The sequence below is a fragment of the Leucopleurus acutus genome, assembly GCF_964270905.1.
Source record: "Leucopleurus acutus genome assembly, chromosome: 16".
Lineage (NCBI taxonomy): Eukaryota > Metazoa > Chordata > Mammalia > Artiodactyla > Delphinidae > Leucopleurus > Leucopleurus acutus.
In genome coordinates, this window is record NC_139158.1 from 61,334,985 (window position 1) to 61,457,673 (window position 122,689).

The following is a 122,689-nucleotide window of genomic DNA, read 5'->3' on the forward strand; positions in this document are numbered from 1 at the left end:
CTTTGTACCTTTGAATTTTGAATACTGTGAATGTATTAACTATTCAATAAATAAACACAATGACGTTTGTTTAAAGGACTTTCAGATTCCATGGAGGAGAAAGTGACGTTGGAATAGAGAAGACATCCCAGGATTGTTGAATTGAAGGTGTCTCTGTGATTCCCTTGTTTTACAAATGAGGAAACTGAGGACCAGAGAGGCGACGTGACTTGCTTAAGGTCACCTAAGCAGGTAATGGCAGAATGAAGACTGGCTGTCACCTGAATTGTAGACTGTGCCCTTTCACGTCACAGCTGGTTCAGGATCACTAAGCATCTATGTGCCAAAATCTGCTAAGTGCTGAGGACACAGTGGTGAACAATGTAGGCAAGACTGCTGCCTCCACAGATCTTGTACTCTAGACGAGAAACAAAAACATACGTATTATAACATCATGTAGTGATAAATGCTGTGGATGAAAAATAAGGCAGGTGAGGCGACAGAGCATAGGGGAGAAATGATGAGGAAAACCCCTCTGAAGAGGCAACATTTTAGAGAAGAGAGAGACGGAGCCTTGTGAACAGCTGGGGGAGCAGAAGGAACAAAAGCTGGGTGAGAGGGAGAAGGCTGGCATGTTAAAGGAACAGCAAAGAGCGTGGCTGGAACAGAATGTGCGAGGGCAAGACCGAAGGATGAGAGGTTGGAGAGGAGAGCAGGAGAGAGACTGTAGGCAGGGCTGAGGAGTCAGGCTCAAAGTGAGTAGGAAGTAATCAGAAGATTCTGAGCAGAATGGGATCTGATCAGATATCTCTTTTTTTTTTTTTTGCGATACGCGGGTCTTTCACTGTTGTGGCCTCTTCCTCTTGTGGAGCACAGGCTCCGGATGCGCAGGCTCAGTGGCCATGGCTCACAGGCCAAGCCGCTCCGCGGCATGTGGGATCTTCCCGGACCGGGGCACGAACCCCTGTCCCCTGCATCGGCAGGCGGACTCTCAACCACTGTGCTCTCAACCACTGCGCCACCAGGGAAGCCCCAGATTTCTCTTTTAAAAAAGCCCCTCTGGCTAATGGTGGAGACTGAACAATAGGAGGGGAAGAAATGCTGCAGGGCACCCAGTGAAGAGGCTGGTGCAGTCCAGTTGTCCAGGAGAGTAGCGACAAAGCTATGGTCTGGGGCGGGGTGCTGGGGAGCAGAGGTCAGTCTTCCCAGCTGCACACGAGGGGTTTGATGAGATGGTCCCTTAGGGCCTTTCCAGCTCTGGCGTTTTGTAATTTGCTTGAATGACCTCAGCCCACACCAGCTAGGTGCAGCCAAGCCCCTGTTCTTCTTTCCTCACAATCTCTTGGAGGCTGAGTCTGGACACAGCCCAGTGATCTGAAGCTCAGAGTGGAGACTCCTGCCCACCCCCACTTCTGTCCCCACTTCCCAGGGACAGATGGGTGGGCAGCAGGAGACAGCTGTGCCTTGACGCCTGCAGGGCCCCGGGGGAAGGATTTATCTGAGCGTTCATAACCTCTCTCTGCCTTGCAGGTCTTGAGTTAAAAGCCCCAAATACCACAGCCCCAAGGGGCAAGGGTTGGAGGGTGCCAGGAAAGGGGCAAGACAAGACACTTTTCTGCTTCTGTCTCCAGCTGCCCACAGTGGGGCAGAGACCTGGGCTGCTGAGAACTCCAGCCTGGAAGCGGAAGGCCGTTAGAGCCGAGGCTGAAACCTGGTGGCCCTCAGGCCACATCTGACCCACTGACCTATTTACTTGGCCTGAAAAGTATTTGAGAGAAAATGGAGCCAAGGTTTAAAAATCAAGAGATTTTACAATAAAATCTGGATTTCTGGCTTCTCTTGAGTAATTGGAAAATCTGACCATACTGACTGCCTATTCCCATACGACAACACTCAGCAGTGGCTGAGTAGCAGCTGTCCCCATTATTATTTCAATTTATTAATAGGTAAATACATTCACATGATTCAAAAAATTATAAATAGGCATATTATAAAGTCTCCCTCCCAACCTGTTTCCCTTCTGCCCAGTGCTCCCCAGTAATCTCATTTCCTTATGTAGACTTCCAAAGTTTCTTTATGCATATGCAAACAAATACAAATATAGATTATTAGTCCCACTTTTCACCTGTTCTGTCCCTTGCTTTTCCATACGGCTGCCTCTCTGTATTAGGAGACAGAGTGCTTCGTCACCTCCTTTACTGCCACATGCCATTCCGTTGTCAGGAAGTCCATGATTTATTTAGGCAGTCCCCTACTGATGGGCATGTGGGTCGTTCCCAATTTTTCTTGTTATAAACAATGCAGTGTCAATTATCTTGTGCACAGTTTGCACAGGACTAAAGGAATTAGTCCTGTGTATTAGAAACTGGTCCAAGCAGAGGGAAACTGGTCCTGTGTATTAGAAACTGGTCCAAGCAGAAGGTGTGGTAGGCATGAATTAAGCTCTTAGCTAATTGAGGAAATGTGATGAAGGCTGTTCCCAAGAGTGATTCCCAACAAAGCCCAGAGGCCATGTCCTTGGGCACTAAGGAAAAGCTTCCAGATTTGCTCCTGCCACTTGCTAGGTATACTTCTCTCTGGACCTCAGTGTCCCTGTTTGTAAAATGAAAGAAGAGCTCAGGGAACTAGATGAGATCTCAAAGGACCTACCCACTTCTGACCAGCTGTGGTTCATCTTCTGCCTCCACATCAGCCAGACCCAGCCTCATCTTAGCCCTTGAATGAGCCTGGCTCAGTCCCACTGCAGAGCCTTTGCCCGAGTTATTCTGCCCCCGGCTCCAGTGGAACACCACCCCTGTACTTCCTCTTCGGTCTTAGTCTGAATCCCTGATCTCTGATCTCAGAACACACTGGTCCAAACTTGCTCAGGGCAGAGTCCCCTCTACAGCACCAGTGACAAGTGGGTCCCTCCCCCCTGACCCACTCAGGCACCCCATCAGTTCCTTCCTCAGTGTCACTCCTCCAGTTGCCTGAACTAGAGTTCTCAAATGCCAACTCTGCTACTTCCTAACTAATGGTCTCGGGTAAATGACAGCACCTCCCTGAGTCCCAGTTTCCTCACCCCCCCAAAAAAAGGCTAGTTTGAGGATAACATGTGGTAATATCAGTAAATTTCTTAGCACAGCTCCTGACACACAGAAGGGCTTCATAGTTACACAAGTCGCTGCCCTTTCCCGAATAAGTTACTTTGTTTATAAAATGAGGAGAATAGCAGAACCTATTTCATAGGGCTGATCACTTGTTCATTCATTCATTCATTCAGTGATTTTTATAGAGTATCTATTGAGTGCCAGGCACAGCACTGGGCACTCGGCGATTTGTCAGTGAAGAAAAATGGATGAATTGTCCCGACTCTCATGGAGCTCCCAGACAATTCCAAACAGGCAAACGTAAAAGATAAATTGCCAGTGTATTAATGTTAAGAAGGAAAAGACTAAAGTGTCATGGAAGCTCATAATAGGGGAGGGTCAGGGAGATTTCTCTGAGGGATAGGGAGCAGGGCACAGCTGGGTAGGAGATCCAAGAGGGCTTCCTGAGGGAGGCATCACCCCAGCTAATGATTAGCATTAATTTTCACCACAGCCCTAGGAGGAAGGCACTGGTTATCCCCCAAGCCCACCATTTTACTTTCTTTTCTGAAGCTAAGAGAAATTGAGTGACTTGCCTAAGGTCATAGAGCCAGGAAGGAGTGAGTAGGTTTTGAACCCAGGTTTCCTGGCTCTAGAGTCTCGTACATAAAAGTGTGGCTTCTACTGCCTGTTTGAACAGGCTGATCCTGGGATGTGGAGAGGCATGGGAGGTAGAGGGGCTGCCTCCATTGGGTGGGGCCCGGGAGGTGAGAACCTAACTCTGTCAGGCCCTATCTATACACATGCAGAACTGGCCCAGGGCCATAAGGGGATCTGAGGTCAGATCTTCCCTCTGCTCAGGGCTCCATGCACTACATGAGTCTCCCTGCCTAGGGTTGTAGAGGAGAAAGAAAGGAAGAGACACTTCTCCTGCTTAATCACATTGGGATTCGGACTCCCCTCCTGCCCAACCCACAAAAACTCCCACCAGTCTACACATGCCTGCGGATAAAGACTGTCAGCTTTGTATCCAGCTTGGAAAACTCCCTTAATCCCTAACTCTTCATCCTCCATTTTCAGCCTTGGACAACAACTGGCACTCCAACTCCTGAGCATTGCTGAGACCAAAACAGTCCCTGGACATGAAAGGGATGTTGGGCTGAAGGACTGCAAATGGCTGCTCCTTCCTGATCCAGGGCAGCTGTCTCCCTTCATCTTCCCTTCCTTGCCACTCTGAAGCAAGGTGGTCCTCAAACCTCCCTTCCTCCCCTCTTCTCTCCTCCCTTTCTCACCTAATTCCCATCCTCCCTTTGGAAGGTAGAAAAGCTTATTCTGGAACCAGGTGATGGGTTTGAATTTGACTCTAGCACTTACTGTGTGATTCCAAACAAATAAATAAACTTCTCTGAGACTCAGTTTCTTCATCTGTAAAATGGGAGGGAAACATAAACTACCTCACAAATTGTAAGGATAAAGAGTTAGTAAATGTACAGTGCTTAGAATGATTCTGAGCAAAGAGAAACTGCTACATGAGTGCTTGTATCATAAATGCCCTGGTACATCCAATCTGAGCAAAGCAGGGTGAAGTGGGTGGTGAACTAGGGATATCCAGGACATATGAGGGACCCTACCCCTCTCATGGATTACTGTTAGCACTCTCTCTCTCTCTCTCTCTCTGGTCTCTCCAGCCCCACACTGCTTCCCTGTAAGCACTTCTCTCCTCTGGCTGCAGGGTCTCTTTTCCAAATCCTGATTTGATCACATTACTTCCCTGATCGAATTCTGTTTCCCCATTGCTTCGGGCTCTTTAGGATCGCATCCCTTGGAACTCTCCAGCCCCAACTTTCCTAGCTTTCCACCTCCTTGGATCTGTGATCCAGACTTCCTTGAAAACATGCCCTCTAGTCTCAGGCCTCCAGGCCTTTACACTTGCTCTTTCCTCCACTTGGTGTTTCCTCTCATCCCTTTCCCTCTGACGTTGCCCCCTTCCCAGCCTCTGTTCGACTAGGGCTGTGGCCAGATGAAGGCCCCTCCCTGAGGGAGGGGAAGGGGAGAGTGGGAAGAGACAGCAACTCTCAGAGCTGCAGTTTACTCAGCCTAAATAAGAAAAAGACAATAAGAAAAGAGACCTCCCAAGATGAAAGAAAGGGATGGAACAATATGTGAACACTCTGGAAAGTAGGAAGTGGGGTGTTAGCATGGAGTGATGGTCTACTGGGGTGTTTGCCTAAGAAGCCCCTTACTTTCAAGTCCCTGGTCCCCTACTCTCCTCAGACCCAGACCACTGAAGGTAAACAGAGGAGATAAATGGAAGAGGAGAGGATGGAGACAGGGATGGTGAAGAAAAGAGGAAAGAAGGAAGTGGAGTGAGGTGGGGGTCTTGCAGGCAGAAAGCGAGTGGCTGGAGCCCCACGCCTCTGAGGAAGGAAGAGGAGGGTGACCTGGGATGCTCTCCCCTCCCCTCCCCCTCTCCATTCCCTGGAGGGCTGCCCGCATCCGGTCACAGCCCAGGCGGGGTGGGGGAAGGGCGGGGGCGGGGGCGGCGCCGAGGGGAATGAATAATTGAAGTATAGGGGAGGAGAAAGAAGAAGAGGAGGAAGAGGAGGAGGCGGGAGCCGCCCGCACAGGGTCCTTCCCACTCCGCACCCCACCCCCCTCCGCCGCCCGGAAGTCGCTCCCCGCCTCCTGCTCCGCCAACATGGCCGCGAAGTCGGATGGAGCGGTGGCCGCGGCCGGCCCGGGGCCGGAGGGGGCGGCCGGAGGAGCTCGGGGCGGTGCGGGTGGGCGCGGGGAGGCGGCGGCGGCAGCCGGGGACCCCGGGGTAACCGGGGCGGGAGGCCCGGGGCCGCGCTACGAGCTGCGGGACTGCTGCTGGGTGCTGTGCGCGCTGCTCGTGTTCTTCTCCGACGGCGCCACGGACCTGTGGCTGGCGGCCTCCTACTACCTGCAGGGTCACCGCACCTACTTCGGCCTCACGTTGCTGTTTGTGATCCTGCCCTCGCTTGTCGTACAACTGCTCAGCTTCCGCTGGTTCGTCTACGACTACACGGAGACCGCTGGGGCCCCGGGACCCGCAATCAGCACCAAGGACAGCGGCACCGGCGGACCGGTCATCAGCACCAAGGACAGCGCCGTCACCTTCCGTACCAAAGAAGGCAGCCCCGATCTGGGCCCCCGACCTGAGCCCTCCTCGGCCAGCGCCTACCGCCGCCGCTGCCGCCGCCTCTGCGTCTGGCTACTGCAGACCCTCGTCCACCTCCTGCAGCTCGGCCAGGTCTGGAGGTAGGAGAAGCTCAGGTGGAGAGAACTGAGTTGGAGGAGTGGGAGGTGGTAAGGGGCTGCCTGCCGCCCCAGCCTTTCTCTGATCCTCCACGCCCGCTCCTGTCCTGACCCCCGCCCCGCCCCACCCTATTGCAGCTCTGATTCCTCCTCTGCCAGCTCCTCCCTGACCTCTGCCCTCTAACTCTGATCAACCTCTGTACCATCCTCTATGACCTGGCTATTGAGGGAAGAGGGAATGGGGCAAGAAGAAAGAGAAAGATCCTCAGGGGTGTGTGAATGAGGAGGGCCCAGGGCCGATGGAGAAGAATGTGAAGGTTGGAACAGGGCCCCAGGGCTCCATCCAGCCCTGTCCCACTCCTCTCTGCCCGAGTGCTGAGCCTGAGCCTGGGCTTAGGAAAGATCTCAGAAGTCCCTCTCTGCTCTCAAAGATTCTCAGTTCGGAATTGCAGTCCATTCCCAACCTCCCAGGAGAAACAGAATTCGAGGCAGCTACATGAATATCCCGCCAAACTTTTTGGACTTTTAGGAAAGGTTGTGGTGGACCTAGCTGAGAAGGTGTCTAGCTCCTCTGCCTCCTAGGACTTCCCCAGTGTCTCTGCAGCGCCCCACCCCCCACCCCCGAAACAGAGCCATGGGGATATAGGATCTTGAATCTGAGATTAGATAGCCACTATCTGTCCTTTCATCTCAGGACAGTAAGACAAAACTGAAGCTTTGTACAAGCCGCCCAGTTCTAGGCTTCTTCCTCTGCCAGGACTGAGGGTGGCTGCTGAGCTGAGTTAACTGGAGACGGGGAATTCTGAACCTAGGGTTCCCCTTGAGTCTGTATTGCTCTAGTAGCTTAGGCTCTACTGTGCACGGACAGAATGAACTTGTCTGCTATTTGATCTTACACAAACCCCTCCTCCCTCCAAGCCTCAGTTTCCTCACCTGTGAAGAGAGGGTGAGTCCCTACTCTTCTCATCTCATTGATCTACATTACATTTTCTTACCTCTTGGGATGGTCAGGTGAGAGAAGGTCTTTGTAAAGGCCCTGCAGACTGTAACGTATTTTAGGAATGCAATAGATTATCATGATTATCACACCTGTGGGGAAAACATGGAAAAAGTCAAAGTCACTGTGGAGTAAAGGGTGATTATTGCTGTTGTTATATTTATTCTGCTACTTGTTAACACATTCTGCTTAACTCAGAAGATGCAGTTCTGAGCTGAGGGTTGGAAAGAGGACTCCCAGGGTTTGTCCCAGCTGCTCATTTGCTGTGTCACCCTTGTTGTGTTGCCAAATCTCTCTCTGACTTGCTTTCCCCATATGTGCCTTGCCTAGATGATGTATATATTCCATTTAGCTTACCCTGGGGGAAAAGGTGGGAGGAGCTCTATCCACACAAGGTGGTGTTATTATTATTAGCTTGACACAAAAAATATTCATGTCTACATCCAGGAACTAATCTGCATTTATCATTCTGTGCCCGAGTGGACAGATGGTGAAAGATATTTTTAGATTCTGAAATGGTAACTTCCTATTCTTGGTAACCAAATCTTCATCCCCCTTTCCCTTCAGCCTAAAATGGGCCAGCTGCCCCTTGACTCACTGGCTACCTCAAAACCCCCTTCTCCCATTTTCAGAATCTACTTACAAGAAATGCATACTTCTTTCTTGAACATAAACTGAATTTCCCTCAAACAGAGCAAAAAATGACCATGGGGTGGAGGTGGGGGTCTCAGGGGAGTGGCTGCAGATGGCTGAGGGTCCGTTGAACTCCATGGTTTCTTAGATAAAAGGGCTAGCGATTTCTACTCTACCCTATTCGTAAAATGAGGGGCTTGGGATGAGATGATTTTGCAGGGATGACAAATTAATGGCTCTTAGGTTGAACTTGGCCTACAGAAGTGTTTTGTCTGGCTTGCATAGTATTTCAAAAATCCAAAATCCTAGCTCCTCTTGAAAAAAAAAATGCATCTAGCAATATCAGGCCTGGAACAATTTAGACAGGGTATATGTGCTTCAGTTTGTCCGGTTCCATTCTCTTGGATCACATCTGGACTCTCACTTAGGCCTTAGGGGCATGAGAGCCCTAATTTACAGTTCTGTAACAATTGTTTCATTAAGCCTTCACTTTGTGCCAGACTACTGATTGCCTTTTTACCTGCTTCATCTCCTGTATCCCTCCTAATAATCCTGCAATGTGGTTGTATTATCATTCCTGCTTAACAGATGAGGGAATGGAGGCTCAGAAAAGGGACATCCTTGCCCAAGGTCACATGGCTAGGGAGTAAAAGCACTGGGACTCAAGACTCTCTGCCTTCAAAGCCCAAGTTCAATTTATCTCCCCTGCAATTCTGCCACTAAAGTGTCCTCCACGCTCAAAGAATTATGAGTCTGAGATACCAAGATTCCAGGATGATAGAAAGTCAGGGCTTCTGCTGGACTGAGATAAGAATGGGAAAGGAGGGGGAGGGAGTTGAACTATGTGGATAAGGATGGGGAGACTGTGTATATTGTCAGGAAAGTGCTGGATTGGGGGTAGGGCGGGATCAGGAGACTTCATCCAGGTTTGTAACTAGCTGGCTAGGTGACTTTGGGCAAGGCTCTTCCCACCTCTGGGCCTCAGTTTCCCTGTATGTAAAATGAGAATAATAGATTTGATGGCCTTAAGAGCCTTCCCCTTTCTGGAAGTCTGACTCTGGGTCTATATCAGAGCTAAACCTCTGGGCCCCTGTCCCAAAAGCTTTGGATTCAAAAATGGCTGAGAGTCTGGCTAAATGGAGAGAGATCCGGACAAGAAGCCACCAGAGTTGGTATTCCTAGAAACTAAGCAATGTGGTAAGCAAACATGAGGTTCCCACAAAGAACAGGTTCACTGTCCAGCGGGACTTGGTGCAGGTGTTCTGAGGGCTGGACCCCAGGGTAATGAGGAAGGAGATGTGTGTGTGAGACCTGCATGATCAAAGCTGAGGGACTGGCCATTCACTCACATGCTGATCCCACGCCCCCAAATCTAAATAAATTAATTTGAATCATAAAGATATCTTTCAACTCCTTATGCTTGCACAATGTTGAATCAAAACCTTGACTACTTTGAGGAGCTAGTAACACAGACTGTGTCAGTACGTGGGTGTCAGACAAGGGGACAGTATGGGGCAAGCAGTGTCCTAGAGAAGCTGAAGCTATCACCCGGCTCCAGCTGATGGTGCCGCAAGAAATCATGGACCAGGTGTTGACAAGTCTTGATTTCTCAAGAGAAATGGGAAATTGGGATTTTCTTTTTTTTTTTGGTGAATTCTGCCAGTATTCAACTACTAATTAAGGTTTTTAAAAATAGTGTCAACCACAGGAAACATATGGGGGCCCATCCTCTTTGTAACCTCTGGCCAGCTCCTTACAATTGATTCAGGTCCTTTCTTCTTCTGTTCCCAAACAAGCCTGCAAGATGCATGTTATTATTTTAATCACAAAATGGGGCTCTGAGGAGGGAGAGCAAGGGAAGGAATTCACAGACACTATGCACCCTCCATGTCCCAGCAGGCCCCATGTGAGGTGCTCTAGGCATGTGATCTTGTTTTGCCCCAAAACCTTCCCTCTGGTGACAGTTGATATACCCATTTATCAGACAAGAAAGTGAGGCTTGGAAAAGTCAAGTAACTTGCTGAAGGTCACCCACTGAGCAAGTGGGGGAGAGGTGAGGTGTCAACCCACCTTTGCCTAATTCCCAAGCCCGGGCTCTATCCCTGATACCACCATACTGGCTGCATTAGAGGATCCCAGAGCGATGGCCCGGTACAGAGACAGATTGATCCCTGAGAGAACACACAGATCCTCTGGTCAGACATGAAGCTGGCTGGGGGCTGGACACCAACCTGTGTTTTCATGCCTTCTGCCCAGCTCCCACCCCCATCCCTCTGAGCTGTTAAGCCACTCAGCGCTGTTAAGCCAATTAAAGTCCTAACCCTGTCCACTCCGACCCTGTGGGCAGGAGAGCAGTAAGCCATGAATCCTGCTTTCCCTAATCTTAAACTCACTGGGCCCCAGCTTTGCCCAGATAAGCGTGGTTTGTTAAGCCAATTAGTGGAATTAATCTGCCGTGGGATTCCTCCCAGGCTGTCAGGATCTGGGGACCCCAAAATGGGAGGGAGGGGAAGGAAAGAGGCAAACTGGACTTTGAAGGCCCTCCCTCTACCACACTCTCTATGTCTAGGCCCCAGCACTGCTCCCTCTGCCTCCTCACAAGCCCTGCACTCCAGAGAAGTTCAGAAATGAATTAGTGACCTACCTGGTATGAAAGTCAGTCTCTGGGGCTCCTCTCTGGGAAGCTCTGTTCTTTGCGTGATGGTTAAGAACATGAACTCTGGATTCAAATGTCCTCAGTTCAAATCCTGACCATACCACTTTATATGTGTGATCCTGACAGGTCACATAATCTCTCTGTGCCTGAGTCTCATCCTTTATAAACTAGAGACCATACGGTATCACCTCTTGGTTTGTTTCAAGGTTTCAAGAGATAATATACCAAGGTTTTAGCAAAGGGCTGGCCATCATTAAGTACTCAGAACCCCCGGCAATGGTTAGGACCATCAGCCTGGGCTTTGTTCCCTGTAGAAAGAGGTTTGTTCACTGAGCGGGTGGCCTGTGAGTGGGCAGGAGGGCAAGAGGGACTTGAAGGACCCTGAAGCCATAGGGACACGGCAGCTGTGCATTTAATCTGTAGTCATTCATTCCACAAATATATGGAGCACCTGCTGTGTACCAGGCACTGCGCTAAGTGCTGGAAATACAGTGGTGAACAAGGCAGAGTCCCGGCCCTCTTGGAGCTCAAGAGTCTAGTGGGGGGCTTCCCTGGTGGCGCAGTGGTTGAGAGTCTGCCTGCCGATGCAGGGGACACGGGTTCGTGCCCCGGTCCAGGAAGATCCCACATGCCGCGGAGCGGCTGGGCCCGTGAGCCATGGCTGCTGAGCCTGTGCATCCGGAGCCTGTGCTCCGCCACGGGAGAGGCCATAACAGTGAGATGCCCGCGTACCGCAAATAAAAAAAAAAAAAAGTCTAGTGGGGGAAACCAATAAACAAACAAATTAAAATATATATTACCTAATCTAAAATATAAATATAATATAAATATAATACATAATATAAAATATAATGGGTTAGATAGTGGTAAGAACTATGGAAAAAGTGAAAAGGAGGAGGGTGTGGCCCTTCAAGATAAGGTGGTCAGGGCAGCCTCTGTGAGGGGTGGGCACGTGGGCAGAGGGCTGAACAGGGTGCGGACAAGCTGTGTGGATGTCTTGGGAAGGGCGTTCCAGGCACAGGGAAGGAGCAGAGCAGGGAGAAGGCCCTGTGGCAAAGCAGAGAGCTGGGGGGAGATTGTAGGAGACGATGGTGGACAGGGTGGGTGGGGGTGGATGACGCAGGGCCCCAAAGGCCGGGGGGGAGGATTGGGGCTTTCACTCTGCATGAAGTGGGGAGCCCAAGAAGATTTGAGCAGAGTAGGAACAGGGTCTAGACTTATGCTTTACAATGCGCACCCTGGCTGCTGGATGAAAAATGGACTGGAGGGAAGCCAGGGTAAGCCTGGAGACCCACGAAGAGATCCACCCTCGATGATCCAGGTGAGAGAAGATGGAGGCTGGACCAGGGCAGTAGCAGAGGGGGCGGGGGTCTGTTTTAGGCATAGCAGGCAGGATATCTTTCCTTCTTTGGTCAATTTCCCCATCGGGGCCAGACAGTTAATGGTTAAGAACTCATACTCTGGAATCAGCCTTATCCTGTGTCTGCCACTTTCTGTGATTTGGGGCAAATGGCATAACGTGTCTGTGCCTTAATTTTCTCATCTGCAAATTGGACATTCTTACTGATAGTATGGATCACACGTGGCTTGGAGGAGTAGTAAATTAAAGAATGTATGTGTAGTGTTTAGCACGGTGCCTGGAACACAGGAAGTGCTCAATTCTCAGTAGCCATTACTAGTTGTACAGTAATAACACAAGTATATAAGTAGTACATAAAACAGGTCAGGAGTTGGATTCCGTAGTGGTTTTCAAACTGTTTCACCTCTTACCATCATTTCAACCTGAGTATCTCAAAGTTTCTCTTTCTTGATATGATGGTCACGTGCCTAAGATGTTGTTTTGACAGTCCTACAGCTGAAACATGTTTACAACCCCCTGAACTCGGCGACTATCCACAAGGTCCCTCCCTGCTCTGACCTTGCAGGCTTGTTCCAGTCTAGCCTCACCACCCACCTCCTGGGAGACCCCTCTCTAGGACGCTCTCCACCCGGCCGCCCTCCTCTCCCTGCCCAGCTGGCAGCAACAGGCCATTAGAGCAGCTCCTAACAGACACAGCGGCGGCAGTTGGGCCCAGCGTCCCCTGTTTGATCTATAAAGACCACACAGGAGAAACCCTGGGGGAGGAGGGAGGGCTGCCAGGAAATGGCTTTGAACCCCTGGCAGCTGGGGCGAAGGTCCCCAGGGAGAGGAAGGAAGATGGGTTGGGATCTTCTCTGGCCTCTCCATTCACCACTCTGCCTTTGTTAGGGCCTCGGAATTCCTCCTCTGGGAAATCCTATCAGCCTCCGGTCTCCCCCCAGCCCACTCCTCCCCATATCCTGTCTCCACCTGCGGCCAGAATGGTAGTTCTAAAGCTCAGAGCTGACCCTGCCACTCTGTAGCCAGAGGGCCAGCCCTGGCTCCCCTCTGCCCCTTGAGCGAGTCTTAATGCTATAGCCTGGTGTCAAGCCCCAACCTCCCACCCTTTCATCTCCTCACTGCTCTACGCTTCCCCCCAAATAAGTCACATGCTCCTTTTCTTCATGCCTCTAAGCAGCTGCCTGCAGTCCTTCCTTCAGCAACACCCCACCCCATCCTCCTCCCAGTGAAACTCTGTACATCCCTCAAGACCAAGCTCAAATGCCACCCCTTCTGAGACGCTTGCCCTGAACAAACTCAACATGTACCACCCTCTGCCCCTCAGACCCCACCTCCCATTTCCTCAGCCAGGCTAGTTGTTGGCATTTTCATCTAAAATGAAAACTGCTTGGTTGTTTTGTCTGTTTAAAAAGGAGCTGTATGCTCTTGTTGAAATCTCAGGCAGCGCAGGAAAGGTGCAAAGGAGACTCCTCTCCACTTACTATCTCTGGGGGTGCAGAAGTGGTGTTAGGGGAGATTTTCCCTTACTAATTAGATATTTCTTGTATCACTTGATGATTTTACTCTGATTTTTAATTAACCAAGAAATACATTTTACCTGCATACATTTTAAAAACATGTATACCTGCTTTCAAAGAGTCAGATACTACTAAAAATTATAGTCACCATTTATAGAGACATAGATTAGGTCATTCCTCTTCAATCCTGTCAGGTAGGGAGTGTAATAATGAATAATAATAAGGACTGTGGAGCCCAAACTCTGACTCTGCCACTTAGGAGCTATGTGACTTTGGGCAAGTCACTTAACCTCTCTGGGCCTCAGTTTCCTCATCTGTGAAATGGGATAACACCCCTATACAAATGGCCATTATGAAGGCTTATTGAATTAATATATGGAACATGCTTTGCACAGTATTCAACACATCATAAGTCCTCAAGTAGTGTTAGCTAGCATTATTGGCCCGTGTTTCAGATGTGGAAATTGACACACAGAGAGGTAACAGCCTCCTAATACATAAGTAGCAAAGCCAGTGTTTGAAGCCATGCAGTCAGGCTCCCAAGCCCACATGTGTAACTACCAAGAGATACTACCTTTTGCTAGTTAAGTGTATTCTTACAAAACAAACAATCATGTATTGCTTTGGGAAGAGGGAAGAAGTCAGAAAAGTATTTTTTAAATTTTATTTTAATATAAAGTACCCACTGTTGACATTCTGGGTTCTTCCTCTCCGACTTTCCCCCCATGCACAATTACTCATTCCTCCTCAGCCCCACAGTCCTGATCAGATTCTGTTGTGATCCTTGCCCACCTGGCTGGTTTTCCTACCAGATTAAAAGCGCCTGGGGAGTTGAGGCCTTGTTCGTCCTTCTTTCTGTCCCCCACCATGACTGGCTCCGAGCTGACACTCTGTTGCTATTGGTGGCCTTGTACCCAGCGAGCTTTGGTGAGGTCCATAGTAGGGTCTTAGAACACAAATTCTGTTGAAGCAGGGTTTGCATCTGTGGCTGATGTGGGGGGCGCTAAGGCAGTGTGGGAGCCCCTTGCTGTGTGGACACAGCACTGAGGTCTGCTTAGGCCTTCATCCGCAGCCTTCCAAACTGTCAATGAACAAATGCAGGCTAAGGGCAATACATATGTATTTGTACAAGATGTAGTAGAAGCAACCCCGGGGCTGAGTTCCCAGGAGGATGCACGTGTGTCTGACAGGAGATGAAGTTCCTCGTATGCAGTAAGTGCTCAATAAACGTTCACGTGAACTGAATAGAATCTTTAAAATCAGAACCTTTTTTCCTCCACTGTTAGTAACGTAACTTTATTTAAATTTTTTATTTTATATTGGAGTATAGTTGATCAACAACGTTGTGTTAGTTTCAGGTGTACAGCAAAGTGATTCAGTTATACATATACATGTATCTATTCTTTTTCAAATTATTTTCCCATTTAGGTTATTACACAATATTGAGCAGAGTTCCCGGTGCTATACAGTAGGTCCTTGTTGGTTATCTATTTTAAATATAGCAGTGTGTACCTGTCAAACCCCAACTCCCAATCTATCCCTGCTCCCACCCTTGCCCCCTGGTAACCATAAGTCTGTTCTCTAAGTCTGTGAGTCTGTTTCTGAAATCAGAATCTTGAGAAAGACATTTCTCTGCCTGGGATTCGGTTATCCCATCTGTAAAGTCCAGTTGGGGGCTTGGGAATCCTGGATGAGTTTTCCCAGGACTTGGACAAGACAGCAGAGTAGCTGAGAGCTTGGGGCACTGGTACAGCCCATGGCGCCATGGCTTCCTCACTGTGTGACCTTGGGCAAGTTGCTCCACCAGCTGGAGCTCTAGTCGCATTGTGAAATGGGGTGATAGTATTCACCCCTTAAGTTTCTTGTAAAGATGTCTTGAGATAATGTAAATGAATAGGGTCTTCACATATTATATGCTCAGAAAATATTTACTACCAATTATTATTGGCCCAAGTAGTAGCCCATCCTACTTGCTTCATAATAAGGTAGGGGGTGGGAGAAGGGCATCAAGGGTCCTAACGCTCACTACCCCTCACCCACAGATCCCCCCTTCAAGGAAGGAGACTTATTCTGTGACTCCAGAGACAGTGTGAGGATAGGTGACAACCCAAAGTTAAAGGGAGGCGGAAGCTGTGTGATAAGAAGAAAGATCTCCCTGGGTTGCCCCGAGGGTGTGAACTCCACATCACCAGACACGCATGCAGACAAAAGTGACTGGCTTTGGCAGGGAAGCAGTAGCAGAGCCTCCTGCCTTCAGTTTGGAGGATAAACCAGTCATCTCTAAAGCCCCTCACAGTTTTAAGAGTCTGTGGATCTAACTTGGGTGCTGTGTGATGCTTATCTGCTGGACCACAGGTTGCAAATCAGTGGCCCAAGGGCAAATCCAGCCTGAGGATGTGTTCGTTTGTCCCATACGGTATTTTTTCCCCTACTATTTAATGAAACTTTTTATTATGGAAAGATTTTAAATATATAAAAGCAGAGGGAACAGGATAATGATTGCTCTGTGTACCACCATCCTGCTCCAGGAATGATCATCTCCTGGCCAGCCTTGTTTTACTTAGGCCAGCACCATCCGAAAGAACTTTCTGCAGTGATGGAAAAATATATGTATATAGGAAACGCACTGTCCTATACAGTAGCTACTAGCCACACATGACTATTGAGCATTGGAAATGTATAATTGAGCAACTGAATTTTAAATTTCATTTAATTTTAACTAATTTAAATTTAAAGAACCATATGTGGCTAGTGTAGGACACGTAGGTGTTGGAGAGTATGGGTCTGGACCCCACCCCATTTCTTGCCCTTCCATGTTATTTTGAAGCAAGTCTCAGATGTCATATCATTGCACCCATAACTATTTCAGTACATCTCTAAAAAGATAGACTTTTTAAAAATATAACTGAAGTATGTAATACTGTTATCAAACCTAAAAAAGGAATAATAATTTCTTTTAAATTCATATGGTATTTTTAAAATTAGTTGCCAACATTTCCAAATTGAAGTTTTTGGGTTTTATTGTTTTGTTTTGTTTTTTGCATAAATATCCTAATTTCCAGCTCTTCTTCCTTTTTTTTTTTTTTTTTTTTTTTTGCGGTACGCGGGCTTCTCACTGTTGTGGCCTCTCCCGCTGCGGAGCACAGGCTCCGGACGTGCAGGCTCAGCGGCCATGGCTCACGGGCCCAGCCGTTCCGCAGCATGTGGAACGTGTCCCGGACCGGGGCACGAACCGTGTCCCCTGCATCGGCAGGCGGACTCTCAACCACTGCGCCACCAGGGAAGCCCTCCAGCTCTTCTTGAAAAATTGAAATTCCAGCCATACTGGGCTCACATTCTCCCATGGCAGCAATCAGCTGGAGCTGAGGGACAGCTACCTTTCTAGACACCCTTCTTTCATTCCCCAGAGTCCCTCATAATATCAGCTTGGCTCCTCTACCATCTAGGATCTCATAGATCAGAGACAAAGAGAAGTGGTGCTTTCTCCCTGCCTCGATCTTCAAGTACCTTCAGATACCACCAGGAGACCAGGATCTAACTCCTTCTCCCTCACAGGCTCATGCCATCCCAATGTCACACAGGGATATCAGGAAAAGAGGAAAGGGGGGATCAAAGAGGCTTGGGCTAGAGTATGGAGTCCTGGCTTTGAGTCTCTGCTCTGCACCCATTTCACAGATGCGGCAAGTGAAGCCCAGAGAGGGAAGGAGATCTGGCTGCACTCATACAGTGAAGAACATAAGAGGCAGGAACCTGGTCCCAAATGCTTTGCTGGAGAGGAGCTGCCTGCTTCCCTGCTGGGCAAAGAGAGGCACACTGTCTGGGAGCTGACTGCAGTGGGCGGGTTGGGAGAGGGTCTCAGCTTTACAGCCAGAGCCTAAAATTAGTGGCAGGGAGATGTTTGGCCTTAGCCCAGCAAAAAAAAAGTGCTGTGACTCTGGAGGGGGCTGCTGAGGAGGAAGGAGACAGCCCAGCTCCCAGCACCATATGAAATGGGAGCCAAACGTGTAAAATCGCATCCTTTACTGACATTTATGACTCATTAGGCTGCCAATTCCAGGAAGGTCCCACTTTGCATCCTTGCAGGAGTGCTCAGCATTGAGGAGTGGATAGATGGGGAGGGGGCCTCAAGGCCGTTCCCCCCAGGAGCTTCCTTGGCCACAGTTCAGGTGAGGATTCTATATAATTGGAGGCCCAATGTTTTGCAGGGAACTCACAGACTGCATCTAGGTCCTCAGCTTGATCCATGCCTGTGGTGAAATGAAGGAGTCCACCATTCCTAAGCTGAGATGCAATTCCAATGCTTCTGGCTACTGATCTTGGGCAAGTCACTTCTCCAAATGCCTGCTAAATGTCTCTGGGGTCCATCCCTTCTGTCTGGGCCCTCCTCACCTCTCACCTCTCACGTGGTCTCCCAACCTCCACCCTTGCCTCCGTCCAATCTGTTCCTTACAGCCAGGGTACTCCCTCTAAAATGCAGAAGTGCTATCCAACACAATCTTCACTCTTCAGATAAAGACCAAATGCTTCACCATGGTCCCCCTCATCCCTTGCTTTCTCACCTCCTTTTCTGGAGCTATAGCCATTTGACCACTTACTGTTCCCGCCTAACTCAGGACCTGTGCCCATGTTGTTCCTCTACCGGAAACTCCCTTCCCTCCCTTCACCTGGTTAACTCCTGTGCCTGCTTCAGATCATGCCTCAGTAGCCACCTCCTTCAGACAGCCTTCCCTGACTGCCACGCCCTTCCCAAGCTGGGAGCTTCTCCCATAGAATTGCCTTCCTCAGCACTGAAGCACAGAAGCCTGTTGGAACATGTCTGCAGCCCACAGAATATCTGTCGTTTCAAGTCTACAGGACGATTTCATTAATGTCCAGGTTCCCCGCTAGACAGTGCCAGATGGACTGGGTCTGTCTTGCTCACCATCGTGTCCACCAGCATTTTAGCACAGTTCCTGGCACACAGTAGGTACTCAAAAATGCTGGGTGGGGCTTCCCTGGTGGCGCAGTGGTTGAAAGTCCGCCTGCCCATGCGGGGGACGCGGGTTCGTGCCCCGGTCCGGGAAGATCCCACATGCCGCGGAGTGGCTGGGCCCGTGAGCCATGGCCGCTGAGCCTGCGCGTCCAGAGCCTGTGCTCCGCAACGGGAGAGGCCACAGCAGTGAGAGGCCCGCGTACAGCAAAAAAAAAAAAAACTGCTGGGTGAATAAACGTCAAGTGAACCTCCTCTTTTCTGAGACTCAGTTTCCTCATCTGGAAAGTGGGGGTCATGCCCACGAAACCTCACAGGGCTGCAGTGAGGATTTTGGCAAAGTGCCCACAGAAGGCCTTTGATGAGTGGCAGTTATTTTCTGGAGGAGGGCGAAGACCCCAAATAAGGCCCTGCCCTGTGAACTTGTCCTGAAGGGACTTCTCTGACCCTCTGTCTCCTGAGGATGGATTCAGTGAGCACCAGGGAAAGTCAGGCGAGGAGTAGGTCTCAGCCCCGCTAGAAACTAAACTGGAAACTACAAGACCTCCTCTCCCTGCTGGAGCCTCTGAGTCTGTCAGCTTCTTAAAACCTCGTATTGGTTGAATACCCTGCACTGGGCTGGGCATTTTATACAAATCACCACTTTCTGATTTTATAGCTATCCCATAAGGTGGGCATTGAGCTGAAGGGTTCAGAGAAGGAAGCAACTTGCCTAAAACTATACAGACAGTAAATGATGGCGTCAGGATCTGAACCCGGGTCTCCCTGCCTCTCAAGGGTGATTCTTTCCCTCTGTACTTGACAGCCTTCACTTGGGGGCTTATAAAATACATTCACACTCCATTCATTCACTCATTCAAGAAACAAATATATATTGAACATTAACTATGTGCCAGGCACTAGGGGCATAGCAGAGAAGAGGACAAACATGGTCCCCACACTCGTGGATGGAGAGACAGACAAGAAATATGTAAGCAAGTAAGTTAGATCATCTCTGGTTGTGATATGTGTTATTCAGAAAATAGGGTAACTTGACAGAAAGTGGCAAGAGAGGTGGGTAGAATTGCTTTGGAAGGCAGGGGGCAGATCTGGGAAGGCCTCTCTGAGGAGGTGACACTGAGCTGAGATGGAAAGAATAAGAATTTGCCACGTGTTGGTAAAGCCCTTTCCAGGCAGAGGCCCTGAGGCTGGAAAGAGCTTGGGGTGTCCAGGAAGAAGCAAGACCAGTGTAGCTGGAGATGTGGGAGAGGGGGACGGCGGAGGGAAATGAAGCCCTAGAGGTAGACAGAGGCTGGATCGCACTGGGCCCCACAGGTCATGGTGAGGATTTTATTCTAAGGACAGTAGAGAGTGACATGACCTGACCTAGGATTTTACAGGACCCCTCAGGCTGCTGTGTGAAGAATACGGTCTATGAGGGCAAGGATGGAGGGAAGGAGATCAAGGTAGATGGAGGCCGCCCTGCTTCAGGTTGGGTGGCTTGGACCAGAGTGATGACACCAGGGTGGGGAGAAGTACTTGGGTTTAGGAGACAGCTGTCGGGCCTTGATGTTATCAGGATGGGATGTGTGGGGACTTGCGCCTGATGAAAACTCCTTGGGGTAGGCAAGCATCAAGTTCCTTGGACCTATTGTGTAGGAGAACTAAAGCCCACAGAGGAATTGGACTTTCCCAGAAAGTCCAGTGGAGGCCTTGAGCCTGGGTTTCCTGACACTCCAACTACTATTGTCACCCCTTCCCCAGTTTTCTCTAAACCCACGTAATTCCAAGCAAAGCTTATAGGTCCAGCCCTGTCCGACACGGGTCCTCCCGGGCAGCCCTCTGAATACCTTCCAGGCAACTGAAGCACCTTCTCTGATGCCGGGGCCCATGAAGAGCCAAGTCTGAGTCCTAGGTCTGGCAGTAACTTGCTGTGTGACTTTATACAAGTCCCAGTCCCTTTCTGGGTCTCAGTTTCTTCATCTGTAAAGTAAGGATAATAATAGTACCCACCTCAAAGATTTGCTGTGACGAATGCACAGTAGTATGTATAGAAAGGCTTAGCACGGCCTATCATACAGTTGGTGCTCAGTAAGCGTGAGCTATTCTCATTATTTTTGCCTGCACACTATCCCCCTACAGACTTACGGAGCAGTTGTGGGCCCAGTTGGTACAGTGTTCCTGCTGCTTTCCATCAGCCCAGCCTGGTCACCCTCCAGAGCCTGCAAGCCTGGCCCACAATGGAGACAAGATAGCTGGCCGTGGTGCCGTTTCTGGATGGGGTGGGAGTGGGGGAGCCGCTGGAAGCTGCTGTGTTTTTGGCCCAGAGCTGTGAGGGGGAGTGGAGAGGGACGAGAACACACACTCGGAAACGCTGAGATCGACAGATGGAAGAGCCGAGGATGTGAGAGACGCAGACAGACAGAGAGAGCCCCAGAGTCGGGAGACGGGGAGCAGGCAGGGGAGGGCGGCCGGAAAACTGGCAGAGTCACGCGAGCCACGAGCTGAGCAACAGACCAGCAGATGGACCAAGCCGCCAAGGGACTGAAAGACGGACAGACCAACAGGCAGTATCCAGGAGACAGCCAGAAAGACAGACAGAAAAGCAGACCTGGTATCCGAGGGGACAGACAGGCTATCCTGACATCCAAGGGACAGACAGACTGACGTTCCTGGCCTCTAAGAGCAGACAGACAGGCTGACGTGGGACCCCAGGGTCAAGCTGACTAACAGATGGACATAGTATCTGAGAGACGATGTGACCTATAGTCCAAGGACAGACAGGAGGACTGACCCAGCGTCCCACGGTGACCCTGACTGACAAATAGATTGACTGACTGACAGTAACGGAGGAACAGATAAATAAATAGGCTAACCCTGCATTCAAGGGACAGACACAACAACAAGCTGACCTGAGCCAGAGACAGAGACAGACAATGACCGAGGATCTGAGGACACACAAAAGACGGGTCCAGGATGACCTTCTGCATGGGGACTGAGGCCAAGGCCAGCAACCCTGACTGGTACCGGAGACTCAGGGCAACCCAGGAACAGAGAACAGGAGAGAGACAGGGTGACCCAGAAACTTTCTGGCTTCTTAGGGATGTGGGATCCCCTCATCCTTCTCTCTTCTGCCTGTTAGAAAGGAGCCCTCAACGCTGGGAAGCCCCTGGGCCTGGGGAGAAGGGGATGAGCTCCGTTCATCTCCTGCCCAGCTGCCTGCTCGCAGGGCCGGGGGATCCAGAGGAGACAGCCTTTCGGATCCTTGAGTGGAGGGATTTCACACGCTCACTGCTGGCTTCTCTCTTCTCTAGGTTTCGTCATTTTGCTCCCCACCCCATCCTCAACGATACACACTTACCACTTCAATTTCCAATTTCCTCCCAGACAGGCTTCTTCTCCGAGCCAAAGATTGGGAGTCAGCAAGTTAGATCCAAAACAGACTTCTGAGCACCTCTGTTTCCTCACCGGTAAAATGGGGGCGGTAGAGCTGTCTGTTAGGTTCTGGCTCACGCTGGCCTCGGGCAGTTTAAGGCTGGGGGTGTCAGAGCTGGGGAGGCCCAACCAGGCTGTGGAGCGTCAGGGAAGGCTTCCTGGAGGAGGAAGGACAGATGTTCTGGCTCTATGCAAACTCAGGCAGAGAAGCCCCAGGGCCTCCGTGGTCAGGAGGGAGACACCTGCAAACACTCATGCACAAATATTCAACAAATATTTATCAAGTGCCTACTACACGTACTGATGCTGGGGACACAGTGGTGACCAAGACAGATGAGGTCCCGACCCTCAGCAAAGCACAGTGGTAAAACAGAAAATAGATGCGTAAATTAATAAATAAGATTGTTTCATAGTGTATGTTAAGAACAAAATAAGACAGAGTGATATGAGAGATGAGAGTGATTTAGTGAGAGTGGAGGGGCTGACATAGGATGAGCGGCCTGGGGGGCCTCTCTGAGAAAGTGACGTGGGAGCCGAGGAATCAGCCACCGGAGGATCTGGGGAAGGGGGTGTTTCAGGCAGAGTAAGTAGCAAGTGCAAAGGTCCAGAGTCAGGACCAAGTCGGGCTGGCTTCCAGGAACCTCAAGGGCACGAATGAAGCAGGGTTTGAGACGAGCTGAAAGAAGCAGAAAGGGCCAGATGGTTTAGGGCCTGCAAGCCAGGGGGAAATGCTTGGATTTTATTCCAACTGGGGTGGGAGGCCCTTGGAAGATTTTGAGACAGGGAATAACGTGATCTGACACGATTCGTTTTTAAAATATCCCACTGGTTGCCATGTGGAGAATGGACTATGGTGGTGGGGCACAGGAGTGGATGCAGGACTGAGAAAGCAGAAGATGATGATGGCCTGGACCAGGGTGGTGTCAGTGAATGGACAGACTGGGGTTGTGTTTTGGAGGAGAGTAGAGGCACTGCCCCTGAAGTTGGATTCCTTTCCCTGAGATGAGGTGTTCTCTGTAGGTGGCATCAGTCCCATTTGTGGTGAAAATCAACTTCTTCCAACTTCCTTTCAAGTAGAGTGGAATCAGGTGGGCTTCCTGGAGGAGGTTTTAAGGGCACCTGCTAGTACGTCAACTTTCAATTAAAAGAGAGAGGCTGGATGATCAGAAGGAGCCAGAGGCCTCCACCTAGCATATGCTTACCCTCACTATGTGCACATCCCTCTACAGTTTATAAATGCCCACAACAAGGGGGGAAATGAGGCTCAGAGAGGCAGAGAGATTACCCAAGGCCACACAGCATCCAGGGCACGGGCAAACCCACAAGCCCAGCATATTGCCGTCTTGTCTCCTGATTCTCGCCCCAGTGGCTGTGATGTAGGCAGGAGGGCAAGTGCTGTGCTCCTTTCTAGAGAAGGTAAAACTGAGGCCCAGGGAAATTAGGTTGTATGTCCTGGGCAGAGCTGTTTTAAGACTTTTGTGGGCCCCACATCTATCAAGTATATTAAAATGCAGCCATATCAAACATTGAATGTAAATTATATATACCCAGATACAAGCCAAATTGCAGTCGACTGGCTGATATGCTCTGTTTTGCAGACATTTAATTAAACATTTATTAATTTTGATTCTGCAGTTTTTCCCTGTGTTTTAGAGCCAATTTTTTTTCCAGGCTTCAAACATTTTGCTAGGCCCATGAAAACCTCACAGGCCCTTGGCAACGAGCATGTACCACCGGCTGGAAAGGACAGCCACGATTTTTGGACCTGTTGTCAAAAGGGTCAAGGGGCAAAACGAGGCTGAACCGAGGCCCTTTCACCCTCAGACTGCAGCCTGGTCTCTCCACGCTCCCTGCTGACCCCATGTTCTTGGGTCTCAGAAGCCTTCTTTCTTCCCCTCCCCCTTCCTTGCTCTGGCCCAACAGTGCCCTCGGCTGGGTAAGCCCTTTGTCTGCTGTTAGCTGGGGTGTGGGGTGTGGGGTGCTGGGAGCTGGCACAGGAGGGGACAGGAGTGGGTGGGGAGTTGGGCAAGCAGCCTGTCAGGCGGTGATGGATGCTGGCCGGGCTGGGGCCTTTCTCATGCTGACCCAGGCCGGGAAACAGATGGTCTTCCAGCCTGAGGGAAACTTCCAGGGTGTTGCCCTCCCCCAGCTCCCCAGGCCCCTTCACACTGGACCAGCTGGTCTCTCCTTCCTGTTCAAAGCCGGAGCCGCAGGACTGGGAAAGGGAACGGGAAGGGGGAGATGGAGGCTGGGACAGGTGGTCTGCGTTTTGGGCCCTGAGAAGCTCTGGGGGCCAGCCTGGTCTCTCCCCGAGTCGCCCCCACTTCTGGCATTCCCAGCTCTGCGCTCGACTCCTCCTCTGTGCCCTGCCTTAACTCAGCCCTGTCATTTCAGGCCTGAACTAAACTGGGGACTCACCTGGCCTTCCTCCAAGGCAGCCAGCAGAGTGAGCTTTCTAAGCTACCGAGCTGATCACATCACCCCCGATTCTGGGATAGAATTCAGATTTAGAATAAAATAGGAACTGTTCAGTCCAAAATTTGATGCCCTTCACAATTCTAGTCTTCTAATGCTCCTCCCCAGGACAACCCTCCCCGCCAGGCCTGGCAAAACCCTGGCCATTCCCCTGAAAAGCCATGTTCTCTCTCTCACGCCTCTACACCTTTGCCTTAGTTGGGCTTCCACCTAAAATGCCTTTCTGCTTCCCGTGTGCCTTCAAATGCCTACCCATGCTTTAAAACGGAGATCAAGTGTTTCTTCCTCCAGGAAGTCTTCCCCAGCTAAAGTTACTGATCCTTCTCTGGGTTTCACAGCATCTTAGAGCATCTATTTCAGCTCTTAGCTTGTCTGTTCTCCTGTGGGACTGTGAGGTACTTAAGGTCACAGGGCCTGGAACATAGCAAGTGGTCAAGATATGCTTGCTATGTGAATGAATGATTCTAGCTGCAGACATCCTTATTTGGGGGGTAGGCAGGGGCCTAGAGAATAGAAGTCACAGGGAGACAAATCTCTGCTCATCAGGAGAAACACAGTTCGGCCCTGGAGCTGCTCGGAAGCCAAAGGCTCTGCCTCAAGAGGTAGCGTCTCCCTGTTCTGAGAAGTGTGTGAGCAGAGGGGTAAATGCACGGGGCTGGGAACTGCTGAAGGGATTCCAGCGCTGGACAGGAGAGTTAGACTGAAGGGCCTTTGCATCTTGAGTCAGCTTCTGAGGGAACAGCCCTCCTCCCCGTCCTGGGGGCCAATCCCGTACTGTTTCACACTGAGGGTGTGTCTACACCACCGATTGGTCCTCAGAAGACCCAGAGATGGGAAGGAGAGGCCTAAATGGTATGTTTCTGGCCATGTTTTGGGGGGAAAGTTTGGGTCCCAGAACATTAGCTCTGAAAGGATCTCCAAAGTCTCCAAGCCCATCCCTCTTGTTGGCAGATAGAGAAGCTGAGGCCCAGAGAGGGCCACACCATTGCTAAGACCAGGATACTCATTTGGGAAAACTCTGGGAATTAGCTGAGCACAAATTCCAGGGAGCACTGTGGTTCCTCCCTTGGGCTGGTCACACACAGCTGAATACAGAACATCCTGGAAATGCCAGCACTTCACATCAGGGAATAGACCCCCAGATCCCTGGTTCCCTGATTGTGGATTCAGGCAATAGGGTCATTGAATCTAGTGGGATTTTCTCCCCCAGTTTGGGGGGATATGACTCCTAGAGGAGCCTTCTCTGGTTTCATGAAAAGGGCTTGCCTGTCCTGTGTATCAGGGGCCTAGAGAATAGAAGTCACAGGGAGACTGTGGGGGTTGGGGCTGTTGTACCTGCAACAGCCAGGAGTGGAGCTGCTGGGCAAGGAACCAGGGCAGAGATCTGTGTGGACAGGTCCTTTGTCACCCTAATGGGCACTGCACTTTATAGCTGCAAAGGGCCTCATCCATTTAATCCTCACAACCACTTTAGGGGGGATCAACTAGGGCTCAGAGAAGGTCTTGTTCAAAATCACACAGCAAATTAGAAGCAAAGTCAGGAATTGACCTCAGGACTTCCAGATCCCTTCCATACCTCCTATGGGGCTACCAGAGTTCCATTCAGTTAAACAGACTTGGAATCATGCACTCAGTCATGCAGCCAATAGGATTGGCACCTACCGTGTGCTAAGAACCGAGGGTATAGCAGTCAGTTATGACCTAGTCATACTCATGGAGTTCACAGCCTGGGGGCGATGGATGCATAACCAGACAGTTACAACCCACTGTGACGAGTGCTGGGCTGGAGGGAAGCCGGGGAGAGGCCCCTACCTCAGGTGGAGGGTGACCAGTAGAGGCTACCCTGAAGAAGTCATATCTAAAAGCTGAGCCTTGGATGAAAAGCAAGAGTTATCCAGGTTTGGGGCTGGGGTGGGGTTCGCGGACAGGGCAAGATGTTCTAGGCAGAGGGAACAGAAAGTGCAAAAGCTTAGCAGCGAGGGCGAGCAAATCTGTGACGTGTACAAAGCGGCTGGAGCTGTGAAGTTTGTTGGGAGAAGTGGCACCAGAGGAAGCAGCTAAGTCGCAAATGCCAGGGGATCTCTGAGCAGCTTCCCTAAGGGGAGAACTGGGCACTCAGACGTGGGGTTGGGGAAAAGGCCAGGAAGCTGGCAACAGAACTGAGGGCTGGCACCAGGACCGTCCCTGAAGGAACCTGTGTATGGGCAAGTCTTTATGGCTTACAGTGAGAGGCAGTGTCGCCTATTGGTTAGAGTGTGGGTCTGAGACCAGCCCATCTGGGTTTGAATCCTGGTTCCACTGCTTCCTAGCTGTGTGACCTTGGACAAATGACATACCTCTCTGAGCCTCAGTTTTCTCATCTATAAAATGGGGATAATAATAGGGTTATTGCAAGCTCCAGGTAAGGCGTCCAGAATCCTGCAAAGAAAGCAGGCCCTAACTTGCCATAGCAATAATGATCCTTATAATGCTGTATTAAAGGCTTAATTTGTACCAGTGCTTTAAGCTAGTGAGCCCAGTGGGAGCAGCCCAACAACAGCCCCGTGAGGCGATCCTTTCAATGAGGCCGTTTCACAGCTGCGGAAACAAGCGCAGTAAGTGACTTGCCCAGGGCAACACCGCGCCCCGGCCCTCTGCACTTGCTGGGTGGCGAGGGTCTGGTTGGGAGGGGGCGAGGGGGATGAGCGCGCGCAACAGCCTGAGCACCACGTCCTCCCGCAGGTACCTGCGCGCCATGTACCTAGGGCTGCAGAGCCGCTGGCGCGGGGAGCGGCTGCGGCGCCACTTCTACTGGAGGATGCTGTTCGAGAGCGCCGACGTGAGCATGCTGCGCCTGCTGGAGACCTTCCTGCGCAGCGCGCCGCAGCTTGTGCTGCAGCTCAGCCTCCTGGTGCACCGCGGCGGCGCGCCCGACCTGCTGCCCGGTGAGCCCCACCCCTCCGCCTGCCCGCCCCGGGCGCCCCCGACCCCAGGGCTCACTCGTCTGCAGTATTCTGACGGCCCCACCTGTCCCCCACCCCCACCCCCACCAGCCCCATGCTTAAGGCCCCCTGGGGAGGCCCTGTCCACTCCCCCCACCTTGGTGCACTCACTGTCGGGGTTTGGGAAGCCCCGCCCCTTCTACTCTCTGCATTCTCCAGGCCTCTGGAGAACCCCAGGTCCCCTCCAATGGCCCCCTTACCCTCAGTGTTAGGAGACACCCCACCGCCTTGCTCTTCTCAGGCTCCCTGCGCACTACCCCCTCCCGCCCTCCTCCCTTCCCCATTGCCAGGGCAGACCAGACCTCACTTCTGCCAAGTCCAAAGAGGCCCTTGACTCCATCACCACACCTCAGACCCTCAGGGAAGTCCCCTGCCCCTGCTTTCCCCAGACTGACCCAATCCCAGCCTGCATCTCCTGGGGACCCCTGTGCCTCACAGACTCTCTGAGCCACCACCAGTTTCCAGAGAGCCCTTCCATCCACCCCTCACTGCTCTTCAGCCCCTTGTGGACTCCTCCCAGGCTTCGTCCTGGTCCCCATGAGCTCACCCTGCCCACCCACCTTGCCGCTTCTCGAACCCTAACAGACCAGGCCAACCCCTTCAGTGTCAGAGAAAAGCCACATTCCCAGTCTCCCTGGGGCTCCCGGTGCCCCTCCCGCCCGACACTGCCCGACACACCCTCAGTGTTTCAGAAGACTCTATCACCATCTCTCAGGTTCCCTGGGCATCCCTCGCCCAGGGTCCCGGGCCCCAGTTGAAACTTCCCACCGGGATTTTCCTCCCATGCCCTCGGCTGTGCTCAGCTTGGATATTCCTTTCCATGCCCCAGCCTCATCCTGGTGGCCTGTAGCTTCTAACAGTCCCTTCTGGCTCCTCCATTCCCTAATCATGACCCCCCTCTTCACCTCCTTTTTCACTCCCAGAGTCCTGGACCCTATTTTCCCAGCCTCCCACCAAGACCCCTGAACCCTAACAGCCCCATACTAGAGACCCCAACCTGACCCTTATGGAGACCAAAATCACCCACTTCCCCTCTCCCTTTATGCTCCCACCCCTGTAGAAGTACCCAACCCTGTCCACTCTCACCCCTGCCTCAGTGTTCTTGAAGACCACCCACCCAGACCCTCTCCACACCCCTCTTGATTTGTAGACCCTTCCCTCACACCTCCTCAGAACCCAGCTCCTGACCCAGACCCCTCCCCCTTTCCTCAGACCCCAACCCAGACCCATCCCTAACCCAGCCCACCCTGCCCCCACCCTGTCTCCGCAGCCCTGTCCACCTCCGCCTCACTCGTGTCCCTGGCCTGGACCCTGGCCTCCTACCAGAAGGTGCTGCGGGACTCACGGGACGACAAGCGGCCACTGTCCTACAAGGGCGCCGTGGCGCAGGTGCTGTGGCACCTGTTTGCCATCGCGGCGCGCAGCCTGGCCTTCGCGCTCTTCGCCAGCGTTTACAAGCTCTACTTTGGCATTTTCATTGTGGCGCACTGGTGCGTCATGACCTTCTGGGTCATCCAGGGCGAGACGGACTTCTGCATGTCCAAGTGGGAAGAGATCATCTACAACATGGTGGTGGGCATCATCTACATCTTCTGCTGGTTCAACGTCAAGGAGGGCCGCAGCCGCCGCCGCATGACCCTCTACTACTGCATCGTCCTGCTCGAGAACGCCGTGCTCACCGGCTTCTGGTACTCCAGCCGCAACTTCTCCACTGACTTCCACTCACTTATTCTGGTCTGCGTCGTGGCCTCCAGCTTCGCCCTGGGCATATTCTTCATGTGTGTCTACTACTGCCTCCTGCACCCTAACGGGCCCCTGCTGGGTCCCCAGATGCCTGGCTGCATCTGCCCTGAGGCCCCAGGGCCCTGTGGCCCACCAGCCGATGCTGTCACAAGTCCCCCGAGGTCCCTGCCCAGGACTACAGGCGCTGAGCGGGATGGGGCCTCCGTGGGAGGCGAGCGTGCGGGGACCCCCACACCACCTGTCTTCCAGGTGCGACCTGGCTTGCCTCCCACGCCTGTGCCCCGCACCTTGCGGACAGAGGGGCCTGTCATTCGGATTGACCTGCCTCGTAAGAAGTACCCTGCCTGGGACGCTCATTTTATCGACCGCCGGCTCCGGAAGACCATTCTGGCGCTGGAATACTCCTCGCCTACGACACCCCGCTTGCAGTACCGGAGCATCGGGATCCCCCAGGAGCTGCTGGAGTATGAGACCTCGGTGTAGGTCACAGTCTCCCTGCAAAAAGGGATGAACTCTGGCTGATCCCACATCGAGCACAGTGTTGAGCCCAAAATTTCAGGGCCACCAGGCTGAGGGGGAGTGGATCTGTTGGTCCAAGGGTAGAGTGGCGCCCACCATGGGGTTATTTCATGGGAGGCGACAGCCTTGTGGAGGCCCCAGGCCTTGGCCCTGTTTTCAGCCCTGTGGCCCATTTCCTAAACTCCCCTGAACCGGGGCCCAGGGAACCAACTGGTGCTACGCTCCTCGGGAGCGGCCCCACTTTCATGGAGGCCTCCGTGTCACAGCTGGTGCTGAGGACCCCACACCCTCTCCCCTGCCTGGAGACGCCCACCTGTCAACTCTGGTGGGCCCGCCAGAGAAGGGGGTCCATGACCTAGGCCCTGTGCTCCTCAGGGGGCGTGGGGGTGGGCTGCCTCTGGGAAGGATGGAGGAGGCCACGGAAGATGTGGGGTGAGGCGGGAGCATCTGGTGAGCGAGGTTGGTACAGCTCCCGTGGGTCGAGGTCTGGAGCCTGGGCAAGAGGGGAGTTAAAGGAGGGAGTTGGGGTGGGGTGGGAAGTTGGGGTGGGGGGCTGACAGTGCTGGAGGTGGACAGGAGGGAGGACCCTGAGACATTGGAGAGGTACAGGCTGGCAGAAGCATGAAGGGGTGGCAGATTTGGGGGAGGGCAACCTCGATCTGGAGCATAGAGAATGTTCCTCAGGAGACAGCCTTTGTTGTGGGCTCTTTTATGGAGGAGGCTCCAGACACCTCAGGGGAAGTGTTTCACGGAGCCATTCTTTGTTCTAGGTGAGCATCTAGAACATTTCTTCTAGATGCAGGTCTTGACCGCAATAGATGAACTGCCTAGGAAGATGCTCTGTCTGGGTTTGATTGTGGATGAGGTTCTGGCACGTTTAGCAGGGAGACTGTTCTAGAGAGACATTCTTTGTTCTGGATTGAGCTCCAGGACACACAGCTGATAAAACATTCTCGGGAGTCACTCTGACCTGGATTCTGTTATAACGAGGTGCAGACGCTGGCACCCTGCTGCTCTGCTGCGGGGAATTCTAGCTCCTGCCGTGGTGGTGGGGAAGAGGGCATCAGAACCCTGTGTGCGTGGAGTATTCTAGGAAAGGGTACTCCACTTCTAGACTTCTAGGGTTTATAAGAGTTCTGTGCCCCTGTCCACTTCAGTCCACAGCCACCTTCCCGAGGAGAAACTGTCCTCAGAACTCCCGAGACATTTCAACTGCCAACTGGTTTCCAGCTGGAGAAAATTAGCTCTGGGGACATGACATGAATCTTGGCTCTTAGCCACCTTGCAGATGCAGCTCCCTGGGGCTGCAGCTGTAAAACGGACTTGTTTTGCCTCAGATCTGACAACCCTCTGGGACCCATGGTTCATTCTCATGGTCCAAACATCCCAGGGCATCCTTGGGACCACTCACCCAGTGCCCTTTCTCTCCACCTGGGACAACAAGTCCTGGATAGCATGGGGGGTATGGGAGCTGAGAAGTAGGCAGTTCTGTGGGGTGAGGGGACAGAGCGAAGCTTGGAACCCCTCCCCACAAATTCCTCCCTCCCGCATGCCTAGTAAGGTTCGTTCACTGCAAGGGCTCAGCAGGCGATATTAAGGACAGATGCAGACCTGGGCTGGGGTGAAGGGGACATGAGAATTAGAGGGGCAAACTATGCAAATTAGAGGGGCACTTAGCCCTTTCTGGTTCAGCCTCCCTTGGGTTACAGATAGGAACTGAGGCCCAGAGTGGCAGCGAGTCTCACAAGGTCCTAGATTCCTGGCTTTTCCATCAGAATGTGAAAGGTGATAGTGGCTTTGCTAAGGATGCTGGGAGAGGGCCACACTCAGGGTGCAGGGTGGCTCCAAAGGCAGAGATGGCAGGACTGCACATACACACACACAAAAGCACACATCACCCCCGTGACACAAGTCACCTCACCCCCCCAGCACCACAGGTGACTGCACAGATACCCACCCAGGCCGAAATGGTGTGTGCATCCCTCCTGTCAACTCACAGAGAGTGTTTTTCCTTCTTTCTTTCTTCTACTTCCCTGATCCCTAAGATGCCTCAGGAACCAGGCCTCAAGGTGGTGGGGGTAGGAGCAGCCCAAGGCTGACCCAGATTCCCTCTGGTGCGTTCCCCCATCCTCTTTATCCTCTGTCCTTCTGTTTTCAGAGACCAAATTCCATGGCCCTTTGTGAGATGGGAGCATTGAGGATGTGGACCCAGATCCAACCGATCGTTTCTCCTGGCTTGACTGCCAGCAGTTTTCACTCTGGACTGTTTCACTTAAACTCTCCCCTGCCTACAACAGAGGTGTTATCAATCCGTCTTACAGAGGAGGAAACAGGCTCAGAGAGGGGACATGAGGGTCAGCCGTGGCGAGTTATTTTACTCCCAGTGCCCCAGAATGGCTGCTCCATTCCCCAGCATCCTTGAAAGAAAAGTTAAAAATCTCCTCCCTGGGAGCTGGGAGTCCTGACGGCTCCAGGAGCTGCCCAGAGAACCAGAGAGTAGGGACGAGCAGGCAGTGCTGAGGCGTGGCTTGAGGCTCATTTTTGGACTTTACTCCACCTCCACCCCACATCTTCTCAATCCCACAAAACCTTCCCTAAAGGCCTCTGCCTGCAAGGACACCTGAACACCAGAAACGGTCATAGTCAAAGGGCCCGAGGAGAGGGCTACAGGTACCTTCTGCGTCTCACCCTCTGGAAAGAGCTCAGCCCCTTAAGGACTGCCCCCTCCCTCCACACCTAGGAGCTCAGGACCCCATCCCTCCCAGGCCTGAGGTCCCTCTCTCTGCTGGCCTGTCCCTTACTTCATCTTGTCCCTGCTGGTCCCCTTGTTTCACTGGGATGGAGGCGTCAGAGTAGGGAAGGGGCACCATCTCATTCAAGCGGTTTTGTTTTCCTTTCTGTGACACAATCTACCTCAGCCAGTCTCTCTTCCCTGCCAGAACTGGACACCCTGGGTCCCTGCCTCCTACTGCCCATTCCCTGTCTTCCCCCCTAGCCTGGCTGCTCAGCCCTTCCCAGAATCCCTACAGCGTCCTTGCAGTGAGAGAAGGTTCACAGCCCAGAGGGGCCCTTAGTGTCTCTTAAGCCACCTACCCTCCACATCCACTATAAAGAAGAAATGGAGGCACAGAGAGGGCCAGGGACTTGCCCAAGATCACACAGGAAGTCGTGGCAGAGTTAGGCTTTTCCTGGGGATGAGAGGTAGTTGGGTCCATCTTAATTTTGCCAGGGAGAGAAGAGAACAGGATGCTCTAGGTACCAAATATGTCAGGCCCTGCCATGCTGTCAGTATCTCAACTCCTAGGAGACCATGCCCCCATTCCCAGGGCAGACTTCTGTCTCCCAGTTTTTTGGAGCTGATGCCCCAGGCTGCTGACTGCGCTCCCCAAACCTCTCCAGGCAGCACACCCCTCATCATACCCCCATGCACTGATGTTCCACGTGCCTTGTAACTATCACCTGGTTGGACAGCACAGACCTCTACCCCTCCCCAGCAGGGGGCTCCCCAACAAGGAAGCCTTTCTTGGTCCTCTCCTTTCATCTGCCTTATCCTCGTATCTCCCCCAAATCTGCCTTACCCCAAGCCAGTTCCCTACTACACCTGTGTCCTGCAGAGGTGTGTCACCCATGAGAGTTGAAGAAAGCAGAGGGCAGGGAGGGCAAGGCCTGGTCCAGGTCTCAGGGTCAGGGCCAACAGGGCTAGGAGTATCCAGGGAGGGAAGGTCTTGCCTGGCAGCCCCAGTGCCCTCCTAAGGGCTAAAGTCCCACAGGTCCCTTGGAGATCACCTGGGCTGGGAATTCACTAAAACCTCAGGCAGTGGGGAGAAGGTATCTGAGTGCATGGGTTGCAAATTCAAATGCCTCCAGTTAATGAAAATAAGAGTGGTAGAGGTGCTAGAAAATAAAGTGGTGGGGACTCTGACAAACTGGAGAGTACGTGCCCTGCCTAGAGCCACTAAAGTTCAAATTTTTGAAAAATCCAGTGCGGGCCAAACTAAACACTCATATTTGACCGTGGGCCACCAGTTTGAAACCTCTGGATCAAAATGTTAATAAGGTTCTGGAGAGTCTTGAAGAGTCTGGAAACTCCTTTGAGACTTTTCTAGTCCTAACCCTAAACCCCCATGGCCTGGCCACCGGAGAACTGCCCCACGCCCTCTCGACTGAAAAGGCCAGGGAGGTCTGGGCATCCAGGAGGTCCCTGGCTTGGGAACCATCATCCGATAAGGGCTGCAGGCCCCTCCAGTGACTGACAGGGTCAGCGTAAGGACCGGGGTCTTCTCCAGTTTGGGGGCCCCCAGGTAGGAGGAACCTGCACTGGGTGGGGGGAGAGTTCAGGCACAGGCAGAGGACTGAAAGCCAGGACCCAACTGCCCCATCCTGTGCTGGGCCATGCCACCCTTTGGCACCCTGAGGATGGTTCCCTTCCAGTTATGGCCCACAGGGGGAGAAGCTATCAATTTCTGTACTTCCGTTCTTTGTAATGTCTCAGTGAAAGAGATGGAGTGAGTGCCAAGCCACGTGGGCGGCAGTGGGGATGGGGTCTGCGGTCCCCCTTCCCAACCAGAGGGTCTTCTGAGACCCTGGGGCTGGGGGTAAAGACTCTCAAGTGCCCTTCTGGTTGGGGAGGGGCTCGGACATTTCCGGGTTCTTGGTTGCTGCAGGTAGAGGCGAGGGGAGGAACAGCAGGAAATTGTGGAAGTGGGAGAGGAAGGCCTGATCTAGGGATGGCCTGGTTCCTGGAAGCAGAAAACTCCCCGGTATGTGTCTGTGTGGGGTGTGGACCTGCTGTGCCAGGCCTCCTCTACCCTTCCCTTCTCCCAGCAAGAAGGGGGCTGCCTTCTCCCTAGCAATCCTGGCCTTTATTCTATGCACAATCATCGTTAAGGGCACCCCCAGGCCAGGCTGAAGGGGGGTGGGCCCTGGGGCACCTGCAGTAATCCCAGAGTGGAGGGTAGCTTGAGGCAAAGGGGGTGAGAAAGGCACTAGGTAGAAAAATGATATTCTTCCATCTCCCTCTCACCCAAATCCCAGACTCCAAACCAGGCCTGTCTCCATTTGTTTGGCTAAACAACCCCACGTGGAGGGACCCTATCTGAACAGCCCCCCAAACCCGCTGTCTTTTGTGAACCAGTCATAAACTAGCTGGAAGGGACCTGAATGGTTCCCAGATTCCCCCTTATTATTTTCACCCCTGAGGATCCTATAGTTTGGGAGATTTTTCTCCCAAACTAGCCTCACTTCTTGAAGGATAATTAATTTTCCCACATTAAATGAACTCAAACTGAGCTTCTGATTGCAGAGAAATGCTTCCAAGGCCTTGAGTTAGCTTCTAGGGCTTAAAGGTGGGGGGAATATCTGTATTCTGTTGGCATTTAATACATAATTCTCAAGAGCACTTGTGGGCCCCATTCTTGCCTCTGGGACCCCAAGTTAGGGATCAGTGGTTTAATCATCCAGCGTCTGTTGAATCATCCTTCCCCTTCTGAAGGGGAAGGCCCAGAAGGGGTGGCCAGCAGAAGGTCACACAGTGAGTTGGGAGGGTGAGATCAGAGCCCATGTTCTTCGGGGTCCCACCAGAACACCCCCAGCCCTGATGCCCCCTCTTCCACTTTTTCTCCAACTCCAGGAACCATTAGCCATGCCCGAGGGGTTAATTTCCCTCCCTCAGCACAATTCCGGGTGATTCTCCCATCCAGATTCTTTCTTCCCTCCCTAGTCGACCCCCACCCCTGCCCAGTTGTGTCTCCAATCCCGATCCCACCTCCTGGTATTTACTGCATCTGTGCCATCCTCAGTCCCGAGACCCCACTCACCCCTCTGCCCTTCCCCCAGGAGGGGGAGGGGACCCCAAGCTGGGACTTCTGTACTGAGACTCTTTTGTACGCCACAAACTTTTTGTATATTTTTAATTTTGCTGCAACATGAGATATTAAAAGTCATTTCAGTACGTGCTGTTTGCGTCTTATTGTTTTGGCTATTCTGCGCCAGAGAAAGAAGATGAGGAAGGAGGGTGCGGGGAGAAAGGATACCCTCTGCCACAACCCCTGCGGCTCCTGTGGCTCCCTTAAGAGACACGGGCGTTTGGCTGGAAGAGGACAGCAGCATACAAAGCTCCCTGTTGATTGGACAGAACCTCAATCACTCAACCAGAATGATGGGTGGGGCCAAAAATTTAGGGATTTTCTCCAAACTCCTCGTTTTACAGGTAAGGGAAAAAAGGGACTGGGGACAGACTTTCTAGAGGTCAAAGAATGAGTCAGTGGCAAAGTCAGGACCTAGACCGAAGTTCCTAATGCCGCTAAAACAAATGTTTATTGAATAACTACTACGTGCCAGGCACTCTTCTAAGACACAGTGAACAAGAATGATATTAAAGTCATGATCGCTGCCAGCCTGGAGCTTACATTCTAGAGGGCATTGCCCCTAAGAGATCTCCCTACCTCCAGGGTTTCCACCCTCTAAGCCAGTGGTTCTCAAACTTCAAAATGCATCAGAATTACCTGGGGTGGAGGGGGGATATTTAAAATGCAGATTTCCATCTCCATAACTGGAGGGGGGGGTAATAGAGCATGCCTGGGAATATGAATTTTAAAGGCTCTCCAGAGGATCTAGTACAAGGGGGTCTAAGAACCTCACTTTGAGGACCATTGCTTTAATGCCTCCTCCCCCAAATGTGACCATGACATTTCCTGGCTTTACAATCTCCCATGGCTTCCCAGGGCCTTCAGAATAAAGATTGTCAACTTTGCTGCTAGTCTCAAGGAACAGATATCTTAGTTAATGGTTTTAGTGCTTTTCGAAGTATGGGAAGATGCAAGAATCCAGGTGCATAAAACATTTCTCCTGAAAATATATAACTATCTGAAGGTCTGTTCTGCCAGTTTTCCCAGAGCACAGAGTGCCTCATTCCTGATCTCCCTTCAGGGTGTGTTAAAGGTCAGTGACTGCAGTGGCTAATGACTCAATTCTTGTAGAGCCAGATGGCTGGTGACATTCTTTACTAGGCAAGATGCTGACTTTTCACAACCTGGACCCAAAATACCTCTTAATTCTCACCTCCAACATCACCCCACCTAGACCTCATAGCTTCTCCAAACCACCATCTTCCTGTTTCTGTGAGGTTCTTCTGGTTGCCACCCAATGCCCTTTGTCTCCATTCTCTCATGCAGGTAGAGCCCCATTTCCTAGGAGCCCCCAGCCCAAGTGCTCAGGGAATGTAGCCCCTACCTGGCCTTAGGAGGCAAGACAATAGTTCTCAAGGTGTGGTCCCCAGAGCAGCATCACCAGGAAATTTGTTAGAAATGCTGATTCTCAGAGCCCACCCCAGACCTACTGAATCAGCCATGGTGTGGGTGGGGAGCACCATGTTTTTACAAGCCTTCACGCGGATTCTGAGGCGCACCCAAGTTTGAGAACCATTGGTCCAAGATAATTCCCCTGACTGAGGATTGGTGGGGGCAGGGCCATGTGACCCAATTCTGTGAGGCAGAGACTGCTATATGTCCCCCAGTATCCATGCCCCCCCTTTTTCTATAAAGGAATTATTAGCTGGGCACATGGCCACTCAGAATAGAAGACTATTTCCCAGCCTCCTCTGCAATTAGGCGTTTCCATGGAAACAAGTTCCGGCCAATGGGATATGAGCAGTAGAACTTTGTGCTGCTTCCAGGTCATCCCTTTAGAGGGAGAAGCTGTGCTCTCCTCTGGCTCAGTTTACCCTTCCTACTGGCTTGACTGCAGCTGTGTCGAGAGCCAACTTGAAGTTGAAAGCAAAACCCTAGCCTGGTGGAGCAGCGAGACAGGAAGCCCCTAGGTCCTGGACACATGGAGCTGCTGTACCTGCCCTGGACTTGCTTATGTGATGGAAGAGATCAACTTCTATCACGTTTAAGCCACTGTTATTTGGATCTTTGTTAGAGCTGAAATATATCCTGGCTAATACATCTGACCCCTAGATCCCTAAGGGAAGTCTCTTGAAGAATCTCTGGGAAAGGTTTTCGTTCTCGATAAAAAGACACACAAGAAGGGGAAACCCTTGGCTTTATCAAGGGTTGATAGCATCAAAACCAGAATAATGATGAGTAGTATCAGGTCTGTATTGGTCCTACAACTGCTACAGCCCTCTTGCCAGCTGTGTTAGTTCGCTAGGGCTCCCATAACAAAATACCACAGACTGGGTGACTTAACAGAAATCTATTTTTTCACCGTTCCGGAGGCTAGAAGTCCAAGACCAAGGTGTCAGCAGGACTGGTTTCTTCTGAGGCTCTCTCCTTGGCTTGCCGATGGCAGCATTCTCACTATGTCCTTACATGGCCTTTCCTCTGTGTGTGTGCGCCCCTGGTGTCTATGTGTTCAAATTTCCTCTTCTTATAAGGACACCGATCAAGTTAGATTAGAACCCACACTATGGCCTCATTTTAACTTAATCACCTCTTTAAAGGTCTTCTCTCCCCAACAGCCACATTCTGAGGTACTGGGTGTGCGGGCTTCAACATATAAATTTTGGGGGGCGGAGGGGACACAATTCAGCCTATAACACCAGCAAAGCAGAAGATGTAAGGAACTTGATGCCATTTTTGAGCTGCTCAATTAACCAGCCCTAAAATCACTTACCATTGGGCTTTGTCTTGAAAGATAATAAATTTCCCTTATGTCTAAGTCACTTTTGATCGGATAGTCTATTCTTGGTAGCCAAAAGTGTCGCATCTCATGCAATGAGTGTTCACGCTGTTCCCTCTTCCTGGAGCGACCTTCCTGTCCATACGCCCTTCAAAGCCTGGCTTGAATGCCACAGGCTTGGTGAATGGCTCCTGATTCTACCTTCCCCAAACAAGTCGCTCGCCTTGTATCAGAGTTCTTTGCCTGTGTGTCTTTCTCTCTCACCAGTTTAGGGGTCAGCATATGCACTGTACACCAGCTGCCACATTCCCCACCCAGCCACCATCCCATGGCAATCCCTTTTTCACTGGGAGTAGATCTGGTTTTTCTAATCAGCACTCCAGGGCGGCCCCTCCCATCAACTGGAGGTGGCTCAAAAGAGGTGAATCCTATTTGCCACAACTGTTAAGTCTTGAGGGCATGGACTTTGTTTTACGCACCTCTTTTTTGATTCACAAGGAACTTTGTTAATAAGTGTTACCACTGTATGCTTCTGACCCCATTTAATCCCTGCAGCAGGCTTCTGAGGCAAGCACCATCATTATCCTGCTTTTGACACGCGAGACTCTGGGACTCCAAGAGAAACTACTGGTTCAAGGTCATACACATGTGAACCTAGGTCCACCTGTCTCCGCCCATTTCCACTGATGTACTAACCAATTGATCTGTTCATGGCCCTGGGGTGTGCACTGCAGGGAACACAGGGATAGTCTGCTCTTTCTAGTGGCATTCAGAACACTTCTTGTCCTGTTTGGGATTCCCAGCAGTTCAGTGATGTTTGGAGTTATTCCAGGAATAATAGACATCCCCATTTTACAGATAGGGAAACTGAGGCTCAGAGAGAAGAAAAGGCTTGCAAAAGTCAGTCATGGGGGACTTCCCTTGGAGGTCCAGCGGTTAAGACTTCACCTTCCAATGCAGTGGGTGCAGGTTCAATCCTTGGTCACAGAGCTAAAATCCCACATGCCTCGTGGCCAAAAAATCAAAAAAACATAAAACAGAAGCGATATTGTAACAAATTCAAAAAGACTTTTAAAACGGTCCACATCAGGAAAATCTTTAAAAAAATAAAAAGTCAGTCTTGGAGGTGCCAAAGCAAGAGACCACCTTTCATTCCTTGCTGCCACTCTGAGGGTGGGAGTTCAGGACCTGCTCAGGGGTTAACTGGGAGTTTGATGTCTGGGGCAGTCAGGGATTGGGTCAGGCCTCTTCCTGTTGGCCCGGGGTGGGGGGGCTGAGGGAGATCTCACTTCCTGCTGTTGGGAGGTGACTGGCAGGATGTAGGGGAGCAGGTGGGGGTGGCTGTATGAGCTAGCACTAAGCAGCCTGGGCCATTTCCCCACCCCCAAAAGAGGGAGGGAGGGGAAGAGGGAAGGCTGGTGTCTGGGAGTCTCTGTCGGCTCTCACACCCAGAGGCAGTGGGGAGCTCTGACCCTCGCTCCCACCGGCACTAACCTGGAACACCCAGTCTTTTAGAAAAAGCTCAAAACAATCCTATGCATTGGCCCCTGCACTTCATAATTTCCAACTGCCTTCTTATGCACGGCCTGATGTCTTTCCTGCCATGTCTCTGACTGCAGGACAGGGTTTGGGGGATTATTGTTCCCGTTGGAAAGATGAGGAAACTGAGGCCCAGGGAGCTTACAATAAGCAACCTCCCTGGATCATACAGCAAATCAGTTCCGGGACTTAGGTCTCCAGAACCCAGGGGTCATGGCAAGGTAAGAAGGGGTCAGTCAGAACCTTTCCAGCTGTCCTGGGTGGGCCACACAGAGGGCATAGGCCCTAGCGGAAAGGAACCAGGCTTCAGATCAGAGCCAGACCCAGCAGATATCCCAGGTCCTCCTCTCATTCACTGTGTCCCCTCCTTGGGTCAGCCTCTGCAACTGAGCCTGTTTTAAAAATCTGTATAACAATGGTACCCCAATATTGTGAAGAATAAGTGAGATGAAATAAGTAAAGTGCTCAGTCCAGAACCACAAAGGGAATCTTGCCTCTCTAATATTATTCTCTCAAGAGACAGTAAAACAGCCCAGGACACACAGACACACATGTAAATAGTTAATATTTATTGAGTACCTCACATGTGCCAAGAGCCTTTCTAAGTGCATTTAATTCTTGCAAGGTCACAAGGCTGGTATTATGCCCATTTTACAGATGGGGAAATGGAGGCACAAGAGGTTACAGACCCAAGGTCATAACCCTAGTAAGTGATAAAGCCAGGATTCAAACTCAAACAGCCTGTCTCTAAAGCCCATGCATACCACCTCCCTTAATAGTAATGATTAATTTTTAAAATCATTACTTGCTCAGACACAATATTCCATAGTTTATGAAGCATTTTCCCACCCACTTCCATTTATTTCTCACCACACCAGCCCAGAGAGGAAGGCAATGTTTACTCCTAATTTATAAAGGGGAGGGGGAAACTGAGGCTGTGAAAGGGGGAACTATCCTGTCTTGCCAAGGTCACACAGCAAGGTCGGTGGCAGAAGAGGGGGTGGTATCTGGGACTTTCCGACTCCAAATTCAGGGGACCATTCCCAGCCTTACTCAACTCCCAAGCCCCCTAAATAGCAAGCCTGCTGGAGGCCTTGGGGGCTTTCTCCCCAGGCCAGTTGCTCTGGCTGGGCTTCCACTGTTCAGCTGGAAGGTCCCAAGGCTGTGTCCTCCACCCACCCCACACCCCACCGCTCACTATCAGATGGGAGGGGCAGGAACTCTGGGACTGGTGGAGTTTCCGACCAGGCAGGAAAAAGAACAAAGGAACTGCATGGGAGGAGAAGGTGGAGGGGGGTGGCCAGGAGGGTGGCAGGAGTGGAGGGGACACTTCACCATGGAATATGAAGTCAAGAAAGGGAAAAAGGTAGGTGGGAGGTTGGAAGGGGTGCGCGGTAGAGAGATGTCCCCAGAGTCAGAGAAGTGGGAAGCCTGGGGGGAGGAGGGGGGTGATGGGCAGTGAGTGGCGTCAGGAGAGCCTTTCTTCTTATTGGGAAAGACCTTCCTCCCCACCCTTGGGCAGCCAGACATTTGGACTCAAAATTCCCTAACCCGTCTCCCTGCTCTCAGTGGCCTGTGCCATCCCAGGAATGGACAGACGGACGGGCACCTTCCAGGAAAATCCAGCCAGTCAGATTAGTTTGGGAGATATTCTCAGCCTGCTTCCCTGGTGTTCCTGGGGGTTCCCTCCTGCAGCTTCTCAGACCAAGGGACAGAGAGACAGCCACCCAACAAACCCATTCCCCTGCTCCCTGCCTCCCCAGACAGAAGGACCTCAGCCAGGGCAATTCTGTGCTATGAGGCTGCCTATCCAGGCTCGAGACACCTGCTTGCTCCCCCCCGGCTGGGTTCCAACTGAGCCTGCCCCCTCCCTGTCTTTATACAGGGCCCAGTTCTGCTCCAAAGGCCTCAGCCTGGGGGTCATTCCCCCCAGCCCTAGACCTTTACCCCTTCCTGACTCTCAGATATTTTCTAGTCTGGTTCTCTGGGCATCACACCTGTTTGTCTTTGTGGTCCAGGGAGCCTCTGGGATTCCAACTCCTGCCCCCACCCCCACTGAGCCCTCTTCCCCCAGGAAACCTAGATCCAGCTGTTTAAAAAGACTCCCACATGAACTGTGAGGGCTTCGAAAGGAGACAAGACATAGGTGCTTGTTCTCTCGTGGTTCATTCCTTCTATAGATATTTATTTATTCAGCACCTATTATGTGCCAGGCACTGTGCCTGGTGCTGGTGATGATGCACTTGGTGAGCAAAGTCAGACAAGGTCCCTGCTCCCTCCCTGAAGCTCACATTCTAGTGAGGGAGACAACTATTAATTTTTAAAAAAAAACAATTAATGTAAAACTGTACAAAAGTCTCCATACACAGTGCTGGGTGACAGAATATTAAGGGACCCAGCCCTAGACTGGTCAGTTTGAGCTGAGATCTGATGGGTGGAAGGAAAGAGGACAGGGAAGAGTGTTTCTGGCAGAGGAACAGCATGTGCAAAGCTCCATGGTAGGAAGGAATGTAGCAAATAGGAAGAACTGAAAGATGGCCCTATAGCTGGAGGGCAGGAGTTAGGGGCAGTGTGGGGTGAGATGAGGCTGGAGAAGTGGGCAGGGGTGGACCACTGAGGGCCACAGACAAAGCATTCACCTCCCCACTCCACTCACATATACACACATGCTCCCATATACAGGATAAAGTCCTGGCTCCATAGCCGGCATTCGAGCCCTCTATGACTTGTTCATCTCGTCATTCAGCCGCAGCTACAACACACCTTCTCCAGGCTTGTGCTCGCCCTTGCAGCCCCCAGTGTTTTGCACATGCTGTGCCCTCTGCTTGGGATGCTCGTTCCCACATCGCTTGTTCTCATTTCTCAGAGCTTCCACGTACTTCATCCAGGCTCCGTGATACTGATTTTAAAACTTGAGCTGGGCCTGCAGCAGAATCACCTGGAGCGCTTGTTAATACACAGATCATTGGGTCTCATCCCAGGTTCTGATCCAATAGGTTTGAGATGGAGCGCAAGAATGTAGATTTCTCTTCAGTTCACAGGCGATGCTGCTGCTACTGCTGGTGGAGACCCAGGAACCACACACTGAGAACCACTGCTCTAGAGCAGTGCTCACACTTTCCTGGGAGTTTAAATTCTGTTGGGATGGGCTGGGGCCCTGAAATTTGCTCCTTTAACCTTGATCCAGGCCATTTTTATGCAGGTGCCCACTGGATTAAACTTCAAGGTACCTGTTAACCATTTCTAATATTTAGGAAGGCACAGAAAATAGCTTAAATACCTATGCACCCACCACTCAGCCACACTGAATGTTAATATTTTTCTGTACTTGCCCCAGCCTGGGTGGGGGTTCCTTAAGCCTCAGCCTGGGCCTGCACAGGGCTTCTACCCTCACCTGCATGTTTAGAATGGAAGGTTTGGAGCCAGACTGCCCAAGGTGAACTATTGGTTCTACCGCTACTAGCTGGTGAGCTTATTAGCTAGTTCCCTCTCTGAGGCTGTTTCTCCACCTACAAAATGGGAATCATAGAGCTACCCCCTCTGCAGAGTTTTTGTAAGAATTAAATTAGGTAATGTAAGTAAAAGGCTGCACATGTAAGTGCTGAATATGATCAAGTCAGTTGCTGTTATTACTGTTCTTACCCCCACGCCCCCGCCTCCCCCAGGGCTTCGTGTCCCCCATCCGGAGGCTGGTGTTCCCGAAGGCTGGGCGCCGGGCAGCCTTTCGAAGCAGTGTGAGCCGCCGGCCCCTGCATTCGATGCCCCTTTATCCCCCCGACTACCTCATCGACCCCCAGATTCTGCTGTGTGACTATCTGGAGAAAGAGGTCAAGGTACTTTCGGGATGAGCAGGAGGGGTGGGAAGAAGCTTGAGATAAGGGGCTGGGGGGAAAGTTTTCCTCAGCCCTCTTAGGTTACCTGGCTGGATCGGAAAATTAAACTGAACAAAGATTAACAGGAGAAAAGCACACACATTTTATTAAATTTTCACATGGACATGAGAGCCTTCAGAAGAGAATGGAAGACCCTGAGAAGTGACCAGAGCAGGAAGCTTTTATACTTTTTGACAAAGAAACAATAAATCTGTGAAGAATGGACAAGGCCAGAGGGGTTTGGAGGGGGTTGGTAAATGGTGAAAGAGGAACAAGGTTTGTTTATACAGACTTCTCGGCCCTCAATTCCCTGTCCCTGGTGATAAGGATGTCTCCCTTCCTACTGGTACCCTGAAAGGAGGGTACCCTTCACCAGGGAGATTTATCGCCTGCTTCCAGGGAAGATGGGTGAGGTGGGGGAAGTTAGAGTGACCTTCCTGCTTCTGCCGTTTTCTCATACTCCTTCAGCTTAAGATATTCAATGTGCCAAGATGCCATATTTTAGGGAGGCATGTTCTGGATCCCATCAGGAAAGACCTTACCTCTCCCCCACACCAACCCCTGACCACACAGGGGAGGCTCAGGGGAAAGAGGCCTGGGTTCAAGGCAGCCTTGCCCCTGAATTATGCTGGGGACCCTCAACAAGTGACCTCCACCCGTTCAGCCTCAGCGTTGCCATCTCAACATGGGGCTCAAAGCCTACCCCAAGGGGAGAGCAGATGGGAGGGTGCTCTGTGCACCAAAAAGCCGGACCGTCCTGTGAGATTTTACTGCAGTGACGTTGCTGCTGCTTGGACAGTGTCCAGCTTAAAGGAAGCCAGTTCTGCAGGCCACATGGACTTAGGCCAACTCAGGGGCTTTACTTCTATTTTATGAACACCATGAAGGAGCAGTGGAGAATCCTCACTACCCAATAAAGACTGATATGGGGGTAGGAGTGTCAGATTTAGTAAAAACAGGCACCCAGTTAAGTTTGAATTTTGGTGGGGGGAGGGATAAATTAGAGTTTGGGATTAACAGATACACACTACTATATATAAAATAGATAAACAACAAGGACCTATTGTATAACACAGGGAACTATATTCAATAGCTTATAATAACCTATAATGGAAAAGAATCTGAAAAAGAATATGTATTTGAATTGCTTTGCTATATACCTGAAACTAACACTGTAAATCAATTATATTTCAACAAAAAAAATTTTTTTAATTTGAATTTCAGATAGGCGATGAGTACTTTTTTAGTTTTGATATTAGTTGTTTATGTGAAAACCAAGTTTAACTGGCATCTTGTATTTTACCTGGCAGCCCTATATGAAGAGAAAAGCTAGCAAACAAATCCACTTAAAAAATTGGGAACTGAAATTTCATAGAGAATAAAAAGAAAAGAAATGGTATGATTGGTAGAATCACCTAGAAGAATAAAACTAAAAATATTTTAAAAACTTAATTCTTATATTAAATAACATTTAAGTGTGATAACATTAAGCTATAACTAAGAATGAATGAAGAATTAATTTACTATTAATTTAATTTAGGGCATCATTTTTCTGACAAAATTATATACTAATTGGATACAACATTCTTCCCTTTCCATTTGACTTCTGCGACAAGATCATGAGGAGGGCCAGTGACCTGCACAGTCAGTTGACACTGGTGCTTGGGGTGCACAGAGCCACTCAGGCCAAGCAGGAAATTCAAGCTATTCTAATGACTTTTGTTTCTGCCATAGCTAAATAACTATGTGCTCATAAAATAAGCTTATTTTAGCAAAAATAAGCTGGCAGGGAGCGTATGGACTCTGGTGTGTGGCGTCCAGTTCTGCCCTTTAGCTCTATAATATTGGGCAGGTTATTTGGCTTTGCTGTGCCTTAGTTTTCTCATCCTTAAAGCGATGATGAATGAGTGCAGAAAACTCTCAGGACTATGCCTGGCTCCTACAATGGCTTTAATAACAGTTATTATCAGGCTATTATTATTAATTCAGATATTTTTATCTCAGTCTACCCGCGCTGTGTCAGTGAGGAGGTCTGGGTCCTCCAAGGCTTCAGGGAGACCTCTCTCTGCCCTTTTCCCACCACCCCCGCCCCCGCCCCATTTCCATCCAGTTCCTGGGCCACCTCACCTGGGTCACCTCCTCACTGAACCCCTCCAGCCGCGACGAGCTCCTGCAGCTGCTGGACACGGCCAGGGTGAGGCTCCGGGAGAGGGGAGGGCAGGGTCTGGTCCCCTACCTCTCCCGCCCGAGGCCCCCGGGACTCAGGAGATCCGACCCACCCCGCAGCAGCTGAAGGAGCTGCCGCTGAAGACCACGGCGGAGCAGGACAGCATCCTGAGCCTGTCGGCCCGCTGCCTGCTGCTCACCTGGCGCGACAACGAGGAGCTCATCTTGCGTATCCCCACGCACGAGATCGCCGCTGCCTCCTACCTGCAGGACGACGCGCTGCACCTGCTGGTGCTTAAGACCGGTACGGCAGGCGGGGCCTGTCAGGGGCGGGGCGGGGGAGGTGAAGGAGTGGAGAAAGGGCCCAACACCTAGTCTTGGGCATGGGCGTGACCTGGGGCAGGGGCGGGGCCTGAGGCTGGATAATTGGGTGATGGAAAGACCTGACCAAACTACCCTGAGACTAGGGACAGGACATGGCTGTTTGCGAGAAGAGGAAGCCCAAGGTTGAGGCTTGAAGGAGGGGCGGCCTGAACCACCATCTTCGAAACGGTGGAGAAGCCAGAATCCTGAGGCCTGAAGTTAAAGGGCGTGATGAAGGGTAGCAAGGCTCTGAGGCTAGGAGGGAACCTGCGGCAGAGGCGGAGTCTCATCTAGTGGAGGGGCCATACACTGGGGAGGCGGAGCTCGCGGCTGGGGTATCTTGGTGGGAGATGTCAGGCCCTGCCATACTAGGGGCGGGGCCTGAGGCCAGGGGAGGGGTTGAAGGGAAGCCGGAAGCCAAGGAGGTGTTCCTGAAACCCGGGACAGGGTCCGAGTTAAGGGTAAAGAAGGAGGGGACAGCCTGACCACTACTCTCAGACCAGACGGCAGCGTCTGGGAGGCAAGGGGCGTCGGAATGGGGTAGGGCGGGTGGGAACTGCCAAACCCAGGGGTGGAGCCTGAGGGTGGGGGCGGGACCCAAAAGTAAGGACCCGTAGTGGGGCGGGGTCCGGCCTCCCGACCTTGGAGCCAGGGGTGGAGCCTGAGGGTGGGGGCGGGGCCAGACACGGCTGGACCCCTTCTCCCCCCAACCACCCCCGCAGCGGCGGGGTCAGGACACGCAGCTGGCCTCGGGAGAGGGCTCTCAGCCCGGATCTCCTGCTTCTGACGGCCACCCGGCCTTTCCTAGGTCTGGGCGTGGACCCGGTGCCAGCCGGAGTAGACGCCAGCCCCGGCGGCGCGGGGCGCGACCCGGGCCCGCCCGGGGCGGCGCCCGAGAAGCGGCGGGTGGGCGCCACGGAGCGGCGCCACACCATCTGCAGCCTTGACTGGCGGATGGCGTGGGGCGGGAGCGCGGGCGCCGAGGCCCGGGCCGGGGGCGGCGGCGGCGGCGGCAGCCTGGAGCGCCAGCGCGCCGGGGCGCGGGCGTCGGGCAGCTGGGAGCGGCGGCAGACGTTCAGCGGCAGCTGGGAGCGACGACACGGCGGCGGCGGCGGCGGCGGCGCCGCGGGCAAGCCAGGCGGCAGCTGGGAGCGGAGGCAGGCGGGAGGCGGCGGCAGCTGGGAGCGGCGCCACCCGGGCCCCAACCCGCTCGACCCGCAGGACCCCAGCCCCGACGCCTACTGCAACCTGGTCATCCTGGCTGTGGCCAACAGGGTGAGCCCGAGGGCATCCCGCGCCCCTGCGCCCTGCCTCCCCGGCGCGTTTTCACCCTCCCCACACACATACCAAGTTCCTGGAGTCTACCCCAGCCCCTTTTCTTTTCCCTCCTTCGGCCCTACTGCCCAGAACTTCGGAACTGTGTGCCCATTGACGCCAAAAGGCTTTTACTCCAGCCCCAGGACACCTCCCCCTTGCTGTCCCAATGGGATGAAAGCTCAAAATGGCCCAGACTTGATCTAACCCCTCATCCAGCCCTGCTCTTTCTCCAAAGTCGTCAGTGTCCACACTACCACAGTAACAATCATAAGGACAGTAATCACCAGCACGAATTCAGGGCTGACCTGTGCCAGACAGGAAACCAGCATTGTCATTTCATTCTCACAGTAACCCCTGGAGGCAAATATTACCACCATTCCCATTCTATAGAGAAGGAAACAGACCCAGAGGCTAAGCAACTTGTGCAAGGTCACACAGGAAGCAGGTGGTGATTTCAGCATTGGGACCCAGAAGTTCAGAGCCTGTACTCTTGGTAACAATGGCCATCACCCAAGGCAGAAGACTTCTGGCCATTCTTGCCCCCCCCCCATCCTCCACATTCACCCTTGCTTTTATCCATTTGACCATGTTCATTGAGCGCCAGCTTGTGCTAGGCATTGGGCTAGGTGCCACGGATACAGAGATGAACAAAGACATATTTAGTGCCCTCCCTTAGGGAGCTCACCATCTAGCAGACACCTCCAAACCCTGAGCCTTGTAAGCTGTTTCTCTGGCCCAGGGCCCTGAACTCCCTCTCTATATAAACCCCACATGGTGAACAAAACAGACACGGTGCCTCTCTAGAGAGAGAGGTGGATAGTAACCGGTAAACTCAGGCTCTGGTGCTGACTTGAAACATTTTCTCACTTGGTGTGCAGCTCTGCACATGCTCCTGGTTTTCCTACCTCCCTGGCTGCTCCTTCGCAAGAGCTGGCGCCTCCTCTTCTCACCAGTCTCTTGAGGTTGGACTGTCCCAGGCTTAGTCCTTGATTCTCTTTCTCCTTTATCTACACTCATTTCTACGTGGCCTTCTCTAGTGAGAACTCCCCCAAATGTTACCTCCCACCAAATCTCCACGGCTGTGTCTCCACTCAGCCTCTCCGTTCAAAGCTCTAACGACCAGAGCTGAGCACCCAGTCTTCTCCCCAGACCTGCCCCTCCCTTGCTCTCCCTGTCTTGATGAATGGCAGCTCTGTCCTTCCATTGCTCAGACCAAAACCCTGCAGCACTCCTTGGCTCCTGTCTCTCACACAACCCATATCCACTCTGTCAACAAATCCTGTTGGCCCTATTTCTAAAATATAACCGAAGTGCATCTACTTCTCCCCACGCTCCATTGTCCCCCACTTCCCAGGTCCGTGCTCCATCTTCCCCCATCTGGGTCATTCACTCACCCCTCACTGGTTTGGCCATTACTCAGAATCTGTTCCCCCACACGGTCAGAGCAGTCCTGTTAACACAGAAGCCACATCGTGTCACCGCTCAGAACCTTTCAGTGGCTCCCCAGTTCACTCAGAGTAAAATCTAATGTCCTTACAACTGTTTATAAGGCCATCTACCTTACAGTGGTGGCCTAGCCACCATCCTCATTTCCTCTCTAGCTTCATCTCAAGACATCTGTGCATTCCGGATGGTTCACTCTGGTATCCCTGGCCCCCAGGGCAGTGCCTGGCACATGATAGGTGCTCAATAAATATACTGAAGAGACGGATTAGTGGGTACTATGTTACTATACCTTGTGATGGGGACCAAGTAGAAAAGCAGGTTGCCATGATAATGAGGGACGAGATCCATTTTCCAGAGGGAAGGTGAGTTTGTGCCTTTTAAACTGAAATGTGTAAGAGAGAAGGAAGCAGCAGGGCAAAGAGTCAAGAAAGCAAATTCCAGGGGGCTTCCCTGGTGGCGCAGAGGTTGAGAGTCCGCCTGCCGATGCAGGGGGACACAGGTTTGTGCCCCGGTCTGGGAAGATCCCACATGCCGCAGAGCGGCTGGTCCTGTGAGCCATGGCCGCTGGGCCTGCGCGTCCGGAGCCTGTGCTCCACAACGGGAGAGGCCACAGTAGTGAGGGGCTCGCGTACAGCAAAAAAAAAAAAAAAAGAAAAGAAAGCAAATTCCAGGCAGAGGGAACAGTGTACCCTGTTTATCCCACTGGGCTGTGAGGGCTTTAGGCCTCATCGAATTCACCTCTGAGACTCCACAGCCTGGCCCAGTGCTTGCCACACAGTGGGACTAAATAATAATTTGTGGAATGAGTAAATAAATAAGGGTTGTTTTCTAGGAGTAACTGAGCCTCTGGCCTCCAATCTGAGGCATCATGGTCCCAAGGAGGGTACAGGAGTTAGAGTCAAAAAACCTGGGTGCCAATATTAACCAAAGCCATGAGCCTGCTGTGTGAGCCTGGGCAAGTCACTTAACCACTCTAAGCCTCCATGTCTTTCTTTATAAAATAAGGATACCCTCTTCCCTGTCCATTTGGTAGAGCTACTATAAGGGTCAATCCTGGTTTAATGATAATTTCGCTCCCTTATCCCAAAATGCCTGTCCTGGGTTACATTTTAATTTACTCCCTGGACTGGCTTTTTTAGAAGCACAATATAAGAAGTGGCTTCATGAAGTTGGTCTCTTCATTAGTTGTTGTCTTTCCGTGTCTCTTGCTTAAAGACTTAAAGAGGTAAATCAAAGAGGCAAATTCCTCTTCATATTTGCGATCTCAAAAAAGTTGCACCCAAGAACTTAAATGCCTTCCTTCTATCAGGGACTGAAGTTTATGTGTTCATCCTGCTTCCATTTTTGCCTTGGGTGCCAGGAAGCTCATATCTAAATATGGCATAGTAACTATGTTGAGCAGTAGTAACTCTGCTGAGCCTAACATCTTCATACAGTTAATTCTTCCTTTCCTCTTACTAGGCATTAGGAGACCTGGGCTCTAGTCCTGGCTAATCACTTTACATCTCTGGGCTTCAGCTTCCTACGTGTAAATTAAACTAAATTAGGGCTTATTTTAGATAAGCTTCAGGAGGCCCCATAATTCTCCCAGAAATTTGGGGTGCATGTGTGCATTTTTCAGGGCAGAAGAGTTACATTTGTCACTGGATTCTGTAAAGGCCAGTGAGTGGCTATTTCTATAAAGGCCACCCAGAGCGTGGCCATATAATTTTGATGAAAAATGTCCTCAAAATCAATTTAAGGGCTCCCATAGTTGTGTGAGTGCCCTTGTGCGCCTCCTCACACTGCGTTTTTAGGAAGCAGGGGCATCCTGGTCCCTGGAGAAGGCCTGAGCTCTGTCCTCCTCTCTGGGCCAGGATGCTGCAGAGGAGTCCTGCGCCCTCATCTGTCAGGTCTTCCAGATCATCTACGGGGACCAGAGCATCGAGTGCGTGGACCGGGCCGGCTACCACTACACGTCCACGCCCGAACGGCCGTGGCTCTGCAGCCGCAGTGAGTACTCCAACTCCTGGTGGCCCCTCCTGTGAAACGTCCTGAAAGGCCAGAGGAGGGGGGATGTCCCAGGACTGGGGCCAATGAAAGCCCTTAGGGGTCCTGACCTCTACAGCAATTACAGCATACCCCCGATATGTCGCTAAAATAAAATGTCAAATTTCATAATGACCTCAAACGTAGTTTCAGAACGAGACCCTCAGAGCTGAACTCCCTCTCCCTTTTGTTTTTTGGTGTCCCCACTTTGTCAAAACCTAAGCACATGCATTGTCAGTTTACTGAGCCATCTAGTCCCACTAGGACTCTAGGTCAAAACCAAGATTTCCAGACTGGTCCTTGAATGCCATCAAGGGCTGGAATGAGAATGAGACCAATAGCGGTATTCGTTGATCACCAACTATGTGCACAGGGCCGATGTACCGAATCTTATTTAATCCTCATAACAACCTTGTCTGTCCTGTTTGCCACTGTATCCCCTGTGCCTAACACAGGACCAGGGACGGATGTTCAAGGCGTATTTTCTGAATGGATGAAAGAACGCTCTGAGGCCTTATGAATGCAATTTTTACAGATGAGGACATTAAGGCTCAGTGTAGTCAATAAATATCTCAGGGTCACACAGCTGGTAAATGGCAGAGTCAGGATTCAAACCCAGGTGCATCTGATTCTAAAGCTTCCTGCAACAGCCTCACTCCCCATGCTGCCTTCAGGGCCATTAAGGGAACTTCCTCAGCCACAGCCCCCTGAGCGTGGTCCCTCTTTGCGTAGCTCAGGCAACGGGGAGCCAGCTCTTTCCTTCTGGAGGCACTCACATCTGTGGGAACTGTGGTTATTGAGAATTTGGGAAAGTTCATTGACTCTCCCAGGGATGATGGACAAATAAATGAGATAACTCAACAGATATTTCAACAAATTCATTCATTCAACAAGTATTTCTTGAACACCTGTCTGTGGGATCCTGCTAATCACCAGGATGTACTGGCGAGTAAAGCCAGATGTGGCCCTCCCTCTGAGGCGTGCAGTGCTGAAGTAGGCCGACAGTAATTAAATAGTTGCACAGATAAAATGTAACCACACACTGTGTTATAAGAATGTATAATGAGGAACCAGCGGGGCCTGGAAAGTCAGGGGAGTGTCCTGAGGAAGTGACACGAAGCGAGCCACGATGGGCGGGGGAGGCCAGTAGCTGGATTCACTGAGCTGACAGGGGCAGGAACAGAGCAAGTTCGCTGTACCTGGCGCTCCTTTCTCCTCCTGATTCTGAGCTCCTTGCCCTCAAAGTTCTTTTTTCTCTCTCTCAAACATATACAGTTTACAAAGCACTACCTCGCCTGTTCCCTGGCTTGCTCTCCCCAAGGCCCCCCTGAGGTAGGCAGGAAGGAGGTATTGTCCCAACCTTGGGGAAGTTGAGTGCCGGGAGAGGAGAAGTGCGTTGCCCAAGGTTGGCTGTGTGTTGCCGGTGGGGCAGGAATCGTGGCCAGAAACTTCCAGTGGCTGCCCATTTCACTCAGAGTGAAAATTAACACCCGTACAGTTACTAACAAGGCCATTCGTGCTCCGGCCACCATCCTTACTCCAGGGTGGGGCTGAGCTTGGGGCCTCAGGGAGCCAGAGATGTTGGTCCCTGCTTTGCCGCCTCTGACTGCCCTCTGTCTGCTGCCCCCAGGTGACAGCTGCCGCACGGATGGGACTTACGCCTATGACGCCGACTTCAGCTGCTGCAGCTCCTTGTGGGTACCGTCCTTCTCAGGGACCCCACTCTGGTCCCCTCTGTCCCTGCACAAACAAGGTTGCTCATCTAGGCATTCTTGAGCCCCTATGGGCAAGAGAGGGTGGGAGAAAGTGACTCCACCTTGATTTGTGCTGAGATGCTAGGCCCCGAGGGTACGGGTAACCTGAACTTCCCAGGCTCTGGTGAGCTTATAGGATCTGAACCCCTGAGAGACCGACAGGGCAGCCAGAACTCAGAACTAGGTCCACATGGGCCTGCGGCTCTTTCCCAGTCATCCAGACACAGTGGCCTGCAGAGGCCAAAATCACAGCTAATGCCAAAAAGTCATTTTGGCTCTATGGAATAGAGAATCCTAAAAAAGAGTAGCTTTATAAAGGATAAAGCTTCCCCCACCCCCCGCCCGCCCGTCTCTTACATAAGATAGACAAGGAGTCTATGGCCTTATGGTCATTAAGGCTCGGGCTTATCTTTTCCTCCCTCTCTAACACTTGCTTCCATCCTCAAGGTCACCTCATGGGCCCAGATAGTGGCTATAGTTCCAGCCATCACAGCAGCATATGAGGAATCTCTTTAGAAAGAGCTGTGCTAGAATTCCTACCTGACTTCTGCTTACACCTCATTGGCCAGAACTTGGTCTCATGGCCAGAACTAGCTATAAGCAAGTCTGGAAAATGTAGGGTTTTTTTTAAAAAAAAAATCTCATTTGGGAATGTTGTCCAGGGTTCTATTTAGGGTGACTGACCACCCCAGTTTGCCCAGGATTTAGGGGTTCCCCAAAACATGGAAGTTTCAGTACTGTAACCAGGAAAGTCCCAGGAAAACTGGGACAAGTTGGTCACCTTAGTTCTGTTACTAAGGCCTTTGGCTTTCTGTTATTAAGGCTGACAGGGGACAGCCTCTGCCAGTGATATAGGCCTTACTTCCCCCCGCTCCCCTTTTCAGCGGCAATATACTTGCTTAAGACTGTGCACTCTTAGGCCAGTCCTTAAACAACCTGCTATCTGCTAGAGAGATGACAGTCATGACAATGACTAACTTTAGAACTTGCTGTCTGCCAAGTGCTATTCTATAATGCACTTCGTTTTTAAAATCAACATAGCAACATTACAGTAGCTACTGTTTATTTACTGCCTAGTCCATGACTCTAAGTACTGTACAAATGTTAACTCCTCTGTTTCTTACAATGACACCAATTTTTATCATACCATTTTACAGATAGAGAAACTGAAGAATAGAGAAGTTAAGTAACTTGACCCAAGGTCAAGCAGCTAGTAAGTTGTAGGCCTGCGATTTGAACCCAGACAGGCTGGCTCCAGAGTCCACACTAAGCTTACACTGCTTCTCTGGAGGTAATAATTGAAGATGGTTCTGGAACAATGTAGAGACCAGGAGGCAGGAGCCCAATGTTGACTTTTATTTAAGCAATATTTATTGAGTACCTACCATGTGCCAGGCACTGTGCTCTGTGCTAGGGATACAGTGGGGAGCCAGACAAGGACGAGACCTGTGCTTGGCACATAGTAGGTACTCAGCAAACAGAGAAAACCAGGTCCCTGCTCTTGCATGGTTTACAAGGTAGCACAGGAGACAATGAAATCATTATTTAGTAATAATAAGCATCAACAGTAATAAACACTCAAGAGAAGCTCAGAGTGCTGAGAGAGAGGCTGTGGAAACCCTACCTCATCTGGGGAGTCAGGAGGGCCTCTCCGAGGTGATGACACTTGAACTGTGACATGACAAATAAAAGGGGGAAGAGCGCTCCAGGTACAGGGAACAGCAAGTGCAAGGATGCTGAAGCGGGATCCACTTGGCATGTTTGAGGAGCAGCCAGGAGGCCACTACGGCTGCAGCAGAGGGTGTGGAGGACAGAGTGGTTAGAGAGGAGATCTGGTGGGGGCATCGGAAAGGCCTTCATGTCATGGGTAGGCTTACAGACTATGTGACCACATTTGACAGAGGGTCTAACCCATTCTGGAGGGATCAGGGAAAACTTTCCTGAGGAGGTAACATTTAAAATCCAATGGTGAGGAAGAGTTAGCTGAGCAAAAGACAGGGAAAGGGAGGCATTCCAGGCAGAGGGAACAGCATGTGCAAAGGCCCAGAGGTGAGGAGGTACTTGGAGTATTAGAAGAAAAGACAGAAGGCAGGGTGACCTGAGCACAAACAGCAAGGGGGAGACGAGGCTTGAGAGGTGGTGCGTGGCCAGATCATATGGGGCCTCGAAGGCCAAAATGGGGTATAGGATGAGGCCCCAGGCCCAGAGCACTGGTGGCTGCGCCCTCCCACCTTCAGCCTACCACATGGAGAGGAGCTGGAGGGAGGTGAGTGAGGGCCCCTTCCCCCCCTGTCTCTGCAGCAATGGCTCCCAGGACACATTTGAAGCCTGTTACAGCGGCACGTCCACACCCTCTTTCCATGGCTCCCACTGCAGCGGCAGCGACCACAGCAGCCTGGGCCTCGAGCAGTTGCAGGATTACATGGTCACGGTGAGCTGGGGCAGGCCTTGCGAACAGCATAAGCAAGGGCCTGGAGAACACGGGGGGTATTTCAGGCATCATGAATAATCCTGGACGTAACTGAAGCATAAGACCTCAGCGGTCAGGGCAGGGCATGGGGTTAGGAGAGCAAACGGAGTCAGCTGTGAAAGGCTTTAAGTAATGTCAACTCGCACTGAGTGTTGACTTTATACCAGGCACTGTTCTGAGCACTTTTAATGCATCATTTCTTTTCATCCTTTCAACAACCCAAGAAGGAAATGCCTTCATTATCCTCACATTGCTGATGAAGCAAGCGAGGGTTAAGGAGGTTGTCACCTACCCACGATCACAGAGCTGGTCAGTGAAGGGGCCAGGATTTGAAATCGGGCAGCTTGAGTCCACATCCCATTCTTAGATGCAGCCCAAGGCCGGGTTTTCACAGGAGGGCTGGGCTGGATACACCCTTAGCGAGGGCTCTGGGTCTTTTAGGCAGGGGTTGGGTGGGGGTTGCTCTTGGGATTAATCTCGAATGGTGTCCCTGACAGTTGCGGAGTAAGCTGGGGCCCCCTGAGATCCAGCAGTTTGCCCTGCTGCTGCGGGACTACCGTCTGGGGCTGCCCATCCAGGACTATTGCGCAGGCCTGCTGAAGCTCTACGGAGACCGGCGCAAGTTCCTCCTGCTTGGTGAGCCCCCTGCCCAGGCTGGGAGTGTTTACTCTTTATCCCTTGGCCTCCCATAAAGCCGACATCATGAGATCCATGAGGCAAACAGGGAAACCGAAGTGCAGATAGGGGAAGAGACTTGTCTGCAGTCAGAGCCGGGAGAGAGAGCACAGGTGTAACCATTTCACCTTCACAGCAAAGCTGGGAGAGGATATGATTCTTCCCATTTTACTCCATGAGGAATCTGAGGCTCAGAGAGGCTAAGGAACTCTTCCAAGGTCACAGAGCTAGTAAGGAGGGCTAGTGATAACAGCAACAGGAACGATAATCTTAATAAGCTAACATGTATTGGGCAGTTACCGTGTGTAGTGGCAAGGATCATCTCATTGAACACCCTCAGTTCCGGGAAGTTGAAACTATGATTTGCCCTCATTTTGCAGATAAGAAAACTGAGGCTTAGAGAAGCAAAGTACATAAATAAGTCACAAAGCTAATAAGTAGTGACAGAAGTAAAACGGAAGCCAAATGGGGCACTCAGTGTGTGTTAAGTACCTTATTTAATCCTCACAGCCCTACCGAGAGAACAGGTGTAATTATCTCCCTTTTACAGGGGAGGAAAGTAAGGCTCAGAGTAATTATTGGAGGAGTGTTACACAACTCATAAATGGGAATGTAATAATAATAATGATAACAATAATAAGCTAACATGTAGTGAGCATTTATTGCGTGCGGAGCATTATGCCGTTACTCTCTGGCTCAGAGAGTGCGGAATTGTGCAAGGTCACACAGCCGGCGAGCGGCAGGGTGGGGATTTGCACTCCGCTCCCCAGAGAAGGTGATTCCTCCGTGGGAGGGGAAGGCTTGACCCCAAGGAATCACCCTGCCCCTCGGCCTGCAGGGATGCGGCCCTTCATTCCGGACCAGGACATCAGCTACTTCGAGGGCTTCCTGGAGGGCGTGGGCATCCGCGAGGGCGGCATCCTCACCGACAGCTTCGGCCGCATCAAACGCAGCATGAGCTCCACGTCGGCGTCAGCCGTGCGCAGCTACGACGGCGCGGCCCAGCGGCCCGAGGCGCAGGCCTTCCACCGGCTGCTGGCCGACATCACGCACGACATCGAGGCACTGGCCCCAGACGACGACGACGAAAGCACTGACGAGGAGGCCCAGGGCTCCCCGAGCGGGGTCGACGCGGCCGAGGACAACTACCTGTAGCCTGTGCCGCCGCCCATGCGGAGGGCGGGGAAGGGGGTGGCCCCAAGACCCCGCTCCTGAGTCTCACTCACCGTTGCCTGTGGGACCCCATCCCCAGACCTCCTCCTCAAACCCCCAACCGGGGCTCCACCCTCCCGGGGTCTCTGTCCCTACTCCCGGAGCTCCGGTCCCTGCAGTACCGAGAATGTCCTGCAGGGGGCGGGATCCTAACCGGGACTTGGCAGCCCCGAGGCCGGCTGGGGTGGACTGCGAACTTCTTTGTCCCACTAGCCCCGCGGGTTTGGCTTCTGGACTCTCCCTCCTCCTCGAGACTCCGCAGCTTTCTGGAGACCAAGGGAGGGATGAAGAGTGGGCTCCACCTGCTGGCCGGTTGAGAAAATAGTTCTCAGAGCCCAAAGACCTCTGTTCCTCTTATTTTACAGTTTGAGAAACATGTTCGAGAGAAGGGACTTGAGGGAGTCTCCTGATTCCCCTTAGATATTACCTCAAACTGACCATACTAAGTGGTGTAGAGGGTATTTTTAAAGCTCTAAGAGGCAGGGTCTCCCCTTCGCAGGTGGAATTAGATCGTTAGTGTGGAATAGAGGTTTCTTTCTACTGAGAGTCAACCCAGAGGTGGACGATTTGGGTCCCAGTCCTGGCCCTAAGGCTCTGAACAGGTTGCTTGTTCAGATCTTGCATTTGGAGCCAGACAGGCTAGGCCTCCTGTCTGGTAGCAGTTCTAGCTTCTCTGCATCTCCATTTCCTCTTCTGACCATGAAGGCGGCCCCACCCACCTCACAGGGGGGTCATAGGGATGATTGAAGGTCAAGACCTCAGTGCTGGGTCTAGCATATGATAAGCGCTCAATAAATGCTGTTCCCTTCCACATCGAACACTTTCTGACTCAGTTTACCTGTCTTTACCTGTGTGCAACGGGACAGGAACTGAGGTGGAGGTGAGAAGACCCTCAGGGAGCTCACAGTTTGGGAGGAGGAAATAGGAATTGCCCCTCACAGCTCTATTACAGCCTGGCTCTGTGCTCGAGGCCCAAATGAAAAGTACCCAAGATTCCGCAGACAAGCCGTCGCATCTAGGGTAGTCAAAGAAGTCTGAAGACAGGGTTGGAGGGGAGGAGAAGTCAGTATAAGGACAGGACTCAGCACAGCCTCAGTAAAGGCTCAGAGGCTGCAAGAAAGAAGCCCTGAGAAGAGGCAAGAGAATTGCATAGAAGAGCTAAAATTTATTTGTAGAACTTTACATGGCCTTCCATGGCCAGACACAGGGCACTTACCGTGAGGTAGGTACTATTATCACCATTGTTAAAATTATATCATTATTATTATTAGGGCTTCAGATCCAGAGAGTTTCATGAGTTATACTCAGTTCGTGTCAAATGAACATCCCATCATAACTGATCCATGAAAGGCCCTTCTGATGTCTTACTTTGTTTTATATTCCCCGAACTCCATCCATACATCCCCACAATCCTTCCCCTCCCTACAATAGGCACCCACCCCTATGTGTTGATATATATCCCTGGACATAAAATGTACAATGTCTTCTGTGTGTGTGTTTATATTACGTAAATGGTATTGTATAAGGTTCTCATTCTGTTGTTTCCTTTTTCACTCCCTAATATGTTTTTAAGATCTACTTATGTTGGGACCTCCCTGGTGGTGCAGCGGTTAAGAATCTGCCTGCCAATTCAGGGGACATGGGTTTGAGCCTTGGTCCGGGAAGATCCCACAAGCCATGGAGCAACTAAGCCTGGGCGCCACAACTACTGAGCCTGCACTCTAGAGCCCGCGAGCCACAACTACTGAAGCCCGCGTGCCTAAAACCTGTGCTCCGCAACAAGAGAAGCCATCGCAATGAGAGGCCCGAGCACCACGACGAAGAGTAGCCCCTGCTCGCCGCAACTAGAGAAAGCCCTCGCGCAGCAACAAAGACCCAGCGTAGCCAAAAATAAATAAATTTATTTTTTTAAAAAAAAGATCTACTCATGTTGCTGTGTAAAAACCTAAATTATTACATCTAACCACTGCAAAATATTCCAAGCTGAGCATCCACTGTTTTATCTATCCATTCCCCCAGTGATGGACACTCAGGTTGCTTCCAGTTCCCTCTTACCATAAACCACACCGTGATGAACATCTTTGTGCATGACCCTTATGGGGCTGTGTGAAAATTTCTTTGAGCTGTATACCCAAGAGTAGAATTACTAGATCATAGAGCATCTCTGTTTTAATTTTCACTAAAATCTGCTAGGATGGCTCCACTAGTAGCGTGTGAGGGATGTTTTCTCCCCACATTTTCAGCAACTTTTACATTATCTGACTTTGTAACTTTTGCCTACTTTGGGTGTAAGATGACATCTCGTTGTTTTAACTTGCGTTTCTCTGTCAATCCTGAGATTCAGAACCTCCTGTACTTGTCAGGGATTTAGGCTTCCCCTTCAGTGAATTGTCTGTCCATATCTTTTCTCCATTATCTCCTGGATTTCCTGTTTTTTCTTGTTGATTTGTAGGAGTAGCTTATAAATTTTAGATGTCAATCTCTTTTTGGATATTGTTGTTACAAGGATCTTCTCCTAGTGCATTGCCCATCTGTTATTTATGGCAGTGGTTCTCCAACTTCAGCATTTATCAGAATCTCCTGATCCCCACTCCAGAGTTTCTGACTCAACAGAACAGAGGTGGGACCTAAGAGCTTGCGTTTTTGGTTTTGTTTGTTTTTAGCACTTGTGTTTTTTTTTAAAATAAATTTGTGTATTTATTTATTTTTGGCTGCATTGGGTCCTCGTTGCTGAACACAGACTTTCTCTAGTTGGGTCGAGGAGGGGCTACTCTTCATTGTGGTGCGCGGGCTTCTCATTGGGCTGGCTTGTCTTTGTTGCAGAGCACGGCCTCTAGGCGTGCTGGCTTCAGTAATTGTGGCTCATGGGCTCTAGATCGCAGGCTCAGTAGTTGTGGCGCACAGGCTTAGTTGCTCCATGGCATGTGGGATCTTCTCGGACCAGGGCTCAAACCCGTGTCCCCTGCATTGGCAGGTGGATTCTTAACCACTGCACCACCAGGGAAGTCCCAGCACTTGTGTTTTTAACAAGTACTCTGGTGATGCTGATGGTTCAGGGACCACACGTTGAGGACCATTGGTCTGTGGTGCCTTCCTTTGAACAAATTTTCCACTGGACAAATCCTTAATTATGATGTTTTCAAATTTATTTATTCTCATTTTGTGGATGAAGGAACTGGACCTCAAGGAGGTGAAGTGAATGACCCAAGGTCACCCAGTGAACTGGGAATTGGACCCATATCTGGCTAACCCCAGAACCCAGGCTCCTACCTGCTCTGCTATCCTCTCTACCAGTCTTTGGGATATAATGACTGCAGGCTGAGGCATTTGAACCCAAGGCTGTGGGGTACCCTAGTAAGTTCCTGAGTGAGGCAGCCGTGAGGGAGAAGTCTGTTGATGAGGGGCAGAGGCCAAAGAGATGGGGTCCCTCTCAAAGGGCTGAGGGCTTTGCAAGGGGCTTGGAAATTGCCCACAGTCCTAGCCTGGACACTGTGACAGGGCTGCTGAGAGGCACTGGGAAAGCTCTTACCCCACAGCTCCAGGGATGGAGCAATTTCCCGCACACCCCGAGGAAGTCCACACACACCCCGGAACTACCTTCTTACCAAAGCCATGCAACCCCTTGGTTTCTGAGGTCCAAAGGGCCCTGACTGGGGTGACCCGGGCTCTGAGCATGCGGACTCTGGCCACACTTCCTCCTATAGCACTCAGAAACCCTGCCAGGATCACTTCCCATCGTGGTTCAGTTCCTGGCACTGCAAGACGGGAAACGCCCCTGGGGGTGGATAGTTGATTCCCAAAGACCTGTAGGGGTGGCATAATGATGGAACTCCCCCACCAGCAGGATCACATGGGGACAGTCTCGACCCATTGACAAGTGGTGGGTAGTGAAAATGTCTCCAGCTGCCCCTTACACTGAAGCCCCTCCCACTTGGGGGCCCTGGAGACTCCTAGCAATCCTTCACAACCGCGTGTTGGGGAGGAGTCCTGGGGCCACTGCCATTCAGTCACTGTCATTTAGAGATCACCCACTGTGTGCCAGGGGTTGTGCTAGACAGTAGAAGGAGATACAGAATAATCCCTGCCCACTGGGGGGGTTCCTAGCCTGATGGTCCCCAAATTATCACAGCACAAAATTCTCAACTGTAAAATCAAAGAGTGTGAAACCGGCTCTTTCTGGGGAAGCTGGGAAAAGCTTCTCGGAGGAGGTGACGTATGAGTGAGACCTTGAAGGACGAGCAAGATTTTTGGCAGGTTGACAATAGCAGGGAGAGCCCTTTGGGGGGCCCAGCATGAGCACAGGCAGGGGAGCCGGAAGGAGCGTGGCACAGTCCGAGACACTTAAGCGCTCTGGCTCCAGGGTCAGACTGAGTGGTTTTCAGTCCCAACTCTGTCATCTGCTAGTTGGGTGACCTTGGGGTCACCCAAGGGGTAGATGTCTCTCTGGGTCTTCGTTTCCTCATCTATCACATGAGGTAATAAGAGCATTGCCCTCATAGGTCTCGTAGATAGTTGTGAGGCTTAAACAAGATAATCCATGTAAAACTACATCTAGGAAGTGCTCAGTCAACGTGACCATTATTTTTTCTGGAGGAGCATGGGGTGTGTGAGGTGAGGGGCAGGACTCGTAGGAGAGGAAACCAGAGAAGTGGGCAGACTGAGAAGGCCCTGAAGGGGCAGGCTGGGAAGTATAGGCAGTGGGGAGCGAGCTAATGGGCTTACATTTTCTTGAAGTGAATCTAGCTGCTTGGAGGGGAGTCAGGAGAAGCCTGGGCACTGGGGGACTTGGGGGGGTGTGGAGACAAGGACCAGAGGAGAGGTGCTAAGACCTGACTCAGATGTGGTAAGAGGAAGGAAGAGGACAGGGCAGTTTCAAAGAGGGAGGGAGGGGAAGAGAGCTCCCTCCGGGCTCAGAAACAGCAACCTCTCACATCCTTTGATTAGATTCATTCATTCATTCTTCATCTCACAGCTATTTATTTAGCACTTGAAATGGCCTCATGGAGCTTACATTCTAAGGAGTTTATATTACTATTAAATAATGTTACATGGGAATTCCCTGGTGGTCCATTGGTTAGGACTCTGCACTTTCACTGCCAAGAGCCTGGGTTCAATCCCTGATCGGGGAACTGAGTGAGATCCCACAAGCCGTGAGGCCAAAAAAATCTTTTTAATTAAAATAAATAAATAAATAAATAAACAAATAATGTTCCAGATGCAGTAACCACCCACTCAAGGCCTAAATGATGAGAAACTGACAGCCCTATTTGTGTGTCTTCCCCTTTCTGACTTGTCTATCCACAGACATTCCAGATGAAGGGCAAAAGGTCTTAGAGCCAGGCCAGCCTGTCTTGCCTACCTCCTGCACTGGGGAGCTTGCTGTCTTCTGAGGCAGCCCTTTCCATCTACTGTGAGAGCTAACAACTGCCTCCTTGCCCACCCCTCCTCCCCCAACCCCAGCACCAGATCCTAGCATCACCTTTTAGAACTCTACATGGCACGGCTGCCCCCTTAGCCCTTAGGCAGCCCTGCAGTGATGCACAGAAAATGAGGTGACCTGTAGAAACTTCTCATCTCTGTCTAAAAGCAACTTTTTTCAAAAAATTATTTTTGAAGCTTATCATGCAGACAGTGCCTTGATGTGTAAAGAGAACATTCAAATAAATAATAAGGACCCACAGCCCAATAGAAAAATAGGCAAATTATTTATTCAGTTCACAGAAAAGAAAATACAATTGGTTCTGAAACATGTGACAAGATGTTCAACCTCACTCTAATAAGAGAAATTAAAACTACATTGAGAAACCGTTTTTCAGTTACTAGATTGGCAAAGTTTGGAAAGTTCGATTACTTACTGTGTGTGTAATGTGAAGAAACAGGCACTCACATGTTTTTTTTTGTTTGTTTTGCGGTACGCGGGCCTCTCACCGCTGTGGCCTCTCCCATTGCAGAGCACAGGCTCCGGACTCGCAGGCTCAGCGGCCATGGCTCACGGACCCAGCCGCTCCACGGCATGTGGGATCCTCCCGGACCAGGGCACGAACCCGTGTCCCCTGCATCGGCAGGCAGACTCTCAACCACCGCGCCACCAGGGAAGCCCAGCCCTCACATGTTTTAAGTGGGAGGGCAAGTTGGCATAAAGCCTACTTAGCGGGGGACTTCCCTGGTGGTGCAGTGGTTAAGACTCCACGCTCCCAATGCAGGAGGCCCAGCTTCGACCCCTGGTCAGGGAACTAGATCCTACATGCATGCTGCAACTAAGAGTTCACATGTTGCAACTAAGGAGCTGGCGAGCCGCAACTAAGACCTGGGGCAACCAAATTTTTTTAAAAAAAACCTATTTAGCAATATCTACCAATATTTTAAATGCACACACCCTTTGATGCAACAATTTCACTGCCAGGAATTTCTCCTGCATTCATAGGCGCAAAATGGAAACGATGGCCATGCAAGGAAAATCGTTGCAGCTTTGCTTCTAAGAACAAGAGGTTAGAAATAAACCAAATGTTGGGACTTCCCCAGTGGTTCAATGGTTAAGACTCTGAGCTCCCAATGCAGGGGACACAGTTTCCATCCCTGGTCGGGGAACTGAGATCCCTGCATCCTGCATGCTGTGTGTCACGACCAGAAAGAAAGAAAGAAAGAAAGGGAGAAACCAGACGTTCGGTGATAAAGAGGACTGGTTAAATAAACCGGGACTCAGGCAGACAATAGAATACCATGCAGCCATAAGTAAGAATGAAGTAGCTCTCTGTGTACTGATATGGAATTGTTTCCAAGATAGAGTAAGTGGAAAAAAGAAAAACAAAGTGCAGAATAATGAACTATGGATGGTGCTGTCTTTTTGTTTAAAGAGGGCAGGAAATGTCTTTGTGTCTATGCATGGAACACATAGTTCTGGAAGCATATACAAAACAGGTTATAGTTGTTGCCTCTGAGCTAGAGGAATGTACAGATGTAAAATATGGAGGAAAGGAAACTCTCTTTTCATGATGTTATCTCAAATGTTGTGTCATGAACATGAATTACAGAAAAGCAATTTTAAAAACCACTATTGTGAGATTTATCATACTCTACAACACTGTCATCTGTTTCCATGCCTGTCTGACCTCCCCATCTCCACCCCCAACACACACACACACAGAGATCTTGATCTTGTGAGCAGAAGGGGGAGAGCTGGTTGTGACTCATCCTTACATTCCCTCCAGGAGCCCAACACAGCATCCAGCACAAAGCAAGTGCTCAGAAAATCTGAATCCATATTCATAATGGCTTTCTTCCCCAAGAAGTCCTCAAGTAGTCTCACCTCCTGGCATTCTTGCTCTTGTGTGGACCTCTCCCACACTGACTAGAGATGACCTGTGTACCCAGTGTGATGTGTCACCTTGCTCTCACAGATCGCTCGCTCTGGGGGAAGCCAGCCACATAAGCACACTCAGGCAGGCTTATGGAGAGGTTCGTGTAATGAGGACCTGGGCCTCCTGCCAACTGTCATATGAGTGAGTCATCCTGGAAATGGATCCTCAGCTCCAGTCTATCCTTCAGAGGACTGCAGATCAGGCTGACCAGGCCCGCTTCATGAGAGACCCCAAGCCAGAGCCACTAAGCTAAGCTGCTCCCAGATTCCTGACCCACAGAAACTGGGTGAGATAATAACTGCTTATAATGCTTTAAACTGCTAACTTTAGGGATAATTTGTTACACAGCAATGAATAACTAATACAATCAATAAGTCTTTATTAAGCATTTACTGTGTATCAATTCTGTGGGAAATGCAAGAGAAAAAGACATCGTCCTGCCCTCAGGGGAGCAGGCCATGTACACATTCATCCTTCAACAAACATTTATTGAGCACTTACTATATACCTGGCCCTGTGTGGAATGCTGACTCATAGAATGTTGGCAATTAAAATATACTGTAGGACAAAGGGAAACTTTCAGGATTGATGGCAATCTATTTTAACAGGGTTGAAGTTACATGGATGTATATCCATTTGCAAAATTCAGCAAATGAACACTTAACCTTATTCACTTTGTTGTATGTAAATTTTACATTAAATTTTGTAAGCAAACATTGAACTAATATGTATGCCGAAGTAATTTACTTTGAAATACATTTCAAAGATGAATTGATGTACAGCTAGATGGACAGACGTGATGAAGCAATAGAATGTTAATGGTAGAATGAAGGTGGTGAGTATAGGGGTTTTGTTGTAAAAGTCTTTCAATTTTGCTCTATGTTTGGGAAGTTTCATAATAAAACGTTTGGGGAAAAAGACCCTCCATAACCCTATATTCCAATCTTCTCATTTATTATTATCATTTTAATTACACAAATTAAAAACAAATACACTCTAGTTTAAAAAAAATAGAAGAAAGTTCATCTCTTTCTCCCTGATCCCAATGTTCCTTTCTTCTTTCAATGACAATCTCTGTTCTTGTCGGCTGTGTAGTTTCCAGACCTTTCTCTACACATTTACATACGTATATAGGTAAATACAAAACCATGGTTGGTTTGTTGGGGTTTTTGTTTGTTTTTTAATGAATGTACTCTATACTATTCTGAAAGCTTTCTTGGGACTCTCTCCATATTCATTCATACACATCGCCTCAGTTTTAAATTGCTGGATAGGACGTGCCCTCTCATTCAAGATGTGAGTCTCAGAGAGGAGGTCCTGTACAGAAAGAGACAGTGTGTTAGGACTGCTGGGATGCGAACTCGCTCTCCCAGCTCCAGGCCTCGGCCCACCCTGCGGGACCTCGGCCACCGAGGAAAGGGGGCGGGACTAGGCCAGGCCTTTTTATTCTGCTGAAAGCATGTGGGCGGAGAGGTCCTTCTGTGCCCCGCCCCTCCCCCCGCCCTTCCGAAAGACCCGCCTGGGCTCGCAAGCACCCGGACCCAGGAGGAAGTCCGCGTAGCGCTTCCTCTTTTCTTGGCCTCCGGAGACACTGGGGGAAGGGAGGGGGGTTGTGAAACCGAACAGTCCCGTACCCCCCCGCCCCAGAGGGACCCATCAGCTGGAGGTGGCCACGCAGCTGGGGGCAGAAAAACAACTTCATTGACACCCCCCACCATCCCCATCCCGGTTCAGCCCTGCCACACCCCTGAGCAAGAGGTCGGCTGCCTCTAGGATGGTACCCGGGGTAGGTAAGCTTCCAAGACACGCATAGCCCAGTCTCCCTGGTCACCCTCATGAGAAAGCCCCAGCTCCTTATTCGCTGCTGCTGCTGTCATCTCCAGCCTCATGGTCTGCCTTCTCTTGCCTCGGGCTTCAGGCACCAACAAAACAGAAGTTTGTGGTTCCTCAAACAGGCCAGGCTTTCCTCCCTCAAGTCTTTGTCAGGCTGTACCTTCTGTCTGGAAAATCCTTTGCCATGACCTTCCACTATCAACCTTTAAGCCTCAATGGATCACCTCCTTCAAGAAGTCCTCCTTGATGCACCCCAGGCTGGGCCAATGTCCCTCCTACTTGGTTCTACAATATCATGCGCCTCTCTACCACAGAATTTTCCACTTCTGTATCTAAGTTACTGGTCTGAGTTTTTGTCTACCTAATTGAATTGGGCGTTGCTTGAGGGCCAAGACTATCTTGTCCATTTTTTGTCCTCCCAGCTCGTGGCAGCACTCTGAGAGGTTAAAGTTCCTGGGCCCCAGCCTCACTCACATTCAGTGGTGAATTAACATGGAGAGAGCCCCAAGACATGCTTGTACAATAGTACAGAGAGTACATTCATTTTTTTAAAATAACATGGTTTTGTATTTACCTATATATGTATGTAAACGTGTAGAGAAAAGTCTGGAAACTACACATAGTAAACCCTTAATAAATATTAATAGAATTAATCAAATGAAGGGTTTTGATCCTGGCACTGTTATTCACTAAACCTTCCTTCATTTGGTTCCTTCCTTCAGTTTCTTTCATTCATTCAGTTTCCTTCATTCATTCAGTTTCTCCATCTGTAAAAACATACACATGAATAGTATCTGCGTGAACCTGCAAAAAAAAAAAAAGTAGAAGAGATAGACAACAAACAGTTTAACATATAAATATGCGTTAAAGTGCCTGGTGGTGACAAGTTCTCCGGAGAAAAATAAGCCAGGGCAGGGGTGGAGGTCGGCATGGGGGGCTAGAGATGACGGAGGATGGAGGAGTTTTGTGTGTTTTTTTTGTATGTTTGTTTGTTTTTGCGGTACGCGGGCCTCTCTCGTTGCGGAGCGCAGGCTCCAGACGCGCAGGCTCCAGACGCGCAGGCTCCAGACGCGCAGGCTCAGCCTTTCCGCGGCATGTGAGATCTTCCCGCAACGGGGGACGAACCCATGTCCCCTGCATCGGCAGGCAGACTCTCAACCACTGCGCCACCAGGGAAGCCCCTGGGGGAGCTTTTTAAGAAGAGTGGTCAAGGACCTGCTGGGGCCTGTTGTGAGGTTCTCAAGGGCCAGTCTTCTCAGGTTTTTGTTTGCCTCTCTTGGAAAATGAGGACAGCAATGACCTCCTGCCTGAGAGGGTGTACACTGGCTACTTTGCAAGTAAAAGGGGAAATATCTGGGCTTTGAAATAATCATTTGTGGCTCTCTTCCCCATCCCCCATCCTGTTTTGAATGTAGAACAATCAGCAGTTCCCAAAGAATTTGAAATAAAATGCAAATGCTCCTGGAAATAGGAAAATATACTTTTGAAGGAGCTAACCTCTGACCCCCTGTAAAGTGAAGACTGCATTGTTCCCTAGCTCCTGCCCTCCCTCCAGGACTGAGCCCTGCATCATGTCCTCCCATCAGCATCTCTCTCTCTCTACTCCTTAATCTCCGGGGCACACTTACTAGGTTTGTGTAGTCGTTACAAGCACAGCCTTTGGAGGCACACTGGAGGCTCACAGACCTGGATTCGAATTTGTTGCTGGCTGTGTGACCTTGGGCAACTGTCTCCACCTCTCTGAGCCATCCACTTATAATCATCCCCATTTCAAAGAGATTAAATGAGATGATATAAGTGAGGGCACAGTAATGAGCTTGATATGCAATGATTCAATGACCTGGTGAGGTAAGCACTCTTATCATTCCACTTTGCAGATGAGGAAGCAGGGACAGAGAGGAGTTGAGTAACTTGACCAAACTCAGAGCTAGTGAGAGGCAGTCAGTCCAGTCTCAATGCCTTTGCTTCCATCATTCTTACACCACTGGCCCCAGTGTCAAGTGCACACCCAGAACCTTTTTGGACTCTTCATCCTCTAAAAATCCTACCCAGCCCCAATTCTATCTTATCCATGAAGTCTCTGATTTTTTAAATGACCTTATTTTTGAATAGTTAATATATTCAGGTCGTTCAAAATTCAAGAGTACAAAGGGTATACTAGGACCAATAAGTTTCCCTCCCTCCTCTGTCACCCAGCTACACAGTTCCCTTCCCTGGAAGAAACCACTGGGGCTGTTTCCTCTGTGCGCCCTTCCTGACCCCTCCGAGGCATGTGCTGGTAAATTCCCGTATCCTTGTTCTCCTGTTCTACACAAATAGTAAAATACAATAGAAACTGTTGTGCACCTTGCTCCCCCCTCCCCTTACCCACATGTTCCCTATTAGTACATAACGACTTTCTTCATTAAAAAAAAATTTTTATTGAATTATAATTCACTTATTCATCCATTTAAATGTACACTCTAGTAATTTTTAGTATGTTCACAGAATTGTGCAGCCATTACTACAATCAATTTTAGGGCATTTTCATTACCCACCCCCCACAAAAACCCGGAACCCACTGGCAGTCACCCCTTATTTCTCCCCAACCCCCAGCCCTAGACAACCACTAATCTACTTTCTGTTTCTGTAGATTTGCCTATTCTGGACATTTCATGTAAATGGAATTACACAATATGTGAACTTTTGTGACCGGCTTCTTTCATTTAACAAATTTTCAAAGTTCACCCATGTTGTAGCATGTATCAGTACTTCATACTGTTTTATTGCCAAATAATATTCCATTGAATGGATATAGCACGTTTTATTTATCCATTGATGGACATCAGGGTTGTTCCACCTGTTGGCTATTATGAATAATGTTGCTATGAAAATTTCACATACAAATGTTTGTGTGGACATATTTTCAATTCTCTTGGGCAGACACCTAGGAGTGGGATTGCTGGGTCATATGGTAACTCCATGTTTAACGTTTTGAGGAACTGCCACACCGTTTTCCAAAGGGGCTGCACCATTTTACGTTCCCACCACAATATATGAAGGTTCTAATTTCTTCATAGTCTCATCAACAGTTGCTATTATCCGTCTTTTTTGTTCTTAGCCATTCTAATGGATGTGAAGTGGCATCTCACTGGGCTTAATTTGTATTTCCCTGATGACTAATGATAGTAAGCATCTTTTTATGTGCTTATTAGCTATTTGTATTGCTTCTTCGGAGAAATATCTATTCAGATCTTTTGCCCACTTTTCAATTATGTTGTCTTTTTATTATTGAGTTGTAAGTGTTATTTAAATATTTAGGATACCAGTACCTTATCAGATGTATGATTTGCAAATATTTTCTCCCACTCTGTGGGTTGTCTTTTCTTTTTCTTTTTTTTTCCAGGCCACGCCATGCGGCATGCGGATTCTTAGTTCCCTGACCAGGGATCTAACGCAGGCCCCCTGCATTGGAAGTGCGGAGTCTTAACCACTGGACCACCAGGGAAGTCCCTCATTTTGAGACATCTGGGGTTTTGATAGGGATTGGTTGGTCACTTTGGGGAGTATCATCACCTTAACAATATTAAGTCTTCCAGTCCACAGAGGGATGTCTTTTCCATGAGATGTCTTTTCCATCCCTGAGATGACTTTACTTAGGTCTTCTTAAGCTTCTTTCAAAAATGTTTCTTAGGGGACTTCCCTGGTGGTCCAGTGATTAAGACTCCATGCTCCCAATGCAGGGGACCTAGGTTCGATCCCTGGTCAGGGAACTAAGTCCCGCATGCCACAACTGAAAAAATATCCCGCATGCGCAATGAAGATCCCGCGTGCTGTAGCTAAGACCAGGCGTAGCCAAATAAATAAATAAATATTTTAAAAAATGTTTCTTAGTTTTCCAAGTATCTTGCATTTCTTTTGTTAAACTGATTCCCAGGATTTTATTCTTTTCATTGACATTGTAAGTGAAATTGTTTTCTTAGCTTTATTTTCAGATTGTTCTTTGCTAGTGCATAGAAATATGATTAGTTTTTAAACATCATTATTCTTTTGACAACTGCTTGGTACTCCATTACTGTATTATCATTTTTTTCCAGTCCCCAAATGATGGGCATCTAGGTTATTTCCAGTTCTTCCCTAGTAAAAGTGGTGCTGCAATGACTCTCCTTGTGAATACCCGTAAAGTTTCAAGCATTCTGATCCTTTCCTTGAGCTCCTACAATTGTCATTTGCCACCACCCCGGCGCATGCCACCATCATCTTGCCTTTGGGGAACTGCCTCAGCCTGCTCACTGGGTTCCCTGCTTCCCCTGGACCATCTAATGCATTCTCCACCCAGCAGCCAAAGAGATCCCATTAAAACACAAGCCAGTTGTGGCCTACCTCTCTGCTCAGACCCCTCCAATGGCTCCCATCTTGTGTCAATTAAAGTTTAATATCAGTACCAGGAGGTTCATGGCCTCACAGTCTGACAGCACAACTTCTCCAACATCATCTCCATCATTCTCTCCTGTGCCCACTCTGTTCCAGGTACGCTGGCCTCCTTGTGTTCCTTCAACACATCAAGTGCAGTTGCACCTCAGGACCTTAGCCATTACTATTCCTTCTGCTTGGAACACACTTCCCCCAGACCATCCCATGACTCACTCCCCCAATTCAGCAGGTCTCTGCTCACATGCTCCCTCTTCAGAAAGGCCTTCCCCGCCTCTCTGTCTCAAGTCACGCCATCACCCCTCCCCCACCGCTGCTACCTCTCCCCTTGCTTTGCTTTATTTTCCTTTTAATCCTTATCACCCTCAGACATAAGATGTTAGTTGACTCTCACAATGACTCACTATTATTATTCCCACTTGAGAGATAAGGAAACTGAGGCTCAGAGAGGTGACTTGATATGTGCAAGATCACTCAGTTGATAAATGGCAGTGCCAGGGTTTGAACTCTAGTCTGACTCCAAAGATGCAGTATTTAGCACCACTGCTTGTGGCCAGCTATACTCCCCATGACAATGAATGAATGAATGCATGAGTAGACAAAATGTTTGCCACCCCAAATACTAGTAAGCCAGTGCTTTAGCATAAAATTTGTAATTGTATCGATGTTCTTTGATGCTAATATGAGTTAGATGGAACATATTTTTTAATTACAAAGAATGACAATACAAAATTGACAAGGATGTGACAAAACTGGAAACCATACATCACTGGTAGGAATGCAAAATGGTATAATTACTTTGAAAACCAATTTAGCATTGTATTATAAAGTTAAACATACACTTACTATATGACCCAGCAATTCCAGTCCAAAGTATTTAACCAATAGAAATGAAAACATGTCCACACAAAGACTTGTACATGAATGTTCATAACGGCTTTATTCTTGTAACAAAAGGAACCCAAATGTCCACCAACAAGTAAATGGATAAACAAATAGCGATACATCGGTTACTATGGAATACTTCTCAGCAGTGAAAAGGAACAAAATACTAGAATATGAAACAACATGGAAACTCCTAAAAGCAATATGTGAATAAAAAGACAGATGAAAAAGAAGCATACTGTATGATTGCATTTATGTAAAATCCCAGAAAAGACAAAGCTAATCTATAACGACAAATATCCAATCAGTTGTTACCTTAGGAAATGAGTGGGAGAAGTTGAGTGCAACAGGGTATAAGGGAACTTTTGGGAGGGATAGAAATATTCTATATCTTGATTAGTGTGGTGTTTACACAGATGTATACGGTTGCCCAGACTCATCAAGCTGAGTATTTTATGTGTTGTTTTTTTTTTTTTTTTTGTGGTACGCAGGCCTCTCACTGTTGTGGAACCCATGTCCCCCTGCATTGGCAGGCGGACTCTCAACAACTGCGCCACCAGGGAAGCCCGATAATGCTCTCTTCATTGGTTTTCTTCCCTTGCCTGTCTCATTCACCGACTCCCTTACCAGTGTTTTCTGCATCTTCCAAATAACTTTCACTTGAATCCATGTCTAGGGTCTGCTTCTGGGGAACTCAAATTAAGACCAGCAGAGGATACCAAGGGACAAGATACGGGGAAATGGCAGGAGAGGAATCCAGGCAGCAGCCACTGTGCAAGAATCTGTCATTCTTGGCAAAGCAAGTCTTTATAAAATTCTCACAGGGGTTCATAAGGGGACACATATCAGGATGTCCACAGTGGCACTGTTCATGGTAGCGTGAAGTTGTGTGCAATCTGGGTGTCCATGACTAGGGGAATGGATAAATAGACTATGGAGGATGTAGACAATGATCTTCAGCAACATGGCTAGATATTAATAGTATCTAGTGATGGAGCGGGAAAAAAAGGACAAAACTGAATAAGTACCATCCAAGTAACTTAAACACACAATTAAAACATTATCTAGGGGCTTCCCTGGTGGCACAGTGGTTAAGAATCCACCTGCCAATGCAGGGGACAATGGTTTGATCCCTGGTCTGGGAAGACCCCACATGCCACGGAGCAACTAAACCCGGGCGCCACAACTACTGAGCCTGCACTCTCCAGCTGGTGAGCCACAACTACTGAAGCCCGTGCACCTAGAGCCCGGGCACCGCAACAAGAGAAGCCACTGAAATGAGAAGCCCGCGCACCCAGTGAAAAGTAGCCCCTGCTCGCTGCAACTAGAGACAGCCCATACACAGCAAAGAAGACCCAACGCAGCCAAATATAAATTTAAAAAAAAAATATATATATATATATATAAACCCATTATCCACTTTTTTTTTTTTTTTTTTTGGCTGCGTTGGGTCTTCATTGCTGCACGCCGGCTTTCTCTAGTTGCAGTGAGCAGGGGCCACACTTGTTTGCGGTGCGCGGGCTTCTCACTGTGGCGCACGGGCTTCAGTAGTTGTGGTGCCGGGGATTATCCGCGGCATGTTGGACCTTCCCGGACCAGGGATTGAACCTGTGTCCCCTGCATTGGCAGGCGGATTCTTAATCACTGCACCACCAGGGAAGTCCCCCGTTTTCTACTTTTAAAGTGCATACATGTATTTAAGTACATAAACAAAACACGTAAGAGCAGAGTCATTATCTTTCTCATCCATGGTCTGTCCCCCTCCCCCCCAGGACGTTTGGTCATGTCTGGAAACATTTGGGCTGTCACAACTGGGGAAGGGGGTTGTTACTGGCATCTAGTGGATTAAATCCAGAAATGCTGTTCAACATTCTACTATGCACAAAACAGACCCCACAACAAAGAACTTCAGGACCTAGATGTCAATAGTGCTGAGGCCAAGAAGCCAGCCCAGTGTAGCCGAGCGCCCAGCACAATCTTGCTGAATGAATGAATGGAGAGATGATGGTGGTCTGAACTGGCTGGTAGCAGTGGGACTACAGAGACACAGTAGGATTCCCGTACATTTTGGAGGTGTGTCCAGCAGAATTTAAGGCGACAGTCCCTCTCTTTCCAGGAGGAGATGTGCTCTGCCCTTGCCTGGCCCTGGGCACATTTCACTCATCTGCGGCCTCCAGCTGTGCCCTCCAGCCCCACTTGCCGCCCCCTCAATTTTCGAACTCCTCTGAGCTGCCAGGAAGCCTGCAAGGAGTAAGGCAGTCTGGTTCCTGCAGGCAAGGAACTTTGCTTGGCGTTTGAATCGCCAGGGGCCTGCGGAGCGGAAACCGCAGACCACAGAAGGGCCGGGAAGGCTTGGGACGCGGTGTGGGGAGGGGCCCGGGCTAGGAGGTGGCGATTGGAAGGGTGGGGAATGCTTGGGGGAGGAGGAGTGGATTTAGAATCCTGTGAGAATGATGAGGGTGGGATTAGGATCCTCCTGAAAAGGTTTAGAATCCTTTGATAGGTGCCATCAGAAACCCTGGAAGGCAGGGATGGAATATTTGGATGCGCCGGATTAGAACCCTGGGGGGCGGATTAAAATCCTATGGGAACAGGTTGGGATCGCTCAGGAGAGAGATTAGAATCCCTAGGATTAGGGTAATAAATCCTGAGGGCTGGGTTAGAATCTTTTCAAGAAAAGGGTTAGGGGCTTCCCTGGTGGCGCGGTGGTTGAGGGTCCGCCTGCCGATGCAGGGGACACGGGTTCGTGACCCGGTCCGGGAAGATCCCACATGCCGCGGAGCGGCTGGGCCCATGAGCCATGGCCGCTGAGCCTGAGCGTCCGGAGCCTGCGCGTCCGGAGCCTGTGCTCCGCAACGGGAGAGGCCACAGTAGTGAGAGCCCCGCGTACCGGGAGAAAAGAAGAAAAGAAAAAAGAAAAGGGTTAGTATCCTTCCGTTGGCAGGATTAAAATCCTGGGGGCAGAATTAGAAATCTCCGATAGGCGAGGTTAAAATTCCTTCAGATGTGAGATTCAAAATCCTTTGGGGCAGAATTAAGATCTCAGGAGGAGGAGATGAGGTGCTGGGGTTCTCGGAAGGGTGGGGTTTAGAATCCTTTAGGGCAGGATTAGGGCGATGGGAGGCAACGTTAGACTACATTGGGGGAGGTGTTAGGTTATTTGGGGGTTAGGACCTTTGAAGGACCGGTTAAAATTCTTGGGGGCGGGGTTATTATCCCTCAGGGACAAGGTTAGGATTCTTGGGGGCAGGGTTAGAAACCTTGGATGGGCGGTGTTTAAAAAAATCCTTAGGCGGCGGGATTAGGATTTTAGGAGGTGGGGACAGAGATTAGAGTCCCTGGGGTGGGGTTAGAATCTTCGGGGGCGGGTTTAAGACACTTGGGGGCGGGGTTAGCATCACTCCGGGCGCGGCTAAGGAGCCCAGATGGCCTGTGGGCGACACCGCGTCCCTGGTTCCACCCCGGGCGCACCGCCGGGAACTAGAAGCAAGTGGGAGGGACGCGGACAGTCCAGCACGAGAGGGGCCCCATAAGACGCGCTGCCCCGAAGCCCCTCGGAGCGCAGCCCCAGCCTCTTCTCGAAAGTCAGTCCATTCTCCCTAGGGCACGAGCGCCCGGGACGCCGGGGGCTGCCGAGCTGGGGGGGCGCTCGAGCTGCGAGGATCCGGGCTGCCCACGGGACGAGGAGCGGGCGCCCAGGTGAGTGCAGCGCACACGGGTTCGGGGACAGCGGCCCGTGACCCTCGGCCTGAGGGTCTTCGGGCTGCGGAGGGAACCCGGGGTGGTGAGCCGCGTACGTTGGGTTGCCCGGGAAAGGGACCTTCGTGGGAGCGGCGGACAGGAGGTGGGATGCGGGGGCCGACCCGCGGGGGAGGGTGCCCAGATGAACAGCGGAATTGCCTGGCGGCGAGCCTGGGAAAGCCGTAGGATGACTTTGTGCCTGAGCCGCCACTTCTCTGGGCACTCCAGGTTCCCCTTTTGCAAAAGGGAAAAAAAAAAAAAAAAAAGGCTTCACGGAGCCCGGGAGGGGAAGGCCCTTACGGTTCCTGGTGGGGGTGGGTGACCGTCACGGTCACGGCGGGTTGGCAGCCATAGTGGGGAAGGGGACAGCTGGCCGTAGGCGTGACGGTGCGAGCCCAGGCAGGGCTGCAGCTGGGTCAGCTCGCTGAGCTCCCTCCTCCTCCCAGCTAGGCCCTGATCCCCAGGGGGTCTAGGTCAAACCCCAAAACCTCCTGGACAGACAACAGGATGTGTGGCCCCTGACTTTCCTCCTTGTGAGACCTTGGACAAGTCACTCTCCCTCCCTAAATTCCAATTTCCTAATCTGCCAAAGAGGGCTACTAAGTCTTTCTTCCAAGGCTGCAGTGAGCTAGAATATGTTAGAGGTCATGTAAGTGACAGTTTAGTGTAGTGGTTAGGTAAAGGGTTTCTGGGAGCAACCTGCCTGTTGGACCTTGGGCAGCAGATCTAGCCTTTCTGTGCCTCCATTTCCACAACTGTAGAATGTGGATAATTAAAATATGGCTCCTTCATAGGGTTGTTTTGAAGATTAGATTGAGTTGCTGAAGGAACGCTCTTAGAGAACTGACAGGTCTAATTGCTTAATACGGGTTAACTATTGTCATAGCTATTACAGTCTAGCCCGGTGATTCTCATATTTTAGCAGAACAACAGAATCATCTAGAAGGCTTGTTAAAACACAAATTTCTGGGTCTTGACCCCAGAGTTCATGACTCCGTAAATCTGGCACCGGACCCCAAGAATTTGCATCCCCAGGTGATACTGATGCTGCCTGTCCCGGGGACACACTTTGAGGACCACTTCGGCCATCACAGAGAAAGCCCTCAATAGATACTGGTTCTCTTCACTGCTTTATTTTCACTATCCTTTTTTTTTTTTTTGAGGGGGGGTGAGATTAAAATACAGAAAAGTGAAGAGAATAATATACTAAATATCCCAGGAATCCACCACCCAGAATTAACAAATGTTCACATTTTGTCCTGTTTGCTTCAGTTTTTTAAAAGATAGTATTACTAAAAGTAACAGTTAAAATTGAAGCCTCCCCACCTCGTATCCCTCTCAGTTCTGTTTCTCTTCCTCCCCAGAGGCAACCTCTGTCATGAATTACAGTGCTTCCTGTCTGTGCCTTTAACAAATGTATTACATATATGTGGGTACATAAACAATACATAAAATTGTTTTTCGTGTTTTAAGGATCTACATAAATGCTATCTAACTGTGCGATTCTTCTGCAGTTTCATTTTCCCTTGCCTTCTTATCATTAAGTTGTCAGGGTCTAGCCAGGATAAGAAACAGAGCTCTAGTTTATTCCTTCTAAGTGGAGGATCCCAGCAGGGGACCATCCTGCCTTACTTCTCATTCCCCTGGTGATGAACATACAGGTTATTCCATGGGTTCACGACAACACACAATACTGCTGGGGCCAGCCTGGATGTGTGGTCTTGGGTGCATGTACAGGTGTTTCTAGGGGAAAACACCAAGAGGCTGGATGGCTCTCCCGAGGGGCAGCTTTTGCGTATGAGGAGGATTGAGGCGTGAAAGGGTCACCCAGGGAGTCTGGGGCAGAGAAGAGAGAAGAAAGAATCTGGCTCTGCTGACCTTCCAGCTCTTTCTAGACCCAGGGCCACTGTCGCCTGTTCTCTGCTGCAGGAGGGCAAAAATCTTCATTTGTCTCGTTCACTATGACTGACACTTAGTAGATGCTGAAGCAGTGGAAGCATGAATCTTTTGCTGTTGTTTGTTTTTTGTTTGTTTTTTTGACCGCACTTCGCAGCTTGTGGGATCTCAGTTCTCTGACCAGGGATTGAACCCTGGCCACAGCAGTGAAAGCACTGAGTCAGGGAATTCGGGGAGTCAGGGATGGTCCACTGGACCATCAGGGAATTCCTGGAACATGAATCTTTTAAAAAAATTTTGGATAACAAACATTTTAGCTTATTTTTATAGTCTTCTTTTTTGTGCACATTTTATTTAACATAATTAGTAAAATGCTGCATGTACAATTTGTATCCCCTTGTTTACTTAGTATTACATTGTAAGCATTTTTCCATGTCATTAAAACATCCTCGAATTCTGAATGGCTGAATAATATTCCACTGTTTGGAGGCACCATAATTTGTTTAACCATCCTAGCAAAGCACTTTCATGTAGTTTGTAATTTTTAAAACTATTTTTAGATGAACTTCACATAACATTATAAAATTAACCATTTTAAAGTGAACAATGCAGTGGCATTTAGCACGTTCACAGCGTTGTGCAATCAGCACCTCTGTGTAGTTCCAAAACATCTTCGTCATCCCAGAAGGAAACGCCATACGTTAAGCAGTTAGTGTGTTCCTCCTTCCTCTCAGCCCTTGGCAGCCACCAACCTGCGTTTTTGTATCGCTGGATTAATTTATTCTGGATATTTCATGTAAACGGAATCACACAAAGCCACACCTTTTGTGACCGGCTTCTTTCACTTAACGTAATGTTTTCAAGGTTCATCCAGTTAAATACTGACACATTTAATTCCTTTTATGGCTGAATAGTATTTCATTGTATGTATGCGTTACAATTTGTTTATCCATTCATCTGTAGATGGAAATTCAGGTTGTTTCCACGTTTTGACTACTGTGAATGGTGCTGCTATGAGCATGCATGTACATATATTTGAGCACCTGTTTTCAATTCCCTTGGGTATATACTTAGGAGTTGAATTTCTGGGTCATATGGTAATTCCATGTTTAACTTTTGAGGAATCGCCAGACTGTATTCCACTACTTTATATTCCCAGCAGCAATGTACAAGAGTTCCAATTTCTCCACATTGTGGCCAACGCTTGCTATTTTCCTTTTTAATAAATTATTATTAGAGGGCTCCCCAGGTGGCGCAGTGGTTGAGAGTCCGCCTGCCGATGCAGGGGACACGGGTTCGTGACCCGGTCCGGGAAGATCCCACATGCCGCGGAGAGGCTGGGCCCGTGAGCCATGGCTGCTGAGCCTGCGCGTCCGGAGCCTGTGCTCCGCAACGGGAGAGGCCACAACAGTGAGAGGCCCGCGTACCGCAAAAAAAAAAAAAAAAAAAAAAAAAAATTATTAGAGCCATCCTAATGGGCGTGGGAAGCATGAATCTTAATCTCACCCCAATCAGGATGCTCTGTGGGGCCCCTTACCCCAGAGGGTGAGGAGAAAGTTGTCTGAATTCAGAGGACTGGTCAGGGCTTGGACTTTAAGCTATTTTAGAAGTTAAGCCCCATGAGGGCACAGACATGTCTGTCTCCTAAACTACTGTATCTCTAACACCTGGCACCTGGCACATAGTAGGGCCTCTCAAAAATACGGAATTGAGGGACGTTGAACAGTCCCTCCCTCCCTTGCCTAGGAGGTATTTCAGCAAGTAGGTGTATTTCAACTGACCCCACAAAGTGATTCTTTTTAAATTAGTTGCTAACATTTAATGTCAAGAGAGCTCACATAAATCTGGATTTCTGTCTTCTCTTGAAAAACTGGAGGAGCTGACAGCCCTGGGACTAGAACCCCAAGGTTCTAGACCAATCTCCTGTACTCCCCTGCTATTGACTCATGGTAGCGTTGGTGATGCTGAATGGGGCTGCCCTGTAGACTGCCCCTGAGCTGTCCGGTTTGCGGCACCCTTGCCCGGACCACCTTCCTCATGTGGATGGCCCTGTGGGCCCCTATAGCCACTTGAGTTTTCAAGCCCAGCCCTCCAATCATGACAAGGCCTCCCTTTAAATAGAAAAGAAATGTCAGGCCCAGAGAGGGTAAGTAACTTTCCCAAAGTTACACACAAAGTTAGTAGTACAATCTCTCCTAGCCTCTGTCTTTCTAAGCAAACCCTCGCAGCACATATTTTTTTAAGTCTTTATTGAATTTGTTACAATCTTTGCTTCTGTTTTCATGTTTCCGTTTTTTCGCCACGAGGCATGTGGGATCTTAGCTCCCCAACCAGGGATCGAACCCGCACCCCCTGCATTGGAAGGCAAAGTCTTAACCACTGGACCGCCAGGGAAGTCCCCCCTCACAGCATTTTGATCCCCATCCCATTTCTCCGGTTTCCTCCACCCCAGGACTGGGAGTTTTAGTGTACTTTCAGAGGCACGGGTAATGATACAGAAGAAACCCTTGCTTGAATGTAAAACGTGCCCCGTTCTGGGCAGGGGCTGTGGCCACACATGCTGCACCCTCTGCATGGCACTGCACAGGGGCTTGCATTCCTAATCCTGCCCTATGACACCTGCCCGAGCTCCCACCATCACCATGAAACCCTTTGGTCCAGGAGACTTAGGTGCAACCAAGAGAACAGGTTGCTCTGCCAGAGCAATGAAGCACAGGAGATGGAGCACAGGAGACCTGAGTTAGAGAACAGGTTGCTCTGCCAGAGAAATGAAGCACAGGAGACGGAGCACAGGAGACCTGAGTCTGAGCGCTGACGTTGCCTCATACAAGTCGTGATGCATCAGGCAAATTCCCTCACTCTCTGAGTCTCAATTTCCTCATCTAAAAAATGGGATTAAGAATACTGCCTCATGATGCGTGCAGAACAGTATTCCTTTGACGTGAACACACACAAAAAAAGATACTCCATATTTTCTATAGGTATATATGTCTCAGATTGAGTTGCCCCAGAAGCAGACCATAGAAAAGATTTCAAATGCATTTACTATTTAGTTTATTTGGGAGCAGATCCCAGAAAACCCTGGTAGGAGAGTGGGGAAGCAAAACAAGGAGAGAAGGCAGCCAGTCAAGGTGTGTTATCAAGCCAGTCCCGCTGTGGGCACCTGGAGCTCATTTCCACTGGGAGCTGATGACCGCGCTTGAGAAGCAAAGGAACTGGGGTATTTATCTGCCTGCTCCTGTCAGCCACTGGTCGAGGGCTGCTCCTGAGGGATGGTGATTCTCTAGCACTTCCACTTGCCAAGCTCAAGGGCAGAGCAGGCACGAAGGGCCACAGAGAAATCTCTTAGGCAAAGAGATGCAAGTGCTAGCAGTTGGACGTCCGGCGAGTGTTCGGAAATGGTGAAGCGCTGAGCTATGGGGCAGAGCGCCGACAGCATCTTCTCTGATATAGTACATGCATGCAAACGCACGTGCAGAAGCTACCTGGAGGAGGGAGGGGTGGCCGTGGAGAGCCTGTAAAGGGTACCTTACAAGCCTTACTCCAAGGGTGCCTTAGATTTCACTGTATTGTTTTCAATTTTTCTTTTTTTAAATTTTTTGGCCACCCCACGAAGGCATCCAGGATCTCAGTTCCCCGACCAGGGATCAAACCTGGGTCCGCTGCAGTGGAAGTGTGAAGTCTTAACCACTGGACCACCAGGGAAGTCCTTGTTTTCATTTTTAACAAGGACGGTGTATTGTTTTACTAGGTGATGAAAGGTAATTTTAAAAACAAAAACACATACCCACCAAAACAGAAAAGAATAGGCTCTGTCAACTATAAAAGAATAAGTGTAAAAGGGTCAGAGGATGTGTTTTTGTTGGCTTTGAAGTTTCCATTTACTGAGGACAGATTTGGGGGCAGCTGACCTCGGAGCACGTTGGGAGGTTGAAGTGAAAAGTTGTCCCTGGGGCGAACTGGCCACCGTGTCCTTTCTGAAGGGGGCCACCTCCACTCAGCTTCAATCGAGGAAAGACTTTGTTCCTCTCCAAGCAGAGACAAACAAACATGGAGAGTCCTTCTCAGTTTAAACACACATTTGTAACTATTGTTTAAATGGGGAAATCTAGGGCATCCTGGCAGCTAAAGGGCACTTTGTTCAATTAGTCAAGAATTTATTGAGCACCTACTGTGTCCTAGTTTTGCACACTAGTATATAGCCATGTACCAAACAATCATTACCCTCATGTATCTTACTTTCTATGGGAGGACAGATGATACATCCACAGGTAACAATAGGTGTGTTAGTTCAGGTCCTTTGAGAAGCAGGCTCTCAGAGAGATTAAATGTGCAAGAAATTGATTAGAGGGAATGCCTGTGGGAGAAGCTAGGGGAGGCTAGGAGAGCCATCAGATAGCAGGCACGTCTGACTCCAAATGAAGGAAGGAGGGAGGAAGGAAGAGAACAAGCAAGGAAGGGAAGGTGGAAGTGTCTTAGACTGCAGGGCAGTTCTGAGGAAGGTTGGCAAGGCTGTCAAAGGGCCCTTAGCCAAAGTCTCCTATCACAGGTCCCCCTGGCACGGGCCTGCCTCAGTATCCCCGCCACACTCAGTCCCTGGCTGGGAGCAGCCCGTGGCAACAGTGATGGTCTTCAAAGCACAGCAGCTGGGGCCATGTGTCAATTCTGCTCTCAGTAGAATTGCCACGTTAGGTGGTGGTTAAAGCCATGAAGAATAGAGCTGGGAAGGGGCCAGAAAGTGTTGGGAGTTGGGGGCGGAGCTCCTGTCTTAGCCAGGGTGATGAGGGAAGACCCCTCTGAGAAAGTGAGATCTGCAAAGAGATCTACATGAAGAGAAAGAGGCTTTCTGGGTGACGAACATTCCAGAAAGCAGCATGTGCAATGGTCCTGAGGTGGACACATGGTTGGTGAGTTGAAGAGTAGCAAGAGGCTAGTGTGGCTGAAATGGAAAAATCAAGGGAGGGCTGGAGGAGGCAGGACTGTGGGGTTGAGGGGATTCCAGGTCATGGAGCCTTGCCAGCCACAGAGGGGAGCTGGGCTTTTACTCCAAGTGAGACGGCAGCCCCAGGAGGTTCTGAGCAGAGGAGCGACATGACTTGACTTATATTTTTAAAAGGCTCACTTCTGTAAGAGGCAGAATGGGGATTCAAACCCAGCTCTTTCTGGCTTCAAATCCCATCCTATGTTTTCCAAACTTCCCTGCCCCCTGCCTACCTTAAAGATAGCACTATTCTAAGGAGGCTCGCAAGTGCCCTTGAGTTCTGGAGTTGACCAGGTGACCCAGAGGTAACATTGAACATGCTAAAAACTTACTACATGTTTGGGACAAGTGGTTGGAACACATGCATCTCAGAGCCAACCCTCTGGCCAAGTGAGGCAAATGACCAAAGGCCCGAGTTCCTCTTCAGTGTGTTGCTCTGTCACTTGCTTTTGTGTAAACCAGGGCATGACACCCGCCCTCTCTGGGGCTGCTGCTCCCATCTGTAAAACAAAGGTCTCTCCAGTCCCTTCCTGTTTGCAAAGTCAAAGTTTTGAGCTCTTGATCAGAAAGAAGCCGAGGGTCAGAAAAGGGAAGAGATGGGGAGACAGGGGTGACCCCTACATGTCCATTATGGATAACAGTCACTTGGAGGTTTGGCTGATTCATTCAGAAGACAGTCAGGGAACTCGAGAAGAGGGAGCTGTAGGGCTCTGCACTCCTGAAAACTCTTCAGGGACTTGGTCCCTCATAGCGAAATGCTTTCTCCCCCACCCCCATGGCTGAGCTATTCAGAGAAGGGAAGTTTCCTCTAACTGGACAGTCTTGAGCCCTGGGCCTCTGGCGGTCTGCCTTCCTAAGCTTCCTGTTTGTGTTAACTCATCCCCCCTCCCCTTTCCCCACTGCAGCTTCTGAGGCTGACCCAGTGAAGTATGAGAGGCAGGAGAGCTGAGTTCTTGTTCTACTTGCCACTGATCACCTGGGGATGCTCTCTGCCATGGGCCTCCATTTCCCCATCTGACAGGTGGGTTCATAATTCTGGTCCTGCTGACTTCAGCCAAGTATGGTCAGGCCTAGAGAGGGTTGAACACAATATATTCATTCCACAAATATGTATGGAAGCCCTTTCTAAGCATGGCTTCAGTGCCGTCATCTTCATGGGGTCCATACTTCACACACCCTCACCTACTCTAATGGGTCTAGTACTCTCTTTACTTTCTTCCATCAAACTTCCTATCAAGGCAGTCTTTCCCGTAAGCCATTAACACTTGAGTATGAATTGCAATCCCTTGTAAGAATTTCCTTTGCATTGGGCAGGACCCTTTGAGGTTTAAGGGAGCAGAAATTTAACTCAAACTGGCTCAAACAGAAGAAAGGGGTTATTGGAAAGTCCACAAGCACATCAACTTCAGGTAGGGCTGGAGAATCTGTATTTCTTCATTTCTTGGCTCTGTTTGCAACTGCAAGCCTCTTTTCCAGCCAAACGGATGATTCTCACGGGCCAGGATTGAGTCACATGCCCATGTCTACTTCTATTACTGATTGGCCAGACTTGGTCACAGACCCACCCCTACAGCCAGAGGTTGAAGTCAGCTTTACCGCAATCCATGGGTAGAGAATGGGGGAAGGGTGGTTCCCAAAGAAAACTGGGGAGCTGTTGTCAAAAGAAGGAGGAGTAGATGCTACTCAGGAAAGAACTATAGCTGTTCCCTTCAGAGAACTTATCATCCAACATCTCACTTCATATTTGGGGAAAATGAGGCCCAGAGAGAGGCTGGGACTTGCCTGAGGTCACACAGTGAGTCTGTGGCAGAGGTGGGACCAAACTCCAGGGCTCCTCTCCCCCAGCCCTCACAAGCCTCTGCTTGAGCCTAAAAGCTCCTAGAAAGCCATGTCCCGCCCAATCCACAGGATGCACAGGCAGGACCTGGGCTTGGCTCTGAGAGTTCAGGAGGCGGCTCTGAGGCCTCCATAGCCAGCACGGTGACCATGGGAGGCAGCCAGGCCAAGCAAGCTGGACTTTCTCATTTCCCTTCCATGCAGCACCTGCAGGAGCTGAGGGGACGAGGAGCCGGTTTCAGGTCCCAGGAGTTCAGCAGTGACCTGAGCAAGTGTCTGTGTCAGGGATCAGCTGTTCTAAGTTAGTCTGGGGCCAGGCAGGCCACTTCTGCTCTCAGAGCCTGGTTTCGAATCAGATTAGACAAGAAACATGTGTTTTCAGAAATTTTAAAAAGCCTTTCACATCTCTGTCCCACAAGCTTGAGAAGCAAGTGCCTTCTATCATACAGGGAAGAAAATGAGGCTCAGAGAGGGGAAGTGACTTACTCAAGGTTACGCAGCCAGTCAGTGGCAGAACTGGGATCCAAACCCAAGTATTCAGACCCCAAGTTTGACCTTCATTCCACTACATTGGTTGGTCTCAAATTTTAGTATGATAAGAATCTCCTAAAGAATTGTTAGAAATGCAGATTCCAGGCCTGCATCCCCAGAAACTCTAGTTCATTCAATCCAGAGTGTGGCCCAGGAATATGCAAGAATCAGTGAGGACTCTTTGGGTACAAGTGGCAGAAATCCAACTCAAACTGGCTTAGGCAAAATTGAGAATTTACTTGCTCGTGAATTACAAAAATTCTGAGGTTGGGAAGTTTTAGGCATAGCTGGATCCAGGTGTTCAAACATGTCTTCAGGAATCACATTGTCTCCATTGTTCAGCTCTGCTGTCCTTTGTGATGGCTTCAGTCAAAGGCAGTCCCTCCCTTCATGATGTCAGGATGGCTCCCAAGAGCTCCAGTTTTCTACATCCCTATCTACATCTATACCCACATCTATACCTGCATCCACATCCACAGCTACATCCACATCCACATCTGTAGCTACATCCACATCTATAACTACATCTCCATACACATCCACATCTCCATCTACATCTATACCTACATCTACATCTATACCTACATCCACATCCACATTCATATCTACATCGACGTCCACATCTATACCTACATCTACGTTCACATCCACATCAACGCTTATGGAAAGAGAGTGCCTTTTCCCTAATTTTTCCAGCAAAACCTCAGGGCAGACTCTGCCTCGGCTAGGATCACGTACATACCTATAACTGAACCAAGCACCATTGGTTGTCGGGGAACATGGAATTCTCTAATGGGCTGGGCCCGTATCAAGTTGTCGATCCCTGAAGGCAAGGGTGGGGTAGCCCCCTGAAACCCCACTGAGCGGGAGAAGCTGGGTGCCCAAGGAATATCCAGGCACTGTTATCAGAAAAGGGATGGATGCTGAGGAAGCAAGAGCAAAAAATGTTCACTTTGCCCGGTTCTCAATTAGAATGATCACGGGAATCACCTGAGCCTTGTTAAAACGCACATTCCGATTTGGGAGGTGGGGCCCGAGATTGCATTTCTAACGCCTCCGGTACGAAGATGCTGCTGGTCTTCATGCTGGCCACACTCTGAGTAGCCAGGCACTCTGACATTTCTCACTCAGTTCAAGCAACGGTGCAGCCCCCACTCTGCAGAGAAGCCCTGGGATATATAAACCTCTTCCCTCGCCCTCTCCCCACCCCCATCCCATGGTTTCTAAACCCACCCAAACATCAGCATCATGTATTTGGGGACTACTTGTCAACATACAGCAGACTTTGCTGCCAAATCTCTGTTCATGGTGTTCTCCAGTGACCTTTATAGGATGATCCACATAATAAATTCTCTTTTGAATTTAGTGCTCAAAAAATATTTGTTTCTCTCAGTAAATTGCCATGCTTCCTGGGATTTTATGTTAACAATGTACAAATTGCCATTTTTATCTTGGCTGCTAGGAAACTCAGAGATAAATCTACTACTCAATGGCAGTAGCAGTAGCACCCTAGGCTTCTGGTTCAATAATCTTTCCTTTCTAAATGGTGTAGCATAACCCTTTTTGAGTCTTGAAGTGCTCTGTATATGGTTTAATATTATAAGCTCCCTCAAATCCTTTTTGAAAGTCAGTCCTTCTTTGGAACATTCTTGAGTTTCCCCCAATCTTTATTGAAATCCTTCCCATTCTTCAAAACCCAACTCATTATCCTGCTGCTCAATTATTATAAACAGGTTGTTTTTCCTATGAACAAACTAATACACATGTTAGTGGCAGAACCCGGATATATATTCATTTTACAAAATGGCTTGATATTATATATGTTTTGCAGTTTGCTTTTCTCACTCAGTAAGTATTGTAGCAGTCTTTGCATGGCTCTGACTGTCCTTGCCAATGCCTAACAGCTTCTTGGGAATGTAGTTCTGTATGTCCAGTCTTCCCATCCCAACTGGAGCAGGAACCAGGTCCTGATGCTTTTACTTTGGCCTGACCACATAAAGCGTGGGCTCTGGGCATGTATTTACTCACTAACGGTGCATTATGCTCCTACCGTGTGCCAGGGAGGCACTGAGCTAAGCGCTGAGGGACACAGACATGAACAAGACCAGCCTCTGCTGTGCTGCAGAGATGGAAACTTTCTGTATCTGCACTGCTGAGTACAGTGGCTTGAGCCACAGACAGGTCTTGAGCACGTGAAACACGGCAAGTCCTAGCTGAGAAGTGCTGTACGTGTAAAACACACCCTGGGATGTGAAGACTCAGCATGAAAAAATATATATACATAAAGTATCTCAATGATAATTTTATATTGATTACATGTTAATAATTTTGACATATTGGGAAAAATAAATGCATCTTAAAATTAATTCCCTTGTTTCTTTTTACCTTGAAAAAATGTGGCTGTAGAAAATTTTTAATTATATACGTGGCTCACGTTACATGGCTAGGTCTAGTGGTCGTGAAAATAAGCATTTCTGAGGCCGCTCCAGACCAGGCAGTAGAATGGTTCTCTTGGCTTGGGGGGAAATCACATTTTATGCAAATTTGACTCCTCCTAGTACATCACTTTCAAAAAAAAAAAAACTTTATTGTGCAAAAATTGAACTAACGGGAATTCCCTATTTTAAAAAGTTAACTTCTAGAGTATTGTGGTATCTCTACACTTGTAGGCCAAAGGACTTGCAAACAGTGCTTGCTTTATGCTCCAGGGCAGTGCCACATCTGCTAGGGAATGGAAACGGTTAAGGTTAACATTTCTGTCGCACTTATTGTGTGGCAGACACCTTTACACTTCTCAGCTCATCTGTGATTGCAGCCACCCCGGGAGGTAGAACCCCACCATCCATGGATCATGCGTGTTCATGCCTGGGGAGACCCATCCCTCAAGACCCTGTGGCCATGCTGAATATGTAACTTGATGATGTAAGGCATACCCAATAGGTACTCAGAGAGGTGGAGGGAGCGGCTGCACCTCACACAGCTATGCTCTTCCCAGAACACCCTTAAGTTAATCAAAATATATGAAACGTAATATAATTTTGTCATACAAAACCACACAATATGCTGTTTTATTTCCCACAAGTGTAAACCATATTTATCACAAGTCAGAGAGGTATTGGTTTTTGTTTTCGATGCATACAAGTACATTATAAAGCACTGATTCATTGCAATCATTATTCAAAATAATGATCTAGCGCTCCAGGAGTCTGGATTAGTTCCTTACTTTATTCGCCAAAGGCGAATGAAGCAAAAACCGCTCAAGTCTTGATGTGGTAAACTGTTCCCAGTTCCCACCAGGACAGACAGAAAACATCCTTGTAAATAAAAAGAATCTTAAAAAAATAACTCTCGTTAACCTAGGAATTTGGGGTTATTTCTTCAGCCACAAACACACGTTTATTTTAACAAGATAAGTATAACTGAGTTCTAACTGCTTTAGAAGAAACTTGTGATTGTGTAGAGATGAGGAAGACAGTTACTTCCTTATGTGGCGGCTCACAGCCTATCTTCTCAGCAAATACATGTGCACATTTTGAGAAAAGAAAGAAAAAGTTTCTGCCACTTTAACAATTAAGTTTTGACTCTGATCAGGTAAAAGTGTTTTCTTTAAGTGTCTTTAAATTTGATTAATCCACCAGCAAAGTCTGTCAGCTCTACCTCCAAAATGTCCCCCGAATCTGTCCACTTCTTACCCCCTCCTCAGTAGCCACCACCCCGGGCCAGGCCACCATCATCTCAAGCCTGGACTCCTGCAGTGGACAGGGCTCCCTGCCCTGCTCACTAAAGTCCACACTCCACCGAGCAGCCAGTGGGATTATTTAAAGTACACACTGAACCCTGTCATCCTTCTGCTTGAAACTTTCCATGGTTTCCCATCATCCTTAGAATCAAATCCAAACTCCTCACAACATGGGGCATCCTTGTCACATGCTATCTTCTCTCTGCTGCCTGCGGTCTCCAGTCACACTGGCCTCCTTTCAGTGCCTGATTCTCTTCAATCACATTCCTTTGCACTTGCTGTTCCCTCTGCCTGGAACACTGTTCCCTCAGAGTGTTACATAACTGGCTCCTTTGTGTCCGTCAGGCCCCAGGTCCAATATCACCTCCTGAGAGAGGCCTTCCCCAACCGCCCCGTGTAAAGGGGCCCCGCATAGTTGTTCCTGATCACATCCTCTTTTATCATCCTCACACTTTTCACTAACTGAATTTATCTTGTTATTTATTTGTTACCTGTTTATCGTCTGTGTCTCCCATCCACCTCCAGAGTGAGCTCCGTAAGGGCATGAACTTGCTTGTCTTAATCATGGTTTAGAAGAGTGCTCAGTAAATGTTTGCTGAGTAAATGAATGGTTGAATGACCAGATAAATCCATGAGAGAAAGAAGGGAAGGAAGAAAAAAAGAAAAAGGGGTGGGGGGGAGGGAGGGAAGAAGGAAGGAAGCTGTTAGAAGGCAACTAGAAAATGATGTGAGGAATATGATGACCTTGATTGTTTGAGCCACATTATGTGACCCGATCCTTATCAGTTTATATAAAATGTTGACGTTATATAATGAGAGTATAGTTTTACTTCACCATTTGCTCTGAGCCTGACTCTGTGTTGAGTATTTCCCCACCCACGTGCTTTCTCGTCCTCCCAACGCCCGGCGAGTAGGTCGTATTATTATCCCCACTTTGCTGATGAGGAACTGAGACTGGGGAGCAGGGGGCATGGTAAGTGAGCTGCTAGCTGGGGAGGGAGGGGTCAAGCGTCAGCTCAGGCTTTCTGACCCCAGAGCTGGCAGCTCCCCCCCCCCCCGCCCCCGCACTCTGCTCTGAGGCTCCGCCTGTTGAATTTCATTGATCATCACGATTTATTCTCTGAATAAACTCCCCATCGCAGGGGTCCTTGGTAGCATGACTATGACAGCTTGTCAGCTCTGTGTGGGTGCGGGCCAGACGTGGTGTGGGGAAGCCCAGAGATGACAAGGGCAGAGTGAGCTCCACGTGGCCAGGGTGGGGTGAGGGGGGCAGAGAGGGGGAGGGGAGACAGGGAAGGTGACAGGGTGCCAGCCTGGGAACACGGGGTCTAGAGCCCAGCATCAAAGACTCCCCCGTGTGGGGCTCAGAGCAAGCGGGGCTCGTCTCCCTTCTCTCTACCACAGGATGGGGTGTGTGAAGTCCAGGTTCCTCAGGGATGGAGGCAAGGTCTCAAAAACGGAGCCCAACACCAGCCCACACAGCGCTTTGTATGTGCCGGATCCCACGTCCTCGGGCAAGCGGGTGAGTTGGGGAAGAAAGGGGAGACCGACGGCAGCCTGGGGGCTGCCCCAACCTGCCCTCACCGCTTCCTGTTTTCCCAAGGGCGAGCAGGGTCAGCCTGGGGTGAAATGGAGCTTACCGGTCGCCAGCAGGTCCCTGGTTCCCCAGGATACACCTGCACCAAGCACCCAGGGCAGGGATGTCACTGCCCCTTGTCCCACTGCCCAAGCCTTGGCCCATCAGCCTGGGTGACCAGGTCCCAGGGGGCATGGCCGGCCTCACACCTAGGAAGTACCATAAGCAGTACTGAGAGTAATGAGTGAGCAGGTTAGTGACAACAGCAGTTGAAGTAATGACAGGAATGATGACAGTATCAGCATCATGGCAGTAACTGTAATAACAATGGTAGCAATAACAGTAACAACAATACTAGTGGGAATATAACAGCAATAGCAGTAGGAACAAAAGCAGAAAGAGTAAATGAGAGAAGTGGTAATGCTAGCAGAGGTTATTTGCTTACTTCTCTTACACTTCTACAGAGCTTACGATGAACCAAGCCCTACCTTAAGTGCATTACTGTTACTAACACCTTTAATCCTCACAACAGTGCTCTTGTAGGTCACAATTTATATTATACCCATTTTACAGATGAGACACAGAGAGATTAAATAACTTGCTGAAGACCACCTGGTTGTAAGGATTGAAACTTGGGCAGTGCAGGTTCCAATGTCCCAGGGGTAGGAACAAGAGTAACAGAGCCAAATGCTAGTGACAGGAACAGTAGTCATGGTGGCAATAGTGGGGGTCCTGGGAGCAGTAGTTGCCATAGAAGTAGCCCCACTAGTAATGGTAGTTGTGATCGTCAGAAGAGCCGTAGCAGTAGCAATAGTAGTGATTACAATAACCGTACTAGTAAAGGGACAACAGTACTAAGAGCAGCAATAACAGTTGTAATAATCATTACTGTTCTTTGAAAACCTACTATGTTCCGGGCACTGGAGTGAGGTATTTCTGTTCATTAATCCTCACCAAAAACTGAGGCTGGAGTTACTTTACTTTACAGCCAGACTGACTGAGGCTCAAAGAGGTTAAATGGCTCCCCTGGGCTCATACCGCTGGGAAGCAGCAGAGCTGGGTCTTCCTAAACTCAAGGCTAGGTTCTCTCTCCTATAGGATCCTTTTGTCCATCCCCTTACCTGAGGCTGTCCAGGAAGGACAGCCTCTGCTCGCTGCCTGCAGAGGCAGGGGTGCACTCTTTCCTGGTGCCCCTTAGAAGGTTCTTCCTTGTATTGAAGGGAGGCATATTACCCCATAAACCTTACTCCTGGATCACACACCTGCCCCTTAGTCCTGCCCCAAACACATGGAAATGGGAGAAGACTGGAATATTCACCTCCCTCCTTCTGACACTTGACATCTATTAATACAGCCTGAGGTTACACGAGATCCTGAGCTGACATCCTAAACCCTAAGTCACTCCCAGGTCTGCTTCTCACCTGGCCTGCATGTCCCGGGGCCCTTTCTGTGGCCAGGGCTCCAGGTTCTCAGGTTCTCTGAGGCCTTCTGGCTTGTCAGCAGTGGGAAGCAGAGGATTTTCTCCCACCAGTTTCTGGCTGTTCTCTCTGAGCATCAGGTTTAAGGGACGCTATTATCAGCCATTCACTGTTCCCCTCATTCAGAGCACTGGTTCAGCAGTAAGTTAGTAACTGAGAAAGGGTTCCCAGGTCATATCAGTTTGCAAAACACTGGGCCAAACACTCCTTCCCTGTAGGACTCAGAGCCTTTATAAATCTTTGTAATGGGCTTTGTGACTCTCCCCAAAAAGGATATACTTCTTAGTGTTTCCCAAACCTATTTCTTTAAATTAATGTTTACTTATGTGTGTAACACACAAATTCATTCTCCTTGAAGATAAAAATCACAGATTTCAGTGAAAGCTACAGTCTCTGCTGACCAATGCCCCCCTCCCTAGAAATACCACACCCTACCTCAGAGGTATCAGCTGTTGTCAGTTTGGCATGGAACCTTGCAAACCTTTTTCCATGAATTTACACTCACATGTGTACAGTATGTGTCCACAGCAAGTGTTTAGGATGTTTGAGTATGTGTTTTATACCAATGTATCATATTTACCATTCTGAAGAACTAGCTTTGTTTACTCAACAATATATCTTTGAGGTCTCATTGTGTCAGGAAGGAAGCGGCCTCCCTTTTATAAGGGCTGCTTAGAGCACCACAGTGTAGGAACCAATTCCTCTTTGGACAGACACTTATGTTGTTTCACATACATAGTGGAGCCTTTATTCATGGGCCACGTTGGTAGACCTAGGGTTTCTTCAAACATAGCTTGGAAAACACTGATCTGGACCAAGCCCCTCACTGTATGTCGAGGGGAAGGCACAAGTACGTCCCCCAGTATGTCCAAGGCTGAAGGCAGAGCCTACAACCCAAGAGACCTGCATCCTTGTGCTGGCTGTGCCCCTAATGTGCTGTGTTACCTTGGGCACTTCCCAGCCCTCTCTGGGCCTCCTCCCATGACTCACGGGGCTGGGATATCCTTTTTGACACAGACCTTCCATGGCTACACACACACTGTTGGATTCATCCCCTTCTCCCATTTCTTCCCCACAGTGGCCTGACAGTAGCAACGGCAACCCACCAGGGTCCACAGAGGGTAAGTAGCTGGCAAGCACGTGTAGTGGAGTCATGTTATGTAGCGGATTAGGTTAGGTTCTCAGTCAGAGCTTGAGGCAAAAATCCCAAACAGTCAAAACCACTCTTGAAAATCCCATAAATTTCCCCCAAAGTACTTAGTACAACCTATTGTTTTTCTATAATGTTGTTTCATAACATGAACAAAACTCGGTTAGCTTTAAACTCAAGAATCGCAGCTGGCATGGCAAGATGCTTACTTATATCATGAGACAGACACATCAAGGGGTCCAGGGCTGGGTGCCAGGTGTTGGGGTGGGAAACACCCAGGACTGTGAGTGTGCTCAGATAAAGCCTCACCATCCCACATGTCTCTCTTCCCAGCAGGTTCTGAGGAGATCATTGTGGTTGCCTTGTATGATTACGAGGCCATTCACCATGAAGACCTCAGTTTCCAGAAGGGGGACGAGATGGTGGTCCTGGAAGAGTGAGTCCCCATTCCACTCCCCTCTAAGACATACCTATCTCCAATACTCAGTTTTGCTCTCTGGTGCTTCAGTAAAGGACCTGATAAACTATATTACACTAGGGTGTAAATGACTGATGAGAACCTGATCGTAATAAAGGAAGAAGAGTTTGCTGTTAACCTGGCTTACAGCCACAGTAAAGGGGCTTGCATACTTGCTAATGGCACATCCAGGCAAGGATGGACAGTAGAAAGTGCTTTCTCAGGGAAGCCTTCCTTGGACTCCTATGATTAAGCTGCAGCCTTACCTATGGACCAGACCCTGCTGAGGTGACTTTGCATTCAGAAATCCATGGATCTCTGAGCTTGCTACCTCCAATCTCCTACCATCTTCACCATCAGTGGATGTAGCGTCTAGTATGTCCTGGGGCCCAAGGATGGGAGTGGTTATGCTTGGTCAGACTCCTGAGCCCACTCCTTCTGGCTCTCAGCCCCAACGAGCCACTGTGAGTCTGCCATGGGCATAGGGCCCCACCTTACATATGGCTAATAAGGCCAAGGCCACAAGTCCAGGGAATAAGAGTGAGGCCACAAACCTAGGACTCTGAATGCAGGTACAGGGCTTGATTCTAGCCCTGGGCGGACCTTCAGAGGCACAGTGGGGATTGTTGTAAAGGTATTTACCTTAACGGGGTGAAGGCTGGGAGCGGAGACAGTAGTGGCCCTGCCCTTCACCCTACCGGCTTCCTGGTGTTGGGGGTATTCCAGGCCAAGGCTGGGGGGCCCAAGAGGACCAGGAGTGGTCCTCCTGCCCTCTGACCCCTTTGCTTCCTCCTGTCCCTCAGATCTGGGGAGTGGTGGAGAGCACGATCCCTGGCTACCCGGAAAGAGGGCTACATCCCAAGCAACTACGTTGCCCGAGTCAACTCTCTGGAGACAGAAGAGTGAGTGTTCTATTTCCCCGCCCTCCAGAAGGAAGCATGAACAGAGCCAGCCTTGCTCCTGCCTCAGGGCCTTTGCACTCACTGTCACCCCTGCCTGGCACACTCTTCCTAGGGCTCTTTGCCTGGCTGGCTCCTTCTTATCTTTCCAGTCTCAGAGAGGCCTTCCCGGTCTCAAGCAGGTCCCCTCTGAGATTCTCTCTCTCTCATGGAAACCCATTTTACTCCCTTCTAGACACTTCTCACTAGCAAAAATGATCTTGTTTCCTTGGTTGTTCACGGGTTCGCTGTCTGCCTCCTGCACCTTGAGAACCACTGACCTAAATGCCTATGTGAGTCTTACGCTCCTGGGTTCTTGTGTCTGCATCAAGAAACTGCTCACAGAGGCTGCCTCTGGGGAGGGCAGCTGGGGCACTGGAATCAGCGTGAGATGAGATCTTATTTCCTCATCTGCCTTGAAATAGGCAATATTTTCAAATGTTTCAAAATGCAAATGGTGCAGAAGGACCTAGGATAAAGAGTGAAAAGTGTTCCTCCCACCCTATCCCCACCCAGCTACTTCCCTTCCAGAAGCAACCAGTTTCTTGTACGTCCTCCCAAATGCTTTATACTTGATTAAGAAAATACATATATCTCCCTCCATTTTACACAAGTGGCAGATTGAACGCACACTGTTCTACTCCTTTCGTTCAGCTCTTCCGTGCAGCACCTACAGTATCCTCCTTTTCACAGCTGCAGTGTCTGTCACGTAGATGCCCCACTATCCCCTGCCAGCGGTCACTTAAGCTGCTTCCAGTCTTGTGCTGCGGTGAATCTCCTTGCGTATATGTCACTTCCTCCTGTGCAAGATCGGTGGGATAACTTCCTAGGGATGGAATCGCCAGGGAGATAGCTCTTACTCTGTACCCTTTAACATTGCTTGAACATTTTACCATGGCATGAATTACTTCACCAAATGAGAGCAAAGAAGGCAAGTGGGAGGTGTAGAATGGTGACTAAGACCTTGGGCTCTGGAGTTAGACTGCCTGGCTTTGAATCCTGCCCCCACCACTTCCTAGCTCTATGACGCCAGGCAAGTTACTTGCTTTCTCTGTTCCTCAGTTTCCTCATCTATAAAGTGGGGATAATAAAGGCAATGATTCCACAGAGTTGTTGGGTGGGTAACAAGAACTTGAGGAATGTCAGCTGTCTGTCTCCCCAGTTGATAGCAGAGGAAACAGGAGTCCAGAGAGGGAAAGCGACGTGCTCAAAATCACACAGCAGATTTGTGGCAGGGTCAAGGCCAGCTGACCTCTGGTCTGAGGTTTTTCCATCACAGCCCATGAACTACTCCTCAGGGAACGGGTTTGTTTGCTGCTGCTTGAATTTTTCCACCCAAGATCCCAAACATCCAGGGAGTATGAAGAAAAGGTCCAAGGATATGGTCCCAAGTAGAAAATCATTTGAAATCTCGCCTTTTATCTTAGAAATGCATGCCGACTTTATATTCACTCTGTATCCACAGAGGAGGATGAACTGTGGCAGTAACAGAGCTCAGCCCTCACTCACGTGGGCCTCCAAGACCCTGAAAAGATGGTCAAATGTTCTTGTGAAATTTGGAGAAGCAAGATTTTTGACCACAGTTGGTTAAGACTGCTGTATTTTTCCACCCAATCTTTCTGTTCATCACCTTATCCCTCCCATTGGATGGTGCTGGAATGACCACGAGCATTTTGTATTTGTAACGCTGTGTTACTTTTCTTGAAGAAAGCTCCCCAAATTGCATGAGTTTCAGCCTCAGCAAACTGGATTCACCAGTTTGGTAAAATGTCTGTTTTAATGTTAAAATATTAAAAGAATGGTTGTTTTCCCCAAAAGGATCTGAGTAAAATTGACCCCGCAGGAAGCCTGGCCCTCAGAATCCTGGTGCCGGGCAAGAGCGCTGAGAGCCAGCCAGGACTGTCCGCCACGGGTTCACACGCTGCACCCCCCTCCCCTCCAGGTGGTTCTTCAAGGGCATCAGCCGGAAGGATGCAGAGCGCCAACTCCTGGCCCCTGGCAATGTGCTGGGCTCCTTCATGATGCGGGACAGTGAGACCACCAAAGGTGATGCAGGCCCTCCCAGCCCTGTGTCCCTGCCCACCCACCCCTACCCCACGGGGAATGCTCTGGGGGATGGGGGCCTGAACAACTCACCAGCCCACCGCGGCTTCCAAGCTTCCTCCTGCCCTTTGCTCAAGCCTAGTTTGGGCCTTCTCAGCCCCCAGAGCTGCCGGCTTAGGCCAATGGAAGTAGGAGGCAGCGACCGCCCCTAAAAACAACATCCTGCTTGTATTCTTTTAAATATCCATCAAAATATATCTTGTCCCTAGACCTGACTCTTCCCTCTCTCCATACGGAAATGGGTGGCCTCCTCCCAAAGGAGGGCCTTCGCTGGGACCCTGCTTAAAATAGCTCCTTTGAGGTATTTGGAAGTTTTGATGTTGGAGGCCTGCTCTCTGAAATTTCTGTGCTGTGAGGGTGGCTTTGTGCCGGGTCATCGCACAGGAGGCAAGAGCAGTGCCCCAAAACAGTGCGTAACTCAAACTGACATCAACTGAGGCCAGTTTTCCCAAAGGAATGAATGTAAGTAGGAGTCTCGTGATTTCGGATTTCACACACAGAGTGGACCTTTACTACGGTGTTTAGTCTCAAGACTGCCTGGTTCAAAGAAATCAGTAAATTGCGTGAAGTGTGACCTCACAGTACCCTGGGCAGTTTTGGGGCCAACAATCGAAGGCATCTGTGTGACCTTCTACTCACTCCCCAGGTATCTGAACTGGGGAAGCCTGAATGTGGCTAGAACACCACTCAAAATCAGTGTTTTGGGTCAGTGAATATTTAGGCTTTATTTCCTCCCACCCAACAAGCCCCTTTTCAGCCCCCAGAGGAAAAGAAATGGACAAAAAGGTAAAGCCGTACACAGCCCTCGGCTTCTCTTCTCCCGCTGGGCCATCCTGCACACAGGGGCAGACCTACGGGGCAGGAAGGTGAGCTTGGGCTACTGTCACAGCCCTCAGAGGTGGGGGCATAGGTGGGTTCGCCGAGTTAATAAAACTTGCAGCACAAGTGCCCCAAATCCTATCCTGCGTCTTCTTGGATTCTGCTTCTCCCCACCCAGCATCGGCCAAACCAGCCTCACCTTGACTGGGCAGAGTGGCTAAGAGTGGGGGTCCCAGAGCCTGCTGCCTAGGTTTGACTCCCAGCTCTGCTACTTACAAGCTGTGTGACTGTGGGTGAGTTACTTCACCTCCCTGGACCTCAGTCTCCTCATCTATAAAATTGTGGTGATAAAGAACCTCTACCTTGTGGGGTTATTCATTCACTATAGTGAATAATATCATTTATCATAATACATATAACTATAATTCATTATAATGAATATTATTCCTATTCATTCATTTTTTCTTTCATTCATTTTTTATTCAGACAAGGTTCTTAGTGGCTAGCATGTATGATCAACTGTTATTCATGCAACAGTTTAAACCTCCCCCAAATCCTATGACATGGTGCTACTGTGGTAGAGAAAACTGAGAGACAGAGAGGCTAACAACTTGCCCAAGGACACTCAGCTCACAAATGGCAGAACCGTGGCCGTGGACTGAAAGACGTGTGTGTTTCTGGTCTCTGTGATGCCATGTGTATTAGGTTCCTACTGCTGTTGTAACAAATTACCACAAGCTTAGTGGCTTAAAGCGAGATAAATTTATGATGTTACAGTTCTGGGGGTCAGAATTCTGAAATCAGTCTCACTGGGCTCAAGTTAAAGTGTCCGCAGGACTGGTCCCTTCTGGAGGCTTCACAAAAGAATCTGTTTCTTTGCCTTTTTCAGCTTCTAGAGGCCACCAGCATTCCTTGCCTCATAGCCCCTTTCTCACATCTCTCCAACCTCAACTTTCCATCTTCATATATCCTAATTTGACCTTCTTACTTCCTCTTATAAGGACCCTTGTGATTACACTGGGCCTACCTGGATAATCCAGGATGATTTCCCTATCTCCAGATCCTTAACTGAATCACATCTGCAAAACCCCTTTTACCATGTAAGGGAATATATGCACAGGTGTCAGGGATTAGAACACGGACATCTTGGGAGCTGTTACTCAGCCTGCCACAGCATGTAATGTTTACACTTACATTTCAATGTTTGTACTGTAATAATTGAACTGGATATTTTTGTGTGTGTTTTATCTTTTTGCTTGTTTGTTTCTAAAGAGCGTTTCTACCAAACTGGTGTGGTATCTTGGCTTTTGTGATTGATAGACAGATAGATAGATAGATGATAGGAAGAAAAAGAGATAATAGTGAAGATGATGACAGCCAACATTTAATGAGTGTTTACATCCTGAGTACAAGCATTACTTCTTTTAACCATCAGGCAATGTGATGGGGTGAGGAGGTATGACCAATCCCATTTTACAGATGAGAAAACTGAGGCCCAGAGAAGTGACGTGGTCACTTGTCCAAGGTCTCACAGCTGGACATGGAGCAGCCTGAGAAGCACCCAGGAAGCCTGACTCCACAGCCCACTCCTACCCTGTACTCCACTGAGCAGGTGCCAGGACGGTGCCAGTAGTGGCCTTCCAGAGTGTCAGGTTGCTGACACAAGGCGGCAGGCCTCCGAGAGTCCACTCCTGAGGGGTTTCTCTCTGGCCCACGCAGGGAGCTACTCTTTGTCCGTGCGAGACTACGACCCCCAGCACGGGGACACAGTGAAACATTATAAGATCCGGACGCTGGACAAAGGGGGCTTCTACATCTCCCCCCGGAGCACCTTCGGCAGCCTGCAGGAGCTGGTGGCCCACTACAAGAGTGAGTCCTGGGGGTTCCCTGGCGATCCAGTGGTTAAGACTCCGCGCTTTTAATACAGGGGGTGCAGGTTCAATCCCTGATCAGGAAACTAAGATCCCACATGCTGTGGGACACAGCCAAACAAACAAAAAAGAGTAAGTCCTACTGGGGCTGCCTTCCAACCGGGGGCCCGAGTGGGTGGGCCTGTCTCCCAGGAATCCTGGTCAAGTGTGCACTGCAGCCTCTGAGGCCTGATGATGCTTCCTCCCCAGACAAATAGTTGCTTCGGATTCTCCTGAAGGCCTTTTGAGCAGGAGGGCAGAGGGGGCATCTCGTCATGCTCTTTTCTCTTGGGGATGTCCCTGATAGGGCGACCCTTTGGAACATGGGCCAGATACAGTGGACCGGGTGGGGCAGCCCCCAAGGGGAAGCCTGTGGCTGGCCTGGAGCAGGCTGCCCTCAGCTGATCAGGGGCTCTATTCCAGAGGGGAGCGACGGACTCTGCCAGAAGTTGACGGTGCCCTGCATGTCCTCCAAACCCCAGAAGCCTTGGGAGAAAGATGCCTGGGAGATCCCCCGGGAGTCCCTCAGGCTGGAGAAGAAACTTGGAGCTGGCCAGTTTGGGGAAGTCTGGATGGGTAAGGACCCAGGGCCAGAGTGGGGAGGGGAAGGAGGGGAGAGGGAGGTCCTTGCTTTCAGGAACAGCCTGAGGCAAAGTGGGAATGCCACCCAGGGCAGAGGGGAGATTTGAATAATAACCATAAAGGAGCAATTCTTCAGTTCCTCTCTGATAGCAAAACAAATTGTCCTGCCATGCAAACACTGATTTGCCTTTGAGGCCAGGCCTGTTGGGGTCAAACACTTTCTTCTGGGAAGTAGGAGTCCTAGATGAGGAATCTGCTCCCTCATATGGAGCTGGGACAGTCTATTAGTAGGGTGTTGACATAACCTGAACATCTCTTAGGATGATGAAAATTAAGAATGGGAAAGAATATAGGACTTCCCTGGTGGTCCAGTGGTTAAGACTCTGTGCTTCCAATGCAGGGGGTAGGGGTTTCGATCCCCGGTTGGGGAACTAAGATCCCACATGCCATGCAGCATGGCAAAAAAAAAAAAAAAAGAAAGGGTAAGTATAACTGGAGATTTCCAGGTGAGTTCAGTGTTGGCCGCTGACGAACAAGCTGTTCTGAGCACCTGCCGTGTGTCCAGCGCCATGCTAGGGCATTGTGGAGCACCAAAAAGTCATATTCCACCCCTGCTGTCCTGCCTCTAACAACCTAAGAATAGCAAAGCCTGCTTTGCAGGACTGTGGGTTAGACACGATGCCTGGCCCAGTGCCTGGCGCCCCCCCATTGTGTTTATACTCCACCACATTCCAAATGCGAGTGAAGACAACTTACAGATATGCAAACAATTCAGCCAGAAAAAAATAAGGTTAAAATCCACCTATTTTAACTATATTTATTGAGAGCCTACTATGTGCCAGGCACTGAATAAGAGAATGTGGCAGAGAGAGTATGGAGAGGAAGGTAAGACAGATTGGGCTGATGAGGTTGGAAAACAAAAAATATTATATGAGGCCTTAGACTCTTACTACAGGAAGACCTCAACTCTGGATTAGAGCTTCCTGGCAGCCAAGGCACACATGGAAACACAAGCAACAACGAGATTTACAAGATCAACAAGATGAAGCAGGGAAGGAGTAGGGTGAGGTGAGGGAACAGCATGTGCAAAGTCCCTGTGGTGGGAAGGGGAGTTGGCTGCTTGGGGGACTGAAGGATACGCAGGCTGATTGGTGCATAAAAGGTAAGGGGGGTGTTGGTGGATGATGAGGCAAGGTGGGCAAGGCCAGATCATGCAGGGCCTTACGGACCATGATGAAACTGGTATTTCTTTTGAGAGCAGTGTTAAGATTAAATAAACCATTTTAAGCAAAGATAGTATGTGTATGAATGTCTGACAAAACAAAGGTAGGTGTGTGAGTGAGTGACATAATCTGAGTGATGTTTTAAGGTTATTCTTTAATCCCTGAAAGAGCCTTTGCAGATGAGGAAACCACAGTTCAAAGAGGTTGAGTGACTTGCCCAAGGGCACACAGCTAGGTAGTGGTAAACCGGCCCTCCAACCCACATCTGTCTAAGGCCAAAGCCCATGTCTCCCCTTCTCTCTCTAAGGGCTGAGATGGGCAGGGAAGGCATCCTGGAGGAGGCAGGTCTGCACCCGGGTCTTCCAGAACTGTGGGGAAAGAGCAGTGGGTCCTGACCACCTTTCCTGCTCCCTGTTCCACTCCAGCCACCTACAACAAGCACACCAAGGTGGCCGTGAAGACGATGAAGCCCGGGAGCATGTCTGTGGACGCGTTCCTGGCAGAAGCCAACCTGATGAAAACTCTGCAGCACGACAAGCTGGTGAAGCTGCATGCCGTGGTCACAGAGGAGCCCATCTACATCATCACAGAGTTCATGGCCAAAGGTGCCACATGCTGGGAGCGGGGGATGCGGGCTGTGGCTCCTCCGGGTCAATTGCAGAGTCAACGGTGACTCTGTCAAGGTTCTTGCCTTCAAGATTTCCCCAGTCTGACCAGGAGCTCTTCTGACACGAGCTCACTGATCATCTTCATATCCACCTACCCCACCCTCCTGTTTGAGGGGGTGAAATCATGTTAGGGGGATGCCAGGAGAAGGGGAGCACATGGGCCCCTGGGAGAGCGGGTGGGGCCAGAATCCCTCTGGGTGATAGGAGAAGAGGCTTCTAGGGGTTCACTGTGAGCCCTAGAGCCTGGGGTGACTCCCTAAACCACCCTCCCACCCCCCACCATCAGCCACCTTCCCTAACTGGACCAATGCTTCAGAAAAGAGAGTCAAAGCATTAAGACCTTTGTCAACCTTAAGAGTTGACAAAGCATCCGTTCCAGGCTGCCCCCACCCTGCCTACACACAATTCAGGACAGTCTCAGGGATCTGTTTTTAGACCACCATTTACCAATCATTTTCAATCCCTGCCCATTTCTCTATATACAGAAACATCTCACATGACCTCCATTTAGAGTGATTCAACATCTCAAAGCTTTTATCATTTTCTAAACACACAATTATGCCTGCCTTATAAAACCACGCCCCCAGTCATCCAGGCTCGGAAAGCTGTCTCAGTCAAGGGACCAGTCTGGCAATCACAAAGTCGTTTTCCAAACGCCCAAATTCTGTTTCTCAAACACTAGGAGCGGTAAATACTTTTATTTAAATCCATCACTAGGAACGATCTCAAGCACACGCTGAAGTCCTGAGAGTAGTAAATGTTGCTTCACCCTCCCCAACACAGGCAGCCTGCTGGACTTCCTGAAGAGTGAAGAAGGCAGTAAGCAGCCGTTGCCAAGACTCATCGACTTCTCAGCCCAGGTGAGAGCCTAACGGGGAAGTCTGGGGAGGGCGACAGGAAGGCAATTCTCTCTCCAACAAATGTTTATTGATCACATACTATAGTAATAACAGTAATGATAGCTAACATTTATTGAGTGCTCAGGACTAAAGTATGCTTCTTCTATGTGCCTTCTATGTGCTAACTCATGTAGTCCTCACATCAACCTAGGGTGAGATTTTTGTTATCTTTTCCTTTGTGATCAACCACTCCAAAGCTTAGTAGCCTGAAACAGCAACGTATTATTTCCCATGATTCTGTGGAGTTGACTGGGGTTGGCTGGGTGGTTTTTCTGCTCCATGTGGTGAAACGGAGCTTCCTCTTGTGGATGCATTCTTCTGAGAGCTTGCCTGGGGCTAGAATGTCCGAGCCGGTGGCTCATCCTCCAAGTCTCTCTCCAGTGGCCCCACGTCACTCAATAGGCCAAGCAGAGCTCCTTTACATCCTGGCGGCGAGGTTGCAGGAGGGAATCTTCTAAGGGACCAAGCCGTAAATGAGCAAGCTCTGCTTGCATCACGCTTACGAATGTCCCCTTGGCCAAAGCAAGCCACATGCCCAGCCCTCAGTCAGTGTGGGAGGGACTACACCATGAGCCCCAGGAGGCATGGTTCACTGGAAGCCGCTGATGTAATAGTCCGGCCACAGATAGGTAATTGTCACTCCATTTTACAGAACAGGAAATTGAGGCACAGAGATGAAGTGAAGTACAGATGAGGAAACTAAGGCCCAGTGAGGTGGAGTAGCTTGTCTAAATTACTACGTTACTTTTAGGGGATACAGCAGTGAACAAAATGGAAAGTATTGCTGTCCTCCCAGGGTTTACACTTACTAAACAACTGAATCTCTTAGAGAACCAGGACCCAAGTGGTCCTGGCTCAGTGCCAAAAGAATGCAGTATCCAGCAAAATTAAAAATGTCCATAAATCACACAAATGCTTCTTAAAACCCCATTTTCTTTGTCATCTTCCCTTCACTTTCTACAGCTCTTCTCACCCCCAGCCTGAGTGCTTTTTACTTCTAGCCTCTCATTCTCTCCTATCTGTGGGAAAACAGGGGAGGAAAAGTCTGCTATGGGGGTACACGGCTGGAGCACTTAGCCCAGTCCAGGAGCAATCTGAGAAGGCTTCTCAGAGGAAGCGGTCTCTAGGCTGAGCCCTGAAGGATGAGTAGAAGTTAGGCAGATGAAGAGGAGAGGGAAGGGTATTCTAGGCAGAAGCAGCAGCCTGTGCCAAAGCCCAAAGGGCAAAACAAGAGCTCAGCCTGGTCAGTTGGAGCCTGGGCCTGGCAAAAATGAAGGGGGTGTGGCTTGCAGCCTGGAAGGTGTTAAGGGAGACGGGGGGGGCGCCTGGGCCTAGGGCTGGGCCTTCTGGAGATGCCTGAGGCAGAGTTCACTTGAGTAGGCAAATCCTGGGGGGGTGGGCAGAGGTATAATAAAAGACTTTACCTTTCAGAGCCTGGAATGCCAGAGGCCTATGGAAATCAAGACCTGGCATTTTCCCTTCAGTGGGCGCTGCCCCGGGGAAACAATAGTCTGGCCTGTTACTAAATTATAACCATCAAACTGGCAGAAACCTTGCTGGGTGGAGGTTCACGGACTGGGGCAAGAACCACTCTCCTCATGGCACGGACAGGAAAATAGAAACCACAGGAGGGAAAGAGGTTCCAGGCCCTTGTGCATCAAGGAGCAGAGGTACCCTCAGAGCCCAGGGACGGGAAGGAGTCAACCTGGTGGCCTGATCTTCACTTCCAGTCTAGAGAGGCAGGTGGGCGCAGTCAGGGGAGGCTGCCCAGCCCTGTCACCAACTGGCTGTGGAGCCTGAGATCCACTCTGGGTCTTGGTCTCTCTATTTGTCAAATGAGGGGATTGGACCATCTCTGTGGTTTTCAAGTTTGAAAGCTTTTTCTTTTTTTTTTAAAGCCATAACTCGGTTAGTCAAATGAATCTTATAGAGCAGCTGAATACTTTAAAATAGATCAAAACAGAGCTGCTCTGATTGAAGCAGGTGGCCTTTATTTTGTCCCTCCAACCCCAAGATGACCTTGAGGTATCAATTGGGTTCAGTTTGAAGAGCCCTGAGCTGGGATATCCCTACAGGCCCTTCCAGCTGGTTCTGTGATTCCCTGATACTCTGAGAAGCAAACCCAGTAATAACGCCTGACATCATGGCAGCCCACTTGGTGGGCATGAAATCTCACCACCTCATTAACCCCCAATTCGTAGACCAACCCTGAACCCAGTCAACCTATCCACTATTTGTTCAGTTGACAAACCCTTGAGAAGAACCACTATATACACATGGGCTTAGGAATCACGTAGAGTTTTGCTATTGACCCCAGCTCTGCCTGTGTAGCTTTGAGCAAATTGCTTAACCTTTCTGAGGGCCACTTTCCTCAACAGGGACCATTATAGCCACTGTTGAAGTGAATAATTATATGCCAGACACTGTTCTAAGCCCTGATGTAGACTTAGAGTATTAATCCTCACACGACCCCTTGGAAGAAGGTTCTATTGTCCCCATTTTACAGAGAAGAAAAGTGAGGCACAGAGGGTTAAAGTAGTTTGCTTGGAGGTCACAGAGATATGGGGCTCAAATTGAGCTGGTCCAACCCCAGAGTCACCTAAGCATTCTCATCTGCTGTCTCCTGAGTGGGGTTAGTCCCACCTGCCCCACTGAGCTCATGTGCTCATGTGCAAATCCATAACATGAGAGTCTGTCCCTGGGTACTGAAAAATGGTAACGACCAGCATTAGTGCCTGCTCTGTGCCAAACATTCAGGTAGAGTAATGGACACAGACCCTGAGCAGGGCTGTCAGATTTCCAGTCCTGGTCTCCACTTGGGCCAGTTAATTATTTCTCTAGGATTCAGTTTTCTCACCTGCAAAATAGTGCTGATATCAATAGTACCTCCCCCAAAGCAGAGAGTAAATGCTATTTAAGTTTGTTAAGTATTATCTTATGATTAATGAATAAGTTACAACGTCCGCCGTTAATGTTACAGCTGTTGTTAACTGTTTGGTCGAGGAACTCCTTATAAATTTTCCACACCCCCTGGTCAAGACTCTGCCTTACCACAAACAAAATCAGAAAGTCTCACGTCTTTGTTGGAAAGACTGGAGCCTCAGACCGCAGTTCCAATGGCCACAGGTGCTCCCTGCTGGCCACTTTCCACAAGTGCACCATCCACTTGCCTCAGACTTTGAACAGGCTTGTGTCTCGGTTTGGTCTGGTCAGAAGTGCCACCTCCCCAAATAATCTCACCAGATTGCACCCAGCTGCAGTTCTCCAGAGCACTGGGGTTCTGAGTAACTAGAGGCAGCTTGGGGTATGGGGAGTGGAAATCCACAGACAGGTTTGAGTCAGAATCTCCCTGGTGGTGTGATCTAGAAAATGTGTCCCTCCCCTGTACAACAGAAATGGCGATAACGCCTGCCTCAAGGACATTGAAGGCCAGTTTATGAACTATAAATGCTATTTTCTGAGTTTCTGAGGGTTAGTCATAAGCCTGTTTCTGAGGGTTAATGCACAAACCCTTGTAAGTGGAAAACGTCTCTAAGGAAAAATCCCACATCTTTCTGTCAGGCTTCCAAGGTCCCATTGTGAATAAGAATCCTCCACACAAGGTTGGGATTGACATATATACATTAATATGTATAAAATGGATAACTAATAAGAACCTGCTGTATAAAAAAATAAATAAAATAAAATTCAAAACAAAAAAAAAAGAATCCTCCACACAGTCCATTATGCACTCAGCAGCCATGATGACATTAAAATATATATCAGACCATGTCACTCTCCTGCTCTAAGACTTCTCTCTTCCCTTTACGCTTAGAATACAACCCAACTGCCTCTCCTAACCTACAAAGTTCTTCCCAATCAGCAGCCTCCCTAACAACCTCAACTCCCCCAACTTCCCCTCTGGCAACTTCTGCTCAGCCACCTGTTCTATGAATACCCAAGCTCACTCCTACTTCCGGACCTTTGCTCATGGTGATGCTCTTATTTGACACACTTTTATCATCACTCAGATCTTTCCTAAAGTTTCACCTCATCAAAGCAGCCTTCCCTGACCATCCAATCCAAAACAGCCCTCTACACTTCGTGTCCTATTACCTGCTTCATCCTTTCTTTATGGTACTTATTACCACCTGCAGGGACCTTGCCTGGCTCCCCACCTGTTCAAGCAATATGTCTGGCAACCACGAGACACTCAGTAGATATTTGTTGAATGAATAAAGGAATTTTCCCTACCCAGGCTTCGAGGTGAAGGAGGCATAAGAGATACAGCAGAATGTTATGTGAGCCTAGGTTGTTCCCAGAAGTGGGGTTGGGGATGAAAGCCCGTCGAAGTATATTGGTTTGTGTGTGTGTAGGTCCTTGGAGAAATAACACTTTTTCCTCAAAGCGTTCTTGGGAGGTCTTGGAGCTCTAGAGAAGCCCCAAACTGGCCCAGGCCCTGAGGATCCCCCCAGTCTGGCTGGGTAGACAGAGAAATGCCAACCTGAGCCCAGGACCCTCCCACAAAAAAAGAGGGAGCTGGCGCACGTATTTTCCAGCCTTCTCACACTGGGACATTTCTCTTCTGCTTTTGGATGAGACCCACCTTGGGCTGGGCCAGATCCGAGGGTAAGGGTGTCTCTCTTTTGGGTGGAGATTGCAGAAGGCATGGCCTTCATCGAGCAGAGGAACTACATCCACCGAGACCTCCGAGCCGCCAACATCTTGGTGTCTGCGTCCCTGGTGTGCAAGATTGCTGACTTCGGCCTGGCGCGGATCATAGAGGACAACGAGTACACAGCTCGGGAAGGTAGGGGATGCTGCCGAGGGCCCCGTGGAGCCCACTCGGGTGGGTCGTGACTGTTGAGAGTTAAGACCCGTGAAAGTGATTGGTAAAAATGCAAAGGTCTGTCCCAGTATCAGCTGTGAGTTATTAAGCTGGACGGACTCCTGGACATAGTGTCTTGGTCTGCAGAGTCTCCCCCAGTGACTGTGATCAGTTGTAGATTGGGTTAGTCAAGTCATGTTGAAATTAAGGGTAAGAGCAACGTTATGTGTAGTCGACAAAAACTGGGAAGCATCTGGGCTTCCCTGGTGGCGCAGTGGTTGAGAGTCCGCCTGCCGATGCAGGGGACGCAGGTTCGTGCCCCGGTCCGGGAAGATCCCACATGCCGCGGAGCGGCTGGGCCTGTGAGCCATGGCCGCCGAGCCTGCGCGTCCGGAGCCTGTGCTCCGCAACGGGAGAGGCCACAGCAGTGAGAGGCCCGCGTACCGCAAAAAAAAAAAAAAAAAAAACTGGGAAGCATCTAAATGTCCACAAATAGTAGAATGATCTTTAAATTGGGGTATATTCACAGAATATGATATTATGGAACGATGAGGACTTACGAACCAGCGACACATGCAAAAAAGTAGATGACTCTCACGGCATAATATCACAATAAAAGAAATCAGACACGAAAGTAGATGCTGGATAGTTGCATCTGTATAAAATTCAGAAACAGGCAAACACATATGTGAAGGTTGACAGCAGCAATATTCTTAAGAGCCCAAAAGTGGAAGCAACCCAAATGTCCATCAACTGATACACAAAATGGGATATAGACATACAATGGAATATCATTTGGCCATAAAAAAAGGCATGAAGTACTAATATACCCTAAACATGGATAAACTTTGAAAACATCATGTTAAGTGAAAGAGGCCAGACACGAAGACCTATATTATATGATTCCATTTATATGACATGCCCAGAACAAGCAAATCTACAGACAGAAAGTAGATGAACTCCAGCCTAGGGCTGGAGTGGGGACCTGGCAAGAAATGAGTAGTGACTGCTGTGGTTTTGGGGGGTATGATGAAAATATTTTAAAACACAACTTTGTGAATATACTAAGAACCATTGTACTGTATACTTTAGGTGGGTGAATTATATGGTCTGTGAATGTATCTCAAACAAAAAAAAACAGGCAAAACTCATTTATGATGTTAGAGATCAGAATAATAGCTACCTGGATTGGGGGGGGTATTGACAGAGAGGGGGCCGGAGGGAACACTTCTGAGAAAGTGTTCTATATCTTGATCTGAGTGGTGATTACAAAGGGATATACATATATAAAATGCATCAAGTTGTGTATGAAAGATTTATACATTCTATTTCATGTTTATTATGACACAATTTAAAAAATCTAAACTTAGGGCAACCACTAAAAGAATAGAGTGTAGGGCTTCCCTGGTGGCGCAGTGGTTGAGAGTCCACCTGCCAATGCAGGGGACACGGGTTCATGCCCTGGTCCGGGACGATCCCACATACCGTGGAGCAGCTGGGCCTGTGAGCCATGGCCGCTGAACCTGTGCGTCCGGAGCCTGTGCTCCGCAACGGGAGAGGCCACAACAGTGAGAGGCCCGCATACCGCAAAAAAAAAAAAAAGAATAGAGTGTATAATTTCTAAACCAAGAGAGGATAAGCAGGAATAAAAAAAACTCTCTCAATCCCAAGGAAGGAAGGGATTGGGGAAAAAAAGAAAAAACATAGAGCATTTTCAGAACTTGACTATGTACTAAATCATAAAGCAGGTCTCAACAAACTCCAAAGAACATGTATCCTTTACACCACATTCCCCAACCACAGTGGAATTATGATAGAAATCACTCACCAAAGGTTAACTAAACCCATCCCAGACCAGAGGCAAGGAGGGGAGGACTAGAAGGGGAGACACCCAGTGACGGGGGAAACCTCAGAGGCCAAGAGCCAAAATCTTCCCTTTCCCCATTGCAGGGGGTTAGGGGGCGGAGGCATCAGATGTGACCTGGTCTCAAAGTCCCTTGAAGTTCTGCTGTCCCCAAAGGTCCTGTGACCTCTAGGACTCCACTCTTCAGGAGTTGCAGTTCACCAGGACATCAGCTGAATCAATGAGGTGGCCCCAGAGAGTGAGTTCCCAGACACACCCCAGGCACCTCGGCCCACTCCTCCCCACTTTAGCCATCTGTCCTCAGGATGGATGTTCCTTGCTTCCACGGAGGCCAGATTGAGGGAAGTCACAGTTCTGCAGGGGGCAGACGTTGGCAGCTGTACCGCTGTCCTGTTCCCTTGCACTAGCAGAGACCCAGCCCTGACTGCTCCCCAGACTCAGCCTGACTCTGCTCTGTCCAAACCACAGGGGCCAAGTTCCCCATCAAGTGGACAGCTCCTGAAGCCATCAACTTTGGCTCCTTCACCATCAAGTCAGACGTCTGGTCCTTTGGTATCCTGCTGATGGAGATCGTCACCTACGGCCGGATCCCTTACCCAGGTAGGAGAGAGAACATCAGCTTGGGGCTGCTTCCAGGGCCCAACCTGGCTCTCTTCTCTTGTCAGTGCGGCCATTCGGACCGAGTTTTTGTTTGTTTGTTTGTTATTTTGTTTATTTATTGTTATCTTTTTTTTTTTTTTTTGGCTGCATCGGGTCTTCTTTGAGGCACGTGGGATCATTCGTCGCAGCGTGCGAGCTCTTCGTTGTGGTGCGCGGGCTTCTCTCTAATTGTGGCTTGCGGGTTTTCCCTCTCTAGTTGTGGCACGTGGGCTCCAGAGCGCGTGGGCTCTGTAGTTTGCGGCACGGGGGCTCTCTAGTTGAGGCACATGAGCTCAGTAGTTGTGGCACACAGGCTTAGTTGCCCCACTGCATGTGAGATCTTAGTTCCCTGACCAGGTATCAAACCCACGTCCCCTCCATTGTAAGGTAGATTCTTTACCACTGGACCACCAGGGAAGTCCCGATTTTTATCAGTATTTTTATTGAAGTATAGTTGATTTACAATGTGTTAATTTCTGCTGTACAGCAAAGTGATTCAGTTATATACATTCCTTTTTTAATATTCTTTTCCATTATGTTTTATCATAGGATATTGAATATAGTTCTCTGTGCTGTACAGTAGAACCTTGTTGTTTATCCATTCTATATATAAAAGCGTCCATCTGCTAACCCCAACCTCCCACTCCATCCCTCCCCCAACCCCTTCCCCCTTGGCAACCACGAGTCTGTTCTCTATGTCAGACTGAGTTCCTGGCCCTCACCCCCAACTTCCCCTCGCCTGCCCCGTCTCAGTTAAAGCCTCCATTATCCATCCAGTTTCTTAAGCCTGAAATCTGGGAGCCTGCTCGGCCCTTCCTCTTCTCTCATCCGTTTCCACACCCAAGAAGTCACAGGGTTCTGGCCATTTGACTCCAAAACATCCCAAGTCGGCCCACTTCTAACTCCACAGCCTCCACCAACACCAGGCCAACATCCTTCCTCACCTCGCTGGTGCAGTGGCCTCCTAATCAGTCTCCCATCTCTCTAACAGGCCTTTCTCCACCTGAGACCAGAGGGATTTTTCTAAAACTGCGAACCAGATCTTTTCCCTTCTCCACCTCTAACTTTTTAATGGCCTCCCAGCATAATTAGGACAGAATCCCAACTCCTAATTGTGGCCTGCAGGTCCTTCATGATCCAGCCCCTGCCTACTTCTCCCGCTTCATTTCATGCTGTACCCCACAGCCCAGTCATCTAAAGCAGCAACCTTTTTGGCGCCAGGGACTGGTTTCATGGAAGACAGTTCTCCCACGGATGGAGGTGGGAGGGTGTTTCAGGTGGTAACGCGAGGGATGGGGAGCGATGGGGGACAGCAGATGAAGCTTCGCCTGCTCACCCGCCGCTCACCTCCTGCTGTGCGGCCCAGTTCCTGTACTGGTCCACACCCCGGTGGTTGGGGACCTCTGATCTAAAGTACCATACATGTCCCTGTGATTCTCATTCACAATACCCTATACTGTTACATTCACAGCATTCATCACCACTGATAACTATATATTCATTTGATATTTTCTCCATCAGACTCTGAGCTCTGTGAGGCCAGAAATCATTTCTGTATTCCACTGGTGCATCTGCACTGCCTACATCTGTGCTTGGCTCATAATGGTTGTCTAGTAACTATTTGTCAAATGGATGAATTTATCCCCATGCCTATGGGCAGCACCCTACACTGAGTAGACCATAGGGTATACAAAGATATACCCGACATGTAGATTGCCGGGGACTCAGTAAATAAAGTTGTTCGCTGTTCCTTTTCAGTTGAGATGTATCCTAGGGTATCTGTAGCCAGAACACTGGGGAGAAGAGGCAAGATGGATATAAAGAGTCCCTGACTTTTTTTTTTTTTTTCGCGGTACGCGGGCCTCTCACTGCTGTGGCCTCTCCCATTGCGGAGCACAGGCTCCAGACGCGCAGGCTCAGCGGCCATGGTTCACGGGCCCAGCCACTCCGCGGCATGTGGGATCCTCCCAGACCGGGGCATGAACCCGTGTCCCCTGCATCAGCAGGTGGACTCTCAACCACTGCGCCACCAGGGAAGCCCGTGTCCCTGACTTTTTAAGTAAATAGTCCTGAGTTTTAATCCTGTCCCCATCAACTATTACACTTGGGAAATCCACTTGACTTCTACCCTATTCTTCATCTGTAAAAATTATAGGTAATGATGTCAACTACCTTGCAGAAGTGGTTTTGAAGATTAGAAGTAAAAGGTGTAGACACTTGGTTCACTCATCAGTATTTATCAAATTCCTACTGTGTGTTAGGCATGAAGGATACAGTGCATGAAGGATACAGTAAGAGACAAGGTCCCTGCTCAGCAGGAGCTCATGTTCTAGCCTGGAGGAACACACGCTAAACAGACACACACTCTCAGTGGAGATCACTGCAGAGAAGAAAATGAAGCAGGGGCTCGGGAGAGGGGGTGACATGGGCCTCCTGCGGACAGGGAGCACTGTCAGAGCAGGTCATATTTGAGCGGAAAGCCAGCTGAGTGAAGATCTGGGGGAAGGATTCCAGGTAGAAGGTACTGCCAGCTCTTAGGGCCTGCGGTGTGCCTGAAGAATAGCAAGGAAGCCAGGTAGCTGGAGACAAGGAATGAGAGCAGACGGTACATGAGGGGGTTGGCAGGGGCCCAGTCAGGCAGGATCCGTAGTCATGGTGAAGCCTATAGGTGTTAGTCTAAGTGTACAGAAGCTATTGGAGGATTCTAGGCAGGGAAGTGGCATCATCTGATTTCCACATTTAAGCGATGCTTTGGTTTAGTGTGGAGAGTGCATCGGGGCTGGGGAGATGGTGGGAGCTGCAGCAACGGCACAGGCAGTGGTGACAGTCGTAACAGATATAAGTTGATGAGTTGGTGCTGTGTTTTATAAGAAGAAAGGGTGTGACTTACTGATGTGGAAGGTGAGGGAGAGAGAAGAATCAAGGATGAGTCTCCTTGTTTTGATTGAGCAACTGGGTGCATGATGGTCTGGGAATAGAAATTCAAGAATTCTGTTGCAGCCCTGTTAAATTTGAGGTGACTTGTAGACATCCAAGTAAAGATGTTCAAGGAAACACTTGGATCTATGAATATGTTTGGTGTTCAAGACTGGTAATATAAAATTGGGGATCATAGATGTTTAAAGGGTTGTTCTTGAGGATAACTAACATAAACTTTAATTGAACAAAGAAATGTTCCCAGGGCTTCCCTGGTGGCGCAGTGGTTGAGAATCTGCCTGCTAATGCAGGGGACACGGGTTCGAGCCCTTGTTTGGGAGGATCCCACATGCCGCGGAGCAACTGGGCCCGTGAGCCACAACTACTGAGCCTGTGCGTCTGGAGCCTGTGCTGCGCAACAAGAGAGGCCGCGATAGTGAGAGGCCTGTGCACTGCGATGAAGAGTGGCCCCCGCTTGCCACAACTAGAGAAAGCCCTCGCACAGAAACGAAGACCCAACACAGCAAAAATTAATTAATTAATTAATAAACTCCTACCCCCAACATCTTCTAAAAAAAAAAAAAAGAAATGTTCCTACTCATAGGGTGACACTGAGTCTAGCTACCTGACTGTTTTATCTTGAGGGTACACCAATAAAAACCAGGCAATGGGTTATGGAATGCTGTATCCATTAGGATGCATTAGGCTGCAAGTAACAAATTATCAGGCTAAGAGTGGTGGAAACAATAGGAAAGTTATTTTTCCCCAGAGCAAGGAATCTGGCACTGGTGACTGGTCAGTTCAGTTGCTCAGATGCTCTCAGGACTCTGGGTTGGTTCCTCTGTGACTGTCTTCCCCATGCGGTCAGATGGCTGCTGCAGCTCCAAAGATCACATTTGTGTCAGTATCCAAAGGAAGGAGGAAGGGTGTGTCCTCCAAAGCCTCTTTTCTCATAAGGGAGAAAAACCTTGCCTGAAAGTTTCCTGGGAGTCTCCCCATCAGCTCCATTGGCCCAAACTGTGCACCAGGCCCCTGCCCTCGCTGCAGGGGTGGCTGGGGAAGGGATACCTGGCTTTCACAGTGGGAGGAGCTCAGTTCCCATGGGGAGGTGGGGAGTGATGGTTGTTGGGGAGGCAACAGTGTCTGCCACCCCAACCCCAATCCCTACCTTTTCAATTCCATGGCTCCTTCTCAGGGATGTCAAACCCCGAGGTGATCCGGGCACTGGAGCGGGGGTACCGGATGCCTCGACCAGAGCACTGCCCCGAGGAGCTCTACAACATCATGACTCGCTGCTGGAAGAACCACCCCGAGGAACGGCCCACCTTCGAATACATCCAGAGTGTGCTGGATGACTTCTACACGGCCACCGAGGGCCAGTACCAACAACAGCCATGACGGGGGGCGGCCAGGCAGGGCCAGGCACTGAGGCCATGCCTGCGCAGGGGCTCCAGCACCATCTGCCCAGCACCCGCTCACCTTTCCCACTCCCAGACACCCACCCTCTCTCCAGCCACAATTCCTCATCTGTCAAGTGTGTGGGTTGGACCGGACAATCTCTTTTTGACTCTAGCAACCCACAATCTGCCAATCTCAGGACACCCCCGGTTGATATTTCTATTGCCTGGGACAGCTGGATTCCAGTTACAGCTGTGGTTTGGATGGAGAACTTTAAAAATAATGAAATAAATATTTAAATAAAAGATCTGAATGCTAAAGGTTTCACTAACAGGTTGACTTGTCTTGTCCTGCCAATTTCTGAACATTCGCCTTTTGCTGGATGTCAAGTCAAAGGGGGAAGGACTGGCAAAGAGAAGTGGGGTTCAGTGCTCACAGTTTTCTAACTGCCCCCAAATACTTGCTGGCTGTATTAGTTTCCTATGGCTTCTGTAACAAATTAGCACAAACTTGACGGCTTAAAACAAAACAAATGTATTGTCTTGCAGTTCCATAGGTCAGAGTCTGAGATGGGTTGGCAGGGCTCTGGGGGACAATTGTGTACTTGCCTTTTCCAGCTTCTAGAAGCTGTCCACATTCCTGGTTCCCTTCTGTTCATCACTCCAAATTCTGCTTCCGTTATCACATCTCCTTCTCTGACTCTGAGGCTCCTCCTCCCTCTGTTACTTGTAAGAACCCCTGTAATTACATTGGACCCACCTGGATAATCCAGACTAATTTTTCCATCTTCAGTTCCTTAATCACATTTGTAAAGTCCCGTTTGCCACATAAGGTAACATCTTCACAAGTTCCAGGAATTAGGACGTGGACATCTTTTTTTTTTTTTTTTTTTTTGAGGGGGAGCATTATTCACCTATCACAGTGGATGGTTTTTTGTCTCCCAGAAGCTGGGTCGGCCAGGATGACAGGAGTGATTTTTCACGATCTGGGACACTGACTCTCCTGTCAAGCCACTTTGCTATGCATGTTGGTTGGTCTGGATCTCCCACAGGATAGGGGACTGCCTGTAGCCCCTGCATTTCTCATAGCCAAGCAGCCACCATGGTTGTTAAGATGGTATCCACCATTGCAGGAGCCCTGGCAGCTGGAGCTATGGCTCCTGAGAGGTATCTGGTACCCTGCGTTGGAAGCTCTCAGTGGAGGGTGGGGGGTGGTGGCAGATGTGGGAAGGAGGCAGAGAAGATGAGGCAGGGGGGCCTCCCTGCGTGTTGTCTCAGTTGAAAGTCACTGTTGGTTAGCTTTGTGGTAGGGGGAGCGATGAGAAGAGGTGGACAGTGGGATGGGGAGCAAATAACACCTTTCTGTATTATTGTATCTCCTGAAGGATCTATCTCCTTCTGTGAAGCACCCGCCAGAGTCCCATGGAACGCTATACTGACTTGATTCTGTAGCCTTGAGTAGCACAGAGTCTAACCTTAGGCACTGGGTATAAGAACAGTGGAAAATAAAGCTAGCAGTGTTTCAACTGACTTAGTTTATAACTGAATTTCTCTCTTGCTTTCTTGTTTGGGAATGTGTCTTTGGATATCTGAAAGCAGAGCCCAGGGTCCTGTGATAGGAATTTGCATATATGATTTGTGGCATATTAGATTGCTGTTCAGTAATCCATAGGAGGAGTGTACTTCCTGCCCCATTGATGCCAAGCTCGGCCACGGACTTGCTTTCACCAATGGAATGTTAGCAGATATGATGTAAGCAAAGACTAGAAATGTGCTTGTGTGGCTGGGCTTGCCCTCCAGTCTTTTGACCTGAAAAGAACAAGGTCCAAGGAAGATAAGAGACATGTGAAACAGATCTGGACCCAACCTGCAGCTTGGATTGAAACCCAGCTGAGCACAGCCTTGATCAACTGAAATCCAGCCAACCCATGGACATGTGAGAGAGAAGTAAATGCTTATTATGATAAGCCCTTGAGTTCTGGGGGTGTTTTGTTATGTAGTATTATTATAGAAATAGATGACTGAGAAATAATCTCAAAAGGTGGAGCCTATATGGACAAGATCAAAGGGTCAATTCCTGCCCTCCTGCTCTTTCAGTTTACACTGCCCTCTGAACCCCATTAGCCTACACCCTGATTTATCCCTTTGGTCACAGGAAAGATTGATGAATACTGGGGACAGGTACAACATCAAAAGTATGATCTGTGAAAGAAAAAATTGATAAATTGGACTTTATTAAAATTAAAACTCTGCTCTAAGACATTTAAGAAAATGAAAATACAAGCTCCAATCTGGGAGAAAATACTTGCAAAACATGTATCTGACAAAGGACTGATATCCCAAATACACAAAGTCTTAAAACTCAACAATATGAAAGCAATTCACTTTAAAAAATGGGCAAAACTGGGCTTCCCTGGTGGCGCAGTGGTTGAGAGTCCGCCTGCCGATGCAGGGGACACGGGTTCGTGCCCGGTCTGGGAAGGTCCCACGTGCCACGTAGTGGCTGGGCCCGTGAGCCATGGCCGCTGAGCCTGCGCGTCCGGAGCCTGTGCTGTGCAACAGGAGAAGCCACAACTGTGAGAGGCTCGCGTACCGCAAAAAAAAAAAAAAAAAAAGGGCAAAACACATGGAACACCTCAAAAAGAAGATATGCAGATGGAAAATAAGTATATGGAAAGATGCTCAACATCATGTGTCATTAGAAAAATGCAAATTAAAATAACAATGCAATACCACTGCACTCCTATCAGAATGGTTAAAATTCAGAACACTGATACAACCAAAAGCTGACAAGGATGTGGATCAACAGGGACTCTCACTCGTTGCTGGTGGGAATGCAAAATAGTGCAGGCACTTTAGATGACATTTGGCTCTTTCTTACAAAGCAAGCATACTCTTATCGTACAGTCCAGCAGTTGCACTCCTTGGTATTTACCTGAATGAGCTGAAAACTTATGTCCACACAAAAATCTGCACAGATGTTTGTAGCAGCTTTATTTATAATTGTCAAAACTTGGAAGAAACCAAGATATCCTTCAATAGGTGAATGATAAACAAACTGTGATACATCCATATAATGGAATATTGTTCAGTGCTAAAAAGAAATGAGCTATCAAGACATGAAAGAACATTAAATGCACTAAATGAAAGAAGCCAATCTAAAAAGGCTACATACTGTATGATTCCAACTATACGACACTGTAGAAAAGGTAAAACTATGGAGACAGTGAAAAGCTCAGTGGTTGCCAGGGGTTTGTTGGGGAGGGAGGGAGGGATGAAGAGGTGGAGCACAGGGGATTTTTAGGGCAGTGAACCTATTCCATATGATTCTCTTAATGGTGGATACATATCACTATAAATATGTCGAAACTCATAGAATGTACAACACAAAGAGTGAACCCTAATGTAAAATATGGACTTTGGTTAATAATAGTGTATCATTATTGGCTCATCAATGCTAACATATGTACCACACTGAGGCAAGATATTAATAATAGGGGAAACTGGGGGCTGGATGAGGGAGTATACGGGAACTCTGTACTTCACACTCATTTTTCTGTAAACATGAAACTGCTTTAAAAAATAAAGTCTATTAAATAAATATGGGGATAGATTTGTGCCACCCATTTTATGGGAAAACGGCACGCACTCCTCCCCGGAAGATGGCAAAGAAGGCATGGGTAAAGTGCCCATTCTAAGATGTTAATGACTTGTTTCAATCTTTTCTCTAGTTATAGCTTTGAGTTTAAATATAGGGAAAGCACTTGTTTCACTCTCTTCCCTGTGACTTGTAAAACTTTCTCCTTATTACCTCCCTGGGCCCTCAATTTTGTCACGTGTCTGTCCTTGTCACAATATGTTCTGACATAAGGCTCTAACAGTTTGCATTCTGTTTGCATCCCTTCCCTTTGGGGGGTTGGCAGTGACTGCTGGTTGTCCCCATATCTATGTTCCCCCTTCTTCTAGAAGTAGAATTCTGAGAAACAGAATTTTTATTAGGGACACATAACTCCCTGGAATGAAGACTACATTTCCCACTCTTGCAGCAACGTGTGGCCACGTGATTAAGTCCTGATCAATGGGTTGTAAGTGGAAGTGTGGTGTAGCATCTTCCAAATTCCTTTCTTAAAAGACAACTGATGTGGTCTCTTCGCCTCTTATTTTTCATCTCTTCCTCTATCTTTCTGCCTAGAATGTACATGTGAAGGCTAGAGCTTTAGCTGGAAGCTTGGACCCTGAGGAAAATAAATTAATTCTAGGGATGACAAAGCTGGATGAAGCTTGATTCCCTGAAGATACTTGAGGTACAGCTGCCATATCAGCTAAGACAGTCCTCCCCAGACTTTTAACTTTACAGGGTGTGACAGGCACTGTTGGTATCCCTTAAAGTGGACTGGATTTTTAGCTGTCATCTGCATCACTGTGCCTGAGAGCTCTTTTTCTAAAACTGCAAAAAGCTTCAGCTACCAGTGTTCCCAGAAGGCCAAAAGTTCTAAGGAATTAACACCCTGTGGGATCAGTCCTCAACTAATGACTTTTGGGAGGTGGTGTATAAATCCCCCAGCTCCCTTGCCCCTTGGGTAGGATAACTGAGGTGAGTGTTTTGCATTGTTTCCCAGAGTTTCCCCACAGAATTAAGCTTCAGTTAACCACGATGGTAACTTGCTTGACAACATATGCTTTCCAAGTATAGTTCCAACACGAATGTGGGTTGATAGTTTCATGTATATTCACGAATCAGGTGAAAATGAAATAATGAAGGCGTACATCAGAACTTCACTTGTTATTCAATGATATGAGCAACTTCTTTGCTGAATAAAGTAAGAGTTTCAAATGCTATCACATTTTTGTGCTAATCACAATGTAACAGCTACAGACATGATATTCTGAAAGTTTAGTCTGCATAACTGACACTTTCTCCATCACTTTAAGTCTAAGCTGGGGTTTGGCAAACTACATTTTATTGGAACACAGCATGCTCATTATTTACTGTTTGTAGCAGCTTTTGTACTACAAGGCGGAGTTGAGTAGTTGTGACACAATCACATGGTCTGCAAAGCCTAAACTATCTACCATCTGTCCCTTTACAGAAAATTTTTGCTAACAAAGCAAAAATTGAAGACCTGATTTGTAGCATTTGCTGATTTTTGTGGTGTAAATATCCCCACCATGGCCAATTTTAAGCTACCATCCAGAACTGTATTGTGGCTTTCATGGGGCTTAGGCAGTTTTGCCTTTGTAGGACCCTTCCTTCATAAAATATACATTTTATAAATATCAATATAAATATTTTTATTTATAAACATAAATTGTATTGAATATAAATTGCAGTCAACAGCTGCATTGATATAAAACTGAATACACTGGGAATTCCCTGGCAGTCCAGTGATTAGGACTCGGCGCTCTCACTGCTGGGGCCTGGGTTCAATCCCTGGTCAGGGAACTAAGATCCCATAAACTGCGCAGCGTGGCCAATAAATAAATACATACATACATAAATAAGTAAATAAGCTCTTTTTTAAAAAAAAAATGAATATGCTAATATTACATATGAAAACTTTTACTTCAACACCAAAGTTCATTTTCGCCTTCTGATTTTATTTTATTTTATTTTTTGCGGTACGCGGGCCTCTCACTGTTGTGGCCTCTCCCGTTGGGGAGCACAGGCTCCAGACGCGCCGGCTCAGCGGCCATGGCTCACGGGCCCAGCCGCTCCGCAGCATGTGGGATCTTCCCAGACCGGGGCACGAACCCGTGTCTCCTGCATCGGCAGGCGGACTCTCAACCACTGCGCCACCAGGGAAGCCCTTGCCTTCTGATTTTAAAAGGAATTAATTTCTTTTAAACATTTCGTGGACCCTAAAAGTATGTTGGGCCTTGGGCACTGTACCTACTGTGTTAATGGAAAAACTGTCTCTGCTACCAACCCAAAGTCACTGAATACAGAGCTGGGAAGAGATGTGTAGCAGCACATGAAATAACAGTATTTCTGTCATACACATAAAATAGATGTAAATAAAATCAAGAGCTTAGCAAATAATAAAATCTAGTAAAATTATTAGGAAATGAGTTTTGAATATTTCATACTTCTGTTTTTAATACCACTTATTTAATTTTAAATATATATATAATTTAATTTTCAATAATGCCCGTATTCAACAACTGGCTCACAAAATTTCTGAGAATTTAACTATCAGCTCTTGCAAACAGTAGAAGCTGGCTTCTGCACACCATTGCCTTCTGGCATCCCTTTACCTCCCAGATAAAGTACTTTTGCTTGAATCCTTGTCTCAGAGTCAGCTTCTGGAGAAAAGCAAACTAAGACAGAGAAAAGTAAGTGTTCATCTTGTTAAGCCACTGTTATTTTCCAGGGGGGCGGTGTGTCTTCCTTGCAGCCGGATCTATTCCCATCTGACAGAGTGAGGCCTAAGATTAATTCATAATGCAAGCATTCAACAAATATTTTTTTGAGCACATACTTAATAGGGACACAGTTGGGAACACCATAGGCCCAGTGTAGGCTTTCATGGAAGAAGGACAATAAGAAATAACCAAAGTATCTCTGTGTGTGTGTGTGTATGTGTGTGTGTTCCCAACTGTGTTGGGGGCAGGGAACAGCTCTCTGAGGTGACAGTTGAGCTGAGACCTAATCATGAGAAGGAGCTAATCACACAAAAGGTTGAGAGAAGAATATTCCAGAGAGAAGGAATTGCAAGTACAAAGGCCCTGAGGTAGAGATGAGCTCGGCAAGTTCCAAGTAGGTCTGTGTGGCTGGAGCCTGGTGAGTAAAGGGGACAGTGTAGGAGTCAAGGCCAGATCATGAAGGCCCTTGCAGGCCATGGTGAGGACTTGGGATTTTCTGTTATCGCAGTGGGAGTCATTCGAGAGTTTTAAACAGGGAAGAAGCAGTTGATTCTTGTTTTTTAAAAGATGACTTTGATGGTTAAATAGATATTAGAGGTGACAAGAGTGGGTGTAGAAAAAAATCACCCCAGATGCCCAGGGGAGAGAGGGGAGGGTGGCCTAGGCAAGGATTGCGCCATGGTTTGTGACAAAATGACCCCCAATGAATCATGCCTCCTTGAACTCGTGCCTGTGTGTGATCCCCTCCCACTTTGACTCTGGAGTGATCTTGTAACTTGTTTTGACCAACAGATTGTGACAGAGCTGATGCTATGGGATTTCTGAAGCTTAGGCCTTAGGAAGAGGCTAGCAGCTTTTGCTCTCACCCTCAGGGACCCCTGAGACCACACTGTGAAGAAGCCTAAGCTGCCCTTGTTGAGGATGAAAGACCATGTGGAGAGAGAGGCCCTTCTGATAGTCAGCACCAACCTCCCAAATATATGAGGCCACCTTGGACCCTCCAGCCCCAGTTAAGCTGTCAGATGAGAGCGTATGAAAGATCCCAGTTGAAACCATCAGAATTTCCCAGATGGCCAACTTACACAATCAAGGGAAATAATAAATCATTGTTGTTTTGAGCCACTAAGTTTTAGGGTAGTGCATTATGTAGCAACAGACAACTGACACCACTGTGAGAAGGACATAGATCAATACATCCTACCCTTTTCCTTGGAGATATCTAAGGATCGGATTTGCTTCCTCTAAGCCCAGCCCCACCCTCCAGTTTTCCTTGGAGAAGCATTTTTGCAGGTGTCTGGAACTACATGCCTCGATGCTCCTATAAGACCCCTCTAGTTTGGGTTTGGTTTTGTCTGTCTGTCTGGATGTACAACGGAGGCATGGACTCGACTCAATGGATTTGAGTCAAGCCTTATCCCCCTTCTGATTTGCTGGGTTACATTGTCCAAGTTTCTCAACTTATCTTTATCTTAATGTTTCCACCATTCCAGAGATAAAAAGGCAGGCCTACTGACCTCAAAGTAATAACAGCAAACATGTATATAGCACTTACCATGTGACAGGCACTATTCTAATCTTTTGACATATATTAACTTATTCAGCCCACATAACCATCCTACGAGGTAAGGTCTTTCATGATCCATGCTCTACAGATGAGGAAGTTGAGGTTTAGAGAGGTTAAAAAACTTGCCCATCTTCACACCCATTAGCATGGTTATTATTAAATATAACAACAACAACAGAAAATAACAAGTGTTGGTGAGGATGTGGAGAAATTAGAACCCTTGTGCATAACTGATGGGAATGTAAAATGATACAGCTACTGTGGGAAATAGTATACCAGTTCCTCAAAAAGTTAAACATAGAATTACCATATGATTCAGCAATTCCACTTCTGTGTGTACACCTAAAAGAAGTGAAAGCAGGGATTTGAACAGATATTTCATAGCAGCATTATTTACAATAGCCAAAAGGTAGAAACCACCCAAATGTCTTAAGGAATAAAATTCTGATACATGCTACAACATGAATGAAACTTGAAGACATTATGCTAAATGAAATAAGCCAGACACAAAAGGACAAATATTGCATAATTCCATTTATATGAGGTATCTAGAATAGGCAAATTCATAGAGACAGAAAGTAGACTAGTGGTTACCAGGGGCTGAGGGGAAGGTATAATGCAGAGTTAAGAGTTTAATGGGTACAGAGTTTCAGTTTGCGATGATGAAAAGTTTCCGGAGATGGAGGGTAGTAATGACTGCCCAAGATTGTGAATGTACTCGATACCACTGAATTGTACACTTAAAAGTGATTAAAATGGTAAATTTTATGTGATGTATATTTTACAATAAAAAAAATTAAGGGAAAAGTGAAATTTGCCCATACCATGGAGCTGAGGGGTGACAGAGATGGGATCTAAACCCAAGCAGTCTTACTCCAAGATTCTGATGTATGTGTGTTACTAAAGGAGACTGGGTCATGAAAGCCCTATGGGAAAAACAGAAAGTATGAGGGGAAAAATGGAAATACTGAGGAATATGCCATTCACGGAACTTTGGTCCTTATCAGTCATCCTTCTTCAGGCATCCAGAAATGGTGGGAAACACCCAGGATTCAAGCTCCAGGAGAACTGA

The 122,689-nt window shown here is 49.2% G+C and overlaps 3 protein-coding genes across 5 annotated transcripts; all 3 read left to right on the plus strand.

Moving 5' to 3' along the window:
* Window positions 1-5,745: 5,745 nt before the first annotated feature.
* On the plus strand, window positions 5,746-29,554 carry XKR7 (XK related 7; the record flags this gene model as incomplete). Its single annotated transcript, XM_082856588.1, has 3 exons — window positions 5,746-6,329; window positions 27,069-27,271; window positions 28,599-29,554. The coding sequence occupies 3 exons, from the start codon at window positions 5,746-5,748 to the stop codon at window positions 29,552-29,554; spliced, it is 1,743 nt and encodes a 580-aa protein (XP_082712714.1).
* Window positions 29,555-41,080: 11,526 nt separating this feature from the next.
* CCM2L (CCM2 like scaffold protein) lies at window positions 41,081-56,997 on the plus strand (the record flags this gene model as incomplete). Of its 2 annotated transcripts, XM_082857639.1 has the most annotated exons (10): window positions 41,081-41,117; window positions 43,417-43,584; window positions 45,734-45,817; window positions 45,910-46,093; window positions 46,961-47,427; window positions 50,772-50,907; window positions 52,574-52,637; window positions 54,999-55,128; window positions 55,665-55,803; window positions 56,681-56,997. In XM_082857639.1, exons 1-10 carry the CDS (start codon window positions 41,088-41,090, stop codon window positions 56,995-56,997), a joined length of 1,719 nt encoding a protein of 572 aa, XP_082713765.1. In that variant the 5' UTR covers window positions 41,081-41,087. The 2 variants fall into 2 exon arrangements, with proteins under 2 accessions (XP_082713765.1, XP_082713766.1); XM_082857640.1 differs by lacking the exons at window positions 52,574-52,637; window positions 56,681-56,997 and having other exon boundaries at window positions 55,665-55,767.
* Window positions 56,998-74,978: 17,981 nt separating this feature from the next.
* HCK (HCK proto-oncogene, Src family tyrosine kinase) lies at window positions 74,979-113,990 on the plus strand. Of its 2 annotated transcripts, none has more exons than XM_082857415.1 (13): window positions 74,979-75,239; window positions 89,669-89,786; window positions 92,397-92,439; window positions 92,802-92,904; window positions 93,729-93,827; window positions 95,806-95,909; window positions 98,505-98,654; window positions 99,119-99,271; window positions 100,926-101,105; window positions 101,952-102,028; window positions 106,703-106,856; window positions 109,207-109,338; window positions 113,489-113,990. In XM_082857415.1, the coding sequence occupies exons 2-13, from the start codon at window positions 89,670-89,672 to the stop codon at window positions 113,689-113,691; spliced, it is 1,515 nt and encodes a 504-aa protein (XP_082713541.1). In that variant the 5' UTR covers window positions 74,979-75,239; window position 89,669; the 3' UTR covers window positions 113,692-113,990. The 2 variants fall into 2 exon arrangements, with proteins under 2 accessions (XP_082713541.1, XP_082713542.1); XM_082857416.1 differs by having other exon boundaries at window positions 92,805-92,904.
* The last annotated feature ends 8,699 nt before the right edge of the window (window positions 113,991-122,689 follow it).

Bases quoted from the DNA above. Each gene is read 5' to 3' on its own strand.
- HCK (XM_082857415.1), top strand. From the start codon at position 89,670: ATGGGGTGTGTGAAGTCCAGGTTCCTCAGGGATGGAGGCAAGGTCTCA. The intron at 89,787-92,396 runs GTGAGTTGGGGA...TCTTCCCCACAG, and splicing joins CCACGTCCTCGGGCAAGCGG to TGGCCTGACAGTAGCAACGG. The intron at 109,339-113,488 runs GTAGGAGAGAGA...GCTCCTTCTCAG, and splicing joins CGGCCGGATCCCTTACCCAG to GGATGTCAAACCCCGAGGTG.